This window comes from Lactuca virosa, chromosome 1 (assembly GCF_052849685.1).
Source record: "Lactuca virosa cultivar CGN04683 chromosome 1, Lactuca_virosa_CGN04683_v6, whole genome shotgun sequence".
NCBI lineage: Eukaryota > Viridiplantae > Streptophyta > Magnoliopsida > Asterales > Asteraceae > Lactuca > Lactuca virosa.
The window spans coordinates 207,571,356-207,692,717 of NC_136426.1; the positions used below are offsets into that span (position 1 = coordinate 207,571,356).

At 38.3% G+C, this 121,362-nt stretch overlaps 7 protein-coding genes across 10 annotated transcripts; 1 reads left to right on the top strand and 6 right to left on the bottom strand.

Moving 5' to 3' along the window:
- Positions 1-33,978: 33,978 nt before the first annotated feature.
- LOC145108439 (uncharacterized) lies at positions 33,979-35,255 on the bottom strand. The gene is made up of 3 exons (XM_079045469.1): positions 35,060-35,255; positions 34,369-34,969; positions 33,979-34,152 (listed from the first exon to the last, which is right to left on the bottom strand). The coding sequence occupies exons 1-3, from the start codon at positions 35,180-35,182 to the stop codon at positions 34,076-34,078; spliced, it is 801 nt and encodes a 266-aa protein (XP_078901595.1). The 5' UTR covers positions 35,183-35,255; the 3' UTR covers positions 33,979-34,075.
- A 24-nt stretch (positions 35,256-35,279) lies between these two features.
- Positions 35,280-38,938, bottom strand: LOC145126825 (disease resistance protein RUN1-like). Its single transcript, XM_079062112.1, has 5 exons — positions 38,362-38,938; positions 36,572-37,613; positions 36,064-36,387; positions 35,377-35,986; positions 35,280-35,299 (listed from the first exon to the last, which is right to left on the bottom strand). Exons 1-5 carry the CDS (start codon positions 38,892-38,894, stop codon positions 35,280-35,282), a joined length of 2,529 nt encoding a protein of 842 aa, XP_078918238.1. The 5' UTR covers positions 38,895-38,938.
- Positions 38,939-48,285: 9,347 nt separating this feature from the next.
- LOC145164132 (uncharacterized) lies at positions 48,286-55,101 on the bottom strand. 4 transcript variants are annotated; one of them, XM_079082868.1, is made up of 10 exons: positions 54,830-55,099; positions 53,207-53,846; positions 51,416-52,544; positions 50,997-51,320; positions 50,798-50,919; positions 49,997-50,136; positions 49,327-49,921; positions 49,096-49,162; positions 48,907-49,002; positions 48,286-48,583 (listed from the first exon to the last, which is right to left on the bottom strand). In XM_079082868.1, the coding sequence occupies exons 6-9, from the start codon at positions 50,132-50,134 to the stop codon at positions 48,996-48,998; spliced, it is 807 nt and encodes a 268-aa protein (XP_078938994.1). In that variant the 5' UTR covers positions 50,135-50,136; positions 50,798-50,919; positions 50,997-51,320; positions 51,416-52,544; positions 53,207-53,846; positions 54,830-55,099; the 3' UTR covers positions 48,286-48,583; positions 48,907-48,995. The 4 variants fall into 4 exon arrangements, with proteins under 4 accessions (XP_078938994.1, XP_078938992.1, XP_078938984.1 ...); XM_079082866.1 differs by having other exon boundaries at positions 50,764-50,919; positions 54,830-55,098; XM_079082858.1 differs by having other exon boundaries at positions 49,997-50,919; positions 54,830-55,101.
- LOC145126831 (disease resistance protein RPV1-like) lies at positions 50,560-53,739 on the bottom strand. The gene is made up of 5 exons (XM_079062118.1): positions 53,207-53,739; positions 52,375-52,544; positions 51,505-52,277; positions 50,997-51,320; positions 50,560-50,919 (listed from the first exon to the last, which is right to left on the bottom strand). The coding sequence occupies exons 1-5, from the start codon at positions 53,737-53,739 to the stop codon at positions 50,560-50,562; spliced, it is 2,160 nt and encodes a 719-aa protein (XP_078918244.1).
- A 4,615-nt stretch (positions 55,102-59,716) lies between the features above and the next one.
- On the bottom strand, positions 59,717-67,809 carry LOC145164126 (disease resistance protein RPP2B-like). The gene is made up of 8 exons (XM_079082854.1): positions 67,637-67,809; positions 65,739-66,461; positions 63,539-64,682; positions 63,115-63,438; positions 62,140-63,030; positions 61,457-62,054; positions 61,257-61,322; positions 59,717-60,816 (listed from the first exon to the last, which is right to left on the bottom strand). Exons 3-7 carry the CDS (start codon positions 63,791-63,793, stop codon positions 61,258-61,260), a joined length of 2,133 nt encoding a protein of 710 aa, XP_078938980.1. The 5' UTR covers positions 63,794-64,682; positions 65,739-66,461; positions 67,637-67,809; the 3' UTR covers positions 59,717-60,816; position 61,257.
- On the bottom strand, positions 63,794-66,271 carry LOC145126836 (disease resistance protein RPV1-like). The gene is made up of 2 exons (XM_079062122.1): positions 65,739-66,271; positions 63,794-64,682 (listed from the first exon to the last, which is right to left on the bottom strand). Exons 1-2 carry the CDS (start codon positions 66,269-66,271, stop codon positions 63,794-63,796), a joined length of 1,422 nt encoding a protein of 473 aa, XP_078918248.1.
- Positions 67,810-72,288: 4,479 nt separating the features above from the next.
- Positions 72,289-73,355, top strand: LOC145126840 (uncharacterized). Its single transcript, XM_079062128.1, has 3 exons — positions 72,289-72,538; positions 72,631-72,833; positions 73,020-73,355. Exons 1-3 carry the CDS (start codon positions 72,289-72,291, stop codon positions 73,353-73,355), a joined length of 789 nt encoding a protein of 262 aa, XP_078918254.1.
- Positions 73,356-121,362: the final 48,007 nt, after the last annotated feature.

The following is a 121,362-nucleotide window of genomic DNA, read 5'->3' on the forward strand; positions in this document are numbered from 1 at the left end:
CCACTACTATGCAATAAAGAATAAACTCTAATCTTGGTGACAGTCGACGCTTTCCTGTTCCCCATGACCAGGTTCATCTTCCCGTGCTCCACATCCCTGCTTCTTTTTAGACCATGCATATCATAACAGATGTGAAAACCACAACTTGTATCAAGGACCCAAGAATTAGCATGTGATGACCTGTTAGATAGAATAGTGTAAATATCTGCATGAGTGGGCTTTATCTTCCCATCCTTGATGTCCTGCAAGTATTTGGGGCAGCTTCGCTTCTAGTTCCCTTTATCATGACAATAGAAGCACTCTACTTCTTTTGGATTGGAAGAGAGAGTAGTAGAACCACCTTTGGTCCCACTAGAAGAGGATCCATCATGGGACTTTCCCTAGTGGCTCTTAGAAGGAGCCTTCCTCTTCTTCCCTTTCCCATGTCCAATTTCCAGAACAGGGGCAACAATAGTAGGAGTGGGTACAACAGATTTTCCTTTGAAACTACTTTCAGCGTTTCTCAGTAGGCCTTGAAGCTTGCTTAGAGTTACCTCCTCCTTGTTCATATGATAAGTCGTACGAAACTGATCATAACAAGGAGGCAAAGAGTGTAGGATAATGTCAATAGCCAACTCTTCATCGAAGTTGACATCCAACTTCAGCAAGCAGTCCACAAACCTTTGCATCTTTTGCAAGTGGGCCGTGATGGACTCTCCATCCTTCATTTTTGTTGTAATCATGGAGGCAATGAATTCATACCTTTGTTGTCGAGAACTATGATGGTACCTTTCCATCAAGTCTTGTTACATCTCGAAAGGATTGTAGTCCTGATAGGACTTTTGAAGTTCAGCTGCCATAGTGGCTAGCATGAAACACGACACCTTTGTCGCGTCCTTCTCATGAGCCCTATATTCAGCAATTTATTGATCAGGAGTAGCAGTTGCTTCATCAACCTCCTTAAGCTCTTTATCGAGGAGGCATTCCTTGTCCTCTTAACGAGTAACCATCCGAATGTTTTGAATCCAATCATTGAAATTCGACCCATCGGAAATCACCCTCCCACACAAGTTCATGAGGGAGAAAGAGCCAGAAGAGTTGAGCCAGAAGCGGTGTTGGAAGACATCTGAAAAGAAAGACACATTTTAGATTAGATAAGAATCCTTAACATAACACCCAAATGAAATATTAAGACTAGGACCCAACACAATATTTCACAATTCGGAAGAGGGATGTCGTAATCCAATTTCAAAATATTTGAAGGTAGGTAAATGATGATTTACCAATTTCCACCATGAAAAACGAAAAATAAGTATTTAAGTATTAAATGAATAGAAATTCCTAGATTCTTTTGAGATTCATTGAACTTTTCAATGGCATGTTTCAATCTCAATTATGCCTTTCAAGTTTGTGACTGGGATACCGAGGATCACAAGCACGGCGTGAATAACCATGAAAATGTGCTTGGTACTCTCGATGTTATTTATCACCTAATCAATGTGCCGGTTAACCACACACGCTCCATGGATCTATGATAAACATCGAGCTACCCTTTGCCACCCTTACTAGTCCAAGTTAGTGTGTCGGTTAACCACACACGCTCCACTAACGACGTAGCAATCTTTCATGGAATATCATCATTTTCACATTTTTCGTAAAGTAACTAAGATTGGGAATTTATAAAAAAAATTTAGTTACTTTTATAATTATCATTATACCTTTTTAATGAGAATTAAAATCTTATCCTACCCATTCGGCTAACGACCCTCCACCAATCAAGGAAGCGGTGGGTGAGAGTGGACACCCATTCAACCACCCTTTTATAGGTAGTTTCCGTATACACCCTTATAGATCGGCTTCGTGAATGAGGCCTACTAACGGTAAGACTGACTTGTCTTATACATATACATAAGTATTAAAATTTTAATATTATAATAGTATAAGGGTTGAATTTTAAAATTTTAAAATTCTAGCGTTTAGAATTAAAGTTTCATAAATGAGACTTTTTAAGTTCCAAAACATGAGGGCAAGTTTTGTAACTCTTCAAAACCTTTTGAATTCCATAACTTATGCATTTATAGTTTCATAAATGAGACTTTTCAAATTCCAAAACTTGAGGGCAGGTTTTGAAACTCTTCAAAACCATTTAGATCAAATTTTAAACTAATAAAATTATCATATAATTTATCATTTACCAATTTGACCTAATTTAACTCATATAACATGATAATTTCACTTCAAATAATACAAATAACTAGCTTATCATATAAACTAGCAATTATCTTAAAAATTTTACAATTATCTTTTAATTGGATGAGGATAATCACTACCATATCAGAAAAATCGGATTTTATGATACAAAACAGTTTGTGGTAATGATCCTAATCCAATTCAAATCAAAAAAACCCGAAAATATACCAACAGACTGTCCAACTCGTCGAGTTAGGCAATGGACTCGTCAAGTTCTTCATGAACTTGTCAAGTTCCTCATGGGACTCGTCGAGTTCAGTCTAGCATAAATCAGATTTCATTTTTGCTTCAACTTTGAACAATTAACCATGCATCAATATAACAGAAAACAGCCTAAACTCTGATACCACAGATGGGTTTTGAGCACTATAACATCCCTATGGTGCATATACAAACCTAATGCTTTGGATCTAAGTTTTCTCTAGTTATACATGCACTTTTTATTTTTCCAAAGTAAGAAACCTAACTAGCATACAACTTTGATATTTGAAACATAAAAACTAGTTAGATGAATACCTCTTGTTGTAGCTTGTTGAACTTGGCCTTTCAAAAGCTTAGCACCTCAAATGTGATGCCTCTAATAAGTCACAAACACAACTAGCAATTGGAGGACAATAAGAGAAATCTTGGAGGCACCAAAAATCGGCTATACTCCAATTAGAATACTTGTGTGTCGATTTTTGGAGCCTAGGGGTTACATATATAGTGTAGAATTCCAAGGGTCATTTGTAAACTCTAATTCATACACTGAGGCTTTTAATCCAATAACCCATTTGGACTAACACTTCATGGACTGTCACATAAGCTTAACCCATCACTAATCAATCTTGGATTATTAGCCTAAACTATATGTATCACTGATTTACATAATCAGTCCCTGTTTATTTAATCAGTCTCTTTTGATCACTAAATTAATTCCAAATTAATTCTTGATCTATACCAATTAAATAATATGATTTATCAATCAATATATTATACTTATAATATATTAATAAATCACAAAAAACCTCTTTCCCAAATATCCATCCCATCAAATTGTTCTAGTGAATGCAACCCAAAAGGACCATGCTACTATCAGGTCAAGTACATACCAACTATAGTTATGGGCTTAGACACCTAATCCAACAGTTCTCACATGGTTTCATGCTGACACTGTGAAGTCTCTCACAATCAGAACAAAGGGAGTTAAGTTCCTTGATGGACTTCCATGGTGTAACATTCCATTTTTGTCTAAGTCTTACTCTAAGAAGAAGAACAAAAAGAAAAGACAAAGAAGCTGTGGGTTGAAAAGAAAGCATCTACAAACCTAAGAAGATAAAGCAAGTGTGGGTTGTCAAAGGCACATCTACACACTTTGATGTGAAGACAACCAAAGAAGATAAGGAGGTGTACTGGAACCAAAAGCCTAAAGAAAAGAAGAGCTTTCAGATACTAAAACATGGTGTTCGTTCTTCTACTATTCAGAGATACCTTCAGGTAAGTGTTTCTAAAACAAATCTCTTCATGGTTTCTAAAAATCTTTTGCTAAAATATGAAGATATGAGAAAGAACTGGAAACTTTCAGAGTTCTGGTTGACTTTCTCTCTCTGTCACTCACTGAGAAAAAGTAAGATTATCTTGTGTATTAATTATGTAATGTTTTTTATGTATATTATTAGATTTTCATTTTATGTTTTATGTACAGTTATTATTTTTGAAATCATTTTGTGCTGGTTTGATGTTTAAAAAAAATGTGCATGAACATAAAAGTTGTTGCTTTGTTCAAGAAGTTTCAGTAACATGTTTGATATATTCCTCTTCAAGAAAGTCTTATTGTCTTCAATAGAAGCTAAGTGGATCGCTTTTTTAGTCTCACTGTCATGTTAGCAAGCAATATACACGATGACTTCATTAATTCACATAGATTTTACGTTGTTGCAGGGTCTATAAAAGAATCTTACTCAATGGAACTATAAGGTGATGTTCCACAACTTTCATGATGATCCTCATATTGAAGCCACACTGAATTTTGGTTAAATGTAACATTCCAAAAATTCAAGCCAATTAAAACTTTTTAAACAATCCCAAAACCATTAGTTATTACAAATTTGTTTTCAACATAGTTCTACATTAGAGTCTCCCAAAACAAAATCATAAGAGTGAGGAGTGGTACGATCACGCCTTCGCCTTGTCGCGATCATCAGATGTACCCGAAACAATATTCGATAAACGTAAGCTCGAAGGCTTAGTGAGTTACGCCCAAAATACCAGCATCATACAAAACAACATGCATAATGAGCCTTCAGCCTGACTGGACCACCTCACAGGCCTTCAGCCAATCTGGACCGCTCTCCGAGCCTTCGGCACGTCCAGACCGCCTCGCAGGGCCTATAGCCTATCCGAACCACTCGTCGGGCCTTCGGTCTGAATGGACCCTGGTCGGGTCTGCAGTCTGTCCGGCCCGCCCATGGTATGTTGGCCTTCATCACAAAGCAGGACCGCCTCAGCCCAGCCCCCAATCAAACAATCATGTTCACATAAATGTCATACGCTAGCATGTATAATAGTCAAACCGATCTAACATATCAAATAGCATAGCAACATCCTATAACCATGAAACCAATATAGCATAATCCTATAAGCCAAGATACCGACCTACCATGTCACTAAACATATCACCATCCTAATTACTAGGATGAAATCAGTAAGCATATCATACAATAAACCCGGATACACATCCGAAAGGGACCGGCCTGGAAACCGTAGACCCTGTTGATATAGTGAGGATAATTCACCTCGCAAGTAACTCGATGATAATGTAGTCAACTCCTCTAAGTACCACTCCAAACACTAAAACCTATTTCCACCGATGGTCCATTCCATAAATTCCAATTTACCAAAATGCCCTCAAAAGTTAACTAGTCAACCCTTGGTCAAAGTCAAAGTCAACGGTCAAGGTCAATAGTCCATGTTGCCCCAACTCGTCGAGTGCCAAATACTGACTCGTCGAGTTCTTCCAAAACACCCAGAGTCATAAAACCCTAATCGACTCGCCGAGTTTCTAGGAAACTTGTCATGTCCAAGTGTGTCCAAAAGCTGGGAAAATCCCTTCTAACTCGTCGAATCGTCCCTCCGACTCGCCAAGCTCATGCATAAATCCTTGCGTGACAATCTTCTTCGGACTCGCCGAGTTGGCCAGGCAACTCGTCGAGTCTCTTCAGTCCTTTTCCATTCAGATGCTTTTAAGCCATGACAAGGTTCCATATTGCAGATCCAGTTTCCCAATGCATGTTTATCATGTAAAGTTGCAAACTTTACGTGCATGCAAGGCCCTAAAGGCTTAGAATGCCAAATCCAAGCTTATAATGGGGTTTAACCTAACAAGGAAGGTTCATACTTGCTAAAGCTGGAGACTTTACAGCTATAGAGGCCAAGATAAGCTCAGATCTCAAGTTGCAACTTTAGATCCTAGCCCATACCCGAAAATGGTTTACATTCCTACTAGAAAAGCCCTAATCTTATTGATGAAGAGATCTAGAAGGAGGGAAGGTCAAGGTAACAACTTGTTACCTTCAAACTGAAGCCGATAAGCAGAAAAGTCAGATCCACCAACTCCTCTTGCACAAATCCTCTTATCCTTCAAGTCTTCTTCTTCTAATTCACCTTACATGCTTGAAAAATCACACAAACATGTAGCACACACACGAATTAGAGTTTCTGGACTCACCAGAGGATGTAAGGTGAGGCTAAGGAGGTAAGGATCCTTTAAATAGGGTGCAAAACCCTGTAATTTAGGGTTTCACCCTCCAGCTCTAACTCATCGAGTCCTTCCTCCGACTCGGCGAGTTGTTCACTTAATCACGTGGCCAAAACCCATTTCAGGGCATCCAACTCGTCGAGTAGAACTTACGATTATGAAAAATAACATTACAAAGTCCATACCTGAGAGTCGGGGCGTTATAATTCTCCCCTAATTGAACTAGACTTCGTCCTCGAAGTCTGCTGCGGCGAACAACTCCTGGTAATGCTCCCGCATCTCAGCCTCCGGCTCCCATGTCCACTCAGACCCTCTTCAGTGTTCCCATTGTACCTGTACTAATGGTACTTCCTTGTTCCGAAGAAACTTCACCTTTCGTTCCAAAACTGCTACTGGCCTCTCCACATAACTCAGCGCTCATCGACCTGAATGCCATCCAGTGACACCACCGCCTCCTCATCTAGTATGCACTTCCTCAACTGTGAAACGTGGATAGTTCTATGAATCTGACTAAGCTCCTCCGGTAGCTCTAGTCTATATGCCACCTTGCCAACCCTGGCAATGATCCTGAATGGCCCAATGTAACGGGGCCCCAATTTCCCCCTCTTCCTGAAGCGGATCACACCCTTCCAGGGCAAGACCTTCAAGAGTACCATGTCACCAACCTGAAACTCCAACTCAGATCGGCATCGGTCAGCGTAACTCTTCTGCCGACTTTGTGCAATCTGCAGCCGCTGTTTGATCTACTGAATTCTCTCGGTAGTCTGCAGAACTACCTCAGTCCGACCCATCACCCTGTGACCCACCTCAACCCAACAGAATGAGGTGCGGCATCTCCACCCATACAATAGATCGTAAGGCGGGGCACCTATGCTGGAATTAAAGCTGTTGTTGTAGCAAAATTCTGCAAGCGGTAGGTAGGAGTCCCAGCTCCCACCGAAGTCAATAACGTAGGCTCTCAGGATATCCTTGAGAGTCAGTATAGTCCACTCACCCTGACCGTTTGTCTGCAGATGGTGGGTTGTGCTAAAATGCAGCTGCGTGCCCAGTTGCTCGTGGAACCTCTGCCTGAAACGGGAGGTGAACCGAACATCACGGTCTGAAACGATAGAGACCGGTGCCCCATGGCGAGCAACGATCTCGCAGATATATACTTCGGCCAAATTCTCGGCCGATGAACTCTCCCGTATTGCTAAAAAGTGGGCGATATTGGTCAGTCGATCCACGATGACCCAAATAGCATCAAAACCCTTTGCCATCCTCGGCAGGTTGGTGATAAAATCCATCGTGATCTGTTCCCATTTCCACATGGGAACCTTTAGAGGCTGCAACTTTCCATGCGGCCTCTGATGCTCAACCTTGACCATCCTGCAAGTCAAGCACCTTTCTACATACCATGCGATCTCTCGCTTCATGCATGGCCACCAGTAGCTAAGATGCAGATCTCGATACATCTTGGTGGCCCCGGGTGAATAGAGAATCGATACTTATGATCCTCCTCCAGAATAATCGGTCTGACCCCACTAGTCATCAGAACCCAGACCCGACCGCAACGGGTGAATAATCCCCGGCTATCCTGCACAAACTGGGTGTTCTCACCCCTAATCCTCTCTAACTTCCAGTTCTCCCTACATATACCCTCTAACTGAGCTTACCTAATCAAGCTCACAAGTGGAGAATCCACTGATATCCTCATACATGTCACTGAGGTAGAAGATCCGGCTGATTTGCGGCTCAGAGCGTCCGTAACCACATTCGCTTTACCTGGGTGGTAAAGGATCTCACAGTCGTAGTCCTTGACTACGTCCAGCCACCTACGTTGCCTCATGTTTAGGTTCGGCTGATCCATGATGTGTCTCAGACTCTTGTGATCCGTGTAGATGGTACATCAGACCCCATAGAGGTAATGTCTCCATATCTTGAGAGCAAATACCACCGCCCCCAACTCCAAATCATGGGTAGGGTATCTCGTCTCGTGTGGCTTTAGTTTCCGTGAAGCATACGCCATAAACCGTCCCCTCTGCATAAGACCCCGCTCCCAGTCCTGTGATGGATGCATCACAGAATACCACAAAATCTTCGACTCCTTCCGGAAGAGTCAATAGTGGGGCCTCGCAAAGTCGCTGTCGGAGGGTCTCAAACACCCTCTGCTACTTAGGGCCCCACTGGAAATCTACCCCCTTGCTCGTCAGACGAGTGAGGGGTACTGCAATCTTAGAGAAATCATGTATGAATCTCCGATAGTACCGTACCAATCCCAAAAAGCTCCTGATATCCGAGGGAGATTTCAGAACCTCCCACTGAATAACCGCCTCAATTTTGGCCGGATCGACCAAAATCCCCTCCTGGTTAACGAGATGCCCAAGGAACTGGACCACTCGTAACCAAAACTCGCACTTCGAGAACTTGTCATAAAGCCATTGTCGTCTCAACACCCCCAACAACTCTCGTAGATGCTCCTCATGCAGCTCTCATGTCTTGGAATACACCAAGATATCGTCTATGAATACAATAACCGAGCGATGAAGCATCGATCGGAAGACCCGATTCATCAGATCCATAAATATTGCTAGTGCATTGGTGAGCCCAGATGGCATCACAACGAACTCGTAATGCCCATACCGAGTCCGGAACGCGGTCTTCTCCACGTCCTCCTCCCTTACCCTAACCTGGTGATACCCGGACCTCGAATCGATCTTGGAAAACCAAGATGCACCCTGTAACTGATCAAATAAATCATCTATTCTCAGGAGTGGATAACAGTTCTTCATCGTTAACTTGTTCAACTCCCGATAGTCTATGCACATCCGGTGTGAACCGTCCTTCTTTCTGACGAAAAGGATAGGTGCTTCCCATGGATAACTGCTCGGACAAATGAACTGCTTACCTAGAGGCTCCTGTAACTGAGATGACAGCTCTTGCATCTCTGGTGGTGCCAATCGGTACAACGCCTTGGCCATAGGGGCCGCACCTGGCACTAGGTCGATCCTAAACTCGACCTGCCTCTCTAGAGGCACTCCGGGTAACTCCTCCAGAAACACATCAACGAACTCTCTGACCACAGTAACATCCGATACCGAAATGTGATCCCTAATCCGCATATCCACCACGTACGCTAGATAACCTGCACACCAATGCTGAATGTACTGCCAAACCCTGGTAGCCGAACAAAACCTTGATCCCACTTTGGTGCCCTCGCCGTAGACAACCAGTTCTCCCCCACTTGGGGTTCGAACTACTACCCTCTAACCCTCGCAATCAATCATAGCACTTAAACGATTAAGACAGTCTATACCCACAATCACGCACACATCCCCCATGGGAATCGGAATCAAGTCTATCGGGAATGATACCCCGAAGATCTAAAAACACAACCAAGATAAACTAATGAAGCTGAAACCCCATGTTCGTTAGCGATAGAAACCCGCAACGGACACTCCAGCTCTCCCACTGGCACACTGAACTCCCTACTAAAAGTCTAAGAAACAAACGACCGACTCGCCCCCGAGTCAAATAATACCAACGCAGGTACGGAGTTCACTAAAAAATGTACCTTATCACAACTACAATCGTAGATGAGTATAAAACAGATATAATTAAGAAGATAAGGAATAGAAACATACGAGCAACCACATCCAGTGCTGCCCTGGCCTCTTCCGCTGTAAGCTGAAAAGCGCGTCCCTGAACCCTCGGAGGCGCGACTCTACCCTGACTACCGTTAGTAATCCTCAGTGTAGCCGGTGCTGGATCCTGCGCCGGCCGGGCAGCAAGCTGTGGACAGTTGGTCTTCACATGAAAAACTTGATGACAATGATAACATATCCTCATATCCGGAGCAGGGGCGGACTGGCGGCAGTTCCTCGCGTAGTGCCCCTCCATGCCACATTTGTGGCACCCAGTAGTACGTCTACAACTCCGGTGTGGGCCTTCCCTCACTTCCCAAAAGTGCGGCCACACTGCCCTCCTGACCTCGAATCATCGGCCTTAAACCACTTTGGCGTCTGCTAAGACTACGCTGGGGCCTGTCGTTGCTCCCTCAACTGCAGCTCGATCTCCAACTCACGCCGCCTAGCGGCCTCCTGTAACTCCAGTAAAGTATCACAACGTTGGGTTGCAACAAACTGACGGATGTCTGTCTTGATCATGCTCAGATAACGTGTCATCTGAGCCTGCTCTGAAGCAAACTCCGGGCAGAGCATCGCCCAATCAGTGAACATGCGGGTGATCTTTGTCACCGACTCAGCATCCTGTCTTATCTCCAAAAACTCCTGAGTTAACCGCTCCCGCTCAACCTATGGAATATAGCGAGCACGGAACATATCCTTGAACTGCTCCCAAGTAACCGCAGCTCTCTAATCATCACTGTAAGACCCAGTCACTCAAACCAAGGCTCTGATATCAACTTGTAACATTCCAAAAATTCAAGCCAATTAAAACTTTTTAAACAATCCCAAAACCATTAGTTATTACAAATTTGTTTTCAAAATAGTTACACATTAGAGTCTCCCATAACAAAATCATAAAAGTGAGGAGCGGTACGATCATGCCTTCACCTTGCTGTGATCAGCAGATGTACCTGAAACGATAATCGATAAATGTAACCTCGAAGGCTTAGTGATTTACCCCCAAAATACGAACACCATATAGATATAACCATATCATATAAGCAAACACTCAACAACATGCATAATGAGCCTTCAGCCTAACTGGACCGCCTCGTAGGCCTTCAGCCTATCTGGACCGCTCTCTGCGCCTTCGGCACGTCTGGACCACCTCGCAGGGCCTACAGCATATCCGGACCGCTCGTCAGGACTTCGGTGTGACTGGACCCTGGTCGGGTCTGTAGTCTATCCGGTCCACCTAGGGTATGTTGGCCTTCAACACAAAGCAGGACCGCCTCAACCCAACCTCCAATCAAACAATCATGTGCACATAAATATCATACGCTAGCATGTATAACAGTCAAACGATCTAACAGATCAAATATCATAGCAACATCATATAACTAGGATACCAACATAGCATAATCCTATAATCCAGGATATTGACCTACCAGGTCACTAAACATATCACCATCCTAATTACTAGGATGAAATCAGTAAGCATATCATACAATAAACCCGGATACACGTCCGAAAGGGACCGAACTGGAAACCTTAGACCCTGTTGATATTGTGAGGATAACTCACCTCGCAAGTAACTCGATGATAATGTAGTCAACTCCTACAAGTACCGCTCCAAACACCAACACCTATTTCCACCAATGGTCCATTCCATAAATTCCAATTTACCAAAATGCCCTCAAAAGTTAACTGGTCAACCCTTCGTCAAAGTCAAAGTCAAAGGTCAAGGTCAACAGTTCATGTTGACCCAACTCGTCGAGTGCCATATACTGACTCTTCGAGTTCTTCCAGAACTCCCAGAGTCATAAAACCCTAATCGACTCGTCGAGTTTCTAGGAAACTCGTCGAGTCCAAGCATGTCCAAAAGCTAGCCTTTTGACTCGTCGAGTCATCCCTCCTACTCGCCGATCTCATGCAGAAATCCTTGTGTGACAATCTTCTTCGGACTCGCCGAGTTGGCCAGGCAACTCGTCGAGTCTCTTCAGTCCTTTTTCCATTCATATGCTTTTAAGCCATGACGAGGTTCCATATTGCAGATCCAGCTTCCCAAGGCATGTTTATCACGTAAAGTTGCAAACTTTACGTGCATGCAAGGCTCTAAAGGCTTAGAATGTCAAATCCAGTCTTACAATTAGGTTTAGGAAACTCGACGAGTCCAAGCATGTCCAAAAGCTAGCCTTTTAACTCGTCGAGTCATCCCTCCCACTCGCCGAGCTCATGCAGAAATCCTTGTGTGACAATCTTCTTCGGACTCGCCGAGTTGGCCAGGCAACTCATCGAGTCTCTTCAGTCCTTTTTCCATTCATATGCTTTTAAGCCATGACGAGGTTCCATATTGCAGATCCAGCTTCCCAAGGCATGTTTATCACGTAAAGTTGCAAACTTTACGTGCATGCAAGGCTCTAAAGGCTTAGAATGTCAAATCCAATCTTACAATTAGGTTTAACCTAACAATTAAGGTTCATACTTGCTAATGTTGGAGACTTTATAGCTGTAGAGGCCAAGATAAGCTCAGATCTGAAGTTGCAACTTCAGATCCTAGCCCATACCCGAAAATGGTTTACATTCCTACTAGAAAAGCCCTAATCTTATTCATGTTGAGATCTAGAAGGAGGGAAGGTCAAGGTAACAAATTGTTACCTTCAAACTGAAGCCAATTAGCAGAAAAGTCAGATCCACCAGCTCCTCTTGCATGAATCCTCTTATCCTTCAAGTCTTCTTCTTCTAATTCACCTTCCATGCTTGAAAAATCACACAAACATGTAGCACACACACGAATTAGGGTTTTTGGACTCACAAGAGGCTGTAAGGGGAGGCTAAGGGGGTAAGGATCCTTTAAATAGGGTGCAAAACCCCGGAATTTAGGGTTTCACCCTCCAGCTCCAACTCGTCGAGTCCTTCCTCCGACTCGGCGAGTTGGCCACTTAATCACGTGGCTAAAACTCGTTCTTACTCGATGAGTCAGGGCATCCAACTCGTCGAGTAGACCTTACGATTATGAAAAATAACACTGAAAAGTCCATACCTGAGAGTCGGGGCATTACATTGAAGCTGATTTCCTCATTCCTTGATTAGAATCACGCTGACTATGAATCACATTGACTTTGACCCAACTTCACTCAGCTTTTAGAAATCCCAGCGAGATTTGTACTAAACATGGTTTACATGGGTAGTTTAGTCATCATGTATGTTATCTGTCAAAGAACATTAAAGAAAATGAAGAATTGGACGTGTCATTGTTAATTAAATCAAGATAAAGGAAAGTGTGGTCATACCAAAGCTCTACAAAAATATACTTATTCATTTAGGTTGATTGATTTTCACGCTGACACTCATGGTTGCTTCCTAGATGGTGATAGGTTTTACATACAATGAAACAGATAAATCCTTATACACTTAAGGGTACATGCAACCTATTAGATCTAGTCATAACTCTATTCAACAACAAGAACCCTATAACCCTAGCAACCAGATGATGATGGGTTTTATATGTCGTAACATTCTATTGAACAACAAGAACGTTATAACCCTAGGTAATTTTGAAATTCAAAGAAGAAAATACCTCTTGATTGTTGTAGTAAACAATCAAACAATCCTTCTTGTAGTTGCATGGAAACTAGCAATAAAAATCTCATACCTCTGATGGCTCACACCCAACCCTAGCAACAAGGAGGCTTAAGAGAGAGGAGAGGGGTGATGCATTTTTAGCTATCTCTTGGAAAGTGTCACACCCCTAAACCGGAATGGTGGAAACATTCAGGGGCGGAGGACGTCATGTATAGTATCATAATAAGTAAAGCAACAACAACCATTGCATTAATAATAAAGTATTTACATTGTATTCAAATCACAGTTGATTGACTCCAAAAGTAAATAGCAAAAACAAAGACTTGAAGCTACTATGCTCCATCTTCTCAGATTCTATGTGTGTACATGTCTACTAGTTTCTTGAGAATACAAGTAATTTTGAAAGTGTATCAACATTTAAGATGGTGAGTTGATAAGTATTTTGTTTTAGAAAGTAAGTTCTTTGTTCTTTGGAAAATGTTCATGTATTCCTCCAGAATATCCTATATTTTCTTAATAAGTGTTGTGACCGTACCAGTTCCTTCTACGATTACTTAGTGTATACAAGTTATATATAATTTCGATTGGATGAACAGTCAAATGGGTGGATCTGCCCTAAGTCCACAACCAAACAAGGAACAGGAAATGAGGCGGAAGCCACACTTCCACTGTCTATCAGATCCTTATTATATATAACTCTAGCGTATCCACTAGGTAACCATAGAGTTAACAATAAAGGTCATTTGATTCATGATGAGTGTGTTCCTTTAGAAAATCCTATATTTTCTTAGTACAACGGAATGTAGTCTTAGGCCTTAAGACCAAAATATATTTGTTTCTTATGCTTAAAGAAAAATATATAGTGCTTTAAATTCGTATAAGTAAAGTAACACGTACTAGTTTCTACCATGATTACTTAGTGCATACAAATTATATATAATCAAAGTTCGAATGGACAGTCGAATGTGTGGATCTGCCCTAAGCCCACAACCAAACAAGAACAGGAACTGAGGCGGAAATAACACATTCCACTACCTATCGGATCTTCATTGTATATGATTCAATAGTATTCACTAAGTAATCACACCGATATGTAAATAATCGTATTTGTTTCTAGAAAGTTGGATTCTAAATCGTTTACTTGTAAAATAATGATGTTTATCCTGGAAAATCTTATATTTTTTCATAAGTTGAGTTGTTGTCTAATATGATCCAAGACCGAAAAAGTGTAGGTATAAATACCGTACTTAGTTTGATAACCTGTAGTTTTATTATTAAGTAAAACTAGTCGAAGATGTGTCTACCCTGAATTCTGAATGTATTGTTAATACCCTACCATGATTACTTAGTACATACGAGTTATATATAATTTAGATCGAACAGACAGTCGTTTGGGTTATTCTGCCCTAAGCCCACAACCAAACAAGGAACAGGAAGTAAGGCGGAAATCACACATTCCACTACCTATCAGATATCAATTATATATAAGCCTTATGTATATACAAAGTAATCATATAGTTACTACCCCTTAAGCTTGTTTGAGAAGCATATTACTACGTAAATGAGTCGTTGTTTTCTCCATGTGAGTTCTTATAACCTTACTAATATGACGGATATCCTCATACGACGTTCTTCAGACGTTGGTATCGTTGATGACATTTGTCACCCCAGATAACTGCAGCTAAAAGTCAGGGCGAGGGATTGTCAGTCTCGTATAGATCTATACACAAACTCAAGCTCTCCCTCCAGGAGATTCTGGTTCGTAAGTGGGGACTTTTGTGGGTACTACGCAAAGCCATTGTCTCACAAATTTATTGTTACAACGAGTTCATGAGTAATATTGTGAAAAACCTTTACTTAAATAAAAATATAATTTTTATTTAATCTGTTTACGATAAAAATTGTGGACTGACTCATAAATTATACCTATTATAATTTATATACTTGTTTTCATATCATTTTTCCTTCTTAGTAACATAAACTGTAATTTCCATAAATTATACCTATTATAGTTTATATGCATGTTATTTATGTAATAAAAACCTCGTTATTTTAACAACTTTGAAAGTTTACAAGTTTGATAATAACGTTTATTTAGATTTTTGCCTTCTATAGTTTATAAAGTGTAAGAGAAATTAATAAACGATTTATATTTTTAAACACAATATTTCTTGTGTTACACTTGTATTCCCCCCCCCCCCCCGAAACATATAAAAAGTTTGGAAAAGTATAGGGGTATGAACTCACATGATAAAGTGGTGATTTGGACAGCACTTCGTTTCTAAAAATGATTTTCTTTGACAAAACCGGGAGTTTTTGTTGAAAACCGGGCTTTGCGCGGGCAGAGTTTCAACTGAAAAGACTCTTTTCTCGGGGACTTCGGGTGCTCCGGGACTTTCTTCGGGTGTTAGGGAGGTTCCCTAGGCTTCGAGGTGGTTTAGAGTGGCTAGAGAGATGTTTTAGGGTGAAAGAATAAGAGAGTTTGTAACATAAACCCGAAGACCTCGCATTCTTTTTATAGTTGGGTGAAGCCTTGGATTATGTTGGGCGTAACTTCGGTACGCTGGGAGTACTCGGTACGCAAGGCGTACCATCATATGTTGTGCGTAGATCCTACGTGGCTTCTGATCGAAATCCGAGCTTCGTACGTGTCTGAAACTTGTCAATATGCGAACGAAGGGCGACGTGGCTGACTCTGTACCTTGTTTCTGAGTACGCTGGGCGTACGGCTTCGGTCCGACCTCGAAGTTTGTGCCTAAAACTTCAAAAATTCATATATTTCGCATACGAGCTCCGTTTTTGACATTCTTTATATCCACGCGTAGGTGAGATTATACTCTACAACTTTCGTTTAGACATCGTCGGCAAATTTTGAATTTATTTTTAATGTTATATTTTTAACAGGCCGGGACAGGAAAAGTCTGTTAAAAATTCAAAACTTCTTAATCTGACATTCGTTTTCGTCTGTCTTTTTATCGTTTTACTACTATTGATGAGACCTTCGATTCTCATTTAGGTTGTGTCGCCTAAAAATCGCTCGATCTCTAATTCGATTTTTGGGTTGTATATTGTTGTGCCGAATCTTAGAAAAATCTTAACTTCTTCATACGAAGTCAGATTTAGACGTTCTATTTATGTACGTTCATGGTTTAATATATTCTACGACTTTCATTTAGATTGTTAAGGCTAAAAAGCGTTTTTATCAAAAACTCACTTTTTATGACACATAGTGTCGTGTCGGTTCCTTCGTAGAACTTCGATGTGTCATAACTTCTTCGTTATAACTCGGATTTCAGTGTTCTTTATATTCCTATAATCCTTGTCATGAGTACTACTACTTTATTCATAGATATCGGGTTTATCTAATATTTTATTTTTTAATTCTTAGTTTGACTTTTATTGACGTTCTTTGACTTTTATAAACTTGAAATAACGAGTTGTTACATTATCGCCCCGTTAGAGAGAAATTCGTCCCGAAATTAGCATTCTGAGCGGAAATTTTAGAGTAATTCTGTTCCATATGATCTTCGCATTCTAATGTGAATTCAAATCCTCGTTGAGTGTTCCAGCGGACCTTCACTGTTTCATCTGCTACTTTGGTTGGTAGGGAGTGTGGGTGTGGTTTACTTGTCTACTCTTATCCGAAAGGTAGCATGTCCACTTGTAATACTGAACAGCTTCGTTTTGAAGCTCATGGTTGGATTCATACCTGATTCATCTATTATCGCCTTGTGTATACAAGTCATATATAATTAAGATTAGTAAGACGGTCAGATGTGCGACTCTGCCCCAGGTCCACAACCAGACAAGGAACAGGAGATAGGCGGAAACACACATCCTAAGTCCGTAGAATCTTAATTATATATCACCCTCGTGTATACACTTAGTGGTGATAGATCAATCGTATTTGTCCCTAATCTTTATTCTTGAACTTGACTTACTGCACGAGTAGTATTCCCGAAAGGTCTGTTGGGAATACTTCGGAAAGGTTACGGAACGTATGGTACTCCTCGCATGGGTACTTCGGGGTTTTGAAACGAGTAACGATTCGAAGGATTGTGCCGGGTTTGTCGATATTGATTGAAAAGGGTTTCGCTAGTTGGTTGGTTAAGGTGAAGGATCTTTTTGTAGTACATGAAATTGGTATGGTGAAGACCAAGCCAATCTATGTCGAATGACAACATCGGAACTTCTTAGTGAAGAATGTGTTAAGTCGATTAGGAAGAAGTGTTTGTTAGAGTGATAGTGCATTCGGTGTATACTTTCTAGTGCTTTCAGTTTTATCCTTGTTATTACTACTACGAACGATTTGTGTCGCATTAAGCGAGTACTAGCAATAAGAGTGTTCTGATAACTAGTGATGATGCTTCATATTATGATCCTTATCAGGTCCCTCTATAATCGCTTGGTGTGTACAAGTCATGTATAATTAAGATTGATAAGACCGTCGACTGAGTGACTCTGCCCTAAATCCAAAACCAAACAAAGAACAGGAAATGAGGCGGAATCACTCACTCTAAACCTGCAAAATCTTAATTATAAATGACCCTAATGTACACACTAAGCCATCATAGCTCACCTGCAAGGATCCTTAGTTCCTATATGAATATTGTGATTTTGTTTGGATGAGAGAGTAATTTAATTACTTTTTAATTGGCACTAGTTTTAGTAAAAATTTATATTTTAAATATTTTTATTGGGAAAACGTACCGTTGTTCACAGGTGGTTCCGGGACAGTCTCTCTTGCATTGATCATCAGCATTCTTCTAGCTTTGCCAGAGTTCCTTGTTATTGGATAATCCCTCTTGAAATCTCCAGTTTCTCCATACTCGTAACAGGCCTGACTTACTCCAATGCAGGGGACTTGATTGAGGGGTTGTGTCTGTGCCCTATAGAAACGGGAAGTGTGCCCCTTTTTGTTGCAGTTCCTCCAATGCATTTTCCAGCAAGCTCCAGTGTGATGAAAGTTATACTTGTTACATTTCGGAAGGTTTCCAGCATATCGTCTAGCAGGTGTTGGAGTGGCAGGTGTTATGGTAGCATGAATAACAACTATCTGTTGTCTTCTCAAGGTTTCTTGTGTTGTTTGTCCCTTTTTCTTACTCCACGACTTTCACTTATATTCGTCCATTTTTGTTAACTCGGGAGTGGGGGTCATCACGCCGTGGCGGAATCCATGGTCTACGAGTCTCTGGGCCAAGCGTTTGGCGCTATCGAAAGTAGTTGGGTTTGAAGCTAATAGATGTCCTTGAATCTGAGGATATACTCCCCAGATGTACCTTTCTACTTTCTTGTTCTCCGGGCTAACCATCCCGGGGCATAGTGCCGCTAGATCACTAAATCTATCAATATAGGCCATTATGTTAGAGCCTGTCATAGTAAGGTTACATAGTTCTTGTTCTAATTTCTGTACTTCGGCCCTTGGGCAGTATTCTTCTAGCATCATTGTCTTTAGGTTCTCCCATCCCATTGAGTTATCCATTGTGAGATTCAATGACTTGACATGACAATTCCACCATCTAAGGGCTCTGTTGGATAAGATGCAGACAACAAACTTCACTTTGCTCCCTTCTGGGCACGCGCAGATCTCGAATATCGATTCTTCTTTTCCGAACATTGCATCAGTGTAATGACTCCCCCGCTTCCACTAAAGGATTTGGGTTTGCAGTTCATGAAGTCTTTTTATGTACACTCCCTTGGGTTTCCGTGGCTATTTCCTAAGTAAAAGTTGTTAGCACCACTTCCCACCCCACTGGCACCATTCGCGTGAATTTGAGCCATGGCAGTTGCTACGGCGGCAGTTACCGCAACCTAAAATGCAGCAGAATCATACTGTGGTGGAGGATGTGGTGGATTTGTTGGCGTGTTGTTGTTACGCTTGATATATCTGCGAGGAGGCATCTTTCTGTCATAGAGTTCAAAGATAAAACGTGGTAACATATCGGAAGTGATTATCAATAGAATGTCATAAAATTATGTTATCTCAGCTTTGTATGTATCATGTTCAAAAAGTGTTTTGTAAACAATTCATAACAAAGGTTTATGTAAAATAAACTTATGAACTTTTAGTAGTGACTATCCTCGAATGAATTTGTGTGAGTTGATGTACTATTGTGACGAAAGACGTGATAAACCTAACACATAGTGTGAGTAGTGTAATCACCAGCTCACTAGGATAAATTAGTTTATTAGTTATTAGTGTGACGCATAAAGTGTTCTACTACCTCGCATGAATCGTGAGTGCTTCTCTCTGTGTGATCCCCTCTCGGGATGCTCCTCATGAACTCCTTTTGTTTCTTCCTCGACTCTACTGTTAGCTGTTGTAGTGGGGTTACGGTCTCTGGGCATGTTGTTTGTACGAGAATAGGGATGTTTAAAGAATATTAAAAAACATTTATGGTGATCCTTACCGGGTCCTCCTATAATTACGCAACGTATACAAGTTGTATATAACTAAGATTGAATAGACCTTCGAATAAGTGATCCTACTCTAAAACCACAACCAAACAAGGAACAGGTATTAGAGCGAAGATCTCAAATTCTAAGTCTATAAAATCTTAATTATATATAACCTTGGAGCATACACTCCGGAATTATAGACTTGCCAGTAAGGGTCTTTTAGTTTTCACATAAGTTATTTTATAACACTTAAAATACTCCTATAGTATTTTAACTTTATGTTTGGCTCTAGGGTTTCTTGGTATACGAAATTGATAAGCTTTTAGACTTGTTGTCATTGTGTAGTATCATAAAATACTCCTATAGTACTTTAAATCTTATGTTTGGTTCCAGAGTTCCTTTGTATGTAAAGTTTGGTAATTTTTAGACTTGTTGCAACACCACAACCATTCCTAGGCATATGCTAATCACTTCTCGAATAAATACAGTTGATCAGGCTATATTTATTCCAGACCTGATTATATATCCCAAGGCCTACTCGTGCTATTCAACAATCTTAATAATTTTGTTTTTTTCCTATTATGAGACTGTTCTTGTATATATGTATATGTGTATACTTTTATAAAAATATTATTATATTTAAAAAGTATAACTCTTGACCAGAGTGTTTTATCCCCATTGTATTTATAGTTGTATATCTTATATGATTGATATACTTAGTTCACTATAAACAATGTTCTAATACCAATATGTCACACCCCCAAACCGGAACGACGGAAACGTTCGGGGGCGGAGGACGTCATGTACAGTATCATAACAATGAATAATAGTATGTAAAGCAATAACAACCCTTGCATTAATAATACAGTATTTACATTGTATTCGAATCACAGTTGATTGACTCCAAAAGTAAATAGCAAAAACAAAGACTTGAAGCTACTATGCTCCATCTTCTCAGACTCTATGTGTGTACCTGTCTACTAGTTTCCTGAGAATAAAATTGATTTTGAAAGTGTATCAAAATTTAAGTTGGTAAGTTCATAAGTATTTTGTTTTAGAAAGTAAGTTCTTTGTTCTTTGGAAAATGTTCATGTGTTCCTCCAGAAAATCCTATATTTTCTTAATAAGTGTTGTGACCGTACCAGTTCCTTCTACGATTACTTAGTGTATACAAGTTATATATAATTTAGATTGCATGGAAAGTCGAATGGGTGGATCTGCCCTAAGTCCACAACCAAACAAGGAACAGGAAATGAGGCGGAAGCCACACATTCCACTGTCTATCAGATCCTTATTATATATAACTCTAGCGTATCCACTAGGTAACCGTAGAGTTAACAATAAAGGTCATTTGATTCACGATGAGTGTGTTCCTTTAGAAAATCCTATATTTTCTTAGTACAACGGAATGTAGTCTTAGGCCTTAAGAACAAAATATATTTGTTTCTTATGCTTAAAGAAAAATATATATTGCTTTAAATCCGTATAAGTAAAGTAACCCGTACTAGTTTCTACCATGATTACTTAGTGCATACAAATTATATATAATCAAAGTTCGAACGGACAGTTGAATGTGTGGATCTACCATAAGCCCACATCCAAACAAGAAACAGGAAGTGAGGCGGAAATAACACATTCCACCACCTATCGGATCTTCATTATATATAATTCAAACGTATTCACTAAGTAATCACACTGATATGTAAATAATCGTATTTGTTTCCAGAAAGTTGGATTCTAAATCGTTTACTTGTAAAATAATGATGTTTATCCTGGAAAATCCTATATTTTTCCATAAGTTGAGTTGTAGTCTAATATGATCCAAGATAGAAAAAGTGTAGGCGTAAATATCGTACTTAGTTTGATAACCTGTAGTTTTATTATTAAGTAAAACTAGTTGAAGATGTGTCTACCCTTAATTATGAATGTATTTTTAATACCCTACCATGATTACTTAGTACATACGAGTTATATATAATTTAGATCGAATAGACAGTCGATTGGGTGATTCTGCCCTAAGCCCACAACCAAACAAGGAACATGAAGTAAGGCGGAAATCACACATTCCACTACCTATCGGATATCAACTATATATAACCCTAATGTATATACAAAGTAATCATATAGTTTCTACCCCTTAGGCTTGTTTGAGAAGCATATTACTACATAAATGAGTCGTTGTTTTTACATGTGAGTTCTTATAACCATACTAATATGACGGATATCCTGATATGACGTTCTTCAGACGTTGGTACCGTTAATGACATTTGTGACCCCAGATAACTGTAGCTAACAATTAGGGCATGAGACTGTCAGTCCCGTATATATCTATACACAAAATCACGCTCTCTCTCTCCAGGAGACTATGGTTCATAAGTGGGGACTTCCATGGGTACTACGCAAAGCCATTGTCTCACAAATTTATTGTTACAACGAGTTTATGAGTAATATTGTGAAAAACTTTTAAGTAAATAAAAATGTAATTTTTACTTATATTTTTTTACGATAAAAAATGTGGACTGACTCATAAATTATACCTATTATAATTTATATACTTGTTTTCATATCGTTTTTCCTTCGTAGTAAAATAACCTGTAATTTCCATAAACTATACCTATTATAGTTTATATGCATATTATTTATGTAATAAAAACCTCGTTATTTTAAAAACTTTGAAAGTTTACAAGTTTGATAATAACGTTTATTTAGATTTTTGCATTCTATAGTTTATAAAGTATAAGAAAATGTAATAAACGATTTATATTTTTAAACACAATATTTCTTTTGTTATACTTGTATTCCCCCCCTAAAACATATAAAAAGTTTGGAAAAGTATAGGGGTATGAACTCACATTATAATGTGGTGATTTGGACAACACTTCGTTTCTAGAAATGATTTTCTTTGACAAAACCGGGAGTTTTTGTTTAAAACCGGGGCTTTACGCGGGCAGAGTTTCAACTGAAAAGACTCTTTTCTCGGGGACTTCGGGTGCTTCGGGACTATCTTCGAGTGTTAGGGAGGTTCCCTAGGCTTCGGGGTGGTTTAGAGTGGCTAGAAAGATGTTTTAGGGTGAAAGAATATGAGAGTTTGTAACATAAACCCAGAGACCTCGCATTCCTTTTATAATTGGGTGAAGACTCGGATTACGCTGGGCGTAACTTCGGTACGTTGGGCGTACTCGGTGCGTACCCTCGTATGCTGCACGTAGATGATACGTGGCTTCTGATCGAAATCTGAGCTTCGTTCGTGTTCGATACGTGTCAATATGTGAAGGAAGGGCGACGTGGCTTACTCCGGAACTTGTTTCCGAGTACGCTGGCCGTACATACGAAGTACGCTGGGCGTACGGCTTCAGTCCGACCTTGAAGTTTGTGCCGAAAACTTCAAATATTCATATCTTTCGCACACGAGCTCCGTTTTTGACGTTCTTTATATCCACGCGTATGTGAGATTATACTCTACAAGTTTCGCTTAGACTTCGTCGGCAAATTTTGACTTTATTTTTAATGTTATATTTTTAACAGACCGGGACAAGAAAAGTCCGTTAAAAATTCATAACTTCTTCATCGGACGTCCATTTTCGTCTGTCCTTTTATCGTTTTACTACTATTGATGAGACCTTCAATTTTCGTTTAGGTTGTGTCCCCTAAAAATCGTTCGATCTTTAATTCGATTTTTGGGTTGTATATGGTTGTGCCGAATCTTAGAAAATCATAGCTTCTTCATACGAAGTTAGATTTAGACGTTCTTTTTATGTACGTTCACGGTTTAATGTATTCTACGACTTTCATTTAGATTGTTAAGGCTGAAAAGCGTTTTATCAAAAAGTCACTTTTTCTGACACACAGTGTCGTGTCGGTTCCGTCGTGGAACTTCGATGGGTCATAACTTTTTCGTTATAACTCGGATTTCAGTGTTCTTTATATTCCTGGAATCCTTGTCACGACCACTAGTACTTTATTCATAGATATCGGGTTTATCTAATATTTTATTTTTTTATTCTTAATTTGACTTTTATTGACTTTCTTTAACTTTTATAGACTTGAAATAACGGGTTGTTACAGAAAGGAGGAGTGGTAAAAAATTGAACCCCTTATGGTCTTTATAGAGTTGAGTTAGGAAATCCTAAATAACCCTAATTTGAATGTTATATTAATATCTTGAATTTGGTAATTATCTACTCCCCAATTATCTATAACGAATAATCTAGAAACCCAATATTACTCTCCATGAAACTGTCCACCTCCACTGGGGAAGGTTCTGGAACCACTTGCTCAACTATTAAACAATTACAATTTGACCCATGTACTTTTAATTAATCCAATTAATCCCAAAAGTAATTGTAATTAATTTATTAATTAATAATTAAATAATATTGTTTCTAATTAATATATTATTTTCATAACATATTAATAAAGTCATTTACTTCCATTTATTAATCATATAATAAATCAATAAAGCATTCTCTCTCTCTCTCTCTCTAAAAGTCATCCTATTCAATTACTAGGTTTGAAGACAACCAAAAAGGATTTTGCTAATAATTCAAGTATATAATAATTCAGTTATTGGATTAAACATCTAATCCAACAGTCTCCCGCTTGGATAGGTCTGTAACTGCAATTAGCAGTATAACTTCTAAATTAGACATCAAAGAGTGCTTCCATAGCAACTAGCAAACTCTAAACTAAACTCTAAACTCTGAACTATTCAATTACTAGGTTTGAGTGCTTCCATAAAACACCAATTCAATATATGGTTAAGTCACTAGATGACTGCAGGAACATTCTAAGAGTGCTTTAGAAGGACTAAGAGAATGTATATGAGACATACAGTTTATAATAAAATCTTCATGTAAAGAGCTACATAAGATTCTGATTTCTAAACAAATATATATAATTATGAATTATATATGGATTATGACTTCATTATGGGATGAAGATTAAGTTTAATTGGAATGTGGACCAAACAAAACAAAATTACACAGTATACTAAAAAATCAGAGTACACCACTTTAGAAGTTGAAATCTAATATGATTGGATGAATGAGTTCATTGAAAAGCTATGTTGATCTTTGCCATTCAGGGTTCACATAGAAATCTTTATGACTTTAAGAGTATACTTAATCGAGCTAAGACACTCTAGGTCATGAAAGAAAACTAATCATATACACCAAGGTATTTAAATATACCTAGAGTAAAGTCAAACATGGAGATGATAATATTCGCATAATTCACACAAATTAAGTTTAGTCGAACCGAATAATAACACCATTCTTTTAAGCTAAGTTTGAACGGTCACACTTCAACTATAATACTTTATTATTCTAGAAATGGGATTTTGATTTAGATTTAGTATTTTGATATTGGAAAATATTTCCAATATCTAAATACTAAACTCAGAAAACTTCATACCCATTTGAATTTCCAAGGTAATCCAATAACTCCACCACATGGTTCCTTACAACCACACATGTCATTACCAAGCATAAAGAAATCGAAATTCTTCAAAAAAAAAAACTCAAAAGTTCCAGCCTATGACTACAAACCATGACGGCAAAATCCAAAGAGTTCCAACACATATTTACATCATCACAATAGCAACAATCCATACATACAAAAACCTTTATAATAGAAACAAATTTGATTAAGACAATATCATACTTTCATTGATTCCAGCATGTATTGCCCTAATTATGCATTTTCACATAACCTTCCCATATATATATATATATATATATATATATATATATATATATATATATATATATATATATATATATATATATATATATATATATATATATAAATTGTTTGGTATGGTACAACCGTGGTATTCAAATTTTTGTGGTGTTATCATAGCAAGACAAATTAATCAGGATGGTAATATTTTAGTTTGTTTTCCATGGTATATATTTGCTTGTCGTACGTTGAAGTGTCATCTATAGAATGAAGGGAAAGAAAAGAATGTAATTTAATAGAAAAAATATTATTTTTCTTTGTCTCTCTTCTCATTTGGAACACTTTTTTTTTCTTTAGTTCCTTTGCACTCCTTAAAAAAAGAAAAACTTAACTCAATTAACTTTTTCTTATTTTCCCTTACTAGATAAACTCTAAAAAACTTTATGAAAGTCAAACACCATTATCATCCCTCACTACAATGCCACCACCATTTTCATTGCCATGTTTTTAGTTTCCATCACCACTATAACTACCACAGCCCATTGCCATTAGAAACCCCATATCTAATATTCCCTCATCGGCCACCCTATCACCGGCCACCTTTATAAAAAAACAAAGAAACGAGAGTATGAACTACTTGTGATTTTAGTGTCATCAGTAGTATTTTAGTGTAGTCAGGATTTTATTTGAGACAAGTCGAGTACCGTTTGGTTATATTTCGAGACTAGAGTGCACACTCAGATAATTTAAGAGGACTCTGGAACATGGGGTCCAGGAACAACACCCCTGGTAGGGTTCCAAGGGCATCTTCCTTGCAAAGGGGTGCAAAGGGGGCTGACTTACATGGTGCATTACATTACCCCGACCCGAAAAATAATTCTTGTAAAGAAAATGGGCCCGACCTAAATTTTCTACCAAATAACCAAAAATTTGCATCCATTAAAAAGGGCATCGTTTCAACCCTTAAAAATGCCGCCTTCTATGTATATTTGTCTCATGAGATGAAAAAACTACAAGGTATTTTTGTGTTTCAGGATTTGGAATAAGCCTGTATCCAAATACATTTGTTCTTGGATTATTCAAAATCGGATTTCATGATACGCAAGACAATAGGGTTGAAATCACATATTTTGGATAGTGTGCTCATATATGATTCATGAATTATCCCAATGTTATTATTGATATTTGAGACCCAAGATCTAACACTGTTTGAGCGCCCTCTTTCTATTTTGAGGATAGGAAAACTATGAACATATTTATGTATATACACAACTCAATGCAAAAACTTCAACCTTCATTTTGACAAACGGGTGTAAACTAGAACTTGTAGAAAACTGAAATTACTTTCCCTGTTAAAACATAAACACGATTTCTATGTTTGTATTGTTTAGTATAACAAAGTTGTTTTAAGATGTTAAAATTGGTGAAAGAAAACAAACCATAAAAATAGAAATATCAATAGAAAAATTGAGGCCTTTGTTTGGCATAGTTTCCTTAAAACAAATTCAAAAACACACCAGACGTTTGTTTCCTAGAATATAATGATGATAACGGTTCTTCAAGACTACGGAATTCAACGAGGTCTTGTTATTTTGGTATGATAGCTAGAAAAAGGTTCACAATAGTAGTGCTCCTAAATTCAACGAGGTCTATATATCTTTTTGGTATGTTCGTATGTCTCAAAAGGAAAAAAAAAAAAAAAAAAAAAAAAAAAAAAAAAAAAAGCTGTATTCATACATGGATCTGTTAGTGCTCCTAAATTACACAATCGTAATCAACAAACATATTAAGCACATAGATTGTAACCGGCAACCACATTAAACGCAAATTCATGGGGAGCGTTGAGGGGCGGGGGGTGTGGGCAGCTGCACAAGCCCAATTTTTTCATTATATATTTTTATTTAAAAATAAAAAAATTATAATAAAGATAAGGGCCCTATTTTTCTTCTTCGTCCCGGGCCTTTGCGAATATTTCAATTTTTAAGACCGGCAAATTGTAACCGCCATTAAACACAAAGATAGTTGCTGACATCAATGTTTAATGTTGTGCTTAATTAGGTTTTAAAAACCAATTGAAACAATAGAAACCTTTAATTTCCGGTTTTATATTATTTCAACCCCCCAACTTTGATGACTAAGTTCTCATTCATATTTTATCCGCTTTAGACGTGTAGTATTCAAAACTGAAGGAATTGTAGAGGAGAACACAAATATCTTAACATATTTCCATTTCAGTTTCATACACAAATCGAAATTGAAGTTCGAAAATGGGCAAAATGCATTTTTTGCAACCGCGTCGACTCAATATAGACGAAGAAAAGGTTGAAGTAGAAGTTTTGAATTTCTTACCTTTGGCTCTTCTAAATTTTTGTGGGTTCCCTATAAGACATATCAAGAATTTTGAAGTAGTGAAAAGATGTGTCACATGGGCAGGTAGATTATGCATAGATATATCTGAAATCACACTCCAAATGAGCATGTCAAAGTTAAAATCGGCAGAGTTTTCTGGAGCATATAAAAACACATGGTAGTCGTATTTATACCAACATAGCAGTTGTATTTTGCCACATGTGTAGGACATGTAACTATGCCTAGGAATTATGGTGTTATCTTTCTATTTAATTTAGGTTGGTAGGAGATCAAGTCCATAATTCCTCTGTTTTCCCCTGTTTTCTCTGTTTTAGAATGCTGTAAGTAGAAGTAATAATCTATAAAAGGTTTTCCTCAGGTGTTTGCAAAGAAAAAAAAATATAGCTTGAAAGGAATTCATTCATACAATTCAAGGGACAAATAATGCAACGTATGTGTGAACAAAACAATTTTGAAGGCCTCACTTTCAATAACGAAAGTGCAAAGTGATGGTGGCATTGTTGCACTATAAAAATTGAACATAAAAAACAAACTGAATAATTAAGGCATCATCCTACACATTTTAACAAATGAACTACATTTTACCCTTGCTCAGCTACATAAAATACATAACAGTTTATATCGATTTTACTCAAAGTGTATTGCAATTATCAGATTAAATATACAAATTCCTCAAATTCAAGCGAAGTAGAAACTTACTTTCTCCCAAATTTTATTATAGTTTTTCCCTAGGTGTATGAAGGAGCAAAAAGCCATATCCACCAGTTATCTTTAAAAGATAACTCCTTACACCTTATTTCTAGAGATGTAAAAATCCTAAAATTTCATTTTGATTTCACACGTATTGTGGAAAAGTTACCTCCAAAATTAGCAAGTGGCAAATAGTTCACGGGTTATTTCCGTAACTTATCATTTACTATTCATAGTTTGACTATGAATAGTAATATAAGTGTGAATTTGGAAATGAGAATGGACGGTGGTTAATATTATAATATATATATGTTAATTTTGGAATGAAGAATGGATGGTAGGCGCCTACAAACCTTTTCCGCCTACAATTTTGGACATCTTCTTTCTTTCCTTTCATATTTTATGTTTTGGCTATAAATAGCCTAAGTCATAGAACTTATAACCTCAACCCACGAACCAAAATCAAATATATATATATATATATATATATATATATATATATATATATATATATATATATATATATATTGATACACCACCGTATATTTTGCTCTCCCACTCTATTTGTAATCTCTTTCATAATCCCTGTAAACACTGTAAATTATAGTGAATTGTTTCTCGGCTTCCTCCGCCCGTGGTTTTTTCCCGATTTGGGTTTCCACGTAAATTCCTGTGTCTCTATTCTATTTATTTTATTCGTATTACGTTGTGATTATTACGCTTTGATAATTTTTGATCCCATTCCGCATTGAGCTAATATTATTTAAGTCAATTTGGATCGGTCGTATTTTACAACAATTGGTATCAGAGCATCCGGGTTGTGATATTAGCTCGTTGGGATCATTTTATCAAGTAATTAATCATGTCTTCGGTAAAATACGATATTCCACTACTGGATCGTAACACCCGATTTCCGTTGTGGCAAGTAAAGATGAGAGACATTCTCATTCAGATGGATTTACACAAGGCGCTCTTGGGTTTCAATAAGATGCCCGATACATGGACCGAAGAAGAAAAGGAGATGAAAGATCTGAAGGCTTTATCCCAAATTCGTTTGCACTTGTCAAACGATGTTTTGCAAGATGTTCTAAAAGAAACGTCAGCGGCTTCTTTATGGCTAAAGTTGGAACAACTGTTGATGACCAAGAGCTTACCAAACAAGTTGCATTTGAAGCCACGGTTGTTCAATCTCAAGATGATTGAAGGAGGCTCTTTAACTGAACATATATCCACATTTAAAGAGTTAGTAAATAACTTAGAGAATATGGATGTTCAGTATGAAGATGAAGACTTGGCTCTATTCTTACTATCGTCGTTGCCAGAATCCTATAGCCATTTTCGTGATACTATTATCTATAGCCGTGACACTCTAGTTTTAGATGAAGTCTATACAGCTTTGGATTCAAAAGAGAAGATGAAGCATATTACTGGTGGTGGTTCAAGTGATGTTAAAGCCGAAGGTTTGAATGCCAGAGGAAGAACAACAGAGAGAAGTAGAACTTCTCAATCTTCCAACAGAACCAGATCCAAGTCAAAAGGCAAACGAAAGTTTTGCAACTATTGTCACAAGAAGGGACATGTGCTTGAAGAATGCTTCAAGTTGAAGAACAAAGAATAAGAGAAGACGGCAGCAAATGGTAAACAAGCTAGCACTTCGGGTGAAGCCGATCTAGCTGAGGTCGAAGGTATTGGAGAACTTTTGATAGTTTATTCAGATAAACTGGATTCCACTGGTGATTGGATACTCGACTGTGGTTGTACTTTTCATATGTGTCACAACAAAAGTTGGTTTTACACATTTGAAAAGGTTAACCAGGGCTATGTGTTGATGGGTAACAATACTACATGTCCAGTTCTTGGACATGGTTCAGTCAGGATCCGTATGTTTGACGGAGTTATTCGAACCATGGGGGATGTTAGATATGTTCCTGACCTCAAAAGAAACTTGTTATCTCTCAGTTCCTTTGACAAAAAGGGATACGAGTTTGATGGTAAAGGTGGAGTTCTCAGGGTATTCAAAGACGGTTCCGACAAACTGAGAGCCGAACGAAAAACCTCAGATCTTTACTTTCTTGACGGGCAAACAATTTCGAGTGATGCTGCTGTTGTGTCAAAGTCTTTTTCTGATCCAGATCAGTCCCGTCTTTGGCACCTTCGACTCGGCCATATGAGTTTTCAAGGCATGTCAGAATTGAGTCGAAGAGGTTTACTTGGTCAACAAAAGATTCTTGATTTGGATTTCTGTGAAGACTGTGTATATGGCAAGGCAAGACGAGTGAGGTTTGCAAGTGGTATCCATACAACGAAAGGACCACTTGATTATGTTCACTCGGATTTGTGGGGACCGGCTCGAGTTGCTTCAAAAGGTGGAGCTATTTATATGCTCACTATTATTGATGATTTCTCCAGGAAGGTGTGGTCTTTCTTCTTAAAAAATAAAGGAGACGTTTTCTCTACCTTCAGAAATTGGAAAGTTCAGGTTGAAAAGCAATCAGGTCTGGTGGTAAAGTATCTTCGTACGGATAATGGACTTGAGTTTTGCTCAGAAGAGTTTAATGTCTATTGTCAAAAGGAAGGCATTACTCGACATCGCACAGTAGTCCATTCACCTCAACAAAATGGTGTAGCTGAAAGGATGAATCGCACCATTATGGAGAAGGTCCGGTGTATGCTTTCTGATTCCATATTGCCAAAGTCTTTTTGGGCGGAGGCTGCTTCGACTGCTTGCTATGTTATGAACCGATCACCGTCACGAGCAATCGAGAAGAAAACTCCGTTTGAATTATGGTCCGGTAAACCTGCAAATTATTCAGATTTAAAACCATTCGGATGTCCAGCGTATGCACGAGTTGACAATGGGAAGCTAGAACCAAGAGCAATCAAATGCGTTTTTCTTGGGTACAATCAAGGTGTAAAGGGTTACAAGTTATGGAGCTTTGATTTGAAGAAAATTATCACTCAAGAGATGTTACTTTTGATGAGTCTGCTATATTTCAACCAGTTGCTGACTCTTCTAAAAGAACAGATGCATCAGATGTATCATCCAAAGCAAATAAAGAGAATGCTCAAATGGAGGTGGAGCTTCCTACTTCACCTACCACTAATCAGAGTACAAATCAGCATCAAGATTCTTCTTCGTCGGATGAGCATGTTGTTGGTGAAGATTCAACACCTTCACAACCACAAGCTACTACTCCAAGCATTGCAAGAGATAGACCGAGAAGACAGATTATTCCTCCGAAGAGGTATGCTGAATCTGATTTGGTTGCCTATGCTTTTATTGTTGCTGATAATATTGAGTCTGCAATGGAGCCTGCAAATTATGACGAGGCTATCAAATCTGAAGACTCAAATGATTGGATGCTCGCTATGCAAAATGAGATGGAATCCTTGCAGCGAAACAGTACTTGGAATTTAGTTCCTATTCCGAAAGGGAAGAGACCAGTTAAATGCAAGTGGGTCTACAAGCTCAAGGAACCTGTCAACCCAAATGATAAACCAAGATACAAAGCTCGGTTAGTAGCTAAAGGCTACAGTCAGATTCCTGGTATTGATTACACTGACATTTATTCCCTAGTTGTCAAACATACTTCCATTCGTGTATTGTTGGGGTTGGTTGCTTCTAACGATTTTGAGTTAGAACAACTTGATGTCACTACAGCTTTCCTAAATGGTGAGCTTGAGGAAGAGATTTTTATGCAACAACCTGAAGGTTTTGCAGTTCCTGGAAAGGAGAACTACGTATGCAAATTGAACAAATCTCTTTATGGCCTCAAGCAGTCTCCTAGACAATGGTACAAGAGGTTCGATTCTTTCATGACCAGTCACAAATTCAGCAGGTGCACCTATGATAGCTGCATTTATTTCAAGAAAGGTGACAATGGTTCAAAGATCTACTTACTCTTGTACGTGGATGACATGTTGATTGCAGCGAAAGATATGAAGGAGATTCAGAAGTTAAAAGACCAGTTGAAAGCTGAATTTGAAATGAAGGACTTAGGAGCTACCAAAAAGATTTTAGGTATGGAAATTATTCGTGACAGGAAGTCTAGGATCTTGCATCTTTCTCAGAAAAGTTATATTGAGAAAGTCCTAAGACGCTTCAGTATGCACGAAGCAAAGTCTGTCAACACACCTTTTGCAGCTCATTTCAAGCTATCATCCCCTTTGAGTCCTACTAATGAGACTGATATGGCTTACATGGCACGTGTTCCATACTCTAGTGCTGTTAGTTGGAAAGCCCAGTTACAGTCTACAGTTGCCCTGTCTTCTACCGAGGCAGAGTACATGGCGATTACAGAATCAGTTAAGGAAGATATCTTGTTAAAGGGGTTATTTGGAGAACTCGATGATAGAATAAAGGTGACCACAGTTTTCTGTGACAACCAGAGTGCTATTTTCTTGAGTAAAGATCAAATGTTTCATGACCGAACAAAGCATATTGATATTCGTTATCATTTTGTGCGGGATATCATTGAAAAAGGTGATTGTGTTGTGGACAAGATTCATACAGATTATAATCCCGCTGATATGTTCACTAAAAGTCTTCCTATAGCCAAGTTCAAATTATGTTTGGACATGGTGGGTGTTTCTGATCGCAGTTGAGCCTGAAGGCTCGTAGGTGGAGGAAGTATTATTTATTTTTTCGGAAACAATTTTTTCTCTATATAAAATTGCAGGTTCTTATGGAAGTTTTAGAGTTTGATGAGCTATAGGTTTTGACTAATCGTAAAGCATGACTTGCTTAATTTTGATGTCAAGGTCGAGATTGTGGAACAGTTACCTCCAAAATTAGCAAGTGGCAAATAGTTCACGGGTTATTTCCGTAACTTATCATTTACTATTCATAGTTTGACTATGAATAGTAATATAAGTGTGAATTTGGAAATGAGAATGGACGGTGGTTAATATTATAATATATATATGTTAATTTTGGAATGAAGAATGGATGGTAGGCGCCTACAAACCTTTTCCGCCTACAATTTTGGACATCTTCTTTCTTTCCTTTCATATTTTATGTTTTGGCTATAAATAGCCTAAGTCATAGAACTTATAACCTCAACCCAAGAACCCACGAACCAAAATCAAATATATATATATATATATATATATATATATATATATATATATATATATATATATATATATATATATATATTGATACACCACCGTATATTTTGCTCTCCCACTCTATTTGTAATCTCTTTCATAATCCCTTTAAACACTGTAAATTATAGTGAATTGTTTCTCGGCTTCCTCCGCCCGTGGTTTTTTCCCGATTTGGGTTTCCACGTAAATTCCTGTGTCTCTATTCTATTTATTTTATTCGTATTACGTTGTGATTATTACGCTTTGATAATTTTTGATCCCATTCCGCATTGAGCTAATATTATTTAAGTCAATTTGGATCCGTCGTATTTTACAACACGTATTAATCTATATACAACTTAAGCTACATTTGGGAACGTAAATGCTCCAGGTAGCAACTGACAATATACATTCTTGGTACGAACGGTTTCTAAAGTGTGGTAGTTTATTGTTGACATAAAAGACATGAGAATATCAATTGAAACTGGCATATCTTTATATGTATATCAATCACATTTATGCATATTCCTTGCATATACCATCATCACAAGTATAGGAAATGGTGATTAATCCTCAACCTGACAGATTTTTACCTTAGAGTACAGTGTAAGTGACACAATATGAAATTAAGAATACATGGTTTTACTGATGCTATAAGAAAAAATTCGTAATAGAAATATTTGGGTGTCAAAACTCAAAAGTACACCTCACGTTCCTCACCAAGTATGCCAGACTTCTTTTGAGATAAAGCTCTAAACCACATGTACTCATCTGATGACAAAAGATAAAAAGTAATACATTAATTACTATTCACATACATCCCTTTGCACAAATTGTTGTTTTAACATGCGGATGTTGTTATGTGAATAGACAAGTATTTCTCGTTAAGAAAGATTAAAAAACCAATAAATAAATAAAAAAATCCAAGTCTGATATTAGATATAATAATAACAAACATGACAAAAATAATTTGTTTATGGCATCTACCTTTATATTTGGAACCATAATCAACCAGTTGATGAATAAATCCATTTAATTCAAAGCCATTCCGCGTAAAACTATAGGTGTGCAGTATGTATTCTCCTGTTGTTGTCTGAAATCCGGTCAAATCTCCACCAATAATGTGATTCCATGACTTGTAATAATCCAGTGCATCTTCTTCTTCTTCATCCTTGTCTCCATTATCATACATAATATTAACCCCACACTCCTTAGTAACTGGTTTATTATCATTAAAAAATCGTTTATGCCACAGGTTAATATTAATTTTGTCACCACATGCCATCTCATCCGTCCCAAACATCCAATGGCTTGAGAATGTGAAATACTCTTCACCCACATTGACAGTTTCAATGTAATGTTGGTATATCCAGGTGAGGTTCTTTGTTATATTATTAATTTCGATCACCGGCAAATATTGGACATTAACACTTGCCATCTGCACATAGCAGAAATTCAATCCTCTGAGGTTGTTAGGAGATGATGGGATGGTAAATGATATTGATGGCCCCATGCTTCTATCTGTAATCCAATTCGGCATCTCTTGGCCTCCATAAATTGTGCTGAATATTCCAAATTCATAATACATCTGCCAAATGCAACCACCTTCATAAATTACCATAATAACAATATATGAATACATATTTACAAAAAGGCATATTGTTAACTTAGAGCAAACCTGAATTTCAGATTCCTCTGATCCTCTAAATACTGTATCAGAGCAAACTCGGATTTGTTTGTTAAGGAAGTGTACCTTAGTCCAGCCCAAACTACATAATATCCTTCCCTCAACACCTGTCATTGGTTGGATTTTGATTATCCCTTCAAATTCAAACGACGAAAGAGCACACAACGTGTACCCTGATAAAATCCTAAGTGGGGACATTTCTGGATCAAATTCAACTTTCTGTAATGAAGGCTGCTCGCGAGAATAAGGAACAAGGATCAAAACTTTTAGTATATGTGGAAGATGCTCAACGGACGTCAACATATTACAGTTATTCATAGAAAGAAGCTCGATCCTAGGAAGGTTTCTCACACAGTTGGGCATGGAAACAATAGGATTGTTATCTAAATATAAAGCCTCTAACATGGATAGGCAACTGAAGTCCATGGGAAAGGATTCGGTAGACAAATTATTATTTTCAACTGACAACTCTACTAAAGATCTCGGTAAATGAATCGTAAAGAACTTCTGATCACTTGGTATGGCCTTGAGAATGGAGGAGGAAGACATTTTTGTGTTTAATGAAATGCTATCACCCTTGAGCTTGTTCCTTGAATCCATATCCCTAATCTTGATTCGAGATTCACCGAGATTACATCCGTTTAGCAACAATGTTTTAACCTTCTTTAACATGCCTATGATTCTTGGAAGTTTTCTAAGCTTGTTGCAATAGCTTAGGTCAACAAGGACAAGTTCATCACACAGCTCAATTGATTCACAAACCTCAAGCAAACCAAAGCATCCTCTAAGTATCAAGCTCTCCAGTTTAGGTAGATGCTCGAAGCCACCAAGACTACGAAGTTGTTCACAAAAACTTAAATTAAGAATCTTCAACGATTTAAGCAACCTTTTGTCTTTTGAGCACGATCCAATCAATTTCTAAAACAAAGTTAAGTTAGAATAGTAGTAAATTTTATCTACTCGACATAAAAGAGTAATAAATAGAGATAAGTTACCTTTAGCTTATTATTAAGTCGTTGTGGATAACTACAAAATATCCCAAATGATTCAATACTACTATATGACATGTCAAGAGCAACCAGATTCTCCATGGGTAAGTCTGAAGGTATAGACTTCAAATGGAACCCATGCATACACAACCATCTTAATTCTTCTGGAAAATTCTTGTAAGATCCGGTTATTTTCACATAATTGAGTTGTAGCAGCATTAGCCTATCCATCTTACTCAGTGCATCTGTTTTCAACTCAAGAGTTCCATGTAACTTCTCTTTCTCAAGCATTCTCATGTCAAGGGTGAGGCCTAGAACATTTTCTGTACCCTAAGAAGAAATGGGATACAAAATAATTCAAAATTTCAAATGTTATAGAAAAATATATAGAAATAAAAAATGCTTTAAACAAGTATTCATAACCTCTTACATTTTTTTGTGTCAACACTCCAAATGACTCATGACCCCATAATCGACTTCGATCCCATGGCTTGTAAAATGATTCTTAACGTACCACAAATCTTCCCATCTCCTGAACCAACTGATGCATCAGCAACTCATTCTTCCATCCTATACTAAGAAGGAATCTGTCAATGAGATTCGTGATCCCAGTTTTTGTTTCTTTATCACATGCCTCTAATATTGTTACAGTAACATGTATATCCATTCCAACAAAAATACAAGCAATATGCTTAAACAACTCCTTATCATTTTCTGATGGCAAAGAGTCAAAACTCATTCTCAAGACATTGTTTATAGGGGAATCATTTTCTTTCTTTAGCCTGTCTATGTACCCCTCCCAATATGTTACATCTCGATTGTGTAGAGACCTACCCAAAACTTTAAGAGCCATTGGATGTCCTTTGCAATACTTCACTAGCTCGTTTAACACCTCTTCGTAGCCTGCTTTGGGATAGTTGCACATGAATGCATGAAAACAAAAAATCTTTTGTGATTCGATCTCAACTAGGCCTTCGAGCTTGTATGTTGCATGCTTGAGTGTACCATTCATTTTGAATAGTTCACAACTCTCTGTCAACCATGCATCCTTTGTTGTTATTACGATTTTACTTCCAGGATGAAAACCTTTTCTTCCAAGTAAGGCATCTAATTGGTCAAGACTACAAATATCATCAAGAACTAGAAATACTCTTTTACGGGCTACTGCATCCTCTATCATTGAGGTGTATGTAGAATCATCATAAACTTGAAGTGAACTTCGTTTTGAAATGTCATCATAGAGTTGTTTTTGCACATCAAGTATCCCTTTAGATTTTTCATCGCATCTCCTACTGATATCTTCAATGAAGCTTCTTGTGTCAAATTCTTGAGAATATAACGCATAGACATACTTGGCCAAAGAAGTCTTCCCGATCCCACCCATACCTAAAATAGTGAGCACATCTGTCGTATTTGAGGATGCATCTTTTAGCCATGAAGTGATGAATTCAATGGAATTGTCCACCCCAATAAGTTGTGGCAGTGGAAATATAGAGGATATGCGTAATCTACTGAAGATGTCCTTAATAACTTCATCGATAAACTCCACCTCTAGCCTGGAATTTTATTCTAGTCAGAATCACAAAACACAATCCAAAACTTACATGCCATATTGAAGATCTAATTTTTCCAAAGATCCAAATAAAAATTATATCATATCAAGCTATTATTTAATTAATTTTTTCACATCATATATATTTTCACATTTACAATTATAACTATAGAATCATCTAATGTGCAAGCTAGGTCAAAATTATCATCCTGTTATTATCCACAATAAGACCAGAGCCACCAATGTAATACAAGATTTCATTAACCAGCCACCAAATTTCATTGTGTTTCCTACAAAACCATCAAACTAAAATATAACTTTGGTGAATGTTTACAGCTTACCATTAAGAGCATTAAAAGATTATATGACATGAAGCTAAAATGATATAAAAATAGTAGATGCATTACAACCGTTCAAATTTTTTTTTTTTACAAAAGAAAAAGTAAACATCATGAAAATTTAAATGGTATATCTAAATTAATTTATTTCTGATATAGGAAATTGTTAAATGTAGCAGGATGCTTTAACCAACCTATATGAATTAATGTATGAGATCACATAAATGCAAAAACTAGATTCATTTTAAACATCTCTTTATTCACATTTAAATGCTTAAAAAATATGCCTATTTAATGATTATGAAGAAACATATTGAAATGCATATGGTTATAAGGAGAAGATGATATTGACTTTTCATGCATTAATTAGACAATACCAAAGCAGTATAGAAATATGGGTAAGAAAGTGGTTACCTGCCATTTGCATCCTTCCCTTTTAAATCAGCAAGATCTCTAAGAGCTTTATTCCATTTGAGCATCTTTTCATCCCATTGACTTCTTTTATTTACATTTGTTTCTGCCTCCATCATGTGCCTATGTTTAGCCATTGCATCTCCAAAGCTACTTTGTTGGTTCCTAACATGTGTTGGCTCAACATGATAAAAGATAGGGATAACAATATGGTCGGATGTCTTACGTTGCTCAAGGATCAACACCAACTCATCAAGACACCACGTGGAAGAAGCATAGTTCTTAGACAACACAATAACAGAAGCCCTAGATGCTTTAATGGCACTCTCCAGATCTGGTTTCAATTTTTCCCCAGTTTCAATCTCTTCATCATCAAAGAAGGTAGTTATATTGGCATGCATGAGGGCGTTATAAAGGTGATTAGTGAAACTATGACGAGTGTCAACACCTCTAAAACTTAAAAATACGTCATATCTATGACCATGAGTTGATGAAGAAGATGAAGATCCTTGGGAAATTTCATGAAGAACAACCATTATGATTTATGGGTTGATGAGCCTTCACCTTTCCCAAGATTTTGTGTATTTAATTCCCAATATGCTCTCAGACTCTTCCTTAAGACATCATCAGTTATGAATGTTGGTTTCACCGTTCATCTCTTGTGTCTCACAAAAGAAAGTATTGTGTTCTAAAGCTTTTGAATCCAACGCTTTCCTCACTTTTGCCTCAATCTCAGGAACCCATACATAATGTCTCTACAGAAAATCCAAACTATTAATAACTATGCAACTTAAGTCTAATAATACAATCTAAACATCAACAATTATAACTTAGATTCTACAAAATAAATGTTTATAAGTATTTAATTATCAATACATACGCACCTCCAAAGTTTTCCATGTGAATTTATTATGCTTCAGAAGTAACCAGCATATATACAACTATGTAGTGATATAGAATCACCATAACATTGAGATTGAATTTTTTTTTTTTTTTTTAAATTGGTTACTTAGTTAATTAGATTGGTTTAACCTGTGTTTTCCAGGTTATGTTCGGTGCAAGAGAATATTGAACCAATCTATTCAATTAAGCTACAAAACGTTTATTTTGATCTGATTAACCCACCATTGACATTCCTAATATTTTCTAAAAAAAATTCATCTAAAGTTCACTCAAGTAATTCTCAAGCAAAACACCATTACATATTTACATACTATGAAAGGTATCGCAAAATGTATAGACAATTTCCAAACATCCATTAGTTATTATCAAACAATTAAAAGATCCATAGGGAATCAATAATAAGTTTCATGACATAAATAGTTATAGATCCTCGAAATTGGCAAGAACAATCTTTCCAAATATGAATTTATCTATCACCAGATCTAGCTTCATAGCATCAGATGATATTTTTTAGACTAACAAGTCACATCGTTTCTTAGCTTTTGATTACGAAGTCTTATACTAAATTAAACATTCGAAGTAAACACACTTTATACACAAGGATATAGATATCATCGCCAATTTTGAGTTGCATCTTCATTTTTAATATTACACCTAGAACACGATTTCAAGTTAACCAAATCCTACTTGTTATTACAACAACCACATGAAAAGATTGTTAAAGAATTGAACCAAACACACAAATGAGAATTAAAGTGGCCAAAAGTAGTCCAATTTGAATTACTTTATGCATGTAAGACAACTAAAAGTACAGCATGAACAAGGACTGTTCAGCAAAGCCTGATTTTCCCTTCTGCATGCAACTATGAGCATGTCAATGATAGCTCAATTATGTGACAAAAGTGATTAAAGTTACAAGTAGGTTTCATTGACCATTGACAAACATTGTAGATGTTATATCTACAAAGAAATCCCTTAATCAAAGTTGCAGCACAAACAAAACCTAATTCAGCTCATTTGTATGTAAATGGAGCATTACTAGGATCTCTACACTAGCAAAAACCTAATTTTGAGTCAAAGAATATAACACCCGAAAGTACTTCAACAGATAAGCAAGTTTTGCAAAAGAAGAACATCACCAGGAAGTTAGCATTATTACAATCGAATACTCAAGCTTTTTCATTATGAGATTAAAATTCATTGTTCAGGAACAAATAGATTCAAGTGTAGATAATCGTGTTTGTGAATGGGAAAATATAGAGCAATTAAAGAAGCACATGTTCGACTCTATAGTCTATACTTATCCTAATTGAAAAAAATAGAAAAAATGTAATTTTGATAATCGAATTGTCAATCACCTGTTAATTAACAAACAAAAGATTATGAAGTGATTTATGATCGATAAGATAAAATTTATCTAACAACGTGTGAAAGTGAAACTAACTTGTAAAAGTGTGCCTTCACAGTTACCTGTTTACAGAGCTGCAGTAGAGACCTGAAGCGTCGAGAATAGCGTCGAGAATAGCGGACGAACCAACGGAGACGTGACCGAGAACGATGAAACAAACTGTTGACCGGTAAATGGTGGGTCAACGAGGAGGTAAGGGAGAGGTGAGAGAGATGAAACAAACTGTTGGATCGAACGATATTTCTTTTTTTTATTATTATCCTTTTCCAATAAATGATATTTTATACGTATTTAAGGTTTTATTTTTTTTAATTATTCTTACAACCAATGACATGACCGATAATATTTTATTAATACAATTATTTAAAATAAATTGTCGGAATGGTCATTTTTTGATGTAAATAATCTATCACACTTTGTAACAAATACCAAAAAGTGACCAAAATTTTCATAATTTATCAATGCAAAACTTGTAAATCATAGAAATATTATTAGAAAAATAAACAAAACTGGTCGGAATGGTCTTTATTTTTTTTCGGATTTTGGTCTAAACCTTGTGAATTTTGTAAAAACATTTCTCTGTGGATTTTGTCCTGAACTACTAACTTGCCCTTATTTAACTTTTCTTTTTCTTTATAGATAACTAAATACAAAATAGATCATCTCTCTCTCTTACACACATACACATTATCTCTCTCTCTCTCTCTCTCTCTCTCTCTCTCTCTCTCTCTCTCTCTCTCTCTCTCTCTCTCTCTCTCCAAAGTATACTCTTGTCGGAAAACTAGAAACAGACGCCATAAAACAAGAACAACGTCGGACCACCTTCCTGCCAACCAAACTCGACACTATCACCATTAATCGAACCACCAAGAGGTTCGATCCAAACCCTCTTGGCCGGTTCCTCAATCGGCCACCATTGTCATCGCGCCATCTCATCTCATCGAAGTTCACTTACGGCCTACCATTACAAATGAGATCAACAACGGTCGACTCCCTCAACCCCAACATAAACCCTCAAAGAGAACCACCCAAAACCTCGTCGAAAAACATGTTTGGCAACTACCACTAAAATCTAGAAAGACGACTATTGTTAAGGTTTTAACAGGGATCTGAAATGAAGGTGACTTTGTTGGCTATGAGATGTTGGTGGTGGCGATTTTTGTCAGAGAAAAAAATGAAATTGGTAGTATCTTGGAGATACTTGTCTTATCCAATACCTTCCTAGCACCTATATAAACCCTCCTTAGGGTTAAATTTCAACCAGGCCTTCCTTCAAAGTGCCTTAAACAAAATTTTGGTCCCTCCCTCGCTCTCTATAGTTTTTCCTTGGTTGATAGGTTTGTTTTTGAGTCATTAGAGGTGCGACACTTATGGCGCTTGCTACCAAAGGTTTAAAGGAGGAATTCAAGATTGTTTACTACAACAATCTATTTCTCTTATTCTTATGATTCAATTAGTTCATAGGAAAAGTTTTATAACCTATGGTTCATAGTATGTTGCTGACTTGAAAGTGTTCACAAAAAACCCATTTTTTAACAAAAGTGTTCACAAAAACATTGTTTCCCAAAACATGATTTAAAATCAGAGTCTCCCAAGATCCAATATGTTGCAAACCAAGGATGTGTACATTCACGCCTTCGCCTTGGCACGAATCATCTGAATAACCTGAAACCATAAACAAAACTGTAAGCACAAAGCTTAGTGAGTTCCCCCAAAGTACCAACACAAAACAAATAACACATATCACAAACATCATACTATGGATCCAATCAACCATCGGGTTAGAATACCCCAGGCCCTCAACCATCGGGTTGGAATGCCAACATACTATGGTCCAGTCAACCATCGGGTTGGAATACCCCAGGCCCTCAACCATCGGATTGGAATGCCAACATACAATGGGTCCAATCATCCTCGGGATGGAATACCCTCGGGCCCATTCAACCATCGGGTAGGAATGCCCCGGCCTGTTGGCTTACGTATAGAGTAGTGAAGCCTCAGCCACCGACCAAACATGTGCACATATAACAGATAATCATATGACAGTCTACATCCAGACAAACAGATCTACAGATCACCAAGCATAGCAACATCCTATCTACCAGGAGACCGATCTAACAGATCATAACAACATAGCAACATCCTATCTACCAGGATACCGATCTAACAGATCATAACAGTACTCAATCATAAGATAAACCAGGATAACAATCCAAAGGGCCGACCTTGGTGCCTTAGACCCTTGAGTACAGTGAGGAAAACTCACATCAATCCGCTGATACGCAAATGACAGCTTGCACCGCTGAACCAGATAACCTTGCGCCAACTAACAACAAATAAATCCCAATTAATAATTATGCCATAATCCATTAACCGTGGTCTCAACTCTTAAGTCCCGACTCCTAAGGTAAAAGACTATTTTACCCTTTCCTTAATGGGCCCAACTCATACTTAGCTCAAGGCCCACTAATGGCCAACAAGACAACCCGAGGCCCAAACCAAACCTAAGGCCCACTCATAGTCCTGAGGACCAACCAGAGCCCAACCAAATAATTCATAGCCCAAAGAAACAACCCATCCCAAACGAAGCCCATTCCCAAAAGAGTCCAACTTCAAAAAGCCCAAAAACCCACTGACCAGACGAACGCATGGCGTTCGTCCATGCATTCGCCGCTGCTTAACATCGGGGCTCCCAGCCGGAACGCGCTGTGCTCCACAGAGGAATGCACGACATTCCCGATAACTTCCAACTTCTTAATCCAATGGCTTAATGCCTTAAGCCAAATGTTCAAAATCTTATAATAGCTCAATATAAGCAACTTAATCCATAAAGTCGAAGGCTTTAAGCATTTGCATGGCTTAATGAAGCCCAACACAAAAGATGAACCCCAAAGGTCAAAATCACCCCAAAATGTCTTAAAAACTTCTTAATACCTTAAGACTTCAATCCAAACTTCCATATCTGATTTCAAGGGACCTCTTAAGTCATAAACTTTCAAACTTTATGATTTAACATAACTCAATGGGGCCCAAATCAAAACCCTAAGTCCCAAACTTCATCAAATGACTACCAAATCATGCATGGAAGGTTTATACCCATCAAGATCCAAACTTTATGACTCCATAACCTCAATAAGGACCAAATGTGAAGCTCAAAGGTTCTGGAGTAACTTCTACTCAGAAGAACCACCTCAAAGAGACCAAAACCATAACAAAATACCACTTAGCTAGATCTATATGAATGATTTGTCAAGGTTGAGACTTTATACCTCTAGAAGATAGATCTAGAGGCATAAAGCCTGCATCCAAAAGCTGCAAGTCAAGCAATGACCCTTGAAGAAGTTCCTTCTTCCTTCTTAAGCACCAAAAACACACAAAATCACCATGAAGCTCAGAAAATGCTCAAATGGAGACTAGGGTTTCGTTCTTAGGGCTAGAGAGGATCGAGGTTGAAGGAAATGAGGGTTGGAGGTGAGTTATGGTGTTTAAATAGGGTCCAAGACCCTAAATTAGGGTTTTAATCTCACCTAACGAATGCAGTGCATTCCTTTGGGGAACGCAGGGCGTTCCCAAATGCACCCGCGCCCATAATACCCAAGTAAGCCATGCATACACATCTCGTACGCCTTGGATACCCGGTTCGACCCAAACCCTTCTAACTTCAAATGGTCATAACTTCTTCGTTATAACTCCGATTTTGACGTTATTTATATCCACGGAAAGGTAACGAGAAGCCCTACACTTATATCAACTTTATTTAGCCTGAAAACTAACAGAAATAAAATCCAATATTCATAAAAGGCCCGAACCAATGCCTTTACCGATATCCTTCGGCTCCAAAATACAAACTGAATACCCAAATCATCCAAATGACATCATCGACCTTCAAATGAGCCCAAACCTCAATTCTACAAGGGTTCTAAGCCTGCTAATATACCCTTGATCACCACCCCGCAATGGGAAACAATTCTAAACATGGCGTTACAAGTATGTGTACGTGCAGCGTACAAGTCATGTAGCCTGTACGCTTAGCGTATAGTTGAGTACGGCCCGCATACTCAATGAATTAACCTTTGTGTCTTGTGGGCCTCGGTTGGGCTACTTCAATGGACATTGTTGATTTGGGCCTTAGTGGGCCATCTAAAATCGAACCTTTGGGCTAGGGGAGCATTATTGGGCCTTGGTCTAAGGCCCATGTGAAGGGATTAGGCAAAATTTGAAATTGGGCCATATTTTGGGCCTTATTAGATTGTGTAACTCTTGGGCCTAATTGGATTGTGGTTATTGGCTTCTTTCTTGGACTAAGTTAGGATAGGGGTGAAATGGTCTTTTTACCCTAAGTAGGGATTTTTGGTTATGATGTAGATCCCAAATGCTAATTAATTTTTATGTGGAAATTGATAGCTCGAGGAGTGGTAGGACCAACATTCAGTGATCATTCATTTCATTCAGCTTTTTGAGGTGAGTTTCCTCACTGGGTTGGTGGGTCTAAGGCACCAAGGCCGACCTTTGATTGGTTATGTCAATATATGTGTTGTATGTGTGATACTTGTATGTGCTTGTATATGTATGTTTATTGGGTGGGGCCATATTGCGAGTGTGGGCGGGGCCAGTATTGCAAGTGTGGATGGGCCAGTATCTCATTGGGTGGGGCCCCTTATGCAAGTATGGGCGGAGCCAGTTATATGCTATGTTTGGTATGTAGTATCTTGGGGAAATCACTAAGCTTTGTGCTTATGGTTTTAGTTTATGTTTCAAGTACTTCCGGTTCCAAGGGGAAGAGCTCGGGATGACTGCATCGTACACACCACATGGATTCTGTTTATGGCACATACTCTGATTTTTATGATGTTTGACATACTTATTTTATTGGGTTATATGAACAATGTTTTTGAATACTATTTTTACTTAAATCAAAAATGAAAATTTTGGGTCATAATTTTTGGATGTTTCAAGTTGGTATCAGAGCCTTGGTTTGAGGGATTCGGGCACACTCGAGGAGTGTCTGAACTTAAAATGAGGATTCGGTCAAGTTTTCAAAAAGAAATATATTTTAAGAAAATGTTTTCTAAATAAGAAAGGGTGTGGTGCATGCAATCAGCCGAGCTCAAGTAAGTTTTCCCAAAATACTCACACATGTTTATGAAATGTTTTGAATTGTGAATTTGTTAATCGCATGCTAGATTAAGGATAAGGATCTAGGAGAAATGCATTTATATGTCTGCTGTATGAGCTTGTAGAATTGGATGCTAGTATTGACCAATCAGTAATAGGATGGCCTGATAGGGTTATGCTTCGTTCTGATTACTTGATGCTCGAATGCTGCTTACTTTGTGCTTTTAGGAGTTCTAACTAGCTTCTGCTAACTAGTAAACGAATATGCTAAGTTACATATCCTGGGAACTAAATAATTTTAGAGAGTTAGGTTTTAACTCTATTGCACAACTCTTGTTCGAGTCCAACCGTTGTAGTGTGAGACCTCTTATTCGAAGAATTATCTAGTTTGTGTCACACCCCGAACCAGACGGCGGAAACGGCCGAGGGCTTGGGTGACTTTATCATGGAATATCATCACAGTGAATATAAATGAAACATAACATCATCATCACCACACATAGCATAATACAACAATAATGGGTTTACATCATTGTAATTGTTTACAAAAGTTACATCCAAAAATAAAAGTGTATGATTGCTACAAAATGCAACAAAATCCATATGTTCTCGAAGTCCACCTGCTTAACGATTTCCTGATAATACAAGTTATTTTGAAAAAGACAACATATATAATGTTGGTGAGTTCATAAGCATGTTTGAATGAAAAGTTTTGTATCACTTCGTAACACCAGAAAATCCGATATTTTCTGTAAAAATGGATTGAAAGTTTTCTGTCAACTCTTGTATTAAAGCATGTGTGTTTCGTTTGAATATGTATAAAGTGAGTATTCCATAAAATCCTATATTTCCTGTTGTAAATAGGAGGTGTTGTATAATTGTATGTTTTCCCAGAAAATCCGATATTTTCTGTTTATAAAAGTGTCGTGGTCTTAAAACCCTAAGACCGAGTACCAATGTATGTATGTTTTTATATCATCAAAATTGTATATGTATTCCGTAAATTTATAAAGGAGTTAATCTCTATGTGAGTCGTTATAACCATACTTGATATTACTGATCCGCCTGTCATGACGTTTTTCAGGCGCCGACTTGTTTAAGGTAAGGTTTGTCACCCTAGACTGACCTAGTCTAACTGTAGCGAACAGCTCAGGTGTGGGGTGTAAACCTCGTATAAATCTATACACGAACTCTCGCTCTCCCTCCAGGAGACTCTGGTTATAATTACAGACTTAAGGTTGTACACTAGATAGGTACGAACAAATGAAATGTCTCACAAGAGCCTTAACTGAATTTACGCGTATATTGTATTATACTATGTAATGTAGTAAATAATGTTTCTGTGTATGTTTTAAGTTTACAAAGCCCAACGAGTAAGTATGTGAATGTATGAGGCCCAACAAGCATGTAATTGGACAACTATGGCCCAATAAACATGTGATGTATTTCCCAGGCCCAATGAACATGTAAAAGGACAACTAAGGCCCACTAAACATGTGATGTATTTCCCAGGCCCAATAAGCATGTAAATGGACCACAAAGGCCCAATAAACATGTAATGTATATTCCAGGCCCAATAAGCATGTAAATGGACCACAAAGGCCCAATAAACATGTAATGTATATTACAGGCCCAATAAGAATGTAAATGGACCACTAAGGCCCAATAAACATGTAATGTATATTCCAGACCCAATAAGCATGTAAATGTACCACTAAGGCCCAATAAACATGTAATGTATATTCCAGGCCCAATAAGCATGTAAATGACGTATTTAGTTCGTTTGTTATTATGTTGTTTGTTTTAGCTCAATTGTTTACCAAAATGACATAAAAGGCCCATTTTTTGTAAAAATGACATTTTTGGCCCAATAAGCCGAAAATTTACAATTTAGGCACATTTTTGGTAAGACTAACACTTTAGGTCCCTTAAGACCAAAAGTTTACATTTAAGGACTTATTTCAAATAAAATAACATTTTTAGCCCACTTTTGTTAGAAATAACATTTTCGGCCCAAATTTATGGAAATTAACTCATTTGGCCCAAGTTTAATAAAATTGACATTTTCAGCTCATTTAACCGAAAATTTACATTTTTGGCTCAAATTTGTTTAAAATGACAATTTATCCCACAAAAGTCAACAGTTTACAAATTTAGCCCATGAAACCGTGAAGGCCCAAACTTAAGCCCATTTTGTGAAAATTTACACTTTTGGCCCCTTTAAAACCGTGAATATCCCTAAGACCCATTTTTATATAAAAATGAGTCTTTTTGGTCCTTGAAAAACCGTGAGCATCATAAAGGCATCACATTTTTGCTTATTTGTCAAAAATGGCCCCTTATACGGTTTTAGTTAGTTTTCCACATCCTCAACATGTTTGTTTCTTTCAACTTCATAATAAGTTACATAATGTATTTTAGTTTGCAAACATCACCAAGTTTAGTGGATATTTCGAGTTTTATGGTGTTTCAACAAGTTTTCATATCATATTCACAACACATAACATGAAACACACAAATACATACATAAACACATAGATCTAACACAATAATTGTGCCAATTTTATCAATTACAATAATTGTGGCATATAATTTTCATCTACCGAATGACTAGCTTCTTGAAACAATCGTTTATAAGATTGCCTTCTTGAAACAACCGTTCTTAAAAAAAACTGAAATTTGAAAGAATAAGATACGATGGAAAGAGGATCACTTATGAGCCATTCCTAATGACCTTGAGTCGTTCACGGATTTCTGCCTTGAGTATTTTGACAACCACCACAATCAAAACCTCAGAATCTAATGTGATCAAAATGAAGAATCACAATCAGACACAAAATCATAAAACATCATCCTATACTAATCGAACAGAAAAATCACAAAACACCATACTACTCAGAAACAAAAATCACATTATTTCACAGATATAATGAGATATTACCGAGACATGAGAGAAAGAACAGAAAAAAGAAGCCTTAAAACAAAGTACATTGGTTTTACATGTATTTTTATGCTCCCACTGCATTTATTATGCTCCCACTCATTAAACTTTTGGGCGAGTTCAACATGTTGCTTATGACTAAAGATTAGAACCTATGAATGTGAACAGTTGCTGAACATACCAGTACATTTTGATGTTGCCATTTCAAAGTCCGTTTTGATTTTGACACTTTCAAAGATCCATCGCAAGGTTGATACTCTTTTTATTTTGTTACATCCTGAACCAATTAATAGAGTCGATGGTAACATATAAGGCTGTGTGTACCTTTTATTCATGTGATGAGAGAAAGATTTGGGTGTCAGAAGAATACCTCACATGTGTCACCATTTTGGGAGAGCTTCCATTTTGGGATAAAGCTCTAAACCCCTGTGGCTTCTCTGATGAAAACAGATAAAAAAGTAATACACTAATTATTACTTACATACATCCACTTGGATAAACTGTTGTTTACTCAACTTATGGAAGTTATGTAAATAGACAATATATTTCTCCATAAGAAAAATAAAAAAATTTAACTCTGATATTAGTAAATGACATCAACCTTTATAGCAGGCACCATCTACAAGTTCATGATAATATTGATCCACTTCATTGCCATGCTCCATAAATCTCCGGGTGTGTAGGGTGTATTCTCCTGTTTTAAACTGAAATCCGGTGAGATCTCCACCAATGATGTGATTCCATGACTTGTAATAACCCAATGCATCATCTTCTTCATCCTTGCTTCCATTCTCATTAACAAAACCCACCCCACACTCCTTTGTAACTTGATCAACATATAAATATGGTATGGGCACAGTAACAGTAACGTGGTCACCACATTCCATCTCATTCATCCCAAACATCCAATGGCTTAACAATGTAAAACACTTGTCACCAAGATAGACAATGTCAAGGTAATGTTGGTATATCCAGGTGAGGTTCTTTGTTATATTATTAATTATGATCACTGGCAAATCAAGGAGCTGATTCATAAATCCAGAGGTCAGCACACAGCAGAAATTTAATCCTCTAAACTTGTTAGGAGATGATGGGGTTGTAAATGATATTGACGACCCCATGCTTCTATTTGTAATCCAATTCGGCATCTCTTCGCCTCCATAAATTGTGCTAAATATTCCAAATTCATAATACATCTGCCAAATACAACCACCTTCATTAATTATATATACATATATATTCACAAAAAAACATAGTTAACTAGATAAAACCTGGATTTCAGACTCCTCCGTATCTCTAAACCAAATTTCAGTCCGCACACGCCTTTCGTTAAGGAAGTTTAGCTCTGTCCAGCCCAAACTACGCAGCACCTTTTCCTCAACATCTGCCATTGGTTGGAATTTCACCATGCCTTCAAATTCAAACGACGAAGGTGTAAACATCTTCGAGTCTATAAAGAACTCAAGTGGGGACATTTGTGGATCAAATACAATTTTTCGTAGCAAAGGCTTAGAACTAGAACCAAAAAGTATAGTTAAATTTGTTAGTGTATGTGGAGGATGTTCGACTGACATCAGCTTATAACAGTATGACATACTAAGCACGTTAAGCCTAGGAAGGCTACTCACACAATTGGGCATGGAAACAATAGGATTTTCATCTATATATAATTCCTCTAACATGGATAGGCAACTGAAGTCCATGGGAAAGGATTCGGTAAACAAATTATTATTTGTAAGTGACAACTTCACTAAAGTTCTCGGTAAAAGAATCGTAAAGAACTTCAAATCACTTGGTATAGCCTCGAGAATGGAAGGGGAAGACGTTTCTGTATTTATGACAATGTTGTTAGCCTTGAGATTTCTATTGAATCCGTATTCCTAATCTCGATTTGAGATTCACGAAGACTACACCCCTCTAGCGACAATGTTTTAACCTTCTTTAACATGCCTATGCTTCTTGGAAAATTTTGAAGCTTGTTGCAGTAGCTAAAATCAATAAGGACGAGTTCACGACTTTGTTGAATTGATTCACAAACCTCAAGTAAACCAATGCAACCTTTAAGTATTAACCTCTCAAGTGAAGGGAGATGGTCAAAGCCACCAAGACTACGAAGTTGTTCACATGAACTTAAATTAAGAATCTTCAACGATCCAAGCAACCTTTTGTCTTTTGAGCTTGATCCTTTCAATTGCTGAAATTCAGATAAATTAAAATAGTTGTGAATTACATCCACTCGACATAATAAACTAGTAAATGGAGATAAGATACCTTTAGCCTCTTATGAGATTGTTGTGGATAGCTATAAAAAATCCCAAATGACTCAATATTGCTATATGACATGTCAAAAGCAACCATATTCTCAATCGGTAAGTTTGAAGGTATAGACTTTAAAGGGAACCCATGCATGCACAACCATCTTAATTCTGTGGGAAAATTCTTGTAAGAGCCGGTTATGTGCACATAATTGAGTTGTAGCAGCATTAGACTATCCATCTTACTCAGTGCATCTGTTTTCAACTCAAGTGATCCATGTAACTTCCCTTTCTCAAGCATTTTCATGTCAAGGGTGAGGCCTAGAACATTTTCCATAACCTAAGAAGAAATGGGATTCAAAAATATTTTAAAATATTATAAAACATGTATATAAAAATACAATATGCATTAAACAAGTATACATGAACTCTTACTTTTTTTTTTGTTTCAACACTTTGAATGACTCCTCATGACACCATAATCGACTTCGTTCCCATGGTCTGTCAAGCGATTCTTCACGTACTAGGAATCTTCCCATCTCTTGAACCAACTGATGCATCATTAATTCGTTATTCCATCTGATAGTAAGAAGGCATCTGTCAATAAGATTTGTGATCCCGGATCTTGTGTCTATATCACATGCATTTAATATTGTTTCAGTAACATCTCTTTCCATTCCAACAAAAAAACAAACAATGTGCTTAAACAAGTCCTTATCATTTTTGAATGGCAAAGAGTCGAAGCTCATTCTCAAGACATTATTTATAGGGGAACCATTCTCTTTCTTTAGCCCTTCTATGTATCCCTCCCAATAAGTTACATCTCGATTATGTAGATTTTCGCCCAAAACTTTTAAAACCATTGAATGTCCCTGGCAATATTTCACAAGTTTTTCAGACGCCTCTTCATAACCTTTCTTGGGATCATTGCACATGAATGCATGAAAACAAAAAAGTCTTTGTGAATCGATCTCAGATAAGACTTTAAGCTCATACATTTCATGTTTAGGTTGAACGTGTGTTTTGAATAGTGCACAGCTCTTTGTCAACCATGCATCCTTTGTTGTTATTATGATTTTGGTTCCTGGATGAAAGCTTTTGCTTCCAAGTAATGCATCTAATTGGTCAAGACTACCAATATCATCAAGAACTAGAAACACCTTTTTACAAGATACTGCATTCTCTATCATCGAGGTGTTTATAGAATCATCATGAGCTTGAACTGAACTTCGCTTTGAAATGTCATCATAGAGTTGTTTTTTGTAAATCAAGCAACCCATCAATTTTTTCACATCTCCTATTTATATTTTCAATAAAGTTGCTTGTGTCGAACTCATGAAAATGTAACCCATAGACATATTTAGCTAAAGAAGTCTTTCCGATGCCACCCATACCAAAGATGGTGATTATATCTGTGGTATGTGAGGATGCATCTTTTAGCCATGATGTAATGAATTTAATGGAATTCTCCATCCCAATAAGCTGTGGCAGTGGAAACCTTGAGGATATGTGTAATCTAGCGAAGATGTCCGTAACAATTTCATCAATAAACTCCACATCTAGCCTGAAATTCGATTTTAGTAAGAACCACAAACAAATTCCAAAAACTAACATGCCATATTGGAGATCTAAGTTTTCCAAAGATCCAAATCAAATTTATATGATTAAGCTATTATTTAATTAAGTTTTGCACATCACAAATATTATTATCTTTTCACTTGATGTGCAAGTTCAAATTAGAATAGGACCAAAATGTCGGTGAATAATAATAGGTTAACCTTTACTACTTACAAGTTACACAAGTAAGAGCCTTGAAATGTCATAATAAAGAATGATATGATTTGAAGGTAAAATGATATACAAATAATATATGCATTAGGGTCGTTCAAAATTTGGTTTATACATAAAACAAATTATAAGCTCATTAAAATGGTTTATCTCAATGAATTTATTTATTTTAAAATGATAAATGCATAGAAAATGTGTTAAAGTTAGTAGGATGGTTTAACCTGCCTATAGGAAATTAATTTATGAGATCACATAGTTGCAAAAATTAGATTCAATTCAAGCATATCTATATCCAAACTTAAATGCATAAAAAATATGCCTATTTGATGATATGATATTGAAATGCAAAAGGAGAAGGAGAAGATGATATTGACTTTTCATGTGTTAATTAAACAAAATTAAAAGAGTATTATGGAAGTAGGGTAAGAAAGTCGTTACCTGCCATTTACGTCCTTTCCTTTTAAATTAGCAACTTCTGTAAGCGCTTTATTCCATCGATCCATCTTTTGAGCCAATTTACTTATTTTATTTCCATCTGTCTCCACCTCCATCATCTTTTTATGTTTAGCCATTGCATCTCCGAAGCTACCTTCTTGTTTCCTGACATGTGTGGGCTCAACATGATAAAAGACAGGAATAACAATATGATTGGATGTCATATGTTGCTCAACGATCAGCACCAATTCGTCAAGACACCACGTGGAGTCAGCATAATTCTTTGACAGCACAATAACAAAAGCCCTAGATGATTTAATGGCACTCTCCAATTCTGGTTTCAGATCTTCCCCTGTTTCAATCTCTTCATCATCCAAGAAGGTATTGATATTGGCATGCGTGAGGGCATTATAAAGGTGATTAGTGAAGCTATTACGAGTGTCAACACCTCTAAAACTTAAAAATACGTCGTATCTATGACCATGAGTTGAAGAAGAAGATGAAGCTCCTTCAGAAATTTCATGGAGAACGACCATTATGAGTTATGGATTAATGACCCTTCACCCTTCCCAATAACCTCTGAAGCTTTTTTACCAACGCTTTGCTCACTTCTGCCTCAATCTCAGGATCCCATACATAATGTCTGTACAGAAAATCAAAATTATTACTTTATTTTCTACAAAATAAAACTTTTAAGTGTTTGAATAACAAACCATATGCACCCCCAAACTTTTTATCTGAATTTAATATGCTTTGAAAACAACAAACAAACAGAAAGAACCAATATATGTGCAGCTATGTATTGATATAGAATCGTCATAACATTAAGATGGGAATTGTTTAATGTTTGGTTACTCAGTTAATTAGATTGGTTAACCTATTTTTCTACCCACAGAACAGGACTTCAAGTTAGCCAAATCCTACTTGTAACTATCATAGACATCCCTACTATTTTTTAAACAAATAATAAACACCATCAATTAAAAGACCCAAAAGCAAGAAAAAGTCCCTGGAATGAACAAGAACAATCTTTTGAAATGTGAAATTTTGTATCATTAAATCTAGTATAGAATATTGATGGGTTGCTCCACATGATAAGTTTTTGAATGTAACAAGTCTCACCATCTCTAAGCTTTTAATTACAAGGTCTATACTAGATAAAACTTTAGAGATAAATTCACATCATACAGAAGAATATATACATCATCGTCAATTTTGAGTTGCATCTTTTTTATTTTAAAAAACCATGTGAAAGCATTGCTTTGTGCTCCTCCTGGAACAAAATTTTATGTCAACCAAACCGTACTTGTAATTACAGCATCTGAAAATGGCCAAAAGTAAAAGCATCTGAAAGTTGAAAATACACCTGTTTCATATAACACAACTAAAAGCACAACAATTACAATCGCATATTAAAGTTTATTCATTGTCTTTGTGAGTTGGAATATATAGAGAGAGGAATTAAGAAGTCAATGTTGAACTCTGTACTATCCCAACTGAAATAATCGAAATTTCAATCCCTAATTAAAATTAAAACAAATAATTATGATGTAATTTTTGATTAATAAGATATAATTGTCTAACAACATGTGAAACTAACTTCAAAGAATGTTCATTCACAGTTACCTGCATACAGCCTACAGAGCTACAGCGACACCTGAAGCAGAGAAAATAGCGGACGATCCAACAGCAACGCGATTGAGAAGGACGTCGAGTGAAAAATCCAGAGCGAACGGCGCCAAGTCGGCTGGTATACGGCGAGTCAACGAGGAAAGAAAGGAACCAGCGACAGAGGTGAGACACTGAGACAATGTTGGGTTTTTCTTTTTACCTTTCACGATATTTCCTCTTTTAGTGATATTAGATTTTCTTGAGTAAATTACAGGAATGGTCCTTGTCGTTGTCAAAATATTACGGTTTTAGTCTAAAATTTCTTTTTGTCATAGCTTTGCCTTAAATATATGCATTGGTGGGGGTTTGATTAGAACCATCTTCTTGGCGTCGTTTGGATGAGCTAGAACCCAAACCAAGGTTCATTTCATGAAGTCGCACCCCAAGAGTACGATCCACGCAATAAACACAACCTTCTTCTTTGATTGATCGTTACCAAAATCTGAAACTTGCGAGACTTTTAGGGCGAGAATAGAGAGGATCAGAAATAGGGGTTTTGGAGAGAACAAAAAAAATGAGAGAAGAGAGTCGAATCTCTTATGATCGGTTCCTCTTTATTCTTAGGGTTTATCCTTTATTTTTGGTAATTATCATTTCCCTGGTTGATAAGTTATCATTATCCTAAAATAAAAGATAACGACTAACAATGGATGTTTACATTTAACTATTGAGTTTAATTAGTTTCAAACTAACTCATCACAACTTTGGTTCGCCGACCGTCCACTATAGGTTCCTAGATTTGCGAGGATATGGATAGGGCGAGCAAAAATCAAACTGATCTAAAAGAAACCGAAAAACCCGCAACAAACAGATGCCGATACAAAAATTGACTCTGCGGTTTTTAATTTAGTGAAGACCAATCAAAGTCGGCTAGATGCAATTTTACCTTAGCAACCGACTCTAAAAACACTAACCACACCACTATAATTATATTTATTAAAATATTAAATGATTATACTATATTATCTATTACTTCTAATATTATTAGTTCACTGATATTCATTTGACTTTGACTAAGCTTTGAATTTGTTATCATAGATGTTTAAGATTCTTTTATGTTATTATGAATGTTTATGACTATGATTTTTTTTGGTGAATCAAATTCATAAGAGTCCAAGATTATGGCTATGATTGTGTTTATGAACCAAAACTATTATGTCACCAAATTTCGATTGTGGGCTGAAAAGGAACAAAAAAAAAAAAACTAAAATGGTTTCATATTTCATGGGCTATGGTGTATTGGGTAAAAGGCTAAAGGCTAAAATTTTAATTAGAAATTGTTTCATTTCTCGTCTCTTGTGGTCCTAAAATCGCATCATGTTCACTGTTATATATGTGTAAAGGGTTCGCCATAAGAGATGTGCTAATTGGCCCTATTCATAATAATTTCACAACCCAAACTCCTAGTTATATATGTTTGAAACCACCATGATTCGAATTTGGGTTACTTATAAGGAGATGATTTCAAAATCTTATCTTATTCACAATTTCCTAAAAGGAATAGTAAATTATCAGGTCAAACATCATTCAGAGCATGACATATGATATAATCGTGAAACCATAAATAACCCCATAAAACTCAATATGCCAGGATTTTCGCTTATGAGGGCACGAGGCGGTGATATGTGTAAAGAAACTACGAAGAAACAAAAAGGTCATGACCTACAAACCTTAATTATATCCTAACATCCAAACCACATCACATGGACTATGACATTTTATTTTTATCTTCTTTTTTCTACAATCAATCAAAATGTTATTTGATGGCAAGTAAACAGGCAAAACAATGTCATACTTTAAACACTTCAATATTAATTTATACCAAAATTAACAAGTTGCTGACATTTATATATCTTGATGTTTATCTAGTATTCTATATATAATCAAATTGCATTAGAACCATACCAAAAATACCATGTGTAGTTCTTCTAAATCTTAAAAATTATTTTTTCCTTTTTTCTTAGAAGTAAGAAAATAAACATGACTTGTTTCACACAACTAATTTTCCTATAACTCATTGAGAAAATTAATGTTATCCAATGGAGCAAAGTAACCAAAAAGGGAGACATGACTAATCAACGTCTCATTAATGATTTGTTAACTAAACCCCAAAACCAAGGACTATCCAAGTATTTACATAATTTGTCGTATATTTAGAAAATAAAACTTGACACAAGAATACAAGATCTTTAATAATACTTCTAATTACATATTTAACTGAAACTTATTATATCTTTCTAAACATCATCATAAAACAATTAATAAACTCATGGATATTAAAAATCGAGAATTAATACCAATTTGTGTACAGTCTTTTCTTTGAAATTTTAGAAATATATATATATATATATATATATATATATATATATATATATATATATATATATATATATAAAGCGGTGCTTCTTTATTTAGACCAACTCCAACAATAACACTATAACCTATAACATTTTTGTGAAAATTTTACACTAAAACCTTTTTTCGACTTCAAACACATTAAAAACATATTTTAACATTATAATGAAAATTATCATATAGCAAGGACTTGCTGCTAATGTGTCACCAACAGTAATGTGTCTAGCAGAGTCCACTCATCCCTCTTTGTAAACTGTCATTTAATTATTAAAATATATATATATATATATATATATATATATATATATATATATTATCATAAAAAATTGTTTTCTTTTTTCAGAATACACACCTAATTATAAGAATTGCTGAAATATCACATGAAAAAATTTAAGCTATCGATCACTCATAAATTTGGCAACAGCAATGGTTTTCATGGTGCTGCCTAGCTGCATTCTCAAATTCACTTATAAAATACATTTGGAGTTAATTAAGTGTTGAGTGTGAAGCCATTGGGCTGGTCAAAAGGCAGAAAACATGGCAGAAAACATAGAAGAAAAGCAAGTCAAAAAGGTGGAAAAGGAGAGGTGATCCATATTTCCCGGATGCATGTTTCATGGCTGCTTTTCTTGTTCAATTGTTTACTTCAGAATCTATATATGAGTCTCATCTGTATTGTAAAAATAAGCAACAAAGAGTGAGTGCAGATTAGCACCAAGAAATATAAACTCCTAGTTACCGGTGGACGTAGGTCAGAGAAGGACCGAACCACGTTAAATCCCTCGTGTTCATCCTTGTGTTCTTGTTTTTCGTGAGCTGTGTGTGTGTTTAGAGTCGTGTGTTAAGTGTCTCGATCCTAACAAGTGGTATCAGAGCAAGGTTTTAGCTCCAAAAGGTGATTTTCAGTTTTTGGTCAAAAAAAATTTTCGTCAAAAACGATTTTGGTGTATACCGTTGGAAAGGTCTCGTTCCGAAGATTCCGAAAATATTTTTTTTCTGAATTTTTTGACCACCGGAAGACGTCCAAATCGCCGGTCAAAGGTTGCCGGAATAGTTACCGAAAAACCAGTTTCGCCGGAGAAGACGACACTGTAGCACGACGTCAGCGGTGACGTCAACAGAACTGTAGCAAGTACTGTAGCACGACGTCAGCGGTGACGTCAGCAGGCACTGTAGCAACACTGTAGCAGATTTGAAAAATTGCAGTTTAGCCCCTGAACTTTCAGAAAATTGCAGTTTAGCCCCTGAACTTTCAGAAAATTGCAGTTTAGCCCCTAATCTTTCAGAAAATGGCAGAAAACAGTAAGCTTCAAATTGAGAAGTTTGATGTGAAAGATTTTGGTTGGTGGAAGATGCAAATTGAAGATTTGCTCGTGTAGAAAGACTTGGACGCAGTTTTAGGTGAAAAACCGGAGGCGATAACACAGGCAAACTGGGAGATTTTGGATAAGAAGGCCAAGGCATTTATTAGACTGACGTTGTTAAAGGATGTTGCCTTCAACATTTTGAAGGAGACCTCGGCAAAGGGAATCATGGAGGCATTGTCTAATATGTACGAGAAGCCGTCGGCAGCAAATAAAGTCTTCCTGATTCAGGAGCTAGTCAACACGAGGATGAGGGAAGGAAGTTCAGTTACAGTACACATCAACAATTTGAACTCAATTTTATCCAGACTTGGGTCAGTGGGAATAAAATTTGAGGACGAAGTTCAAGCTTTACTACTGTTATCATCATTACCTGACAGTTGGTCCGGAACAGTTACAGCCGTTACTAGTTCCTCAGGATCGAAAGAGCTCACTTTTGAGGGAATTCGGGATTTAATTCTAGGCGAAGACGTCAGACGAAGAAATTCCGGGGAATCATCAAGTGAACAATTGAATGCGGTCAGAGGTAGAAAAAATAACAGAGGTAGTGGGAGCGGGAACAGGAGAAGGAGTCAGTCGAGGACTCGAAATGATGTGACTTGTTGGAACTGTAAAGAGGTTGGACATTTCAGGAATCAATGTCCAAAAGACAAGAAAGAAGTTAACGCTGCAGTAGACCATTCAGATGATGATGTTTTGATCTGTAGTGTGGAGAGCAATGTGGATTCCTGGGTTATGGATTCGGGTGCTTCATTTCACGCTACCCACAGCCGTGAAGCACTGCAGAATCTAAAAGAAGGAGATTTTGGTAAGGTAAGACTGGCGTACGATGAGGTTCTTGATGTGACGAGCATATGTGACTTAGTTTTGAAGACTCCAGTTGGTCCATGGACTTTGAAGGATGTCCGAGTAATTCCAAGTCTGAAGAAACAATTGATTTCTGTTGGGCAGTTGGATGAACAGGGACACGAGGTTAAGTTCAGGAATGGGCAGTGGAAGGTTGTCAAAGGAAATCTTGTGATAGCTCGTGGACATAAGAAGGGTTCATTATATATGGTCAGATTACCATCTGAGGGAGTAACCGTCCCAGTTCAGAAGAAAAACAAAATCCGGTTCATAGAGGCTCGTGGACAGAAGAAGGTTTGCTTTGCAGATGGCAAACCCAGAGTCACAGGTCAGATTCAGGTTGAATGTGTTTGGAACGGTTCAGAAAAACCAGTCAAGGGCATTCATAGCAGTGGGAGCAAGGGTTGTGCTTCAGCTAGAATACCCAGAACACAGTAGGTCAAGAGAACCAGTATTCCATCTGTAAAAGTCTCTCCAGATTATCTGTTTCATATGGAGAGTGTCGTTTGTTCTCAAGATGTTCCAGGATCGGGCAGTTCATTTCAGTGGGAGCAGGTGGAGACAGAGAACAGGTCAGTGGCAGACTTAGTCATGACTGATGTGTTGGAGCTAACGGAAGCTTCAACTAGCCTTCAGGTAAATTGAAGAGAAGGCCAGGGTAACTAGGAAGGAGTCAAGATCAAAAGTTTTTACAGAAATACAGATACACAGTTGAAGCTATGGTGAAGATTGTTTCGTGGCTTCAAGTGTGAGATTGTTGAGTGTGAAGCCATTGGGCTGGTCAAAAGGCAGAAAACATAGCAGAAAACATGGAAGAAAAGCAAGTCAAAAAGGTGGAAAAGGAGAGGTGATCCATATTTCCCGGATGCATGTTTCATGGCTGCTTTTCTTGTTCAATTGTTTACTTCAGACTCTATATATGAGTCTCATCTGTATTGTAAAAATAAGCAACAAAGGGTGAGTGCAGATTAGCACTAAGAAATATAAACTCCTAGTTACCGGTGGACGTAGGTCAGAGAAGGACCGAACCACGTTAAATCCCTCGTGTTCATCCTTGTGTTCTTGTTTTTCGTGAGCTGTGTGTGTGTTTAGAGTCGTGTGTTAAGTGTCTCGATCCTAACATTAAGCCTATAAAAACCATCAAAATTTATTATTCATGGAAATATTTGATATATTAAGACATCCGCTTGTGCATTTATTTATTTTTCTGCAAGCACAAAAATCACTATACAAACATAAATGATAACATTCATCTTTCCGGTTATTTTGACAAGCTATCAAATCCAATTTTTCCTTGAATCTTGATAAGTTTCTGTCAGTTTAAAGCACATCAAGCATATGTATGGAGCTTGAGAGGAATTTCTACAGACATATTCCCTTCATGAAAGAAATCGGATGTCAACTATTATGATACAATATATGGGAGGCAGATGATGGGTTTTTTAAGACACAAGTTATAGATAAAAACAGAGCAAAAGGCAGGGGATGGTGATTTTGAACCAGCATTAAGGGGGGCAATACAATGGTGTTTTGGATGATAATTTATGCAAGAGGTTAATTTTTAACTTGCTCTTTCCTTTTACGAAATATATATACAATAAGGTCAGTTTAGTAGCAAAAATATAGGTGTCATTCATGTGATCAATCCTGTTGTGCAATTGGCTCTGTATTTTTGGCAAAGGAGATAAAACAACACCAACGAAAAGAAATAGATTAAAGATTAGCCTTGACTGCCAGCTGGAAATATATTTATTTATTTATGTGAAAACATATTTTATTTTATGTGATGAAAAAAGGGTTTTGGGATATAAAAGTACCTTAGAGGCCATCCTGTGGTACGTCAGACTTCTTTTGAGATAAAGCTTTGAAGTACAGTTGCTCATCTAACGAAAAGAAATAGATTAAAGATTTGACAATGATTGCAAAAAATGAGTACATGAATTCTTTATAAGTAAAACGCTATCATTTAATTATTATCGGCTTTAGATTAAAACTAATACATAAGAATGACATCGACCTTTGAAATTGGCGCCTTCTTCACAAAGATAATCATAACGTCGTTGATCCGGATCAAGGTTAGACACCAAAATTCGATATTTGCTTAGGATGTATTCCCCGGTGGTTAACTGAAACCCCGTAAGATCTCGACCGATGATATGATTCCATGACTTGTAATAACCCAACACATCTTCTTCTTCTTCTTCTTCTTCTCCATCATCATACACAAGACTCACCCCACACTCCTTTGTATAAGCAAAATCATCTGGTCTCTCCCTCGGGATAGTAATAGTAACATGGTCACCACATTCCATCTCATTCATCCCAATCATCCAATGGCTTAAAAACATGAAACAATTACTACTGAGAAATAACATTTCAAGGAAGTGGTGGTATATCCAGGTGCGGTTCTTTGTTATATTACTAATTTTTATCACTGGCAAGAGAACAAACAAAGATGGAGATGTCAACACATAGCAAAAATTCAATCCTGTGAGGTTGTTAGGAGACGATGGAATGGTAAATGATATTGATTGCCCCGTTCTTCTATCTGTAATCCAACTCGGCATCTCTTCGCCTCTATAAATTGTGCTGAATATTCCAAATTCATAATACATCTGCCAAATACAACCATATTCACTAATTGCTACATTAATAATATATACTTATTCACACAATGATAGATAATTATCTAAAGAAAACCTGGATTTCTGTTTTTTCATCTTCTTGCCAGAGTGTCCTGGTTACCACACGCCTTTCGTTAAGCAAGTCTGGCTTAGTCCAGCCCAAACTACGTAATACCTTTTCCTCAACACCTGCCATTGGTTGGATTTTCACCATGCCTTCAACCTCAAATGATGAAGGTGCTAGCTTATCCCAGTTTATTAAGAACAGCTGAAGTGGAGACATTTCTGGATTAAATACAACTTTTTGCAGCATAGGCTTACTAGAACAAAGGTCCAAATATATGAGTGTGTGTGGAGGATGCTCGACTGACGTCAGCATATTACAGTCACGCATGCTAAGTATCTGAAGCCTAGGAAGGTTTTTCACACAATTGGGAAGGGAAACTATAGGATTCTCATCCAAATATAATTTCTTTAACATGGATAGGCAACTAAAGTCCATGGGAAAGGATTCGGTGGACAAACTGTTATTGGCAAGTGACAAGCTTACTAAAGATCTCGGTAAATAAATTGTAAAGAACTTTGAATAACTCGGTATTGCCTCCAGAACGGTACATGGAACGGCAGATGAACAGGTTGTTGTGTCTGTATCTATAATCCCGATTCGAGATTCACCAAGATTCCAACCAACCAGCAATAGCGTTTCAACCTTCTTTAACATGTCTATGATTCTTGGAAGCTTTTGAAGCTTCCTGCAGTAGCTCAGATCAACGAAAACAAGTTCAAGACATTGCACAATTGATTCACAAACATCAAGCAAACCAATGCATCCTTTAAGTATTAACTTCTCAAGTATAGGGAGGTGGTCAAAGCCACCAAGACTACCAAGTTGTTCACAGAAACTTAAATTAAGAATCTTCAATGATCCAAGCAACCATTTATCTTTTGAGAACGATCCAATCCATTTCTGAAATTGAGAAAAAAAAGTTAGAATAGTAGTGAAGTTATCTAGCTACTTGACATAGAAAAGTAATAAATGGAGATAAGCTACCGTTAGCCTCTTATGAAATCGTTGTGGATAGCTACAACAAATGCCAAATGATTCAATATTGCTATATGACAGGTCAAGAACAACCAAATTCTCCATTGGTAAGTCTGAAGGTATAGACTTCAAAGTGAACCCATGCATACACAACCATCTTAATTCTTCTGGAAAATTCTTGTATGATCCGATTATTTTCACATAATTGAGTTGTAGCAGCATTAGTTTATCCATCTTACTCAATGCATCTGTTTTCAACTCAAGTGATCCATGTAACTTCTCTTTTTCAAGCATTCTCATGTCAAGGGTGAGGCCTAGAACATTTTCTGTACCCTAAATAGAAAGGGTATGCAAAAATATTTTAGAATTTTATATATATATATATATATATATATATACAAAATGACCAGAACAAGTATACATGACCTATTACCTTTTTTTGTTTCAACACTTTGAATGTCTCTTCATGACACCATAATCTACTTCGTTCCCCAGGCTTGTCAGGTGATTCTTCACGTATTAAGAATCTTCCCATCTCTTGAACCAACTGATGCATTATCAATTCGTTAATCATCAGTTCATAATTCCATCTGTAACTAAGAAGGCATCTGTCAATAAGATTCATTATCCCGGATCTCGTTTCTATATCACATGCCTTTAATATTGTTTCGGCAACATCTTTATCCATTCAAACAAAGAAACAAGTGATATGCTTAAACAAGTCCTTATCATTTTTGAATGGCAAAGAGTCAAAGCTCATTCTCAGTGCATTACTTACAGGGGGACCGTTTTCTTTCTTTAGCTCATCTATGTACCCCTCCCAGTAAGGTACATCGCGATTGTGTAGAGACCTACCCAAAACTTTAAGAGCCATTGGATGTCCTTCACAATACTTCACTAGCTTTTTTGTCACCTCTTCGTAACCTACCTTGGGATCGTTGCACATAAATGCATGATAACACAACAGTTTTTGTGACTCAATAGTAGATAAGCCTTCAAGCTTGTGCTCCGCATACTTAGGTTTACTGTTCATTTTGAAAAGTGCACAACTCTTTGCCAAGCATGCATTTTTTGTTGTAATCATTATTTTGGTTCCGGGATGAAAACCTTTGCTTCCAAGTAGCGCATCTAATTGATCAAGACTACCAATATCATCTAGAACTAGAAACACTTTTTTATGAGCTACTGCATTCTCTATCATTGAGGTGTATGCAGAAACATCATGAACTTGAACTGAACTTCGTTTTAATATGTCATCATAGAGTTGTTTTTGTACATCAAGAATCCCATTAGATTTTTCATCACATCTCCCAGTGATATTTTCAATGAAACTGCTTGTGTTAAATTCATGAAAATGTAACGCATAGACATATTTGGCTAAGGATGTCTTCCCGATCCCACCCAGACCCGATATAGTGAGTACATCTGTCGTATGTGAAGATGCATCTTTCAGCCACGAAGTGACGTATTTAATGGAATTGTCCATCCCAATAACTTGTGGCAGTGGAAACCTTGAGGGTATTCGTAATTTACGGAAGATTTCGTTAACAATTTCATCAATAAGCTCCACCTCTAGCCTGGAATTTGATTTTAGTAAGAACTAAAAGACACAATCCAAAAAACTAACATGCCATATTGGAGATTTGATGAAAATTGATAACTTGAAATCTAAATAAACTAATGGAACAGTAAATGAAATTGAAAAGAGACCTTTGTATTAATTGAAAGTAATCTAAAGCAAATGATCAAAACAATCAGAAAGGAAATCCAAATGATTATCCTCCAGCCCTAATCAGAACGGCTCTCCAAGGGGATGACCCTCTGCCCAAGCTAACACCATTATCTAAATATGCAAAATACTCTCCATGATCCACTACTCCTCTCACTGTGGTTATATATAATAACATAAGATGATTCTAGATAGGGTTGAAACAGAAAATGGAAGATATTACATTTAGGTCCCTGCATGTTTACCCATATGTTGATATGTGATCCATTCTGTATCAAGATTTAATTAAGTTTTCAACATCATAAAGGCTACTATATTTTCACTTCTAACCATATAAGCCTCTATTCTAATGTGCAAGGTCATAATTATTATCTAAAATATAAGATTTCATTAACAGGCCACCAAATTTCATTGGGTTTTTACAAAACCATCAACTTAAGTATCATTGTATTGTGGTATTGCACGAATCAGAACCAAATGTCCGTGAATAGTTATAACTTAAGCTTTACTACTTACAACAACATTTATTTATCTTAATAACAGATGATAAGATTCGAAGGTAGAATGATATAAAATATAGTAAAAACTAATATTTAGTTTATTAATTAAAAGCATATAAAAATCATTAAATCGGATCATCTAAATGAATTAATTTATGATAAAATAATAAATGCACAACACATCTGTTAAAATTAGCAGAATGGTTAAACTACCATATATGAAATAGATTCAACTTCAAGCATGTCTACAAGATTTATCCAAATTTAAATATATAAAAAATATGCCTATGTGATGATTGTGAAGATATGTATTGAAATACATAAGGAAAAGATGATATTGACTTTTCAGGCACTAACTAAACAATATTAAAGAAGTATGGAAATATGGGTAAGAAAGTGGTTACCTTCCATTTGCATCCTTCCCTTTTAAATCAGCAACTTCTCTAAGCGCTTTTTTCCATTGATCCATCTTGTAAGCCCATTTACGTCTTCTATTTTGATTTCTTTCCGCCAACATCTTCTGTCTATGCATATCCATTGCATCTCCGAAACTACTTTTTTGCTTCCTGACATTGGTGGGCTCCACATGATAAAAGATGGGGATTACAATATGGTTGGATGTCTTACGTTGCTCAAGGATCAGAACCAGTTCATCAAGACACCATGTGGAAGCAGCATAGTTCCTGGACAACACGATAACAGAAGCCTTAGATGATTTAATCGCACTCTCCAATTCAGGTTTCAGATCTTCCCCTGTTTCAATCTCTTCATCATCCAAGAAGGTAGTGATGTTGGCATGCATGAGAGCATTATAAAGGTGATTAGTGAAACTATTACGAGTGTCAACACCTCTAAAACTTAAAAATACGTCATATCTATGAGCTTGAGCCGATGGAGAAGATGAAGATCCTTCGGAAACTTCATGGAGTTCAACCATTATGAGTTATGGTTTGAGGACCCTTCACGCTTCCACAATTCTGTGTATTTATTTCTTGTTTCTCCTTATATGTGGGTGTCTCCCAATAAGCTCTGAAAGTAAGTATTGTATTCCCAAGCTTTAATTTGGATCCTACGCTTTCCTTACTCGTGTCTCAATCTCATGATCCCATACATAGTGTCTCTACAGCCTACATAAAATCAAAATTATTAATACCGTATGCCATCAAACAATTTAAACCTCAAAAATAACACCTTATAGTCTTCAAAATATAAACTGAAGTGTTTAATAAACCAGAAAAATGCACCTTGAACTTTTATGTTGAATAAATATGCTTCTGAAACAACCAGCATATATATGGCTAAGTGAGTTAATATGCTTACATTAATAGCTTATGCAACTTAAGTCTCATCAAACAATTTAAACCTCAACAATAGAACCTTATATCTTTAAAATAAAAAACTGAAGTGATTAAAACCAAAAAGAATAAGTTTATTGACATGATTGTTTATAGATCCCAGAATTAGCAAGAAAAAGCTTTTCAATGTTGTAATTATTTATCAGAAGATCAAGTAACAGCATTAGTGAGCTTTTTTTAAATGATATATTTTTGAAATAACAAAGCCACACCATTTCTAAGCATTCAATTTCAAAGGAGAAAATGTCCAAAATAATTGCATCTGAAAGCAGTATTGTATCCAAAAAGTATCTTTACCAAAGTCCCACAAATAGAAATCAAACAGACCAAAACTGAAAATCAGATAAAGTCTAAAAAGCTTCAAAGAAAAACCTTAAAAGACCAGCCACATTGACAAAAAAAAAAGTAGAAAAGTTCCTACTTGTTTCAAATATCTTTATTAGTCTGATGCAAAAGCCAAACCTTTACATTGCACCTGACCTAATCTACTGGTGTCTGCCTTCATTTTGGATAAATCTCTCATTTTTTAGTAATCAAAATTCAACTTTTTATATTATCACATCAGTGTGGGCACCCACTAATTAATAAACAGTTAAATACATAGATTGGCCCCTGTCTAAGACAACTAAATGCAGAACTACAACAATGACTGTTCAGTAGGCCGTGTTTCCCCTTCTGGTAATCTTATCAGTTGCTTATGGATGGAACAAAAGAAGCATAAGCTTCGCTGAAGAAAGTCATAGGTGTTAAATTGACAAATAATTAGACCATGACTTCACTGATTTAGGATATGACACGGCTCTAGCAATATCCAAATTTTGGAATATAACACCCAAAAGTACTTCACGAAAACTGAGATGTCTTACAATCTAGCTTCAACAATTCAGAAATCTTCAACAGTTCAGATGAGTAAGAGTATGAGAGATAAAATGTGCTTTCATAGTTACCTGCTAACAGGAGGAGAAATATATCTGAATCTGCGAGGATACAGACGAACTAACGGCTAGCAGAAAGGAAGACGACTGAAAATTACAGAACGAACGGCGGTAAGACTTCAGGTAAACGGCCAGTCAAAGAGAGGATTCTCGGTTTTTTCTTATTATAGTATCCTGTTGATTTCCAGGAAATTGCCTCTTCGACTTTTGATTTCTAGGAAATTGCCTAATTACGTTTTTTATTTCCGGGAAATTTCCTAAATACGCTTTTAGTCCTTTACTTATTATTTTAGAGAATTATATTGTTTTTTTGTCTAGTTTTTAGTTCTAAAAGAAAATATATTCACTATAATTATAGGCCTTATAGTTTTCAATGGATAATTATATTTTTGATCTATATAATTTTTAATTCTAAAGAAAATCAATCAATTATATTTTAGTGTAGTTTTTTAGTTGATGAAATTATATTTTCGTCCTCGTAGTGATTAATATCGAAATTATATGAGGAAACAATAAGTAAATTACATTTTTGATCCTTTTCTTTATGTTATAACAAAGTACATTTCAATTTTCATTCAAAGAAAAAAGAGAAAATTAAAAAAATAATCTCTTTGGGTAGGCAAAATAGGCACATATAGTCCGACTTTAAAAAAAATGGACAAACTAGGTCTTTTTGTTTTGTAGATATTTCACCAATCGTCCATAAGAAGTTAAATCTAACAATAGTTCTGTTAAATTTCTATAAAATGACTTTTTTTGCTTTTTTTTTTCTTTTTCATATCTTTTTTGTATTTTAGACTTTTATTTTATTACTTTCTTTATTATTAAATTAGAAATTGCCCCACTCCACACTTACCCCATCTCCGCCACCACTACCTCCCGTCACTCCACCCATACCTCATCACCACTACCTAGCTTCATACATTTTGGCGGAGATTTAATAAAGTACATATCTAAAAGTGTTAGTTGGTGTTGAATGAAGCTATTTATCATGTTTGAATAATAAGATAATACACCGTTGGACAATGACTTTGGGAAATCCGGGTTTGGACAGAAAATTTAGAGTTGGGATGAACTTCCAGTGGAGAAGAGTAAGGAACAGATGAACAATAAGTGGATACCACTAGTAAACACTCTCAATTTTGGCGAAGATTTAACAAAAACAATAAGGCTCAGTACAAATAACAAAATCATAACATGGGTTTGGAGTTTTCTTTTATTTCCATTCCTTACACTATGTTAATCATCATTGTTTACCATATGGTCATGAAGATTTCCATGATTATGCTATTCATGATGTAACGCCCTGTTTCGATTTGTTCCCAGGTTGGGAATGGTGATTAGGACCGGGTATTATGGGTATTATCAGGCTTCGGATCCTCGGGGAGTTAGGTTTTGGACTCAGTTAGTTGGGGTTGGATAAGGTATTTTGGATGGTTCGGGTATTCGGTATGTGTTTTGGAATCTAAGGGCATTTTGGTAATTTGTCAGCTCGGACTTTTATGGAAAGCGAATGTTCGTTCGGGATATCATATGGCGAGTATGAATTGATAATAGTGTAGAGCGTCTTGATACATTTTTATGGATTTATAGATGGTCAGAATTAGAGTTGTATCGAGAGACTTATGGCTTTCGGAAGAATTAGGGTTTGGGGAAAACCTTGGTACGAGGGGCGTACCAGGGAGGTACGTGGGGCGTACTGATGCGAAACCGGTTACACAAGGCATACCGTAGAGTACGTGCAGCGTAGGTGCAAGGTTTGGGTCGGGGTGCGAGCCCTTATACATTGGGTGTACGAAGTGGTACGATGAGCATACGAAGGTCAGATTTAAAACCCTAATTTTAGGGTTGTACCCTATATAAGCATAATGTTAGTCTCTTTCTTCATTTCCTTAGTCAGCCCCCACTCTCTACCATTGTTAGGTGCATTTTATGCACCCATTTTGTAGTGTTATTCCATAAAAGTGCATTGCATTTAGGTTTAAACTCATGCATTTTGCATGCTCTTCGGGATTTTTCATGAGGCAATTTCATTCACACGCTTTTGTGATATTTCAGGGACTTTTGGAGGTAGGATCTTACGTGAAGAGATGAACAAGAGATGTAGATGAATTTTTGGGACTTGCGGAGCACCGAGGAGGAAGATATCAATGAAATGAAGATTTTGGCCATTCAGAGATTTACACGGGCTGTGTAAATGAAAGCCTTGTATTTACATGGGTCGTGTAAACGCATACTCTCGAGCATTGTACTTTGAAGGCCTGACCAAATTGTGCAACGTACTTTTTGTGTTTACAAGGCCGTGTAAAGTTTACCTTTGTGTTTACACGAGCCATGCAAACGTGGTCGTAAGTTTAAAGTAGTTTTCTTCTTTCTAAAAGGGTGCAACCGGCTCCATAAAGAGTTAAGTCGATTTTGTGAGTTCTAGAGGCGATTTTAGGGAGCATTTTGAAGGCAATTGTCACTTGGAAACACTTGGATTTCATTTGGATGTCAATTTGTAAGACTTTAATTTCAATTTCTAGGTTTGTGTTTTGTTCTAGTCATGAGTGGCTAGAAACCTAACTCTCCGACTTCATATATTGACTATTGTGTGTGTGAATTCAATCATTTGACTTGGTGTTTGTTTTAAATGCTATCTAGTGAAATTGATTTTGTTTTAATTGAAAGTTTGGTTTCAATTCTAGTTCATTTTGGCCAATTGAGTTAGGGTTGATTCATTCAAGTTATCTATTATACAAAATCCGTAATTGTTTTGTTATATAGAACAAGTAACAAACACTAAATTGAATTTTCTTAGAATAATTCTGTGTAAATCAAATTCACACATTCTTGCACGTCCAAGCTTATGAGGAGTATTAAATGTTGTTGGTAAAATTCACACAAAGCATAATGCAATCTTTCCACATATTCTAAGAACTTGTTTAAACTAGATTGGTTGGATTAGAATTAATTAAAGAACTTATTTTAATTAATTAAAATGGTGAATGTGAATTGCTAGAGCTTATTAGCATTTCTAAGTACCAACTTAGATAGAATTAAACAAATATCATTTCATACCTTGAATCACATTGCTAATTAGTCTTGCATAGAGTTGGAGTATTTTATAAATCTTAATTTTATTTTATTTGATCAATTGTTTACTCAAAATTTCAGTCTTTTACTTGAATTAAACCCCCCGCTTTTGTGATCTCATTTGTACCTTATGCAAAAAGGGTATAAGCACTTATCTCGTGTCTCTGTGGATCGACCCTACTTACCTTGTATTACATTTTTAGTACAAAGTAGTAGTGTTTAAAGAGTTATTTTCCCCCCTTTATTTGTTGGATTTGACACACCTAACAAATTGGCACTGTTGCCAGGGACATGGTAGTAATAATTGTTTATGCCAAGATCTTTTCGTACAAGTACACCTTTACCAGTTGATTTGGAGATAGAAAAATATGCAAAGTAAAGAAGGAAGAAAGCTAGACTTTTAAAGAAACAACAACAATCCGTAGCTTCTTCATCAAATCCATCAACCACATCTTTACCTTTACCCGAATCTGAAACCTTTATCCCTACTCCTACCATGGGAGACAACCATGGAGGAAACCAAAATCCCCCAAATCCACCACCCGAACAAACCTTTAGACAGTGGGCTACTCAAGATGTTACCCAACAACGATTATGCATCAATTATCCTGCAATAATAAACTTTGAACTCAATTCCGGACTCATTCACTTGTTACCTTCATCTCGCGGTCTTGAGAATGAAGACCCACATAAATTCCTTAAGGAATTTCATGTCGTTTGTATGGGTATGAAGCCTCATGAAGTTACAGAAGATCAAATCAAGTTAAGGGCATTCCCCTTTGCTTTACAAGATTCAACCAAAGAGTAGTTATATGACTTACCACCGGGGTCAGTCACATCATGGAATGAACTTGCAAGAATGTTTTTGGACAAATATTTTCCAGAGATGAGAGCTTCAGCCTTACGCAGGGAAATCATTGGTATCAAGCAACAAAAAAGGGAAGCCTTGCATACTTACTGGGAACGGTTCAAGAAATTGTGTTCAAGATGTCCAAAACATGGGATTTCAGAGTATCAATTGTTGCAATATTTTTGTGACGGAATGTCATCTTGGGATAGGAGATTACTCAATGCATCAAGTGCTGGATTAGTAGCTGATAAAACTCCAACATAAATCAGAATTCTTATAAAAAAACATGGCAGAAGAGTCCAAGCATACAACTCAAGAAGAAGAATGGTACATTGATGCACCAAGAGGAGTGAAAGAAATTTCTACCCCAAAAACTGAGAGTCAACTTTCTGAGTTGACTAAATTAGTGACGATGCTTGCTAAGGACAAGTGTGTGCAACCACGAGCAGTCAGACCATGTGGTATTTGTACCCAAGTTGGACACCCCACTGATATGTGCCCGATGTTACAAGAAGATATAGAGTCGGTTCAAGCTATGGGATTTTCTAGTCAACAACAAGGAAACTTTCGGCCAATAAGTAATCCAAATTGGCATCAAACCAATGCCAATTTTCAGCCAAGGCCACCATCTTTTCAACCAAGACCTCCATTTCAAAATCAAATGCATCACCAACAAAACTATCAACCACATTTCCAGGAAAATCAACCTCCTCATCAATCTTAATTCCAACCTCAAAACATGCAACAAGGAAGTAGTTCAAGCGGATCAGGAATGTCTTTGGAAGACATTGTCAAGAGTTTAGCCACAAGTACTCAAACATTTCAAAATGAGACCAAGGCGAGTATCAAGACTTTGGAGCAACAAATGACTCAACTCGCCACTTCTGTGAGTAAGTTGGAGGTACAAGGCAAACTACCCGCACAAAAAGAAAAGAATCCAAAGCATAGTGCATGTGCCATCACTTTAAGAAATGACAAACAATATGAAGGTCCAAAAAGATTGAAGAAGAAGAAGAAGAGATGGAGTTAGAGAAAGAAGAAGAGAAGTCAAAAGCACCTTCAAAGCAAATTCCCATTGAAGTAAAAGTCACTCCTCCACCATTTCCCACAAGGTTAAGCAAGTCAAAGTGTGAAAGGGAAGACAATGAGATCATGGAGATGTTCAGAAAGGTTGAGGTAAAGATTCATCTTATTGATGTCATCAAACAAGTCCCTAGGTATGCTAAATTCCTTAAGGAATTATGCACATCTAAGAAAAGATTAAAAGGGAATGAAAGAGTGAAGGTAGGTGAAAATGTATTTGCAGTGTTACAGAAAAGACTACCTCAAAAATGTAAGGATCTGGGTGTTTTCATGGTTCCTTGAAAGTTAGGCAATCTTCATGTTCCACGGGCTATGCTAGACCTTGGAGCTTCTATCAATGTTTTGCCATATTCCATTTTTAAAACATTAAATATTGGCATATTGAAGAAGACTGGGGTGATCATTCAATTGGTTGATCGATCTTTGGTACATCCAAAAAGTGTGCTAGAAGATGTGTTAGTCCAAGTGAATGAACTAGTATTTCTAGCAGACTTTTATGTCCTTGACATGGATGATGATGATGACTCACCAAATTTGAGTTCAATTCTTCTAGGAAGACCCTTTTTGAAAACAGCCCGGACAAAAATTGATGTTTATGATGGTACAATGTCCATGGAGTTTGATGGAGAGGTGATAAATTTCAATATCTATGATGCTATGAGATATCCAAGTGATATTTCATCTTTGAATTTTGTGAATGTCATTGAACCATTAACCGAATAGTGTTTTGATTTGTCTAATCTCGATGTGCTAGCTCTTATTTTAGACAGGAATCTTCAAAAGGATGGAGTGGAAAAACTTTCCAAGAAATTTAAAATTGATGAAGAGATTTTAGAAGTTGTATCTTGAATGGACCAAAAGAAGAAAATGAGGTTTGATGTTCCAAAACTGAAATTATCGATGCCTAATGAGAAACTTGTTCCTTCTATTGTGCAGGCACCGGAATTGGAACTCAAAACTTTACCCGAGCATCTCAAGTATGCGTATCTTGGAGAGAAAGAGACTTTACTGGTGATCATCTCCACAAAGTTATCAACAAAAGAAGAAGAAGAGTTTGTCACCACCTTGAAGGAGTATAAGGAAGCTATTGGGTGGACTATAACCGACATTAAAGGTCTAAGTCCTTCACTTTGCATGCACAAGATCCTTATGGAAGAAGATTACAAGCCTTCCTGAGAAGCTCAAAGGTGTTTGAACCTTCCAATGACAGAGGTTGTGAAGAAAGAGATTCTGAAATTGTTGAATGCGGGGATGATCTATCATATATCGGATAGAAAGTGGGTAAGTCCGGTCCAAGTTGTACCTAAGAAGGCAGGTATTACTGTTACAAAGAATGATCAAGGTGAATTAGACCCCACCCGTGTGCAAAACGGGTGGAGAGTTTGCATAGACTATAGACGACTCAATTCCTCAACCCGAAAAGACCATTTCCCACTTCCCTTCATTGATCAAATGTTGGAAAGGTTAGCGGGAAAGACTCACTATTGTTGCTTAGATGGGTATTTTGGTTTCCATCAAATACCCGTTGCACCCGAGGATCAATAAAAAACCACTTTCACATGTCCCTTCGGAACATTTGCATATAGGTGAATGCCTTTTGGACTTTGCAATGCTCCCGCCACTTTTCAACGGTGCATGGTAAGTATTTTTTTAGAGTATGTTGAGGAAATCATTGAAGTTTTTATGGATGACTTCACAGTTTATGGTAATTCTTTTCATGAATGTTTGGGTAATTTGAAAAAGAGTTTGCAAAGATGTATTGAGACCAACCTTGTTTTGAATTATGAAAAATGTCATTTTATGGTTGATAAAGGTCTCATACTTGGTCATGTTGTGTCTTCTAAGGGTCTAGAGGTAGACAAAGAAAAAATTGATGTCATTAAGTCTTTACCTTATCCTACTTGTGTTCGTGAGGTACGCTCGTTTCTTGGTCATGCAGGTTTTTATAGAAGATTCATCAAAGATTTTTCCAAGATATTTCGTCCCATGTGTGAGCTCCTACAAAAAGATGCAAAATTCAAATTTTCCAAGGAGTGAAAGCAAGCTTTTGATCAGTTGAAGGAGTTGTTAATATCATCACCAATACTTCAATCACTGGATTGGAGTCTGCCTTTTGAAATCATGTGTGATGCTAGCAATCATGTAGTTGGTGCAGTGTTGGTGCAAAGAAAAGATCGAGTTCCTTATGTCATTTATTATGCCTCAAAAACACATAATAGTGCACAAGGCAACCACTCAACAACTGAGAAAGAATTGCTATCTATTCTCTTTGCTTTAGATAAATTTCGCCAATATTTGCTAGGTTCTAAAGTGGTTGTTTATTCATGCAGCTATTAGATATCTACTTGGAAAGAAGGATTTGAAGCCTAGACTCATTCGATGGGTATTACTCTTACAAGAATTTGATAGTGAAATCAAGGACAAGAGCAGAAAGTCAAACCTTGTAGCTGATCATCTTAGTAGAATTGCTTCTCCCAATGACTCAACTCCCATTCAAGATGCATTTCCCGATGAGAATCTATCTTCAGCAAAAGTTGCCCCATGGTATGCTGATATTGTGAACTACATCGTCACAAATCAATTTCCACCAGATTTGACTCGATGGCAAAAAGACAAAATCAAGAAAGAAGCCAAAAGGTACATATCGGATGAGCCATATTTGTGGAAATATTGTGCTGACCAAATGATTAGACGATGTGTGGATCAACATGAGGTATCTTCTATCTGAACATTTTCTCACTCTTATGCTTGTGGAGGGCATTTTGGTCCTCAAAGAACTGCAAGAAAAGTATTAGAGAGCAGATTCTACCGGACAAGTATTTTCCGTGACTCTTATGAATTTTGTGCAAGTTGTGATAAATGTCAAAAGATGGGCTCTTTAAGCTCAAATAGTCAAATGCCCCTTAATCCCATTTCAGTTTGTGAGATTTTCGATGTTTGGGACATTGATTTTAATGGGACCTTTTCCATCATCTTCGGGTTTTACTTATATTCTTTTGTTTGTGGATTATGTTTCCAAGTGGGTGGAAGCAAAAGCTACCCGTACTAACGACTCAAAAGTTGTGATAGATTTTTTGAAGGCTAACATCTTTTCCAGATTTGGTGTTCCAAAAGCCTTAATCAGTGATCGTGGTACACATTTTTGCAATCGTATGCTTGGAAGTGTCTTGAAGAAGTATGGTGTTACTCATAAAGTCTCCACAGCATACCACCCACAAACAAATGGACAAGCCGAAATGAGCAATCGACAAATCAAGGGTATATTGGAGAAAACTGTGAATACAACAAGGAAAGATTGGAGTACATGTCTTGATGATGCTTTGTGGGCGTACCGCACTACACTCAAAATTCCAATTGGGATATCTCCATATCGTATTGTTTTCGGAAAGCCATGTCGATTACCCGTTGAGTTGGATCATAGAGCCTATTGGGCAATCAAGCAGTTCAATATGGATCTAAGTGAATCGGGAAAGAAGAGGAAGCTTGACATACAAGAGCTTGAGGAAATCCGTAATGAAGCATATGAAAATGAAGTTCTTTACAAAGAAAGGACAAAAGCATACCATGACAAGATGATTGCATGCAAGGTATTTGCAAAGGGTTAAAAGGTATTACTTTACCACTCTCATTTTAAATTGATTCCTGGTAAATTAAGGTCCCGCTAGGTGGGGCCATTTGTTGTCACTAATGTTTTTGAGCATGGTGCAATAGAAATCACAAGTGAGAAAACCGGGAAGATCTTTAAGGTAAATGGTCATCGTTTGAAGCCTTATTATGAAGGATTTCAAGTCAAAAACGAAGAAGTGGAAGAAGTAACGGATCCAAAGTACCAAGATTGACAAATAATTGGGGTCCAAGTCGAGCCAACGACATTAAAAATGGGCGGCTAACCGGGAGGCAACCCGGGGGTATTTTTGTCATTTCTTATTTTTCCATCATATTTTCTTCGTTTTCAAGTTTCCAAGTTGTTTCTCATGTTTAGAAAAGTGAAAAAATCAAAAAAAAAAATTGGCCTTCTGAGAGGTTTACACGGGCCGTGTAAACTTATACTTATGGTTTACACGGGCCGTGTAAACGTTCAGCCAGCAGAGTTAACATGCAGCATTTACACAGCCGTGTAAATTTTACCCTTGTGTTTACACGGGCCGTGTAAACGTAAAAACAGAGTTGTTCGATTTTAAGGCTAAAACTCGATTTTTTTGCTCATTCCTTTCACACAACCTGCGACTCCTCTTCTCTCCTACTGCCCCCTTTGATAAAAAAAACCTCAACAACATTCCATCTTCCTCAATTTTTCTTCAATAATCAAGCTCCAAAGTATGAAAATCTTCTCTTTTCTTCATCTTCTTTGTCTTACATCTCAATTTCACCCTCTAATGGCCGATTTTGGGGGTTTTGAGCAAACCCTAGAATTTTTGGGTCTCCAAATTTCGAGCTAATGTTTGTAATTTCTTTTAGGATAAGCTTGAGGAAGCATATTACATCATCCTAACACCATTAACAACCATAATTTGGTAAAAATTTTCCAAACTCTTTTCTTTGTGCATATAGTTAGAACCACATTCTTTTGGGGTGATTTTTGGTGGTATTGCTAGTTTTTGTGCATATTCTAGAGTTCAAAATTGTCCTACATTGTGTGCAAAACTTTGTTGAATTCATTGGGCAATGGCTTCCCGTGGAAAAAGGGCTAGAATTGGGACCTCACATATGGGTGGTCAAGAATCTAGCGATCAACAAGACCAACATACCATGGAAAACCCATATGAATTTGGTCTAATTTTTTAGTCTAATTTACAAGAGACTTTGTATTCAAGCCTTATATGAAGGGTAAAAGGGGCTCAAAAATTTGTGGACATCCAAGCCCTTAAGGACCTTCACATCTATAAAGGAGTGCACAAGCTCTTGAAGAATATAGGTTGGAAAGGTCTATTGAATCTCCATGCATTAAGCTATCAAACACCCATGTTGGAACTCTTGTCATCCATCGCCTTTGATTACCAAACACATATCCTTACCTTCCGTTTGCTCAATCAATCCCATAAGATTCATGCCGACACCCTTTGTGATATTATTAGTGCTCCAAAGGCAAAAAGGGATGTATATATGACAAATGGTAGAAAAAATGTCATATTTAAGCAAAGCTGCGGAAGATTTTGGACAAACATCTCTTGTGAAAACGAGTTTCAATCAGGCACAACAAATTCTTCTAGCATCATACATCCGGTCCTTAAAGTCACCCACCGGATCATTGCTTCTCTCTTGTTTCCTCAAGAAGAGATTAGCAAGGCAAACAAGAAGGAGTTGGAAGTTTTATGGTGCATGATTCACAAGCCCGAGGAAGTTCCTCACTTCAGGTGTTGGGTAATCCAAGAAATGCTCAAAAACTCCTTGAGCAATGGTGGTCAGCTTCATTGTGGAGGAATGGTTTCTATTATAGCTGAACATCTTGGACTTCATTTGCCCAATAACCCAACCGATATAATTCCGAGCCGCACTCGTTTATCAGTTGATGTTATTGAGACTATGCACCTATTTCACCGCAATTCCAATGGGGATGTTCATTGGACAGTCGATAGTAAAGAGTATCTACGTATTGATAACCAAAATAAGAAGATACTCGATTTGGCCAATGACATCCCATCTACAAATTGGCACATCCAGTCTAATTTGGGTGTTACTGCAGTTTGTAGACCTCCAACCACCACTCCTCATCCTCCTGCCCTAATTGCAAGTGCCTCCAGCTCATCTCGCCTCATTCCCTTTCCCGAGCACAACATCTACATGGGCGAGTTTCCACGGTTAGACCACCATTACACGAGCCTCCAGCAGGACGTAGGAGAGATTTATACGGGTGTTGCTGAACACACTTCCGAATTTCAGGACTATTGTAATCTTCAGGAGGAGCGTTGGGCCCAGCAAGAGCTGTGGTGTGCCGAGCAGGATCAACGATGGTCCGTTCAGGAGCAACATAACCAAAACATACATCACTTGCTGACCGATCTCTACCGAGTACTTGTCCTTCCACCACAGCAACAACCATCAACATCTCAACCCCAGTGGCCCCCATATTATCATACCGATTATTAGCCCTACTACCCTCCACAATTCCCACCACATCCTCCACCACTCGGCTCTTACTAGGCCGGCTGTGCCTCTCTCCAATCATCGAGGACGATGCTTATTTTAAGCTTGGGGGGGGGGGGCATCCATCCATGCATAGATCCCGTTGCATGTAGGTTACATGTAGTTTTGTACATATTACATAATGCTTTTTCTTTTTCATTTTTCTGCATATAAATTTTTCAAAAACCAAAAGATTTTCTTCTTATGCTACTTTTAATATTTTTGCATTTTGAATCTAAATTTTATGCATTGCATTTCTTGCTAAAAAAAGTTTTGATCCAATACCAAGCAACCGAATCTTCTCAAAACAGTTGAGCTGGTAAGGGAGTCGTATTCCTTGAGACTAGACTTGCTCTTTTTTATTGAAAAATCTAAAAGCAAGCTAATCGCACACGTACACACCACCCGAAGCTACTTGTGCAAAACAGAAAGTGAGAAGATTATCAACATTTGAGCATAACAGCAGGTATGGGTCAATCTTTGGGACGCATGACCGGTCTTATGAGTAGTAAGTGCTCAATTGAACCCAAAGTGCTAAATTTAAAAATTTATAAAAAGAATACAAAATTTCAATGTCCCGAGCCTTCCAACGCTCTAAAAAGTCCTTTCTACTCATTCCCTTTTATATTTCCTTCTTGGGGACATAGTTTCCAACTATACGTACGGGTCTTGCATGTTGACTTCAGTCCCCCGAAAAAATATCTAGAAGCCGCTCACGGTAATAGACAGTGAGGTGTCCCACAATAGAAAAGTCAATGACGAAAATATAAAGAAATAGGCCTAGCAAATAAATTAATAAGAGTGTTATGTGTTATCTTTGTTTCAATTAAAAAAATATATTATTATGTTAATCTGTGACCTTTGGGACTCGAATGAGTAAACTCCGAGGGGTGTTCTACACCTAATCTCCAAAAGCTGAATAGTTTGGGACTGATTGGGTTGAAAGTTCGCTACACGGGTTCCATAGAAAGTCATGAACTTAATAATAACAAAAAAATATAAATATGTATAGGTACCCAAATAAAGCTAATATGTGGCCTTTGAGGTTCGGGCAAGTAAACCCAAGGGATCTTTTTAAATCTAGCACACTAAGGTCATCTAGTCTGGATGTGTTGGTTGAAAGCCCGTTACACAGATTTCAAAGAAAACCATGAGCTTTATTTGTAGGAAAATGTAATTAGATATTTGTATATATTCATGTTTATAGTTTAATTGAATAATATGTTTAGGGAAAATGCTTGGCTGCCAAAAGATTCCTTTGGACTTGGACTTGAACTTATGATATTGGAACTAAATGTTAATTACTTTGACTAGTGTAAATGGTTTGAAATTTGTAACCAATCTGGGTAAATTTTAGGGAATTATTAGAAAAGATTTTTAAGAAAAAGATTGTTGTTAATGAACAAATAGTTGGAGTCGGTCATTTTTACATTTTGTAAAACAAAGGTGATTGAGCATATTTTTGTCATATACAATTTCACAAGAGTAAGACAATAATTTGTTCCATGAATTGACTTGATGCTATTAAGAGGGAACAAGTGTTGTGATCTTTAATTCTGTTGAGTTGCATTAGGGAGTGGCCAAAGTCTTATTTCTATTGTTACATAATATTTTGAGACTAAAGCCAAGTTGACTCAAGGCACTACAGATACATTCTCAACTATGCTACAAAACGAGGTTAATTGGGTTGGATCTTTTTCATGTTTGTTTTGATTTTTGCATTAAGTTTCAAAAGTTTTGATTTTGTTTTTTTTTTCTTCTCTTTTATTTTTTTTTTCTCCGGTTTAAATTTTTCTTGTTCTTTCTTGGGGACAAGAAAGGTTAAAGCTTGGGGAGATTTGTTAGGTGCATTTTGTGCACCCATTTTGTAGTGTTATTCCATAAAAGTGCATTGCATTTAGGTTTAAACTCATGCATTTTGCATGTTTTTCGTGATTTTTCATGAGGCAATTTCATTCACACGCTTTTGTGATATTTCAGGGACTTTTGGAGGTAGGATCTTACTTGAAGAGATGAATAAGAGATGTAGATGAATTTTCGGGACTTGCGGAGCACCGAGGAGGAAGATATCAATGAAATGAAGATTTTGGCCATTTAGAGATTTACACGGGCCGTGTAAACGCATACTATCGAGCATTGTACTTTGAAGGCCTGACCAAATTGTGCAGCGTACTTTTTGTGTTTACACGGCTGTGTAAAGTTTACCTTTGTGTTTATACGGGCCGTGTAAACGTAGTCGTAAGTTTAAAGTAGTTTTCTTCTTTTTAAAAGGGTGCAACCGGTTCCATAAAGAGTTAAGTCGATTTTGTGAGTTCTTGAGGCGATTTTAGGGAGCATTTTGAAGGCAATTGTCACTTGGAAACACTTGGATTTCATTTGGATTTCAATTTGTAAGACTTTAATTTCAACTTCTAGGTTTTTGTTTTGTTCTAGTCATGAGTGGCTAGAAACCTAATTCTCCAACGTCATGTATTGACTATTGTGTGTGTGAATTCAATCATTTGACTTGGTGTTTGTTTTAAATGCTATCTAGTGAATTTGATTTTGTTTTAATTGAAAGTTTGGTTTCAATTCTAGTTCATTTTGGCCAGTTGAGTTAGGGTTGATTCATTCAAGTTATCAATTATACAAAATCCGTAATTGTTTTCTCATATAGAACAAGTAACAAACACTAGATTGAATTTTCTTAGAATAATTATGTGTAAATCAAATTCACACATTCTTACACTTCCAAGTTTATGAGGAGTATTGAATGTTTTTGGTAAAATTCACACAAATCATAATGCAATCTTTCCACCTATTCTAAGAACTTGTTTAGACTAGATTGGTTGGATTAGAATTAACTAAAGAACTTATTTTAATTAATTAAAATGGTGAATGTGAATTGCTAGAGCTTGTTAGCATTTCTAAGTACCAACTTAGATAGAATTTAACAAATATCATTTCATACCTTGAATCACATTGCTAATTAGTCTTGCATAGAGTTGGAATATTTTATAAATCTTAATTTTATTTTATTTGATCAATTGTTTACTCAAAATTTCAGTCTTTTACTTGAATTAACCCCCCCCCCCCCTCTTTTGTGATCTCATTTGTACCTTATGCAAAAAGGGTATAAGCATTTATCTCGTGTCTCTGTGGATCGACCCTACTTACCTTGTTTTACATTTTTAATACAAAGTAGTAGTGTTTAAAGAGTTATTTTTACCCCTTTATTTGTTGGCTTTGACACGCCTAACAACCATTTATGAGTTTTGGTTCATTTTGGTCCAATGAATGAGATCTAGTGGTCTTGATTCCATTCCAGGAGCTTTGAGTTATCCCTCTTAGGGTTTCTGATGTTCGAGGTCCATACAGTTGGTATCTTAAGAGTTTAAATCCATCCATGCATGAGTTGGGGCCATTTTCATGATAGTAGAATGTTGTATTTTGAGCTTAGGTTCGTTTTGGGCATGCAAAGTTACCAAGTCAGTGACTTTATGGATTTAGACATGGTTTAGGACTCAGATCTGTGATTTGAACCTTTGGGCTAGGCATTAAGTGCTTAATGGTAAAAGTGGGCTTAATAGAGGAGTATGTTGGGCGTACAAGTCTGTACGCACAACGTACAAGCCATCAAGCGTGTACGCGCAACGTACAGCTGGGTACGCCATGCGTACTTAGTCATAACGGATTTCACATTTGTGGGGCTCAATTTGGGCCATTTCTTGGACCTAATTATTGTGGGCCTTCATGGGCCATCTGAAAGCAGGCTTTTGGACTAAGGAAATTATTAGGCTTTAGGGTAAGGCCCGTTGGAGAGGTCTGGCCCCAATTTGGAAAATTGGGCTTTGGAAAATTATCGGTTAATGGGCCATCAGAATGCAAATCGTATTGGACTAGAAAGAATGGTTGGGCCTTAAGGTAAGGCCTATGTAAGGGGTTTGGGCTCAATTTGGAAAATTGGGCCAATGGTTGATTTATTGGCCTTTGGGCCTTTCTGATTGTAAGTTTGGGTCTTAGATTTAGACAAGGCTAGGCTAGGGGTAAAATGGTCTATTTACCCCAGGTATGGAGTTATGGTTATTGATTAGAACCCAATTGTTAATTGGGTGTTGTTTTCCTATTGATAGTTCGTGGATCTGCCAGCCAGCAGTGAAGAGTGTTTCTGTATGATTCAGCAGTGCGAGGTGAGTCTTCTCACTATATCCATGGGTCGAAGGCACCAATGTCGGCCCATTACGTGTTATATGGTATGCTAGTTGTCTCTGTAATACTTGCATGGAAGACTCCGGAAGGGGGGGGAGCCCATGGCAATTGGATGTCAGACCATGGGGGAAATCCCATGGCATTCCAGGTAAAGACCATGGGGGAGCCCATGGCATAGTTGATAAAGACCATGGGGAGAGTCCATGGCAACTATATATATGTGCATGATAATATGTGGTTGTATGTGGTATCGTATTTTGGGGAACTCATTAAGCTTTGTGCTTACGGTTTTTAGTTTATATTTAAGGTACTCCGGTTTTCAAATTCAAGAGCTCGGTATGATAGCAGAGCACACACCACATGTTTCTGCATTCTATGAATAACTCTGGTATAATGATGTTTTGCTAAATATTGGTTACTCTGGTTTTATGGAAACAATCTGTATTAACGATTTATTAATCTAAATTTTTTTTATGCCACGATTTTCGAGACGTTACACATCAAGATATGAAATTGTTGAGAAACTAAATATATCAGTTGGACTTTTAGACCACATCAATAAAAAGAACGATAAATCCAATAAAATCAATTTTAGCAACCATTTTGGTTTTCACAATTGAAATTACATGCTTCCAGTTAAATATGCACATGAGAGGTAATTATAATCTGATAAAAGAATACTAGAGACGTCAACACCAACATTGGCTTCATAACTAGATACCAACACCACCATCGATACACCACTATCAACATCAGATCAGAACCATAATCTTCTCCCAGTTCAACGAGATACACACACGCACACACAAAGAAACGAATGATGTGAATTTTGTTCTTCTGCAACAAAGACACACATACAAGATAGAAAGGCACACCTTGTTATTTATCTGCATCCACCTTAGCCATGGTTTCGCCGACGGGAGTAGAGTTTAATGTAACTATTTCCCATACCCCTATGAAAAATCAGATTCGTGAATGGTGTCGGCTCAACCAAAATTGAACCAGAGGAGATGGAGATGAACATTGGGAGGAAATGAAGAAGGTCAACAGTGGTGCTTGATGAAGGTTGTCAATGATATTGCTATATTTAGTCATGTATTTTGTGTAATATCTTGTTAATTTTAGATACATTTGGTTCTGATTTGAGATATAAGATACTTAATATGTTTATATTTCATTTTTATAGCGGTGAAGACATTCTCGAGGACAAAGAAATTAAAATGTTGGGCTAGAGGCTAAGAACTAGAAGCAATCATCAAAGAAGAAATTCCATGCAAAAAGTATCTGCCACGACGTGGTCATATACATACCATGACGTGGTGACATGTCAACTCATACAAGATTCCCAGATGCATTGCATGGAAAACTCGGCGGGTACAGGAAACAACACCACGACGTGGTGAGACCTCTACTACAACCTGGTAACATGATTTTTTTGGAAACATTATAAAATTAATTCTAGGTCAGAACCTGGAGGTGTGCTGCGATTTTCTACGACTAAAGATGAACAAAAACCCTTAGAACCCCTAAGGAGGACAGATATCGATTAAATAGCGATATTTGGCGGAGACAATCCTTGATACTATAACGTCATGTTTCCTGCCATTTCTGGGCCATGGGCTGGAAGTCGATTGTGTAAGGATTTGGTCCTTAAGGAGGCAAATTTTAGTCCTTGTGGAAGGAGGTAATGTTGTATAAGATATTTAACCCTTGAATTATGTTTTGGGCCGAAGATAGAAAGGGAAAAGTCATAGGTTGTGTTCTTGCATGAAATATGGATTTTTTTTCGAGAATTTTTTAGTCCAAGATATTTAAATAATATTGTAGAGCTCTTCCATACCTTTCCGTGGATATAAAGAACGTCGAAAATGGAGCTGGAACGAAGAAGTTACGACCATTTTGAAGTATGGACGATTTTTGGGTCAGCCGCGGACACTTGGCCTAGATTGAGTTCGTTGGGCGTACTGAGTATGCCTGAGTACGTTGGGCATAAATTGAGTATGATGGGCATAGCGATCAGTGCCCAAACCCTATTTTCGTGGTTTGACCCCTATTTAAGCTCCTTAACTTCCCCAAGCCCACTCCATTATCAACCTTTACCTCTCTAACACCCTCTCTTATAACCCTAACCCTAGATTGAGAACTATGAGCAAAAATAAGGTGTTTTTAAGTGCTTTGGAGTGTTCTTGGTGCACCATGGAGAAGAAAGAACTCATTGAAGAAGTGTTGGTTGCATTGGAGCTTGTAGATCCAGACTTTGTCCACCTTGATCTTTCTTCTAGAGGTATAAATTTTGAATCTTAATGATGAAATTATCAGATCTAGCTAGTTTTGGGTGTTATGAGCTTTGGGTTACTTTAAGTGCATAAAGTTTAGATCTTGAAAGTTTGCAACCTTGTTATGTATAAGGTTGGAAACTTTATCCATTTAAACATCATTTTGATTCAGATATTGAGGTTTGAGACTTGTACTTAATGGATTAAGTTGAAAAAGATCCATTTTTGGGTCCCTTTGAGACTTAAAGACTAGATTTTTTTTATTGGGACCATTCTAATGGATAAAGTTAGAAACTTTATCCATTATGGAACTATTATGAACCAGAAAAATGTGATCTTGGCCCTTACATCCCTTCCATACAAGAGTTGTGATGTCTTAATGGGTTAAGAACTTAGGGTTTTGGTCATTAAGCACTTTATAGCCATGCAAAGTCATGAAGTTGGAAACTTTATGACTTAGGATATCATTATGGGCTTGCATCTGAATTTTGGACGTAAGGGCTTAACGGAATAAGCTCTTAATGAAGTTTTGGGATTGGGTTGTGTATGATGGGTGTACCTGGCGGTACGCTAGGCGTACTCTCTTGGTACACAATGCGTACTCTGTTGGGAAGGAAATATTGACTTTTAGACCTTGAATGTTTACTTTGACTTTAACCAGGGTTGACCAAGCTTGACCTAAGGGGATTTTAGTTAATTTGATTATAGTTTGAGACTTGGGTTCATGTTAATTGTATAGGTGACCGGTAAAGACTTCTTTTAGAGTAGTGCTCGATGCAGCTATTCTTTCAGACTGTGAGGTGAGTTTCCTTACTGTGCTTAGTGGGTCGAAGGCACCAATGTCGGTCCATGGTTTGATATGTTAGTATGCTAGTTGTCTACGTGACTCTTGCATGTGTTATGTGTATATGTTTACTGGGCGGGGCTCAATGCCGGGCGGGGCTCGATGACTGTTTTGTATGCTATTATCTTTGTGATTATAACATTTGTTTATATGATTATATGTTTATATGTGTTGGATTAGGTGTCTAAGCCCATAACTATGATTGGTATGTACTTGATTTGATAGTTGCATGGTCCTTTTGGGTTGCCTTCACCATAGCAACTTGACAGGATGACTTTTTGGAGAAAGAGGTTAATAAATGATTTATTAATATATTATAAGAATAATATATTAATTACAAATCATATTATTTAATTACTATTTAATCAGAAATTAATTTGATATTAATTTTGGGATTAAAGGAACTAATTAAAAGAACGGGGGCTAATTTTTCAAATCATTGATAGTTGTAAAGTTGGGTTGATGGGCTCTTTTAGGAGGAGTGGACAAAATCTATAGCAGGCCCTATAGAATTTCGTCCAAGTCTTCTATTACACCCCCAAACCGAGACGGCATAAACGTTCGGGGGTGGAGGACTGTTGGATATAGTGTCTAAGTCCATAACTATATTTGGTATGTACTTGACCCGACCCGACATGGTCCATTTGGGTTGCACTTCACCCGAACAATTTATGGATAATCTTTTGAGAATAGTATAAGTTATGATTTATTAATATATTATAAGTTCTAATATATTATATGAAATCATATTATTTAATTAGTATTGATCTATAATTAATTTAGAATTAATTTACAGATCAAAAGTATGACAAATTAAATATGGGCTCTTGTATTTATATAGTGTGGGCTAATGCTTATTTGGAATGGGCTAGGCTTGCATGGAAAGTCCATGGATACTCCTTGGAGCTTTAACCCATGGATCTCATGGAAATGAAAAGACATGGGTATTAGGGTTTACATGGATGTAACCCTAATCCACCACACTATATAAAGGAGGCTTTGGTTCTTGAAATCAGACTAGTTGTGGTGAGTATACTAAGAGGGCCGATTTCAAAAAAGGTTGTGACTATTCTCTCAAGTTTCCAAGTTTGTGGTGATTTGTGACTTCCATTTGAGGCATCCACACTATTGGTTCTAGGCTCTCAAACTCCAAGCAATCAATTACAACTACAAGGTAAGTAATTCTACTAGCTTTATTTGATTCAAGTACCCCATGCCATGCTAGTTAGGATAAGAACCTTAGAAAAAATAATTATTTGCTTGTATCTTAGTCAAACATAGATCCAAGGTTTCTAGGGTTGCATGTATACCATAGGAGTGTTAGAATGCTCAAAACCCATCAATGGTATCAGAGTGTAGGCTTGTTTACTTGATACTTGATGCAAAGTACTTGAAAATCGAAGTTTTTGTTCACTGCACGTATGAACTCGCCGAGTCCATGGTGGGACTCGACGAGTCCATGAAGAAATGCATGCTACTCGTCGAGTCTGTTCATGCACTCGACGAGTAGAGGCTGCAGTGTCCAGATTTTCGAGTTTTGCTGCTGGAAATGGACTAGAAACATTACCCTAAACTGTTTTGGTGTTATAAAACTTGTTTTAGATGGTGTAATGTTTATTCTAATCCATTTTCAATGGCTATTATCAAAAATTACAAGTTTTATATAAGTTATTTATGATTCTTGAAATTATTGATAATCATGTTCTTGAACTTATGAGACTAGATGATCATAGGAATTGTTTGTAACCTCCTTGGTAGTTTAATTGTTGATCATTATGTGTTTTAATGGAGTCCATAACTTGTCCTCAAGTTATGGAAAACCAAAGGTCACACTTTAATTAAAAACCATTATAAGAACACATGAGTTATAAAAATGAAGAGTCTTTATTTTAATACTCAATTAACTCATAAGTTATGAGAAATGTAAAGTTTTGAAAGTTTACAAAACTTGCCCTCAAGTTTTGGAACAAGTAAAGTCATATTAAAACTTTAGTTCCAACCCTTAGAATTTTAATTATTAAAATTCAACCCTTATACTTTATAATATTATAAGTTAATAATATATATATGTATAAGAATAAAGTCGTCTTACCATTAGTAGGCCTCATTCACGAAGCCGGTCTATAAGGGGGGTATAAGGTTGTTGCCTATAAAATGGCAACTTAATGAGTGTCCATTCTCACCCACCGCTTCCTTGATCGGTGGAGGGTCGTTAGCCGAAAAGGTAGGACAATGACTATAATTCTCATTTAAGTATGATGAATATACTAAAGTAACTAAACCTTATTAAATTCCCAATCTTAGTTACTTTAGCAAAATGTGAATAAGGTGCTAATCCGTGAAATTACACTTTGCACTTTGATTAAGTCGTTAGTGGAGCGTGTGTGGTTAACCGGCACACTAACCTGGACTTATCAAGGTAGGCAAAGAGTGACTTAATGTTTATCATAGTATCGATGGAGTGTGTGTGGTTAACCGGCACATCGATTGAGGGGTAATACATTAAGGGTACCAAGTAATTTGCATGGTTACTTCACACCTTGTTTTGTGATCCTCGACATCCCAGTCACAAAACTTGAAGGGCACACTCGAGATTGAAACATGCCATTGAAAAAGTTCAATGAATCTCAAAGAATCTAGGAGTTTCTAAACCAATTAAAACCTAATTAAATATTTCGTTTTTCATGGTGGAAATTGGTGAATCGTCATTCACCTACCTTCAAATATCTTATAGCTTAGATTACGGAATCCCTCTTCTAAGTTATAAAATATTGTGTTGGGTCCTAGCCTTAATATTATATTTGGGTGTTTTATTAAGGACTATCTTTATATCTAATCTAATCTACTCTTTCTTCCTTTCAGATGTCTTCCAATAACAATGCTTCTGGCTCAAACCCTACTGGCTCCTTCTCTCTCATGAATCTTTGTGGGAGAGTCATCTTTGATGGATCCAACTTTACAGATTGGATCAGAAACATCAGGATGGTCACTCGGTATGAGAACAAAGAATATGTTCTTGACAAGGAGCTGAAGGTACCCGAGCAAACTGCTACTCCTGAAGAGCTTGCTGAATATGAGGTACATGAAAGAGAAGCTACAAAAGTAGCATGCATCATGATGGCCACCATGACAGTCGAGCTCCAAAAGTCCTATGAGGACTACTATCCTTTTGAGATGCACCAGGACTTGATGGACCGCTAGCATCAAAGTGCTCGTCAAGAGCGATATGAAATAATCTCCTCCATGATAACAAACCGAATGAAGGATGGTGAACCCATCATGGGCCACATGCAGAAAATGAAAAGGTATGTGGACCGTCTAATGAAGCTGAATGTGAACTTCCCCGAGGAGTTAGCAATAGACATCATTTTGCACTCCTTACCATCATGTTATGATCAATTCTGCATGACATATCACATGAACAAAGAAGAAGTCACCCTTAGAAAACTTCAAGGACTCTTGAAGACCGCCGAAAGTGGTCTAAAGGGTAAGTCGGTTGTTACCACTCCTACTCCTACTCCAACTACGACCAATGTCTTGGCAATCGGGCATGGCAAAGGGAAGAAGGGAAAGAACCCTTCTAAGGGTACCAAGGGTAAGACCCTTGAAGGCTCCTCTTCAAGCAAAACCAAGAAAGGTTTTGTCACTCCTTCTGCTAACCCTAATGAGGCTGAATGCTTCTATTGCCATGAAAAGTCGCACTGGAAGCAAAATTGTCCAAAGTACCAGCAGGATTTGAAGGATGGGAAAGTAAAACCCAACCATGCAGGTATATACACTATATTGACTAATAACTCACCTCATTCTAAGTCTTGGGTCCTTGATATAGGTTGTGGTATTCACATATGTTCTGATTTGTAGGGACTAAGAAGAAGTGAGAATGTGGAGCAGGGAAAGATAAACTTGATCATGGGAAACAGGAAAGCTTCACCTGTCACCAAGATAGGAGTTTATTCTTTATTGCTAAATAGTGGGTTTACATTAGATTTGAATAAATGTTATTATTCGCCAGAAATGGCAAGAAATGTTATTTCCTTTCATGCATTATATAAACAAGGTTTTACCTTTTATTTTGATAATATTAATGGTGGTATTAATGCTTTCTTTAATAATGTTCTTTATTTTAAAGCATTACCTTGTGATGGTGTGTATGAAAATGTATCTGTTGTAGATAAACTAGGAAATAATGTATTGTGTATTGACTCTTCCACTAGCTTAGATAAAGCATCTTTATGGCATTGTCGTCTTGGACATGTAAGCAAGAAACGCATAGGCCAACTCCAAAAGGATGGAGTTTTGGAGTCATTTGACCTAAAGTCGGATGATAGTTGTGAATCTTGTTTGCTTGGTAAAATGACAAAGTCACCTTTTACTGGCACTTGTGCTAGGGGTGAAGGTTTGTTGGACCTCATACACACAGATGTGTGTGGACCCTTCAGAACCGCCACAAGAGATGCTAATCACTTCTATGTGACTTTTACTGATGATTTTAGTAGATATGGATATGTCTACTTAATCAAGCATAAGTCAGAAACCTTTGAAAAGTTCAAAGAGTTTAAGCAAGAAGTGGAGAATCAGTTGGGCAGGAACATTAAGATGCTTCGATCCGATCAAGGTGGTGAGTATCTTAGTTCAGAGTTCCTCGACTATCTCAGGGAATGTGGGATGATCTCACAATTGACACCTCCTAGGACACCTCAGTTGAATGGTGTAGCTGAGAGACACAATCGGACCTTGTTGGACATGGTTCGTTCCATGATGAGTCAAGCTTCGCTACCAATCTCATTTTGGGGGTATGCCTTAGGGACTGCCGCCCATATCCTTAATCTAGTCCCTACAAAGAAGGTTGCCAAAACACCTCACGAGATGTGGACTGGAAAAGTTCCCTATCTAGACCACATCAAGATTTGGTGTTGCGAGGCTTTTGTGAGACGCGAGACTCACGATAAGCTCGAACCCCGAAGCGAGAGGTGTATTTTCATCGGCTACCCACATAAATCCTTTGGTTACATCTTCTACAGACCCAGTGATAATGTAGTCTTTGTAGCAAGAAGAGGAGTCTTTCGAGAGAGAGAGAATTCATAAGCCAAGGAGACAGTGGGAGGCAAATTGACCTTGAGGAAATTCAAGAGTCAAGTGGTGAAGGAACCTCAACCCCTAGCCCTCAACCTGAGGAGGAAACTCCTGTTGAGCCGACTGAAGAATCTGTGTCTTTGAGGCGTTCCACAAGGGTTAGGAATGCACCTGAGCATTACTATGGTTTCCATATTACTACGGAAGGTGAGACACTTATCAGTGATGAGACACTGGTGAGTCTGGATGAGCCTAACAGCTACATGAAAGCCATGGCAGGCCCTGAGGCTGCTAAATGGAAAGAGGCTATGGATAGCGAGATACAGTCCATGTATGACAATCAAGTTTGGAACTTGGTTGACAATGTACCTGATCGTAAGACAGTTGGCTGCAAATGGATCTTCAAGAAGAAGACCGACATGGATGGTAATGTACACACTTACAAGGCACGACTGGTTGCAAAGGGTTATTCTCAAACTCCGGGAGTTGATTATGATGAGACCTTTTCACCAGTGGACAATATTAAGTCTATTAGGGTTCTGTTAGCCATTGCTGTATTTAATGACTATGAAATATGGAAAATGGATGTCAAAACTGCTTTCCTTAATGGAAAGTTGGCTGAAGATGTTTACATGGTTCAACCAGAGGGTTTTGTTAGCACAGAGTACCCTAATAGAGTGTGTAAGCTTGTGAAATCCATCTATGGATTGAAACAAGCACCACGGAGATGGAATCTTTGCTTTGATGAGAAAGTCAAAGAGTTTGGCTTTTCGAGGAGTGAAGATGAATCGTGTGTTTATGTCAAGGCTAGTGGGAGTATAGTTAGCTTTTTGGTATTGTATGTGGATGACATACTACTCATAGGAAATGACATCCCAACCTTGCAGGAAGTAAAGTCCTGGCTTGGTAAGTGTTTCGCTATGAAGGACCTTGGAGAAGCTGCCTATATCCTAGGGATAAGGATTTTGAGAAACAAGAGTAAAAGACTAATTAGACTTAGTCAAAGCACCTATGTGGACAAAGTGTTGAAAAGGTTCAACATGCACAATTACAAGAAAGGTGAGTTACCTATCCAGTGTAATGCCAGACTGAGTAAAACTCAGAGTCTGAGTACAGAGGCTGAGATAGCTGATATAAGTCGAGTACCATATGCTTCCGCTGTAGGCTCGATCATGTATGCTATGACCTGCACTCGACCTGATGTTGCCTTTGCTTTAAGCATGGTCAGCAGATATCAGGGGAATCCTGGCAAGGCTCACTGGACAGCGGTAAAGAATATTCTTAAGTGCCTGCGAAGGACTAAGGACTGGGTCCTTACCCTTGGTGGGAGTGATGACTTGAGAGTTGTAGGATATAGTGATCCTAGCTTCCAGACTGACAGGGATAATTTCCGCTCTCAGTCGGGTTGGGTCTTTACCTTAAACGGAGGGGCAATTACTTGGAAAAGTTCCAAGCAAGATACAGTGGCGGATTCCACTTGTGAATCAGAGTACATAGCAGCAAGCGAGGCAGCAAAGGAGGCTATATGGCTAAAGAACTTCATCGGAGACCTTGGAGTTGTACCAGCTATAAAGGAGCCAATGGAGATTTTCTGTGACAACAATAGTGCGGTTGCCTTAGCCAAGGAACCAAGAGATCATGGGAGATCCAGACACATTGACAGAAAATATCACTTCATCAGACATCGAATAGAAGAAGCAATCCTCGTGGCAAAGAGGGTATCATCGGATGAGAACCCAGCAGATCCCCTCACGAAGGGACTGACTCGGGTTAAGCATCTCCAGCATGCTCGGAGCATAGGGCTGAAGGATGATATTAGTTTTAGTAGTTAGATAATCTTGAAATTTGTAATATGTAATTGACATTTGATGATAAATAAAAGTTGTTATTTATAAGTAAAGTGTTGCTATCTCTTGTCAATCGTTTACTATTATTTCTTTTTGCATGTTTTAACTTCCAGAATAATTATGTTATGGTATATATCATATTATTCAAACACTCCACAGTCGGTCATATGTTGGAAGTAGATATGAATCAAGACTGTCATGGGTTGGCTTGTAGAGGTTTAAAATGTTAGACAAAGCGGGGCTACAACACTCATGAGTGCTCATAAGTTCTGAGTATTGGATTCAACCCACGCTCACTGGTATCACTTCATGGAATTTAATCTCGAGTGATCGTGAGACGGTAATATCATATAAATCTTCAAACCTAGAGATATGAATTGTTGCCTATGAGTTGGTTATGAATTGATTGCACGAAAACGCATTGGTAACTCGATGTTATAAAACGTGCCTTTGTGTGTAATTTAACAAGTAGTAGAGCAAACATATGAGTCGAAGTTTATCTGTTCCTTCTAGGATTAGAAGCGATATCTGGGCCCCTCGATGATTTTGTTTTGACCTATGTACCGGGCCCGGTCAGAACTAAATTGATGTGTTCAGTTAAGTTCTATGTCAAACAAATCGGAAATCGAGAAACAAATGCTGGAAAATAAGCAAGACCATGTTCCATGTATTTGTCCGGCTGATATCTAGAACAGAGGATTATATGATCACTTATCTAAAATGGCGCTTCATAGTTCAACAGAGTTTTAAGAGCTACGATTGTTGATCGGTTCCTGATGTCATACTTGCAACTATAGTTATTAGACTTATCCAAGTGGGAGACTATTGGATATAGTGTCTAAGTCCATAACTATATTTGGTATGTACTTGACCCGACTCGGCATGGTCCATTTGGGTTGCACTTCACCCGAACAATTTATGGATAATCTTTTGAGAATAGTATAAGTTATGATTTATTAATATATTATAAGTTCTAATATATTATATAAAATCATATTATTTAATTAGTATTGATCTATAATTAATTTAGAATTAATTTAGAGATCAAAAGTATGACTAATTAAATATGGGCTCTTGTATTTATATAGTGTGGGCTAATGCTTATTTGGAATGGGCTAGGCTTCCATGGAAAGTCCATGGATACTCCATGGAGCTTTAACCCATGGATCTCATGGAAGTGAAAAGACATGGGTATTAGGGTTTAGATGGATGTAACCCTAATCCACCACACTATATAAAGGAGGCTTTGGTTCTTGAAATCACACTAGTTGTGGTGAGTATACTAAGAGGGCCGATTTCAAGAAAGGTTGTGACTATTCTCTCAAGTTTCCAAGTTTGTGGTGATTTGTGACTTCCATTTCAGGCATCCACACTATTGGTGCTAGGCTCTCAAACTCCAAGCAATCAACTACAACTACAAGGTAAGTAATTCTACTAGCTTTATTTGATTCAAGTACCCCATGCCATGCTAGTAAGGATAAGAACCTTGGAAAAAATAATTATTTGCATGTATCTTAGTCAAACATAGATCCAAGGTTTCTAGGGTTGCATGTACACCATAGGAGTGTTAGAATGTTCAAAACCCATCAAGGACGTCATGTACAGTATCACAACAATTACATCATAGCAATCAAAGTAAACACAACCATTACATTGAATAAATAAAGTATTTACATCTGTTTGATACATAATGTGTATGTCAACAAAATGTATAACAAACGTATAAAAGACCCGACTCTAAAAGCTCCGTCTTCTCAAAACCTGCGGGTGTACCTGACTACCGGTTCCCTGAGAATACAAGTGGTTTTGAAAGTGTATCAACATTTAAGTTGGTGAGTTCATAAGAATATTTTTGTAATGAAGTCTTGTCTTTGAATCTGTGAAAATTTTTGTATGTTTCTCAAGAAAATCCAATATTTTCTTTAGTAGTGGAAAGTAGTCTTAGGCCTTAAGACCAAAATGTACGTTCATTGTTGTATTCTATAATTATATATGAATAGCTTTGTATGTATGTCTGGATTCCACCAGCTCTATTGTTTAGTATTGTTTGTATGACAACCTTTGTATGAAAACCCTGACTACCACCAGTAATGTATAGTATTGTTCTGTATGAAAATCCTCGCTACCACCAGTAATGTATAGTATTGTTCTGTATGAAAACCCTGGCTCCCAAAAATAATGTATAGTAGTTTTATTACTTAAAATAAAACCATGTATTTGTATTCGTTGGAATCCTCCAGTTGTAGTGTATAATAGTTCTACTAATTAAAATAAAACTATTTGAAGAATTGAAATCCCGTAAACAAATGGTTAGTTTATACTCTTATGAGTTTGGTATAACCATGCTTGATGTGACCTAGTGACCTCTGCAACGTTCTTCAGGTGTCGGAATGGTATGACATTTGTCACCCCAGGCCTGCCGGCCTAACTGTAGCTAACAGTTCAGGTGTGGGATTGTTAGTCCCGTATAGATCTATACACAAATCTCATGCTCTCCCTCTAGGAGACTTTGGTTATACTGTATAGGATTTAGTTCCGTACCCTGGTGGATACAATTGAAGTAGTGCCTCACAACCCTGTATTAACTAGTTTACGTGTAGTGTTGTAGTGTTCTCTTATACTTGAAACTGTATGTATAACTTGTAGAGTAAAAATAATTATACTTAAATAATTATTTAGTAATGTACTCTTGTATTCTGAAAATAGTATTGTATACCATAAACTATATCTACCATAGTTTATATGTTCGTTTCTGTATAATGTTCTCGAAATTGTAAAGCAGTGTAATGTATCCCAAACTATACCAATTATAGTTTGCATGTATGTTCTCGTTTCATGTATTGAATTCTGTAAAAGTTCTGTAATGTTCCTAAACTATCTCGACTATAGTTTAACTGTATGTTATGTATTGTACTGAAAACTTTGCAAGTATAGTTGTATGTTGAAAACTACCCTTATGCTCAACATGTTACAAAAGGGATAAAAATATCTGAATATTTTTATAAAATGTAGTGTTTTCTCGGTTTGTATCAATTGCAAAAGTTTTTATCTGTTCGAAATGGTTTGTATAAAAACACAAAAATCCTTGTTTTTTACTTGTATCCTCCCCTAAAAACATTAAAAACAGTAAAAATGTGGGGGTATGAACTCACAGCTGTTTATGTTCACGTGCTGGACAACGAGACTGGAAGGATGACCCTCGAGTTGATGTACACAGAATTAACGGTATCCTAATGATAATTAAACACGTAATTGTATTTAAATTAGCGAAACCATTAATTAATGTGTTAGAAAACACTTTTTTGTGTTAGGAATAGTTACCGAGAATTGTTTGAAGTGAATGGGAGGGTTATCGGTCAGGACTCAACTGAAAATCAGGTTCTCGGTCTGATGAGTTTTCGGCCTGAACTGGTTCTCAGCCGGTTTTCGGCCGAACACAGGTTCTCGGGCGAAATCAGGTTCTCGGTTCTGCTGTTGTTTTCGGCCACTTGAAGATAAGGAGGCTGTTCTTGGTGTTCTTGGTGGAAAATATGAAGATTCGAAGGTTTCCACTTGAAGATATGAGTGTTCTTGGATGATCCTTGGGAGCAAAATGAGAGACTTTTCAGGTGGATAAGGTGAGAAATGATCAAGTTTTCGGATGGGAAACCTTTATACCAGTTGGGTTTTCGGCCGGAGATAGGTTCTCGGTCGGGATCTGTTTTCGGCCCGAGGATTTTCGGCCAAAAATGAGTTGCTGAACGAGTTTTGTTGTTTTTCGAGAGAAAAATCTTGGTTTGCCGAGTGTTTTTGGTTCCGAAAATTTATATAAACTTTATTTATATAATCTAATTTATTTTCTAATCCCTTACGAATTTAACGGAGTAAATAAAATTCAAATTTTATTTATCGGGTTTGACTTTTATTGACTGGGAAAGTATCGAGTTGTCACATAATCCCCCCTTTAGAGGAAATTTCGTCCCGAAATACTTTCTATAGAGTACAATCATGGACTTGGAAAAAGATGCGGGTACTTCTGTTGCATCTGGTCTTCTCGCTCCCAAGTGAATTCAGGTCCTCGCTTGGCATTCCAGCGAACCTTCACTATCGGTATGCGACTGTGTTTCGTTCGTTTGACTTCCCTATCCATGATTTCAATTGGTTCTTCCACGAAGTTAAAACCCTCGTTTATCTCGATTTCATTAAGTGGAATCACAAGAGTTTCGTCGGATAGACACTTCTTAAGATTTGACACGTGGAAGATTGGGTGTATGTTGTTAAGTTCTTGTGGTAAATGGAGTTTGTAGGCTATGGGGCCGATTCTAGGAAGAATCTCGAATGGCCCAATGTATCTTGGATTTATCTTTTCACGCTTTCCGAAGCATATCATGCCCTTCCAGGGTGAGACCTTCAACAAAACGCGGTCATCAACCGGGAATTCCAAGGGTTTTCGTCTCTTGTTTGCGTAGCTCTTTTGTCTATCTCTGGAGGATTTCAACCGTTCTCAGATTTGTACGATCTTTTATGTGGTTTCTCGAATGGATCAGAGGGGGTCTGCACTTACGGCCATAGAGGGCTTCGAATGGAGCAGCCTGGATGCTAGTGTGATAGCTGTTGTTGTATGAAAACTCGACCAATGGCAAATGGGTATCCCATGACTCGCCAAAGTCGATAACACATGCTCTCAACATGTCATCTAGCGTTTGAATGGTTCTTTCACTCTGCCCGTCGGTTTGTGGATGGTAAGTTGTACTCATGTCCGACTTAGTTCCAAGAGCCTTCTGAAGTGACTGCCAGAATCGCGAGGTGAATCTAATATCTCTATCCGAGATAATAGATATGGGCACACCGTGCAGTCGTACTATCTCTTGGATGTAGGTTTTAGTCAGTTTCTCCATTTTGTATGTTTCTTTGATTTGCAGGAAGTGGGCGGACTTGGTCAGTTTGTCAACGATTACCCAAATAGTGTCATGACCACTCGGGGTCTTGGGCAATTTGGTGATGAAGTCCATTGTATTTCGTTCCCACTTCCACTCAGGTATTCCTGGCTGTTGAAGTAAACCTGAGGGCTTTTGATATTCCACCTTCACTTTGGCGCAAGTTAGGCACTTGCCCACGTAGGTAGCAATCTCATCTTTCATGTTTGGCCACCAATAGAGTTTATTGAGATCCAGATACATCTTGTCTGAACCTGGGTGAATGGAGTATCGAGTTTTGTGAGCTTCATTCATGACAACCTCCCTATAACCACCGAAATTTGGGGTCCAGATCCGGTTCATGAAATAACGAACTCCGTCTCCCTTGATCTCAAAGTTCTTCTCCATTCCTCGAAGAGTTTCACCTGCCACATTTTTGGGTTTTAAGGCTTCTAGCTGAGCCTCTTTGATTTGGGTGGACAGATGCGGATGGATTGGCATTGTTAGTGCCTTCACTCTGCGACTTGAGTACTCCTTTCGGCTAAGGTCATCCGCTACTACATTGGACTTGCCGGGATGATAGCGTATTTCACACTCGTAATCATTGAGTAGCTCTACCCATCGCCACTGTCTCATGTTGAGTTCCTTCTGATCAAAGATTTTCTAAAGGCTTTTGTGGTCGGTGAAGATAGTGCACTTGGTACCATAGAGGTAATGTCTCCAGATTTTTAGGGAAAAGACCACTGCTCTCAACTCCAAATCGTAAGTTGTGTAGTTGACTTCGTGTGCCTTAAGCTATCTCGAGGCGTAAGCAATAAGTTTTCCACGCTGCATAAGCACACAACCTAGCCCCTAATTGGATGCATCAAAGTATACAACGAAGTCCTCTGGCCCTTCTGGAAGAGACAAGATAGGTGCGCTGCATAGGGCCTGTTTTAGTGTATGGAACGTAGCGACTTGATTTTCTCCCCAACTAAAGGTCACCTCCTTATGAGTAAGTGTAGTAATCGGTTTAGCGATTCTGGAGAAGTTCTGTATAAATCTGCGGTAGTAGCCAGAAAGTCCCAATAATTGACGGATTTTTGTGGATGTTCTCGGTGCTGGCCAATTCTTGATTGCCTTTATTTTAGACGGGTCCACATGTATGCCTTCCTTGCTAACCATGTGACCAAGGAAAGTTTTTTAAAAGGAAGGGGGGTCTTAATAAAAGAAAAAGGGTGTGGTGCATGCAATTGACCGAGCTTAAGTAAGTTTTCCCAAAATGCCCATGCATGTTTTATGATATGATTTGATTTATGAATCTATCAATCACATGCTAGATAAGGCTAAGGATCTGCTCGGGATTTGCATGATAGAATGATAGGAGAGATGCCTTTATATGCCTATTGTATGAGCTTGTAGATTTGTATGCTAGTACTAATAAGTCAGTGATAGGATGGCCTGTTTAGGTTAAGGTTGTTCCAATTACTCGATGCTCGAATGCTGCTTGCTTTGTACTTTTAGGAGTTTCCATTAACCTCAGCTAACTACTAAGTGATTATATTAATTTACATTGTTGAGAATAGATAATTTTAGAAGAATAGGTTTTGACTCCATTGCGTAGCTCTTGTTTAAGTCCAACCGTTGTAGTGTGAGACCTTTCATTTGAAGAATTATCTGGTGTCGGTGTTATGTAATTGTATTCGTGAGCTAGTTAGAGGATGTTAGAGGGAGTTCCTTATGCAACTGATGGCAGTGAGTAGTGTGGTGGTTGCCCGAGGTACATCGGTCCTTTTCAGGGTTTTGGCCTGGGTGGGCCGGGATGCTTATCGTTGGAATCTTCCCGATTAGTATAGTTAGATCCATAGCGCATTTCACGTCTCTCTGTTGCGGAAATGTTTGGTGGATGGATTAGCCTGATATGTGATGCCTTGTAGCCTAGGAGGAATTGGATGTTATGCTAAATTTGAAATATTTCTTGGTAGAAAGTGGGTTTGCGATGTCTTTTGTTTGGTTGTGACTTGGAATGTTTCTGCACGAATAAATTTTATATGATGAAATCCTAACTCTTCTTTTGTATATGTGAATAAATTGGATACTTGGAAATTATACTTATGTTTCATAGTGACATTTGACCTTAAATTTATATACAAAGGATTACCTAAATAGGAAAGTAGATAAAATCTACCTCAAGAACTAATAAAACCTATATTTCTTATATCTTTAACACTCCCCCCTCTAATTTAGAGCATAAACATGTCCAACTTCGCTGTAAAAGAATTGGAATCAAAAGCTGCAACCAGAATTCTTAACAGAAAATAACATAAAAACCAATTTTTGTAGAAATATGTAGTTTTACCCTTTTGCGTATTTTAGGTTCATTAAACCAGAGGTTTGCAACGTTTTTTTTTTTAATTTTTCCTTTTTGTAGGTTTACTAGGTAAAACAAATTATTTCCGTCAAAGCTAAGGGGTTTAATGAACCACAAAAAAGGTAAAACCGAACATTCATAACAAATATATGGGCTTTAATGAACCATAAATGTGCAAAAAGGTAAAATTGAAAAAATAAATTGTAAACTTATGGATTTAATGAACCTAAAATACACAAAATGGTAAATCCCTATATTTATGTCAAACTTAAGGGCTTTTATGTCAGGTGCCGAATTCTAAAAGTGGAATTGGAACATGAAACATGAATATGACATGAACTCGGAATCTAGAGCAAGAACAAGAATAATGAATATTGGACTTAGAATCTAGAGCAGAACCTGAATCCGGATGGAATGTTGGTACAAGGACTCATGTATTTAAGGTTACATGTACGGGAACTCGAACAGAACAAGAACTTGAACATGAGACCAAAATACTCGTGAATCATAAATAAAGAGAACATGGATCGGATCCGGAACAAGAATAGAAAAGAGAACCTGCTATAGGAAACTAGAACATTACAAGACTCAAGCCAAAGTTCCAATGAGATGTGGAACTGGATGTGGCGGCAGCAGTAAGATCTGACATGTAACATTCCAGAAATCTTATAAAATTTAAACTTTTCAAAACAATCATTTTTTATAGAAGTGTTTACAAAAAAATCATGGTTCCTTAAACATTAACTAAAAATCAGAATCTATTTCAACATAGTTTTCAAAACATTTACATTATCAGAGTTTCCCAGAAATCATAAGTCCAAAACACGAGGATGTGTGCGGTCACGCCTTCACCTTGCCACGATCCACTGAAGTACCTGAAACCAGAAACCAAAATTGTAAGCACGAAGCTTAGTGAGTTCCCCTAAAATACCAACACCCAAACAGAAACATATACAAATAACATCATACTATGGGTCCAATCAACCATCGGGTTTGAATACCTCAGGCCCTCAACCATCAAGTTGGAATGCCAATGTACTATGGGTCCAATCAACCATCGGGTTGGAATACCCTCGACCCTCAACCATCCGGTTGGAATGCCAAGATACTACGGTTCCAATCAACCATTGGGTTGGAATACCCTAAGCCCTCAACCATCGGGTTGGAATGCTAACATACTCTGGGTATGATTAACCGTCTGGTTGGAATGTAGGAGCTCCACAAGCACGGAACTCCCGGAAAGACAGAGTGTGAGCTCCAATGAAAGCCATAACCTCCGCACGAAACGCGCCCAAGCGCTCATCCAATATCTCCGAAACACAGCAAGAAATCTCAGATGAAATGAACTTCCACAACTGCTCACTAATCGGCTCAGCACCCGAACCTGAACCGGAACCCGAACCAGAACCCGTTCCTGAACCACCTCCCTGGGAGCTCATCTACAACCTGAAATAAGATAGTCCAACAATCAGAACAAAATCAAGAATCCTCCTCGCTTAAGCTTCTTAGATTCTCCAAGACTCTCACCAGTTCGAGTACGGATCATGTGCTTTCAGTAGTACGGGCCTAATACTACCTTCCACACATATCCATACTTTCTTCATCAATCTTATTATTTTATAACATTTTTCAAGTTTAGATTTTAACAAATAAAAACACAATATTTTAACGAAGTACAAACCCATAGGGAGGTGGAATGCTACAAAGCTCAGCTCATTTGGTTGCAAGAATCGTTCACTTAAATGGATGACATTAATTTTCACGAAACTTTGATCTAATAGTTAGGCTTGTAACTATGCGAAATTTCCTTGTCAAGAATGGTATATCCACCGGATGTGTAACGTCCCAATTTTTAGAATAAATTTTCCATTTTTGAAATAAAGTAACCACTTACTTTCATAAAGATATATTCAATATAAAACCATTTGTTCACAAACTATAATACAAAATCAGAGTTAATAAGAAATGCATCACGGAGTCTCAAATCATGAAATCATTGATTTGTGTACAATCTCGCCTTAGCCTTCCCATGATCTGATGAAGTACCTGAAAACATTTAATCCATAACTGTAAGTCAAAGTTCAGTGAGTTTCCCAAAATACTACATATGACAATATAAATAAAATTTTATATGTAACCGAGTCCGTACCAACCCAACGAATGTCTAGGCTCACAACTCTTCAGTTGATCTTGCAAAACGATATTGTAACTTTGTTCAAGACATTGAAAAGCATTTTAAATAAAACAAATATTAGAGTCTAATCCCAAAGATCATGTACTGCAGAAAACACGCGTGTATACGCTGCGATCGTCCCGAGCTCCATCATTTGAAAACTGGAGTACTTGAAACAAAAAGCTGAAAACCGTAAGCACAAAGCTTAGTGAGTTCCCCAAATACCACATACCATACATATCCAACGATCCATACAGGTCATACATAACCGCGAGTCATACATATCATTCATATATCATAATCAATAAAGTTGCTATGTGTCGCACATAGTCTTGCCATTATGCCACAAGCCACCTCGTGGTCTTTCTTGCCAAGCTGGGGGCCATAACCCTGGGTCTTACAGACAAGTGCCAGGAGCCACCTCTAGATCTTCCATGCAAGCATCAAAAAGACAACTAGCATCCAGTCTACAACTACTTAACTAATAATTGCCAGAGTTCTGGCTCTGGTCTTGTATACAGTGTGCCAGGAGCCCCCTCCTGGTCTTTCATACATAATCAAAAGGACTAACTGTAACGCCCCGTTCTTGGTACGTATTTAATTTGATTAAATGTTTCTTTTTGTAAGAGCTACTCGGCGAGTTGTAGCCCTAACTCGCCGAGTAGATGTCGAATTGGACGCGGGCTTTAAGTGATCTACTCGGCGAGTCCACGCCTGGACTCGGCGAGTAGGCCAGTCAGGAGGAAACCCTAATCCTTAGGGTTTGCACCCTAGTTAAACGTCCTTATAGCCCCACCTCAGCCTCCATCACCCTCAGAGCATTCCTTATCGAAACCCTAGTCTCCATTGGTGAGTTTGAGTGATTGTTGCCTTGTGAAGGGACTTTTGGTGTACATTGGAGCAAGTGGAAGAAGGAAGGGGTTGAAGAGCTCAAGGAAGGGGACTTAGATCCAGAACACATTCATTTGTGGTCACCCATTCTGGTAATAAAGTTTCCATCTTGATTATTGATCTATGAACATAGCCGTGAACTCGGCTAGTTGGTTGAGCAACTCGGCGAGTTCGTTGAAGATTGCCTTGAACTCGGCGAGTTGTTAGAAGACTCAGCGAGTTGGCTAGGGTTTCTTCCAAATCTTGGCCACGTATGAACTCGAGGAGTTAAAAAGGGAACTCGACGAGCCAATCAAGGATTTCACGACTTCTCGAGTTCAGGAAGGACTCGACGAGTCGGTGATCTGCACTCGACGAGTCGAGTCAACATAGACTGTTGACTTTGACTGTGGACTTTGACTTGGACCAAGGGTTGACCAGTTGACTTCTGATGGTTTCTAGTAATTGGGAGATTTATGAAAAAGGTTGTATGGTACATATAGGTGGTGGAGTTCGTGTTGGACCCAGGAGTTGAGCCTTCTTATTTCCGACGACAGTTGCGAGGTGAGTTACCTCACTATACTAAGGGGTCTAAGGCACCAAGGCCGGCCCATCGGATATGATATCCTAGTAGTTGTATTGTGTTGAGTATGAGTTAGTTATGCATGCTACTTTTATACGCTAGAGGGTAGGTCTGTAGGACTACCTGTGATACTGATTGATTGTCTGCATGTGCATTATCTGTTACATGTTGATATGTTATGTGGGATGGGTTGAGGTTGTACTGCTCCGTGCGGTAGCCAACAAACCCTAGAGTATTCCAGATATGAGCTGAGGGCCTGATAGGCATTCCAGACTCATACTGAGGACTTGGGAGCATTCCAGATACGAGCTGAGGGCCCGGTAGGCATTCCAGACTCGTATTGAGGGCTCGGTGGCATTCCAGATACGAGCTGAGGGCCCGGTAGGCATTCCAGACTCGTACTGAGGGCTCGGTGGCAATCCAGATGTGGGCTGAGGGCCCGGTAGGCATTCCAGACTCACACTGTGGGCCCAGGGGTATTCCAGTCTGTAAAGCTATGGACCCGTTATGTGCTGTTCTGCTCAGTTTGTTATGATATGTCATGGTGTGACATGGTTATGTGGACTGTATGTGTATCGGTATTTCGGGGGTAACTCACTAAGCTTTCGGGCTTACAGTTTCAGTTTATTGTTTCAGGTACATCAGGGGATCGCGGCAAGGCGAAGGTATGATCGTACAGCTCCTCCTATTATGTTATGTTTCTGGGAAAACTCTGATATAAATGTATTTTGAAAACAAAGTTGTAATGTTTTGATAAATTCGACATGTTTTGAAAGTTTAAATTTGGCTTGAATTTTTGGGTGTTACAAGTTGGTATCAGAGCCTTGGTTTGAGTGAATTGGAGGAACACTTGTGTGACTCCAGTCTCAAATCAAGGAAAGGATTTTCAAAATGATTTTTCAAAAAGGTTTTCAAAATAAATAAAGGAGGATGCAGGGCGTACGATCAGCCGGAGCCAGTATGTAGACCCCAAAATACCATACAAGTTATTTGATTATACGATATGATAGAACAGCATGTTAGTGCTAGGCTAGGGATCTTTAGTAATTGCATGATAGAATTGCCTGAATACATGATGCCTGCTAGCCTAGGGTTTCCTATGTGAGATTGACATCATTACTGTAGTTGTCTAATGTATGCGTCCCAGTTGTACATAATTAAGATCTTATAGCCTGAGAATGTTTGATTTGGCCTTATGTTCTGTTCTTGTTTGATTGGGGCTCGGGGTAGGATTGGATATTCTAAAGTCTATAGGGTCCAGCGTTATGCATGGCTAGCATACATTAGTGCTGCAGGGTTGGTGGAAGTTTCATGGATAGGAGGGATTGAGCGAGACCGGGAGGTCAGTTATAAGATATTTAGCATTCCTCTAGGAGTGAGGATTGAGCGCTCGCCATGTTGTGCATATTGTTAGGGTGTTGTGGTGATACTTGGGGCAAATATGGGTAGGTGTGGAAGGTAGTAGGGGCCCATGCTACTGAAAGCACAGGACCTATACGCGTGTCAAGTAAGTCGCAATCCCTAGGGTTAGTAGGGAGTTGGCTCCCAGTGATTTATATGAATTATCTGATAACTTGTGATATGTTTCAGTATGGTGATGACGAGGCGCTTCGTGGCTGGATCCGGTTCGGGATCAGGATCAGGGGACAGAGGCCAGGAGGGGCCGACAGCACCTGAGCCAGTGGTGCAGATGGGTACAGAGGAGTTGGATGCCAGGATTCGAGAGATCCTGCATGATAAGGTTGCTGCTGCATTCCGGGATCAGTTACCGGAGATGTTCGGGTCGATCAAGACCGCCATGGTGGAGTATTTTGATGAGCGTTATGCAGCCCTTGCAGAGACAGCCGCCGCAGCAGCTGCATCAGCTGTATCAGCGACGGGAGGAGGAGTTGGTAGAGGTTTTCAGTACAGGGACTTCGATAACACGAAGCCCCCTACTTTTGATGGGACACAGGATCCCATCAAGGCTATGAGGTGGATTTCAGATGTGGAGGGGTGTTTCTTCACCTGCTCGTGTCCTGCTGACCAGAAGGTCAGGTGTGCTCTGAACCTGCTTAGGTCTGGGGCCAAGGACTGGTGGAGACTTGCGACTGGGTCGTACTCTGATGATTAGAGAGCTGCTGTTACTTGGGAGCAGTTCAGGGATATGTTCCGTGCCCGTTACATTCCACGGGTTGAGCGGGAGCGATTGGCACAAGAGTTTTTGATTTTGAGACAGGATGGGGAGTCGGTGACGGAGATCACCCAGATGTTCACTGAAAGGGCGATGTTTTGCCCGGAGTTTGCTTCAGAGCAGGCCCAGATGACCCGTTATCTGAGCATGCTCAAGACGGATATCCGTCAGTTTGTGTCTACCCAGCGATGTGATACTCTTCTAGAGTTGCAGGAGGCCGCAAGACGGCGTGAGTTGGAGATTGAGCAGCAGTTGAGAGAACAGCGGCAGGCCCCGGCACATTCTCAGCCGGCGCAGAGCTGCACATGTGGGAAGTGTGGCAAGGGTCATTCTAGTGTGTGTCGAGCTGGTAGTGGATGCCACAAGTGTGGCAAGGAGGGGCATTACGCGAAAGACTGTCGCCAGGCCGCTCCAGTTCAGAGTATGAGGTTATGTTACCACTGTGATCAGGTTGGCCATTTGAAGGCCAACTGCCCGTTACTCGCCGCCAAACCGGCGCAGGCTCCAGCGCCGGCTACTTTGAGGATCACGGATGGGAGACCAGTCAGGGCAGAGCCTCCAAAGGCTCAGGGTCGTGCCTTCCAGCTTACAGCGGAGGAGGCCAGAGCAGCACCAGATGTGGTTGCTGGTATGTTCCTATCCTTATCTCGCTTTCCTATATCTGTTGTATGCTTATCTGTTGCACCTGTGGTTAGGTACGTTTTTAGTGAACTCCTTGCCTGCTTTGGTCTTATTTGACTCGGGGGCGAGTCGGTACTTCGTATCTCAGACATTTAGTAGGGAGTTCAGTGCGCCAGTGGGCGAGTTAGAGTGTCCGTTGCGAGTGTCTATCGCCAACGAACACGGGGTTTCTGCTTCTTCAGTTTATCGAGGGTGTGACTTGGAGATTTTCGGGGTGTCGTTTCTGATAGATTTGATTCCGATTCCCATGGGGGAGGTATGCGTGATTGTAGGCATGGATTGGCTCAGTCGATTCGGTGCAATGATCGACTGTGAGGGACAGCGAGTAGTAGTTCGAACCCCAAGTGGGGGAGAACTGATTGTATATGGCGAGGGCACAAGAGTGGGATCAGGGTTTTGTTCAGCTGCCAGGGCACGACAGTACATTCAGCACGGGTGTGCAGGTTATCTAGCGTATGTGGTAGATACGTGAGCCAGGGATCAGATTTCGGTTTCCGACGTACCGGTGGTCAGGGAGTTCGCAGACGTATTCCCGGAGGAGTTACCAGGGATACCTCCAGAGAGGCAGGTCGAGTTCAGGATCGACCTGGTGCCAGGTGCGGCCCCTATTGCTAAGGCGCCGTACCGATTGGCACCGCCAGAGATGCAGGAGCTGTCATCGCAGCTACAGGAACTGATGGGCAAGCAGTTCATTCGACCTAGCAGTTCTCCATGGGGAGCACCGATACTTTTCGTCCGGAAGAAGGACGGTTCGCACCGGATGTGTATCGATTACCGGGAGTTGAATAAGTTGACGGTGAAGAACCGTTATCCATGATGGGTTTTTGAGCATTCTAACACTTCCTAAGTGTACATGCAACCCTAATAACCTTGAATCTATGTTTTCTCTATATACATGCAAATTTCTTTTCAAGGTTATTTCCTAACTAGCATCGCATGGGGATTACATAGAACATAAAACTAGTAGAAATACATACCTTGTTGTTGCTTGGATTCCTTCAAGACTTTGTGAGCCTAGCACCCCAAATGTTGTGCCTCAAATGCTTCATACAACACTACAAGACTAGGAATAACTTGAGAGAATACTTCTAGCACTCAAAATCGATTATGCCCTCTCTAGTAACACTAGGTCCACTAGGTCATGATTTTGCTAGCCATAGGGTTCCTTTTATAGTGTTGTCACAATTAGGGTTTACACATGAATACCCTTAATTGTCATGACTCTTGATTTCCCATGACCCATGGATTTGTAACTCCCATGGACTATCCATGGAGCACCATATGGTTATAACCAAACCCATAAACCATGGATCATTAATCCACCATAAAAGAATTGATGATTGTCATAATCAACCCTATATATTTAATTAGTCTCACTTTGATCACTAGATTAATACTAGATAATACTTGATCAATACTAATTAAATAATACTATTATTAATATATTAGAACTTATAATATATTAATAATCATAAGTGCCTTATTCTCTCATTTAGTCTATCCACGTATTGCAATGCCATGCAACCCAAATGGACCATGCCGGGTCGGGTCAAGTACATACCAAATAAAGTTATGGACTTAGACACTATATCCAACAGTCTCCCACTTGGATAAGTCTAATAACTATATTTGCAAATATCACTTCAAAATCCGACTAGCAATCGTAGCTCTTTCAAAGTCTCTCGGAACTGAGATGATGATGATACGCCATTTAAGATAAGTGATCATATAATCCTCTGTTCTCATGATATCAGCCGGACAAACACATGGAACATGGTCTTACTTATTGTCCAGCATTTGTTTCTCGATCTCTGATTTATTTCGACATAGAACTAAATTGAACACGTCAATTAGGTTATGACCGGGCCCGGTACATAGGTCAAAACCAAATCATCGAGGGGCCCAGATATCGCTTCTATTTCTAGAAGGAACAGTTAAACTTCGACTGATATGCTTGTACTAACTACTTGTTGAATTATTCACAAAGACATGTTTTATAACATCGAGTTACCAATGCGTTTTCGTACAATCAATGAATAACCAACTCATAATAAACAACTCATATCTCTAGGTTTGAAGATTTATATGATATTACCGTCTCATGATCACTCGAGATAAATTCCATGAAGTGATGCAAGTGAGCGTGGGTTGGATCCAATACTCAGCCCTTATGAGTACTCATAAATGTTGTAGCAACCATTGCATTGTCCAAAGCACTTTCAGACAAATCATACAAGCCAAATTCATGACAGTCTTAAATCAATACTTACTTCCAAAGTTTGACTGACTGTGGATGGTTTGAATAATAACATAATTATTCTGGAAGTAAAAACATGCAAAATTGAAACATAGTAAACAATCAACACAAGATAGTAACACCTTACTCATAAATAAATAACAACTTTTATTTATCATCAAATGTCAATTACATTTTACAAGTTTCAGGAATCTAATTATTGAAACTAATATCATCCTTCAGCCCAATGCGCCTCTCATGCTGTAAATGCTTAACCCTGCTCAGTCCCTTCGTGAGGGGATCTGCCGGGTTCTCATCTGATGATACCCTATTAGCCACGAGGAGTCCTTCTATTCGATGTCTGATGAAATGGTATTTTTTGTCAATGTGCCTAGATCTCCCGTGATCTCTCGGTTCATTAGCCAAAGCAACCGCACTTTCATTGTCACAGAAAATTTCCATTGGCTCCTTTATAGCTGGTACAACTCCAAGGTCTCCGATGAAGTTCTTTAGCCATATCGCCTCCTTAGCTGCTTCACTTGCTGCTATGTACTCTGATTCACAAGTAGAATCAGCTACTGTCTCCTGCTTGGAACTTTTCCAAGTAATTGCCCCTCCATTTAGGATAAAGACCCAGCCTGACTGAGAGCGGAAATTATCCCTATCAGTCTGGAAGCTAGCATCGCTATATCCTTCCACTCTCAAGTCATCACTGCCTCCGAGGGTAAGGACCCAATCCTTAGTCCTTCGCAGATACTTGAGAATGTTCTTTACCGCTGTCCAGTGTGCCTTGCCAGGGTTCCCTTGATATCTACTGACCACGCTCAAAGCAAAGGCCACATCAGGGCGAGTACAAGTCATAACATACATGATCGAGCCTACAGCGGAAGCATATGGTATATGACTCATCTCAGCTATCTCAGCCTCTGTACTCGGACTCTGAGTCTTACTTAGCTTGGCATTACTCTGGATTGGTAATTCTCCTTTCTTGGAATCTTGCATACTGAACCTCTTCAGTACCTTATCCACATAAGTACTTTGACTAAGTCCAATTAGTCTCTTACTCCTATCTCTCAATATCCTTATCCCTAGGATATAGGCAGCTTCCCCAAGGTCCTTCATAGCGAAACACTTCCCAAGCCAGGACTTAACCTCCTGCAAGGTTGGGACGTCGTTTCCTATGAGAAGTATGTCATCCACATACAACACCAAGAAGCTAACTATGCTCCCACTAGCCCTGACATACACACAAGACTCATCCTCACTCCTAGAAAAGCCAAACTCTTTGACTTTCTCATCAAAGCAAAGATTCCATCTGCGAGATGCTTGTTTCAATCCATAAACAGATTTATCAAGCTTACACACTCTATTAGGGTATCTTGTATCGACAAAACCCTCTGGTTGAGCCATGTAAACATCCTCAGCCAACTTTCCATTACGGAAAGCGGTTTTGACATCCATTTGCCATATTTCATAATCATGAAATGCAGCTATGGCTAACAATACTCTAATAGACTTAATCTTAGCTACTGGTGAGAAGGTCTCATCATAGTCAACTCCCGGAGTTTGAGTAAAGCCCTTCGCAACCAGTCGCGCTTTGTAAGTATGTACCTTCCCATCCATGTCGGTCTTCTTCTTGAAGATCCATTTGCACCCAACTGTCTTACGACCTGGTACATTGTCAACCAAGTTCCACACTTGATTGTCATACATGGACTGAATCTCGCTGTCCATAGCCTCCTTCCATTTAGCAGACTCAGGGCCTGCCATGGCTTCCCTGTAATTATTAGGTTCATCCAAATCTATTAGTGTACTATCACTAATAAATGTATCACCTTCAGTGGTGATGTGATAACCATAATAAAAATCAGGTGTGTTCCTCACCCTAGTGGAACGTCTTGGAGGTACAGACTCATCTATCGGATCAACAAGAGTTTCCTCCTTAGGTTGGTCGATAGCATTTGAGGTTCCTTCACCACTTGACTCTTGAAGCTCTTCAAGGTCAATTTGCCTCCCACTGTCCCCTTGGCTTATGAATTCTCTCTCACGAAAGACTCCTCTTCTTGCTACAAAGACCACATTATCACTGGGTCTGTAGAAGAGGTAACCAAAGGATCTTTGTGGGTAGCCGATGAAAATACACCTCTCACTTCGAGGTTCAAGCTTATCAAGAGTCTCACGCCTCACGAAAGCTTCACAACCCCAAATCTTGATGTGGTCCAAATTGGGAACTTTCCCAGTCCACATCTCGTGAGGTGTTTTGGCAACCTTTTTAGTAGGGACTAGATTATGGATATGGGCGGCAGTCTCTAAGGCATACCCCCAGAAAGAGATTGGTAACGAAGCTCGACTCATCATGGAACGAACCATATCCAACAAGGTTCGATTGCGCCTCTCAGCTACACCATTCAACTGTGGTGTTCTGGGAGGTGTCAATTGTGAGACAATCCCACATTCCTTAAGATAGTCAAGGAACTCAATGCTAGGATACTCTCCTCCTCGATCGGATCGGAGCATCTTGATGTTCCTGCCCAATTGATTCTCAACTTCCTGCTTAAACTCTTTGAACTTTTCAAAGGTTTCTGACTTATGCTTGATTAAGTAAATATATCCATATCTACTGTAATCATCAGTAAAAGTCACATAATAGCGATTAGCATCCCTTGTAGCAACTCTGAAGGGCCCACACACATCCGTGTGTACAAGGTCCAACAAACCTTCACCCCTATCACAAGTACCTGTGAAGGGTGACTTTGTCATTTTTCCAAGTAAACAAGACTCGCAACTATCATCTGACTTGAGGTCAAATGATTCCAAGACTCCAGCCTTTTGGAGTTGGCCTATGCGCTTTTTGTTAACATGTCCAAGACGACAATGCCACAAGGATGCTTTATCCAAGCTATCTGAAGAATCAATATACAACACATTATTTCCTAGATTGTCTACAACATTCACGGCTTCATATACACCATCACAAGGTAATGCTTTAAAGTAAACTACATCATTGTAATAAACATTAATAGCACCATTTTTATTATCAAATGAAAATGTAAAACCTTGTTTGTACAAGCCATGAAAGGAAATAATATTTCTCGCCATTTCGGGCGAGTAACAACACTTATTCAAATCTAACATTAACCCATTATTAAGCAATAAAGAATAAACTCCTATCTTGGTAACAGGTGATGCTTTCCTGTTGCCCATGACTAAGTTTATCTTCCCGTGCTCCACTTGCTCACTTCTTCTTAGTGCCTGCAAATCAGTACAAATGTGAATACCACACCCTGTATCAAGCACCCAAGAATTAGCATTAGATGAGTTGTTAGACAATATTGTGTAAATACCTACATGGGTGGGTTTAACCTTCCCATCCTTTAGATCTTGCAGATATTTGGGGCAGCTTCGCTTGAAGTGTCCCTTATCCTGGCAATAGAAGCACTGTGCTTCCTTTGGGTTTGACGAAGGAGTAATGGGACCTTTCTTTGTCCCACTTGAAGAGGAACCATCAAGAGTCTTACCCTTGGTACCCTTCGAAGGGCTTTTCCTCTTCTTACCCTTTCCCTACCCAATAGCCAGAACAGGGGCTGTTGAAGGAGTAGAAGTAGCAACCGCTTTACCCTTAAGGCCATTTTCAGCTGTCCTTAAGAGTCCTTGAAGTTTGCTAAGTGTGACTTCCTCCTTGTTCATATGATAAGTCATACGAAACTGATCATAACTTGGAGGTAAGGAATGGAGAATGATGTCAATCGCCATTTCCTCAGGAAAGTCAACATTTAGCTTCAGCAACCGGTCAACGAACCTTTGCATCTTCTGCAAGTGACCGGTGATGGGTTCACCATCCTTCATCCTTGCGGTTATCATGGAGGAGATGATTTCATACCTCTCCTGACGCGCGCTCTGATGGTACCTTTCCATCAGATCCAGGTGCATCTCATAGGGGTAGAAATCTTCATAGGATTTTGAAGTTCAGGAGTCATGGTGGCCATCATGATGCATGCTACTTTAGTATCATCCTTTTCATGTGCAACAAACTCCGCAAACTCTTCAGGAGTAGCAGTGGCTTCATTCACAACCTTAAGCTCCCTATCGAGGACATATTCTTTGTCCTCATAGCGGGTAATCATTCTGATGTTTCTGATCCACTCATTGAAATTGGATCCATCAAAGATGACCTTACCACACAAGTTCATAAGGGAAAAGGAGCCTGTTGGGTTTGAGCCAGAAGCATTGTTGGAAGACATCTGAAAGGAAAGAAGGACAAGTTTCATTAGATTAGGAATCCTTAATAATTCACCCAAATGAAATATTAAGGCTAGGATCCAACAAACTATTTATAGTTGGAAGAGGGATGCCGTAATCCATACTATAAAATATTTGAAGGTAGGTAAATGACGATTTACCAATTTCCACCATAAGAACGAAATATTATATTATTAGGTTTTATTGGTTTTGAAACTCCTAGATCTTTTGAGATACATTGAACTTTTCAATGGCATGTTTGAATCTCGATTGTGCCCTCTCAAGTTTGTGACTGGGATGCCGAGGATCACAAACAAGGTGTGAATAACCATACAAATTGACTTGGTACCCTCAACAATATTACCTAATCGATGTGCCGGTTAACCACACACGCTCCACCGATCTATAATAAGGTCAAGTTACCCTTTGCCACTCTTACTAGTCCATGTTAGTGTGCCGGTTAACCACACACGCTCCACTAACGACTTGGTAAGGTACAAAGTGTAATTTTATGGGCTAGCACCAATTTCACATTTTCCTAAAGTAACTAAGATTGGGAATTTATAATGTATAGTTACTTTATAATTCATTATACTTTTAACGAGTATTTAAATTCGTATCCTACCTGTTCGGCTAACGACCCTCCACCGATCAAGGAAACGGTGGGTGAGAGTGGACACCCATTAAGTCACCATTTTATAGGCAACAACCTTATACCCCCCTTATAGACCGGCTTCGTGAATGAGGCCTACTAACGGTAAGAATGACATATTCTTATACATATTTATATAATAAAATTATAATAATAGTATAAGTGTTGATTTTTAAACTTTTTAAAAAACTAAGGTTTAATTTGGAATTAAAGTATTAAAGTATAAGACTTTTCAAATTCCAAAACTTGAGGGCAAGATTTGAAACTATTCCAAGTTTCTTGAATTTGTAACTTATGAGTTTTAATGGTTCATAAAAAGAAGACTCTTCATTTTATGAAACCTCTTTAGTTCTTTAATCATAATTAAAAGAAGTGACTTTTGGTTATCCATAACTTGAGGACAAGTTATCGACACCATCATAGCCATTAAGATCATGAATTAAACACACATGGTGGTTACACATAATTCCTATGATCTTCTAAACTCATATGAACACAAATTCATGTCAAGCAATTTCAAGAAAATCATATAAACATATACAAAACTTGAAAATTGATAAAAGTCATGTAAAATGGGTTAACATAATCATTATCATTTTTGAAAAACAGATTTTACAAGTCCAAAACAGATTGGGATAATGATCTTAATCCATTTCCAGCAACAAAACTCAAAAAAACTGTCCAGCACGCTCCTACTCGCCGAGTGCATTATTCTACTCGGCGAGTAGAATGAATTTGTTCATGGACTCGGCGAGTCCTCCCCATGGATTCGGCGAGTCCAATCGTCAGAGTGCAGAATTTTCGATTTTTAAGCAGTTTTGCATCAAGTATACAGAAAACAATCCTAGGCTCTGATACCACTGATGGGTTTTTGAGCATTCTAACACTTCCTAAGTGTACATGCAACCCTAATAACCTTGAATCTATGTTTTCTCTATATACATGCAAATTTTTTTTCAAGGTTATTTCCTAACTAGCATGGCATGGGGATTACATAGAACATAAAACTAGTAGAAATACATACCTTGTTGTTGCTTGGATTCCTTCAAGACTTTGTGAGCCTAGCACCCCAAATGTTGTGCCTCAAATGCTTCACACAACACTACAAGACTTGGAATAACTTGAGAGAATACTTCTAGCACTCAAAATCGATTATGCCCTCTCTAGTAACACTAGGTCCACTAGGTCATGATTTTGCTAGCCATAGGGTTCCTTTTATAGTGTTGTCACAATTAGGGTTTACACATGAATACCCTTAATTGTCATGACTCTTGATTTCCCATGACCCATGGATTTGTAACTCCCATGGACTATCCATGGAGCACCATATGGTTATAACCAAACCCATAAACCATGGATCATTAATCCACCATAAAAGAATTGATGATTGTCATAATCAACCCTATATATTTAATTAGTCTCACTTTGATCACTAGATTAATACTAGATAATACTTTATCAATACTAATTAAATAATACTATTATTAATATATTAGAACTTATAATATATTAATAATCATAAGTGCCTTATTCTCTCATTTAGTCTATCCAAGTATTGCAATGCCATGCAACCCAAATGGACCATGCCGGGTCGGGTCAAGTACATACCAAATAAAGTTATGGACTTAGACACTATATCCAACAATCCACTCCCGAGGATAGACGATCTCTTCGACCAGTTACAGGGTGCATCTTGGTTTTCCAAGATAGACTTGAGGTCTGGGTATCATCAGGTCAGGGTCAGAGAGGAGGACGTGGAGAAGACCGCGTTCCGAACTCGTTATGGACATTACGAGTTCGTGGTGATGCCGTTTGGGCTCACCAACGTGCCAGCGGTGTTCATGGACCTGATGAATCGGGTCTGTAGACCGATGCTTGATCGCTCAGTCATAGTGTTTATAGATGATATCTTGGTGTATTCCAAGACCCGAGAGCAGCATGAGGAACATCTGCGAGAGCTGTTGAGAGTTCTAAGACGGGAACGGCTGTACGCCAAGTTCTTGAAGTGTGAGTTTTGGTTACGGGAGGTCCAGTTCCTCGGACATCTCGTTAACCAGGAGGGGATTTTGGTCGATCTGGCCAAAATCGAGGCGGTTATGCAGTGGGAGGTTCCGAAATCTCCCTCAGATATTAGGAGCTTTCTAGGGTTGGCAGGGTACTACCGGAGGTTCATACGGGACTTCTCCAAGATTGCAGTGCCCCTCACTCGTCTGACAAGGAAGGGAGTGGATTTCCGATGGGGTCCCGAGTAGCAGAGGGCGTTTGAGACCCTCCGTCAGCATTTATGCGAGGCTCCAGTATTGACACTCCCGAAGGGATTCAAGGATTTTGTGGTGTTCTGTGATGCATCCATCACAGGTTTAGGGGCGGTCCTCATGCAGAGAGGACGAGTGATAGCCTACGCATCGCGGCAGCTGAAGCCGCATGAGACAAGATACCCTACGCATGACTTGGAACTGGGGGCGGTGGTGTTCGCCCTCAAGATATGGAGACACTACCTCTATGGGGTCCGTTGTACCATTTACACGGATCACAAGAGCTTGAGACATATCATGGATCAGCCGAACCTGAACATGAGGCAACGCAGGTGGCTGGACGTAGTCAAGGACTACGATTGCGAGATCCTTTACCATCCTGGTAAAGCGAATGTAGTGGCGGACGCTTTGAGCCGCAAGTCAGCGGGGTTTTCCACCCCAGCGGTATGTATGAGGATAGCGGTGGATTCTCCGCTGGTGAGTTTGATCAGAGATGCCCAGGTTGAGGGCATCCGCCCGGAAAATTGGAAGCTGGAGAGGATCAAGGGCGAGAACACCCGGTTTGTGCAGGATAGTCGGGGACTATTAACCCGATGCGGTCGGGTTTGGGTTCCAATGACAGGTGGGGTTAGGCAGACGGTTATGGAGGAGGCTCATAAGTCTCATTTCTCTATTCACCCGGGGGCTACCAAGATGTATCGGGATTTGAGTTTGAGCTATTGGTGGCCGTGCATGAAGCGGGAAATCGCTTGGTACGTTGAGAGGTGCTTAACCTGTAGGATGGTCAAGGCCGAGCATCAGTGGCCGCATGGAAAGCTGCAGCCCCTAGAGATTCCCATGTGGAAATGGGAACAGATCACGATGGATTTTATTACCAAATTGCCGAAGACGACAAAGGGGTTTGATGCTATATGGGTCATCGTGGATCGATTGACCAAGGGCGCCCATTTCTTGGCTATACGAGAGGGCTCATCGGCCGTGAAATTGGCCGAATTGTACGTTCGGGAGATCGTGTCTCGCCATGGGGTTCCTGTCTCCATTGTCTCTGATCGGGATGTCAGGTTTACCTCCCGCTTCTGGCAAAAGTTTCACGAGGAGCTGGGCACGCGATTGCACTTCAGCATAGCATTCCACCCGCAGACAGACGGCCAGAGCGAGCGGACTATTCAGACCCTCGAGGACATGTTGCGGGCATGTGTCATTGATTTCGGTGGGAGCTGGGATTCTCACCTACCGCTTGCGGAGTTCGCCTACAACAACAACTATCATTCTAGCCTTGGCGCCCCGCCATTCGAGATGTTGTACGGGTGGAGATGTCGCACCCCGGTTTGTTGGGGCGAAGTTGGGCACAGGGTGATGGGTAGTACGGAGGTAGTCTTGCAGACTACCGAAAAGATCCAGCAGGTTAGACAGCGTTTGCAGACCGCTCAGAGTCGGCAGAAGAGTTATGCCGACAAACGCCGATCCGAGCTGGAGTTTCATGTGGGTGACATGGTCCTCCTGAAGGTATCACCCTGGAAGGGTGTCGTCAGATTCCGGAAGAGGGGCAAGCTGGGCCCCAGGTTCATTGGTCCTTTTAGGGTTTTGGCTCGGGTGGGTCGGGTCGCCTATCGATTGGATCTTCCGGCAGAGCTTAGCCAGATCCACAACACTTTCCATGTTTCTCAGTTGAGGAAGTGTTTGGTGGACGAGTCAGCAGTAGTACCCATGGAGGATATTCAGGTTGATAGCATCCTGAATTATATCGAGAGACCATTTGCGATCATAGATCGAAAGGCGAAGACCTTGAGGAACAAGGTGGTTCAGTTAGTGAAGGTGCAGTGGCAGCATCGGAAGGGTTCAGAGTGGACGTGGGAGTCTGAAGAGGAGATGCGGGGGCATTACCCGGAGTCGTTTTCAGATGCAGCAGCAGCAAACTTCGAGGACGAAGTCTGAGACAAGTGGGGGAGAATTATAACGCCCCGTTCCTGGTACGTATTTAATTTTATTAAATGTTTCTTTTTGTAAGAGCTACTCGGCGAGTTGTAGCCCTAACTCGCCGATTAGATGTCGAATTGGACGCGGGCTTTAAGTGATCTACTCGGCGAGTCCACGCGTGGACTCGGCGAGTAGGCCAGTCAGGAGGAAACCCTAATCCTTAAGGTTTGCACCCTATTTAAACGTCCTTATAGCCCCATCTCAGCCTCCATCACCCTCAGAGCATTCCTTATCGAAACCCTAGTCTCCATTGGTGAGTTTGAGTGATTGTTGCCTTGTGAAGGGACTTTTGGTGCACATTGGAGCAAGTGGAAGAAGGAAGGGGTTGAAGAGCTCAAGGAAGGGGACTTAGATCCAGAACACATTCATTTGTGGTCACCCATTCTGGTAATAAAGTTTCCATCTTGATTATTGATCTATTAGATCTTGCTTGTCCCTAAATTGTTGCTTTTAAGCCCTAAAACCCCAAATCCTTGGTAGAGAAACCTTATGGTTGGGCTATACTTCAGATCTGGACCCTCATTACCTTCTAGAGTTGTAAAGTCTCAGTTATGTTCGTGATTGAGGTCCCTCTTGAGCTTAGAACCCCATTAAGAGCTTAGTTTTGACATTTGGAGCCCTTAAAGCTATGCATGCATGTAAAGTTTGCAACTTTACGTTATAAGCATGCCCTAGAAGCCTAGATCTGTGGTTTGGAGCCGCTGCATGGCTCAAACCAGGTCTGTATGGAAAAAGGACTGAATGAACTCGGCGAGTAGAACGCTGGACTCGGCGAGTCCTATGAACATAGCCGTGAACTCGGCGAGTTGGTTGAGCAACTCGGCGAGTTCGTTGAAGATTGCCTTGAACTCGACGAGTTGTTAGAAGACTCAGCGAGTTGGCTAGGGTTTCTTCCAAATCTTGGCCACGTATGAACTCGACGAGTTAAAAAGGGAACTCGACGAGCCAATCAAGGATTTCATGACTTCTCGAGTTTAGGAAGGACTCGACGAGTCGGTGATCTGCACTCGACGAGTCGAGTCAACATAGACTGTTGACTTTGACTGTGGACTTTGACTTGGACCAAGGGTTGACTAGTTGACTTCTGATGGTTTCTGGTAATTGGGAGATTTATGAAAAAGGTTGTATGGTACCTATAGGTGGTGGAGTTCGTGTTGGACCCAGGAGTTGAGCCTTCTTATTTTCGACGACAGTTGCGAGGTGAGTTATCCTCACTATACTAAGGGGTCTAAGGCACCAAGGCCGGCCCATCGGATATGATATCCTAGTAGTTGTATTATGTTGAGTATGAGTTAGTTATGCATGCTAGTTTGATACGCTAGAGGGTAGGTCTGTAGGACTACCTGTGATACTGATTGATTGTCTGCATGTGCATTATCTGTTACATGTCGATATGTTATGTGGGATGGGTTGAGGTTGTACTGCTCCGTGCGGTAGCCAACAATCCCTAGAGTATTCCAGATATGAGCTGAGGGCCCGATAGGCATTCCAAACTCATACTGAGGACTTGGGAGCATTCCAGATACGAGCTGAGGGCCCGGTAGGCATTCCAGACTCGTACTGAGGGCTCGGTGGCATTCCAGATACGAGCTGAGGGCCCGGTAGGCATTCCAGACTCGTACTGAGGGCTCGGTGGCAATCCAGATGTGGGCTGAGGCCCCGGTAGGCATTCCAGACTCACACTGTGGGCCCAGGGGTATTCCAGTCTGTAAAGCTGTGGACCCGTTATGTGCTGTTCTGCTCAGTTTGTTATGATATGTCATGGTGTGACATGGTTATGTGGACTGTATGTGTATCGGTATTTTGGGGGTAACTCACTAAGCTTTCGGGCTTATAGTTTCAGTTTATTGTTTCAGGTACATCAGGGGATCGCGGCAAGGCGAAGGCATGATCGTACAGCTCCTCCTATTATGTTATGTTTCTGGGAAAACTCTGATATAAATGTATTTTGAAAACAAAGTTGTAATGTTTTGATAAATTCGACATGTTTTGAAAGTTTAAATTTGGCTTGAATTTTTGGGTGTTACACTAACCCCCCCCCCCCCCCCGGATCTTCCAAAAATACATAAACCAAATGGGCCCGCATTGGTGCCTTTGACCCATACAAACAGTGAGGAGACTCACCTTGAATGCTGAAGCTCACTGCAAGAAATCCCTAGCTCCTTCCCTCACAACTTCCCAAACTAACAATTACCAAAAAAAATAACCCATTAGAAACTTAATTCCAAACCAAGATCCATAATCCAAACTTAGGGTAAACCCAACAAGACTCACAACCAAGGCCCAAGCCAAAAACCAACAAGGCCCAAAACTATAAGATCCATCAAAGTCCATTAATGGCCAAATTTTCCAAATTGGGCCCAACCCCATGTGGGCCTTATCCTAAAGCCCGCTAATTCTTTAGTCAATGACAAATCTCAAAAAACCCAAAGATACTACAAGGATCAAGCCCATTACGCCCACAAAGGCCTAAATCCATTGGGCCCACAAGGCCCAATAAAGAAGACCCCATAACTTAGTCCAAGAAGAAGTCCAATTCAAAAACAATTTCTCCATCCAGAAGTCCAACTCTCAAAGCCCAAGGCCCAACTCCAAGGCCCATGGTCCAAAGGTGACAACCATGCCCAAAATGATACTGGGACACTTACGTTGGGCGTACACACTGGTACGCTGAGCGTACCACGAAGTCTTCAGTACGCGGGGCGTACTCATGTTTATGCGGGGCGTAACCGCAAACTTTCCAAAACTTATTTCATGACTTAATCCGTTAAGTCCTTCCATAATAACCTCAGAATACCTTCCAACTAAGCTCCTAATGCATAAAGTCGACACCTTTATGTATTTACATGACTCAGTGTGTCACACCCCCAAACCAAGGATGGCGGAAACGTCCGGGGGTGGAGGACTTCATGTATAGTATCACAACAAAGAGTATAATAGTGCTCAAAGTAAATACAACCATCATAAATATAATTGAAAAAGTTACACCAAAGTATATGTTTACATGATTCAAATCAATTACATTATGATGACAAAATGAACTATTTGACGATTTATCGTCCCATCCTCAAAATGTTGTTGGTTTTCCTATTTCACTGATTTCCTGAGAATACAAGTAGTTTTGAAAAAGTGTCAACAATTAAGTTGGTGAGTTCATAAGAGTTTTATTTGAGGAAGAAACCGTTTTCCTTGTAAAAGCGATAGAGTATGTTTTCCAGAAAATCTAATATTTTCTTAGTTAAGTGTGGAATGAATGCTCCTATGTTATGTGATAAGGAACCCTAGAAATAACCAT

Coding starts and splice junctions, on each gene's coding strand:
- LOC145108439 (XM_079045469.1), bottom strand. CDS start 35,182: ATGACAGGTGTTGAGGGAAGGATATTATGTAGTTTGGGCTGGACTAAG. Junction 34,970..35,059: donor CAGAGGAATCTGAAATTCAG/GTTTGCTCTAAG, acceptor TGCATTTGGCAG/ATGTATTATGAATTTGGAAT. Junction 34,153..34,368: donor TTATGGTTCCAAATATAAAG/GTAGATGCCATA, acceptor TTTTGTCATCAG/ATGAGTACATGTGGTTTAGA.
- LOC145126825 (XM_079062112.1), bottom strand. CDS start 38,894: ATGGTTGTTCTTCATGAAATTTCCCAAGGATCTTCATCTTCTTCATCA. Junction 36,388..36,571: donor AGGAGATGGGAAGATTTGTG/GTACGTTAAGAA, acceptor ATTTCTTCTTAG/GGTACAGAAAATGTTCTAGG. Junction 35,300..35,376: donor GCTTCTTTCTATGAATAACT/GTAATATGTTGA, acceptor TCTCGCGAGCAG/CCTTCATTACAGAAAGTTGA.
- LOC145164132 (XM_079082858.1), bottom strand. CDS start 50,428: ATGGACTTCAGTTGCCTATCCATGTTAGAGGAATTATATATAGATGAA. Junction 49,922..49,996: donor CGGAGGAGTCTGAAATCCAG/GTTTTATCTAGT, acceptor TGTATTTGGCAG/ATGTATTATGAATTTGGAAT. Junction 49,163..49,326: donor AGATGGTGCCTGCTATAAAG/GTTGATGTCATT, acceptor TGTTTTCATCAG/AGAAGCCACAGGGGTTTAGA.
- LOC145126831 (XM_079062118.1), bottom strand. CDS start 53,739: ATGGTCGTTCTCCATGAAATTTCTGAAGGAGCTTCATCTTCTTCTTCA. Junction 52,545..53,206: donor GGAAAGGACGTAAATGGCAG/GTAACGACTTTC, acceptor ATCGAATTTCAG/GCTAGATGTGGAGTTTATTG. Junction 51,321..51,504: donor AAGAGATGGGAAGATTCCTA/GTACGTGAAGAA, acceptor ATTTCTTCTTAG/GTTATGGAAAATGTTCTAGG.
- LOC145164126 (XM_079082854.1), bottom strand. CDS start 63,793: ATGGATAAAGATGTTGCCGAAACAATATTAAAGGCATGTGATATAGAA. Junction 63,031..63,114: donor GATTTCATAAGAGGCTAACG/GTAGCTTATCTC, acceptor TCTCAATTTCAG/AAATGGATTGGATCGTTCTC. Junction 61,323..61,456: donor AGAAGGCGCCAATTTCAAAG/GTCGATGTCATT, acceptor TCTTTTCGTTAG/ATGAGCAACTGTACTTCAAA.
- LOC145126836 (XM_079062122.1), bottom strand. CDS start 66,271: ATGGTTGAACTCCATGAAGTTTCCGAAGGATCTTCATCTTCTCCATCG. Junction 64,683..65,738: donor GGGAAGGATGCAAATGGAAG/GTAACCACTTTC, acceptor ATCAAATTCCAG/GCTAGAGGTGGAGCTTATTG.
- LOC145126840 (XM_079062128.1), top strand. CDS start 72,289: ATGCAACAAGGAAGTAGTTCAAGCGGATCAGGAATGTCTTTGGAAGAC. Junction 72,539..72,630: donor AAATGACAAACAATATGAAG/GTCCAAAAAGAT, acceptor TTCCCATTGAAG/TAAAAGTCACTCCTCCACCA. Junction 72,834..73,019: donor AAGGGAATGAAAGAGTGAAG/GTAGGTGAAAAT, acceptor GGCATATTGAAG/AAGACTGGGGTGATCATTCA.